General features: G+C 42.0%; 1 protein-coding gene and 1 long non-coding RNA gene across 2 annotated transcripts; one reads left to right on the forward strand and one right to left on the reverse strand.

The window, feature by feature from the left end:
* Positions 1-54,329: 54,329 nt before the first annotated feature.
* Positions 54,330-118,246, forward strand: LOC130142156 (nuclear cap-binding protein subunit 1-like). Its single transcript, XM_056323639.1, has 23 exons — positions 54,330-54,508; positions 56,276-56,361; positions 57,160-57,260; positions 58,818-58,974; positions 61,756-61,863; positions 62,776-62,897; positions 63,388-63,457; positions 64,860-65,075; positions 79,383-79,480; positions 82,538-82,601; positions 87,272-87,382; positions 88,664-88,728; positions 89,480-89,542; positions 94,336-94,410; positions 95,451-95,554; positions 96,310-96,432; positions 97,688-97,790; positions 100,374-100,467; positions 102,581-102,684; positions 103,820-103,934; positions 116,593-116,736; positions 117,115-117,228; positions 118,089-118,246. Exons 1-23 carry the CDS (start codon positions 54,472-54,474, stop codon positions 118,200-118,202), a joined length of 2,388 nt encoding a protein of 795 aa, XP_056179614.1. The 5' UTR covers positions 54,330-54,471; the 3' UTR covers positions 118,203-118,246.
* Positions 73,165-76,868, reverse strand: LOC130142161 (uncharacterized). The gene is made up of 3 exons (XR_008819314.1): positions 76,761-76,868; positions 74,544-74,647; positions 73,165-73,408 (listed from the first exon to the last, which is right to left on the reverse strand). It is a non-coding gene; the product is annotated as an uncharacterized LOC130142161 (long non-coding RNA).
* Positions 118,247-144,179: the final 25,933 nt, after the last annotated feature.

Genomic DNA, 144,179 nt, shown 5'->3' on the forward strand with positions numbered 1-144,179 from the left:
CACGTTGTAAGATAAGAACTTGTACTAATGTATGTAAAACCTGAGGCGGGGGGGGGAAGGGGGGTGGAGAATCAAAGACCTTGTGAAAGTGTTAAAGTATTGGGGTGAGTTTGTACAAACCCCCGTACCCCCTCGAAGGTGCGGCTGAGTCCTGCTGGACGCATGGCAGGGTGTTTGCTGTTTGCCTGCAAAGGCTGATAGGTAAGAACACAGACTTAAAGCAACAAGGAGCAGATTTGCATTCAGGGTAAGAAAGAGTTAAAACAGAAGTGCTGCTGCAGAGGCAGGCTTGTGTAACCTGCAGAGCAGGAAGAGCATCTCCTGCCCCGAACCCTTCTGCTGGTGAGGAGGAGGGGGTTGCTGTTGCTGACAATTGAGCAGAAGGACCCGACAATGTCACCCCAATTGCTGCAGCATTTGCAGTACAACAGGACCGGTAACGGCCCCTCTAGGGCAGGGAATGGGTATGAGAAGAATAAAGGTGAATCTTTGATGGGAAATTTAGATGTTTGAAAGTTGGTTATGAAAGACTTGTCAGGATGATCTAATAGGACTAGATAAAGGTTCGAGTTACTAGGTAAGCATGATTAAACTTCAGTTAAAAAAAAATAATAAAAAATGTTACAGTTGTGGGAGCTGCTGGCCACCAGGAAAACATCCTGAAACCTTTAAAGTACAAACTAAGAAAACAAATAAGAATGCCAAATTCACCAAAATCTTTGTTGGGACGAGATTTATTAGAACATCTAGACGTTTAAAGAAGGGGAAATGAAACTAAAAGATAAAAATGATCAAGTAATTGAAATATTGAGCTTATCTTTAATTCAACGGAAAAGAGGACCTCCCTGAAGTAAAAGAAATTTTTAACCAGGTGTATCTGAAAATAAATTCCAGGAAAGGTGAAAAATGCTTTACCTGTTACAGTAAAAATGATAAGGGGGAGGCTTGCCCAGTTCAGATAAAAACAATATCCCTTGGTCAGCAAGGCTGTGGGGATATTGGCAGAAAAACTGAAATAAAATACACTCTGTAGTAGTTCTACTAATGTAAATCTGTGTGTTTTACCATGACAGTGACTTGTTACGGGATGTGCAGATGAAACTCTGCATTGACAACGAAGTACAAGGAATAAGGTTGGTCAAGTACCTCCTACCATAGTCAAGGGCAAGACTGGGTTGGCCTCTGTGTTTGCCACCAAGAAGAATCTTGAGCTCCGCTGTTGGCTGCAACCCAGTAGCCGTTGAGCAGTGGGAACATATGCCGTACCAGACCTTGATATGAGGAATGGCCCCCGCTGTTATAAGAGGGTCATCCAGGAAGGAAGAACATAAGATGGCCCATTGAGGCACTGATTTGGAAATTGGAAACCGCCTGGCCGACCATGAGGCCAGATGAGTAGCAGAGGAGTAAGGAAAGGAGGAATTATCCTTAATACCAGACGATAAAATCCAAACTGTAAGTACAGATCAGGAGCCAAACTATTCTAAAGAAAACTTAAAGGTAATTCAGGACATGAATGATAAAATAAAAATAAATAAGTGGACTTATTTAAGCGATGGTCGTATAGTGGCACCATCCAATTTAATATGGACCACAGCCCTATTATTAGTAAGATGCATTGGGGAGCTGATAATTTATATAAAAGTCTAAATCAGAAATTGATAGGGCAAAACTTGTATACTGTAATAAAACAGGTGACTCAGCAATGTGAAATGTGTTTATGCAATAATTCCAATACAGCAAATAAAATAAAACTAGGGAACATTAGTAGAGGAAATTATCCAGGACAACAGTGGCAAGCTGATTTTCCAAAGTTCCAAGAAAAGGGGGGTACCAATATTTATTAGTTATGTCTGATATGTTTTCAGGTTGGCCAAAAACCTTTCCTTGTCGAACAAATAAAGCAAGAGAGGTAACGAAGGGATTGTTAAATGAAATTATCCCCCGCTTTGGGGTTCCGGCAACAATCTCTTCCAATAGACTCACACTTTTGTGCCAAAATAGTACAACAAGGGAGTACAGTATTGGGAATAGATTGGCAATTACATACTCCTTATTACTTCAATGTTCTGTTTGGTGCTGTCAAAGAATGATCAGAGAGCATAATGATCAGAGAGCATAATGATAGTTTTTAGAACAGGGGGGACTGAATAATGAGCTACGTACAATGAGCGATGGTATACTACTTTTTTAGAAAATGATGTGCTTATATATAATTATCCAAAGTTGGGAGGTGTTCAAGGACCCTTATTGTCAACATGATGAATACACCAAGACCCTTAGTGTCAGCACCATGGATGTACTAGACACAAGGTCCTTGGATTCCTTATTTTTATAAGGGCCATCTGGTCCTAAGTTTGTGTTGTGTATATAACGCTACCTAAACAAGGAATTTGAATCATGCTCATTAGTCTATCGAGGAACAGAGTCTGCGCAGAAACAAGAAGGTAAAAAAGGTTCACTGGAGGAAGACTCCTGATCTTCATCCTGAAGACCCCCAGACGACCACTCCTCAAGGACATTGCGCAGGATTGAAATATGTAAATGAATTCCCAGAATTAATGAATATGTAAATGATTTCCTGATGGAAACCATAATTGGTGGGATACTCTCTTTGGCTGGTCACCTTCTGCAACAGGAATTCTTAACGCTATGGTACACCCCATTGTGATCTTATTGATCAGTTTAGGAATTTCCTTAATACTAACCACTATGTTATATTTGTGGGTTTGGAGAATGTTTAAAAGGGTAACGCTTATGTATGATGCTTTATATCATTCGGGAAGACTGCTCAAGTAAAAGAATTTACTTAGTTTGATAGAAAAGGGGGGATTGATATGGAGAAATAGTGTGAAATGGGGACAATGGACACAGACTGTGATTGTATAGGTCTGCTCAAGGAATGTGGGTATGGTGACTGGTCATGGGTGTGGTGTCTGGTCACATAGGCACACAGCCTTGAGGAGACGCCTACCCTTCCTCTAACAAAGGGGCTATTTATAAAAAGGATGAGAGACATTCCAATGTTATCTAGAGGGAGTGCCAAGTCTCCTTGCTGAAGAAGATCAGATGGTCAGTCACAAGGACATGAATCACCTACAAACCTGCAAGACCACCATATTCCAGGCAAAGAACTGATAAGCTAATTAACAAAGGAAGCAAGAGTAAGCGGGTTTAGGTGACGAATATGTATAAGCGTTAATTGAATATTCATTTGTTTTATTGTATAAACGTGAGATGGTTAGTCACTTCAGGCATGCACGCTTGTGGAGGAGTGATCCCCCGTGCATCTGCGCGCAATAAACGTACCTACTTTATAACTCTAAAGTTAGAGTCTAATTCCGCACGTAAATACCACAGCATCTGTAAGAAAACAGTACAGCACTTGGGCAGAGGAATGAATGCAGAAGGAAAAGGTTTGCAAGCAATAAAGGAATATGGAGGAAGACGAGAGATCCTCTCTCAAACAGTAATACCCTTAGGCCTCTATTTTTCATATAAATGTTTTCCTTTGTTAACTATACAGTGCAGTATCTAGTAAGTTATGCCTTTACTGTGGGGAAAGGAACTACATTTCCACATCCATAGGATGATGCTCTCTCTCAGCATTTTAATTTCTGGATGCAAGTCATCTGCATTATCCATCACAAAAGACTAAATTAAATCATTAACTACTTCACTGCTTCTTGGAGGCCATTTGATGTATTAGAGTATAACAATTTATTGCAGATACTTGAGAATCCTACTGTAAGGAAAATAGGGTCCTAGCTGTGAAAAGACAAGAAGAGCACACACAACCTGTAAAAGTGTTATTTTCCCCTGACAGTTTATTTTATCACATTCAGTCAGAAAGCACTTCACGTTTAATTCATACTACACAAGGACGTATGGGAAAACTTGTGTTTCTTGGATTTTGAGAAGAGCATCAATCATGTCCTGATGCAAATGAACCCCTTTCCAAGCAAGCAGCTGTTATGTCCTAACATCCATACAGTTCCCAGAAAGCTGAGTGGTAACAAAATTGCACATTTGTGTCACTATATGAGATTTCACTTTATTAATTGATTATCTGTCTGGTTTTATTCTTTGAGAAAACCCCCGACAAAACCAAAAAACCCAAACTCAAGCCAAACCCCAGCCCTCATACCTGTATGGTATAGGTAAGTTCCTTAGCCAATAAATACGACAATCAGCTGGCCACATGCAGCTACAGATGCTGAAGGCTTACTGGAACACCAACTCTAAGAACAGATAGGCTTTTGTTTTTCAAATACTGATGAACACTTTTTTCCAGAGATGGCAAACGCATCTACTTGGAATACATTAGCATGCTCTGCACCACACCAAGATGCCTCTGGAAATGATCTCCTTGAGGCATCAAGCACCTTCTGCAGAGGAGTCCCATTTCCAGTTACTCCAGTTTACCAGTGAACTTGGACAGTGATTCACAGGTGATAAAACGTTCCCTCAGCTTTTCTGCTCATTGTTGTTTTCCTCTCAGGGCAGCCTGACTCAGAGATATTTTCACTATTCTTGCACAAACCCAACTCCTACCTGTTTTGCTCTGCTAGAGGAGGCAAGGGACTCTGTTGCTCTGACCCAGAAGGGCAACTTTGGCTGGGGTGTCACAGTACTCTCTCTGGGAAAGAAAGCAGCAAGCCCAGCAGCTTTAGTGCCTGCAAAATGGGATGGAGAAAGCAGGGCAGAGCAATGCAAACCTAAAACCATCCTGAAAGGTTTGTTCTTCAGCTGCAAAGGACTGCAGCCCTGAAGCGCCTTGCCAGGGGTTCCCAGATTTCTTTTTATCACACATACTGAGGAGTGCCTAGTGAAGTGCCAGCAAAACCCAAACCTCCGACTCTAATTTAGAGGTAATCTGGCATTTCAAGGGTTTACAAGGCAGTTTGTCACCTCTGCATTCCTGTGGGGAATTACCTAAGGAGATGAAAATCAATACAAGTGAATAGAAACTGTCTTCAAACCTGTATTGCAAGACTGAACATCATATCCTAAACTTGGATTATTTTAATAATAAAATTTAATCTCAAACATGCAGTGCCTCTTCACATCGCCTTGTTACAGCTTTCCCATTCTTCAGCATTCAACTTCATACTGTGCTGATTTTATCATCTTTAAGGTAGCTAACTGAATTTCAATGAACATTGTCTTGCTCCTGTGGTACAAGATTAGAATTTTCTGTTGTCTCTACTTTTCCCACTGATTAATTGCTGTGTATACTCCTAGCATTTCTTATGTTCTTCCTCTTTAAGATAATCAATCTTTCCAATCTCTTGGGAAAGCTGTTCTTGTGCCCTGTTCTCCTTACCTGACTTTCAATCCCTCTAGTGAGGCAATATCCTGGTTGAACTGGCGTCTTTTGTACTAAACGCAGCAATCCAGACACAGACAAGCCTGCTGAATTATAAGAGCATTATCACTCTTCTTCTCCCTGTATGTATCCTAGCAGCATTTGCTTATTTGGCAGCAGTTGTACACAATTTTTATTCACACTGGCATGATTTAGAAACTTACAAACGATGGATGGCAGAAAAATGTATATTTATCAATATTAGAGTCTCTCTGCAATACACTGCTATCCATTTATTATGTTCTGCAATTGTTCACATCTCTCTAGACCCAATCAGCTTATCTGCTAATTTGAGGTAGACAACTGGCTCAGACTGCACTGGTAGGGGAGGGAACAGAGGATTCAGCCTCAGCTCTTAGGGGCAATCCCAGAACCACGTCTACCCAGCAAGAGAGGTGGAAAGAAAATGATATAGAGAGCAATGGGTAGAAGCAGTCACATGCCAGGGAAAAACCTTGACAGTATACATCACACTTTCTCCTTGTGAAGATAGGACAGGAAAGCTACATCTATTATATAAGCGTAGGAGGACACAAGACAACTCTCTCCTCAGGTATGGAAAAAACCAATATTTAAATATGTGAAACCATGCAGTATATTACAATGCACCTTTGTAAAGACAACTGCTACCCATCCATCAAATAAATAAAGCCTGCAGCAGCTTCAGTTCATTTACCTAGTCATTGCCTTATAGGTAATTTCTACTTTGCAATAAGGGACAGCTTCCAGTTCACGGCAAAAGCATCAAACATTATTAAAACCTCTCTGCTGGCACCTTGTTACTAGCTTACTTTGGTGCCTTATTTTTCTCTAGAAGCTTACAAGAAGAGTACTTTGCAATTCCTGTCCAGATGCTGTCTCAGCTTGCATTCTCCAGATCTTTACTGCTGCCATTCATAGGGGAATTATCAGTATTATCTTGAAAGAAACAGAATTCAGGTTGTGAAATAAAATCAGCTCTAAAGATCTGCTCCTCTGCTTTGCAGCCCCTCACATTTAAATCTTATTCCAAGCTAATACAAAAGGCAACATCCTGAAGTTCAAAAATATTAAGTTCTTACTAGGTCATGCTACTGGACATGGTGATCACAGTAAAGGTGTCAGTATTTATATTCACAAAAGTCAGGGATTCGAGACAGAGTTCTTTCAAAGCAAGGACTTTCAATGTCATTGCTGATTTAACTACTGATCAGTTGTACACGATCACTGGAAAAAGCTGATCACCTTGCCCCATCCTGAATAAAGACAAGGCTCCTTACTAGGGACCTTCCTTTCATTAAGCTCCCACACCAGCCTGCCCAAAATCAGACAGGTGAGGATTCTTGAATTCATATAAAAGAACACTGACAGCTGACAGGTACGGAGATTACAACAGATGTGAAGTATTTATAACACATACCACAGAGCCAGCCTACAACAACAGCCCAGAACATGTGCAGGTATGAAGAGCACATTACCCACTATGCTACACCATCAGCGTATGCTGCAGGTGCTGTACCACCCATCCCTATCACGGTCAGGATTGTGCTCTGCCTGTTGGCACTATAAATTAATCAGGCAATCCTCTTTAAAGAACAGTAAAGATTTGGAGAGTAAAGACGTAGAGAGACTAAGCTAATAACAAGAGGATGATTTCTTTTTAGGAAAGGGTAACTTGGTGTGAACCAAGACAACTATATATCACCAAGCTTTGAGTCAAGTAATATTTTCACAGTGGCCTGAAGTTACCTGCAGAGGAGTTGCATGCACATGAACACAGCTTATACACCACTTCATGTGGTGTACTTCCACGTACTTCATGTACTTTCATGATGTTGCCTTCCAACAGGATACTATTAATTAGCATAAGCATGGACAGTGCAAACAAAGGTGTCTGAAATAATGACTTTGGGCTGTTTGAGGGCCAATGGAAGCAGAGGATGGCAGCAGATTGAAGCAGGCTAGATCTATCACTGACCTTGGCAGAGGACACCAGATTTTAAATGGTAATACAAGGTAGAATACAGCTAGAGACCACCCATTGGGCAAGTAAATCCTTGTGCTATTAGTTAAAGCGTAAAATCAGCTCACAGCATCTGCCAGGGAAAAAGATGAGTTATGATGGGGTAAAAGTAGTAAATAAGAGAAGGGTCCTCTTTAATCCTGCTGCCTTGCAGGCTCAGCACTGTGAAAAGTTAAATCAGGTTTGTAATTCTGGCTCAGCTATTCACAGGTCAGACAGGATTGCTTCTTACACAGAGGGCAGGGAGCGGAGGAACAGCTTTCCTTGCAGACAGTTAAGCTACTATGCAAAAAGTATATGCTGAGACAATACATCCAGTTACCTCGAGCCATGAGATATGCTTCCCACAAACTAAACCCCACTTTTTTGGTTTCAAAATCCATGCATGTGCTGCTGTGTCAAGCAGTTCCTCCTCCCACTCTCCTGTTCTGGTATCTTGAGACATGCAGAAAACATCCAGGTAGAAAGACCCGGCAGTCCAAGTGAATTGTGTCTTCTTATCAAACACACACAGTAAGCTTTGGAGGGATATGTGCAATTTGTGAGCAGTTACCAAGAAATGTAAATCATTAACAATCTGCAGCAAGTTAAGCAGTTTAAGCAAACATGTCCCAAGTACTGAGCATCCTGAGGGAGGCAGTGCACATGGAGGGCAGTATTTTAATAATTTACTCAGAGGCCAGTGGCAGGTAACAATTTTTATAATAGATTTTTATTTCAGTTGGAGGGGAGGATGGAGAAGAGATTAGACAGAGCTGTCCTATCCTGTGAACAGGATCTGGCCCCTAAAACAGATCAGCTGGACAGATTGCCCTAAATAATAAACAGGAACAGCAAATTCACAAGAAAGACCTGACACAGTTACAACCTTGAATACTGCAGTGAACAAATGGGTTGCTTTGAAAACACACACAAATTTTTTATCATCTGCACTGCACAGTAGAAATAAATGCAAACTAACAAATGTTCTTAGAAATGCATCAATCAGATAATTTCACAAATGCATCTTTTTCCTGCTGACACTGCACCTTTAAAATTCTTGCTTCACTCACAAGTCTGAAAGATCAAGGTTTATCTTTGCTTTTCCCACTCCCTTTTTTTTTTTTTTTTTTTGGCCAGAGGACCAAATGGTTTTGTTTAATCAGTTTTTGAAAGGAAAGTATTTCTGCAGAAGGAAACAAAAGTTCATGGTGTAGCAGCTACATGCTAATTAGAAGCCACGGAATGTCCAGCTCCACATTTTGCATTTATGAAGCAGCCTGCTGGTGACAGACACAGTAATGCAAACTCTTCCAGCTGCACTCGACAGCTAAGCATTTCCCTGCATGCAGCCTCCAAATATGTAACACGGAAATTATTTCCCACATTAAAGCTTCTCCAGACAGTGCATTTGCCTCAGTACCTCACAGATACAAAGTTCTTGCTCTGCCACTTAGGACACTAAATCCATTAGGCTGTATCAGTTTTCTCTTAAGAGACACCAGATTTTGTTTTGTTTGTTTGTTGGCATTTAAGACAAACGTTTGTTATCTATCATTGCAAACTAAGCATAGAGGAAAACAATAGTTTGAAAAAGTCAGTCATGACCAACACAGACTATCTGAATTCAATTTCAAGTGGTCTTTTCCCAACTACATAATCCAAAATTCCTACTCTCATTTCTTCCCCTACTTGAGTCAAGTTACTACTGGGTCTCAAGAATAAAACATTTTTTCTGTTCAAAGCAGCTTAGCTTTTGACTAAACACACAGAATCAAACTTGGTCCTGTTCAGGAAATATACACAAAATACGAATATTAGTAAAAAATAAAAGCTATGTGTTTGAGATGCTTCTAAATCAATCCTGGACAGGTAGACAAAGCAGCACCATGACCCAGTTCCACAAGAGAACTTAAGGACAGTGATACCACACACCAGTAGATCTAAGGTATAAAGCACACAGGTCTGGAAGTACTGCTCCCACTAACAAGGCAGGTGCTGAAAAATGGGACTCATTAAACATGGCAATTCAAGCCAATCAACACAAAATGCCAAAAAGATGTGTGAAATCCTGTATCTGCCTCAGTCCCCGACAGTCTCCCACAATCCTATCGTGGACTATGGAAGCGCCTGCATCCCAAACTCTTGTTACATGACACCCATTTTTACCCCATAACAGCTTAGCTGCATAAGGACTCAACTAGGAGGACAAGGCAAGCTACATGAACTCCTCAGCACGTGGGGACAGACCCCACCCTCCCCAGAAACTCATCTGAAACATGAGTCTGGTGGGAAAAAGATAATTAAATAAACAGTTGATGCTAAGTCCCCTGGTAGGATGGACATTAGCCTGGCCATTTTCTCCCCAGGAGATTCAGAAGTCACCTGTACCTGCTAAGTTCTTACAACAGCAACTAACCACTATACAAACTTACCAAAGATATAACAGTTAAGTTTTTACAGAGCATCAAGCCTGGATACACACCAATTAAACAAGAATTAAACTTCTCTGCAAGGCAGGACGATAATCACACATTCTTCCCAGTCTCTCCCTCTACAAATGAGCTCTCCATTTCAACTTTCAGCTTCAGCAGTTGACATATTTCCCCCCAATTGCCTAATTTTTTCAGATAATACATAACCATAACACATTGCCAAATGTGACGCTGGCAACACCAGTGTCACTCCAATCTGTGATTTCCAGAAACAATATCAATTCAGTTATGTAGGAGGAAGGAGAGCCAATTTAGACATCTTGTTCTGTTTATTTTTATGTTACTTCTGCATAATTGATAGCTATTCATAATTTAAGTTTATTTGATTCCAAATCTGCTTCTTTCTTAGTATCTGGTTAAAATTGGGTTTTTTCCACAAGTTTTTATGCAATGGAGGCCAAGAAAAATTTCTGTTGGTGTCCAGAGTAAGAAAATGCAATCTCGTGGTACAGCAAAAGCAGCAGATTTTATAGAAAAATACTAAAGACTGCTGTAAAACCCTTATGTTCTGGGTATTCAAGGGTCATACAATTCTAAGGAAATTTTGTTGCTTTCTTGATCCTTTGATCTTGGACTTTAAAAAGGCAATCATAATCTTATAACATCTGGGCTAAAAGCTGAGCTAAAATAATCTGACACACTTTCCTCAGTATTGTAACTGTACCAGAGAACAATGTCAGACCAACCAACCTGAGAACAGTTAAAGTGGTATTAAAAACTAAACAAGAAGCTTCCATAGTAAAGGGAATAAAAAAAAAAAACAACAACAAACTCCTACAACAAGATGCTCCACACAAGAAACTCAAACTCAAATATATAAATTCCCTCACAATCCAGGAGGGAACAATAGTGTGCCATGAAAGATGAGGAAAGCCCAACACTACTTGCCACTGGAAAGCCTGGCTCCAAGACATGAAATGCAGCTTCGCAGCTTGGGCCAAGCTCAGGAGCAGCAGAAGAATGCAACTGCCACAGGGCAGCACCACGTCAAAGAGTGTCCAAAGAAAGATGCTACATCTAGCATGTTATTTTCTGACTCTACTGCTGCCCCATCGCAATTCCTGTGGCAGTGACAACTAAGGGACACCTGTCATCCTTCTGCCTACCACTGCAGCTGTAGATGCACTCCTCCAGTAATGCAAGTATCAGCTGCAGTTCTAAAGCACTCCTCTGATGCTGCTCACAATGAGGTCATCAGCAAAACTTTGAAAAGACACTGGAGCAGGATGAAACCAACCATGATAATTTTAGTGTTTGTTCATATATTAAAGCGAAAGTGAATTCCTACTTCTTCCCAACAGGAGGCACATCAGCTGGTAAAGAGAAAGGGAGAAAGGGGGGTGGGGGGAGAAGACTGAAATAAATATTGTGTGAATTCTCATCCATATACCCAAATGGGAACAGCTTGTACAAAAATAAGCTATGTAAGACTACAGAAGAGAGACTTTCTCTCCACAAGCCTTTGCCCCAATGACATGTGTAACTTCTATTACATTATCAGTGGCAGGCAAACTGGACAAGGCAGAAAGATCTACGCAATAGTTACAGAACAAGCATCTCTAACTGTACAGTGCTTTCTATTGCAAATGTGCTTTGAAGATTAATTTTTGTACCTGAAGTTTCCTATGCTTTTCTCAGGTAGAGAAGTTCACAAGCTACTGAAGTAGCACGCTTCCTCTTCTTGGTTCCTTTGTGGCATCACCAACTTTACTAGGAAATGAAAGTTTCTTATCTTCTGTCCACCTTGAAGTTTTAATACAACCTACATATTATGTTACGAGTTTTCTATAGTCATTTGGCAGCAACACCAAAGATCTTATGGAAGCCTTGGTTACAAGAAAAGATGTATGGGTGGAAAACAATGCTTGCAGTAAGGTCTGTGGCAACTGTGTGCCTAACTTATTTCAAGTATTTTAGGGCCTGAAAGGAACAGAAATGTCATTTTTATGACCAAAGGTCTTTTCAAAAATTAAAAGCTTAGGTAAAGCCTCTCTGTATAGGGTCTCTGGACTTCCTGATCTTCTCCAAGCTTTGCTCTACATTTGGATCACCCCAATGAAGAATTCTCTCTTCAGAACATAACACCCAATTGTATACATGCTTCAAAGGGGTAGTGTTTAGTGGCTTATATTTCAAAACTGATCATTACTACAGCTTAGCACTGTTCTATGACTTCAAAAATACAGGACCAAAGCTTTGACTTGACCTGAGAAGTGGAGGTACTGTCATGCTTCTCAGAACCGAAGCCTGGGTTCTTCTTGGTAAACTTGGCAGCAGAACAGCAGTGCTTTTCTACCCAGAACTGTGCTTTGGCATCGCCTTTGATTCAGTGCTCAAAACCTTAAGAGTTCCCTGAAAAATCTTAAATTAAGTGGTGAATGCACATAGTACGATAAGCAAAGCCCATATGCTCGAAGTCTGGCCAAGGTTAGTTACACAATGCTTTTTCCTGCAGCCTGGATAAGAGAAAAATTAAAACGCCACTTTTTTTAACCCAGCCTTCACAACTGCTCTCCCACTCATGAGGATGAAGGCTGTATTTTGCCCATCTAAAATTTCAGCACAGTCTAATTCAAAAAATTTATGACCTGCTTTCTGATAGCCAAATATCCATTTTGACCATTATTTATGTGCAGTTTCAAGCCATCAGGCACACAGACTGTGACATATAAAGAACCCAGAGAGATGCATATGAGTTTGTGATTATGTAAAGCTCCTTCCCTGGAGGGCTGCCTGGTAAACTTGTCCTCTCCTGCTTCTCCTTTCATGAAATTGTCCTTTTCCTTCTCTGGGCTTGCTCCAGCCACTCACCCAACCTGCTTGCTGGGGTACTTGCTGTTCCTGTGCGGATGTTTGTTTTAAAGTTTTCCCATTTACTTCATTTCATACTTCACCTCACGAAAGTATAAAGAAGGAAGCTTTTATTTTCTCTTTCCTAAAATGACCCATGCAGGACAAGGCTCTGCTGAACAGGATGCATCCTGCTGTGTGTGGCTATTCTCAGCACACCATGGCCATGGCTCCCATCCCCTCCCATGGTGCCCTATCGCAGCCTGCCACATCCTGCAGGGCCACGGCTGCACCCATCACTTCCTCACACCATATGCAGAAGGAAAACCGCTATGGTTTTTCTTGCTCTTGTCTTTGCAACAGACTACGCTAAGGACTACTGTAATTCCCATCAAATCCCTGGGCAAATACAGGCAGATACTGGCAGAGTTTTATATAAAACCACTTGTATTTGACAGGTGAATGACAGAAGCACCATGGTCAAGGCAATTAAACATGGCTTCTGAGTTGCTTTTATTCAAATGGTCTTCCAACATCCGAGAGGTTATGGGGCACAGAACACAAATGATGCACAGAAGATACTTGTGCAAAAGCCAGTTGTTCTCCTTGGGGCATTGTGCATCATTTACAAAGCTTTTAGAGCCGAGCACGGGAGCACACACGTGTCTGCATTACAGCCTGCTATTGTCTCCTTCTCCCTTGTTCTTTGAACTGCCAACTATATTCTGACCTCTTAAGACTGTTACAAACAACATTCTACAAAACTTGTGCTACTTTTGAGCAGTGCTCTTTCCTGTGTTATCACACAGCTGAAAGATCTTACTGGGAAACCTGTGCACAGATCACTGTCAGCAGATGCCATGCAGGAACCAGTGCAGCTGAAGAGAGGGAAAGAAAAAAAAGTCTGCCTCAGCAATCAAAATCCTATAAGGTAGGTGGAATCACCATTTCTGGAGGTGTTAAAAAACCATATAGATGCAGTGCTTAGAGACATGGTTTCATGATGGATCTGGCAGTCCTGGGTTAATGTTTGGACCTGATGATCTCAAAGGTCTTTTCCAATCTAAATGATTCTATGCTGTTAGAGACCTTGAGTCTGCTAAGGGACCTTCAGTGAAAGGCCAGCCTTACTGAACCTGCCTGGTAGCTTCAAAATTGTTGCAAACCCTTTTCTTTTAAATGAAATGAAACTGAGTTGGTTTTGACATATAAATTAAATAAAATAATTTAGTTACATTAAATTGTATTGCAGCTTTTTAATGCTGCAGCATTACTGCCGCTTCTAGCCATCTTCAACTTGAGGAGAAAAACCAGCAAGTTTCCCACAACAGCACGTTTTCAGTTATATGCCTGCTCTGCACTGCACATACTCCATAATAGGCATTTGCTTTTCTTCCAGGGGCTGCAGGGCACACACAGGGGTGTCATTGTGCAGTCCCCTCTCATCGAGGAGCTTGTTCAGCTGCAGAACTGGAGAGACTGCAGAGGAAGGTCACCAAGCCTGACAGACATGAGACACACTGATGAGAGATCCAGTCTCTGTGTAAACAGATGCCAGTGAAATTAAGACAGGGTCAGGGAAGACAAGAAGAAAAACAAGAACTGGTTAGTATGGGAGACAGATGCACCATCCCAAAACTTGCTGCAACTCAAGAGCATTGTTCAGCAACTGGCAGAGAGGCTACCATAAGGCAAATGGAAGGTGTATTACATAGCTCTTCTTATTCCAAATAAAGCTTGTAAGATAAGATACATGCATCTACACCTTTTATATAAAGAAGGATCTCTAAAACAGAGAGGTGAGTAAAAACCACTGCATTTCTGACTAAATGCTTAAGTGCCTCATGTTCCACTCTATTTTGATGCCTGCAGTGGTAACTGCACTGCTGAAACTGGGTCTGCACAAGTCACGGTCCAAGTCATGTCATACCACATTATTGCAGCTGCCACATTGCAGTTAAGACATGAACTTAATACAACTGCAGGAGTTGCATCAATCTGTGCACTGACCTACATGAGCTAGCAGTTGTCTTTCTGATTCAAGCTATCCTGCAAGACTAAATGCTTGTGCTTTAAATCTTTACCTGACATTAAGTACTCGGGGGAGAGCATCTTAAGGGAAGGGATATACAAGCTCTGGCAAACTTCAACAAGTCACCTCCTGGTGGCAAAGCACCACAGAGGGCTAAAAAAAATACATTGCAAGGTCTCCCACAAGTTAATCAACCCCAACAAACACTCAGCAAAATATTTTTAAGTGCTAGTCCCAGAATTTTGGCATCTCAACAGGATACATGTTAGTCAAAACAGTTACTTTTCAACATTTGCAACAGTTTCTTATTCCAAGAGGTTTGGACCCCCTGTCTGTCCTTAAACCTCTTGCCAGCATCCACTTCTTTCACTTGAACAGCCAGCACTAACCTCCACCCTGAGCTTTATTCCAAACATAGTCATCACGTTGCAACACATCCAATTAGTTTAAAAAAATTCAGAGCAAACAAGTTGCATCTACAGCAATAGGTCTCTTACGAACCTTTGCGCTGTTAAGAATTTCTTCATTTCCTCTCAACAATTTTATTGGTGACTGATGTTTTTATCAGAATTTAAAGAACCTCCAGGCAGGAATAAGTCTTTGTACACCTGTGAAGCGCATCCACACCTGACTGCTTAAACTACTGCTCACGCTGCAATAACCTGGGTGTGAAACCTACAGGTTTAGAATGATATATATATAAATGGATAGCATCAAAATCGGTTCTCAAACCACCTGCATTTCTGCTGCAAACCAACAGCCACACACAAGGCAGAATGGCTGTCAGCAACATATCCCTGTGCTTAGATGATAATTGCAGACCTGTATTGCAACCATACTGCTGGGCAAATCAATCACTTTCTACCACCCCACCACAGGAGAAAGGAAACACAGAGAGTTTACCAAGGATCTGCGGTTCCTCGCACACTGCCTGGTTGCAACACTGAGTGAAGAATCCTACCTTTCCACTAGAGGTATTTCACAGGGATGAACTATAATGATATATGCTTTATGTTCTGGATCTGGACAAGAAAACCATAAGGAGCAAAAAGATTGCTTTTGATATTTAGGGGTGGAAAGATCATACTTCTCCATGCTAGAAGACATGTCAGCAGGACGCCAAAGACAACTCTGACATTTCTTGTCACATATGGTGAGCTAGGAGTGGGAATCCACATTAGTTTACCAAAGTCAAGATCTCATCTACACAAGACAGTCATACATTTTTTCATACGCCCTAAAGAACCTACTACTTAGCATACCCAGAAGACAAGCCTTGGACCACAGCTTAAGTGCACATCTACATTTAAAAACCTCAAACTGTAAACCAAACCTAGAGAAAAATGCAGAGCTTGTATTGCTATGTGAGATGAAGACACTAATATGAATGTACATGACAGTCTGGGCTCACTGTTTATATAGTGATCCATAAAAAGAAACTGAGACATTTCAGTTCAAGATGAAGTAAGGTGATACAAGGTAGTGGAGAAGCCAAAGGTCTCTGGTCCCCTATTTAAAAAAACACAATACAAAACCCCACCCTATGGCATAAATATTTTTCTTCTAGGTTTTGTCACTGCCTAGAGGACTAGAATGCCCGTTTTAAAAAAGAACGGATTTTGACAATTTTTAGTTGATTATGAAAGCTTTTACCTCTTTCCTGTGAGCACTTTAAGGAAAACAGAGTTCTTGACTGCAACACCAACACCTACATTTCCAAGGTCTGTAGCATGGAAGTGAGCACAGAACTCCCACCCAAAACAGGGCGCAGACTGGAATTCATAATTACCAGGACAGCTGCCTACACCAGCACATGTCCAAGATTTCCTCACCTACAACATAGCTAGTGAAAAAAAAGATGGCTAGTGGTGAAGTGCAGGTTTACCATGATGACACCTAGCCCCCTCCTGCCAGTCTTGAACAGTGATACATGATCAGCACATCAGACACCCAGCTGCATTAGCACTCACATCACTGGCAGACTCCTGGGAAACACAGAAGTGTGCCAACACCAAGCAGAACTGCTTGCACTAAAAGCTGAGTGAGTCAGTGCACTTCTCCCACCATATCCCCATGCTCAGGTAAGATTAACGACACTAAATCTTCTCTGGAGCATGAAGTCAGATAAGTCTGAACTTGACATGCCACTGACCTACTTTTCAGACATGCGCAACACCCACATCTCCCTCTAAAGGCAACAAAAGACAAGGTTGCTCAGCAATTTTGAAATGGTAGCACATGCTTTTAGCACACAGGAAGCTGATGACAGCTTAGAGCCAGCTGTGCACGTTAGGAAAAATCCCACTTTAGTTTCATGTGTAGCAAGCACCTAGGGCATTCAACGCTATAGATCACTCAAGACTCCACATGTTTGAATATATGTGTCTGTTAATTCCACTCGTTTGCCGGCAGGTGAAAGAGCATGGATGAAAGCTAATAATTTCTTTCTTGTAGCCCTCCTGTATCAGATTCATACCTTCTTGGATAAAATGTGCTGCCACTCCTTTAACTCTCACCTGCCTAGACAGGTGCATCCCTTTTCCTTAGAAGAAAAACACAAAATAAAATTACATTTTATCCCTCCCAATGCACGCCAGCTGTACTTGTAAAGAGGTAACAGGCTCAGTCTATTTTGCCCTAATAAGGAATCAGACAAAACAACTAAGATTTGGACAAAATGCACATTGTTCAACTAACATGACTGACTAGGATTCAGAAGAGAGAAATATGTAGATCATACAGGTGATGCACAGTGAAAAGAAAATCTAACCTTGCAGATTATGTAAAGTTTAGATAATCTAGTTTATATATAAAACCCCCCTGAGACTACTCCTTTCCTCCTCTATGCCATTCTTTATGAGGAATTACCACACTCTCTATCATTACTTAGTTTTCATTTTATTTCTTAAAACATATGCATGTATATGCTACAAATACAGCAATTCAGGGCTATATAATGCACGACTATGTCTGCAAGCTATAGCTGAAACCACTTCCGTGGCTTTTCAAGCCAGATAAAACCACTGGTACTATACAAAATAAAGGCTAGAAACCGAGCTCCTGCTTTGAAGGGTTTACGGATTTAGAGCCACACCATGCACTAAAGAAAACCTTTAAAGCTGTACCTAGTTCTTGTGTGTGTTAAAACTACTAACAACTTCAACAATGGTATATTCAGCCATGAGCCAGCAGTCCAGCTGAGAACTCCCTCCCTTTCATCTCCAGAAGACTCATCCTCCCCAGCATGAGGAGAGTGCTGGAGATGGCAAGTTGGTTCAGCTGAAGTCCTCTGCAAAAGTTTCAGAACATCTCTCTTGTATGAGCAGTACATATCACAGGCTGAGAAACTTGGCCAAAACTCATTTATTTGTCAAACAAGTAGAGAGACAGATAACATCTCCATAAACATCCTTTAGAGTTTCCAGGAATCACTACAAGCCCTCCACATTCCATTAAGGCCATTAAACAACCACCTCAACACTAACACTAGAAGGCAGGACCAAACAGGCAAAGGTACCATAAGGAGCTGCACAAGCCTAATCATAAGCCGCACGTATTGAATGTCTGTTAAACTATGTTTCCACCCCAGGTATCCCAAGACCTCCAAGTTCGACTCCCACCCTGCTGTTCCTGCCAAATGAGTTTTAGACTCTGAACTTTTTAATTACAATTAAAATGCTAATGCAGGTGGAAAATGAAAGAAAGAGCCATCAATCAACATTTTCATGTGTAAAAAAAAATAAGAGGCACAATCATAGCTTGCAGCTTTTCAAAGACACTGCAAACCAGCCCCACAAGCAGGCAAACTACCTGGTTAGTGCCTTTAAACGGAAAATAGCCTGGGAACCTCCAGACTTACTGTCCGTAGAGCTATTCTGCATCACCAGCAAAATTCTGGACATCAGCAGATTTCTTTACCCAGTTTAATCAGCAAGCAGGACCTAACTGACCTACATCAGGTGTTTGCTCTGGGATGGGAAGGGAGAGGGTGGTGCTCGCTAACTAGTGAGTTTCCTGATGTGAAACCCCTGGTTTCTGTACACCACTTGTTTCTTGAACCTGACATATCAGTTATTAGCGAAACAAAGTTATCTGATAATTCCCTTATTCTACATAGAAATATCAACTTGGAGCATCAATATTCTCAACAACTCATATGTGCTAAAACAGCAGAAGCTACTTATTTTTTTCTGAGGTGGGGGGAGAGGCAGAGATTGAGAGAGACAGCACCTATACCACAGCAAATTAATTTTAGGAATACTCTCTTACAGATAAAAAGAATTGGCTGAGTGAGCCTAACAACCTACAATGAGCAAAAACACACTCAAGCTTTATTCAGCTCCACAACAAACACATAAAAATGTAAAGACAAAATTGTGAGCACATGGCAATATAATACTCTGCTTGAAGTCCCTTTGACAGTGTAATTTTAAGTAGCTCAGTTCCTCTTGTTGTGAGGCACGAGAGATCACTTGGAGACCACAGCTTAGATGAAAAATGATCTTAAATTTACTCATGTTTGACAACTGACTGAAAACTAACTCACAGGCAGGACAAAGACAAGATGAAAGAAATACCGACACTTTTCTGGAAAGCTAGCAGAGACATAAAAGCAGACGCTCAACAGGGTAACTGGCATCCCAGAGAAGCAGTCTACCAAAAACCCTTGAGAACCAAAACATCTTCACACACTGGTCAACGTTTGTCTTTCAAGCTGGGGACACGGGTTACACCACGCATCTGAGTTGCAAAGAAACTCTGCTTAAAACAGTTATTTATGGGCTCTGCAAGGAAAAGAAGCTCTTACTTTAAAGGAGGGCACCTTCAGCACAGAGTTTTGAAGCTCCGGCCACAGGGCTGAATGAAGTTTGAGCTCTTTCAGCAGACACCGAGCTGCTTCTGGGCAGCCTCCGAGCCCGCGCAGCCCAGCTGACCGGCCGGAACGGATCCTGCTCTTTGGCAGCTTTACAGCACGGGATGTCACTCCACGATCTTACCGCCGGTACACGGTATTTTTAAACAATTACCGAGAAACGCCTGGAGAGGGGAAACGGGAACCAAAACTGCTGTTGTAGCCAATGACACCACCGTCCTCAGGCACGGTCAAAGATCTCCACAGCCTCCCCGGCACCGCCTGCGATGAAGGCCATCTCAGACCCCGTTGTACCCACGCTGAGGGGAGTCACTCCCGTCCCGCCAGCTCCAGCCGCGCTTCTGCCCGCTCCCGGCCCTGACCCACACGGCAGCGGAGGAGAAGATGGACACCAGGCTGGAGACCCCTGCCCAAAGCTCCTTCCCACCCAGGGCCAGACGCGGCTGCCTATAGCAATGTCCCCGTGCGGGGCCGCTGCGACCCTGGCGCTGCCCGAGACTCCAGCCGGGGCGTCCACAGTCACATCGGTGGCGGTCTGTCAGCACTGCCACTCGCCGGTGACCGTGGTGGACCACCACCGCGGGACCTGTCACCTCCCACCATCACCTGTCGATGACAGTGGTGGTCGACCACTACGGAGGAGCGATGGTGGGAGGTGACGGACAACGGCCACGGCGGGTCCCGTGGACGCCCGCTCCCCGGTACCTGTCCTCTGAGACACTGATGACTCCATCCTCCTTGGGCACTATCGCTGCCATGTTCACCACCTCCTGCGAGCCCTCCACTTTGTTGAGCAGGAGGGGCTTGCGGGTCAGCGCCTTGGGCTGCGGCTCCGCCGCCATGGGCGCCGCGGGGCCGCCGGGCTCCACCGCTGCGGCCGGGGGAGGCTGCAGCCGAGGGAGGCAGCCCGCACCGCCAAGGCGGAGGAGGGACTTGCCGGAGCCTGGCGCCGCCGCGGGCTCCCTGGGAAGCAAGAAACAACGCGGCGGCAGCACCGCCCCCAAGCCGCGGTGGTCTGAGGCGGGGAAAATGGCGGCCGCCCGCTGCCATCGCGCGGTATGGGGCTGCTGCGCCGCGCCTTCATGAGGGAAACCTGCCGGGCAGGCGGCGTTTTAAACGCACGTCTGCTTCAATGGCCGCCGTCCCGGGGGCGCGGGCTGCCCGGGCCGAGCGCTGGTGCTTCTCAGGGGCAGCCAGATAATCCTGTCCCTCTCCTGACAAACGCCTGGGGCTGGCTCGGTCGGCACGTTAGGCTGCTTTGCTGCCGCCCCGTCGTCACGCTGCGGTGAACCCTTTTGCGAAAGAAAAGGGAGTAAAGATGAAACGGGGCGACTGCTTCCCTGTGTTTACATTACTTTTTCCTCTCTGCGTTTACCTTGGGGCTAGAGGTCAGCAGGTGAGGTAAAGACGAGATTTTTGCTGCTACATCGGACAGCAGGACCTTGTCGTATTCACATCTCTCTAGTATTTTCTGCACAACGTTTACATAACGATTTCTACGTGAATTTCAGTATTCAGTGTTGAAAATGGGTGAAATAAAGCGCGGAGGCAGCTGGGCTGGTGGGGGCTGGCCGCAGGGATTCACCCCTGGAGAGCTTGTTCCTGAGGGGAAGGCAGCAGGCTTCCAGCAGCTCATTTTCTGCAAGATGCTACTGCTCGCCTGCCTTTCCCGATGGATTCATCGAGATCCAAGCAGATCAAATCACTTGCGCAAAGCTCTGTGCTAAAGCCTGTGAAAAGCACCTCCAGGAGGTGTACACCAGACTTTCATAATCTGTCTCAAAAAGATTCTGGAAAATCATGTTCGGTGTCTGAAACTGTAACCCTGCATCACAGAACTAGTCAGCCGATTGGGAAGCGTTACTTCAGTTGTAACTTTAAATTTACCCACACTAAGCCAATGAGTAGCAGTTCTTCATGAAAAAAATCAGATACGAAAAACTTGGAGATCAGGAGTTTATTTTTTTCTCTGGGAGTAACATACAACAGTGTCAGCAACAGAACAGGCCCTCCTTGCCCGGTTGGTTGGCAATGTTGCCTATGTACTAATAGGCAACAGAGGAAAAATATAGTAAATTTTTGGGGGCAGAAACTAAATTTTCACAATGTTTAGTAATCTCTGATATACTAAACAAACAGGCAGTATCTGCAGGAGAACAGCACAACATTTAAGCTATACTCTGCTCAGCCGTCAGAGCATCCTGTGGAGGGAAAGGTCCAGACAGAAACAGCCAGTGGCTTGTAAAATGGCTTATAGGACATGAATCTGCAGTCTCAAAGTATTTCCCAGAGGATGTGTGATTGCACTAGATAATATCTCTTTCTTGCAGTTCTTAGACAGGAACTAATACTAAAGAGGCAAAGACCAATCCTTGTACCACTATGGATGAACCTGTGGTCATAGGCTAGACCTACAGATAGAAATGCACATCTTGCAACTTGATGAGACGTGATATTCTTTGAAGATGTGTATATACTTGATAGTTTTCAGAATGGACATGTATCTAAATGTTTTTTAGAACTGGCAAGGTCCGCTGTCTTTGCAGTTGGTTGCATTCAAGACTGGGCACTGTGACTGGGCTGACAGATAAATGGGGGCTGAGAGTATGCTGGAGACAACAGACTGCAGGCTCTTCAGAGACCCAGAATACTTTTTGCCAAACAGGCCTTTAAGGAAGCAGGTAATGGAGAAAATTAGTATCTTAATAAACAGCCATGGTTCACGGGACTGGAAGTAGGTCCTTTGTATCCCCCAGATTAGCTGGATTTTTTTCAATTGCATATGAAGACATATTACATTTCCCTATTTGTCTCTCCTATATCCTTAAACAGTTTCAGGTCCAACACTACTCCTTCAAGGTTTGAGACACTGGAGGAAAATGCTGAAAGGTGGGCGTGCATTTTGAACCAAAGCCAAATAATATGCTGAAATAAAATACGGATTTTTTTATAAAGGTTTGATCTTTGGAAGTAAGTTACCCATTGGGGAAATGAAAAAAAAAAACCACCAACAAAAAAAAAACACAATGCAAGAGAGGCTCCAGCTGCCATGATAAAAATCTTAAGGGCATGTTCTAAAGCTTGTCTGTAATGGTGACTTCCTCTGCAAGACCAGGAAGGTGTGTGAATAATAGAAAGGTATCCTGAAGTCTAGTACATCACTTTACCAGGTATGCAAACCTGAGGTCAATGCTCTACTCTCCCTTATATGGGAAATATGGGTGGGAAATTATTGCACACCAAAGCAGTTTTGCTATGACTGAGGGAAGAAAAAGTAATGCATGGAAACCTGAGGAGAGGAGGAAGGGAAACAGAGAAGAAAGAAAGATTTCAAAGTGAGATGGGAACCTGGAGCTTCCTCCTGCATTCCACCCGACAAGCTAAAAGAATATTATCGTAATGGTAGGAAAAGGCAGTGAAATTAACAACAAAACCTGAGTGTTCTCACAGATCTACTGTTGTCACACACAGTTCAACAAAAACTTTTAAAAAAACAATTTCCCCATAGTGACAAAAACTAATGGACAAAAAGACTTCAAGTTAGAATCACTGTAGACATCAAGTTTAATGAGTACCTATAGAAGCAAAATTAGAGTACTTTAGAAAAGTGTTTCCCCACATAATTGAAAAAAAAAATATCAAGAAAATAAATCTTATAAATACTTCCTAGCAGATTGTTTTCCATTTCTTGTCATATCTTTTAGGTTAAATTGTGTGGATTAAAAACATTGCTAGGACCAAAAGCAAGACAATTTAGTAATTTAATTTGATGCCAAAAAAAGCAAGATTATTCAGTTCTTTTTCTACATTTAAAAAAATTGTAGGGTTAAGAATTATATGGTGCTCCTCTGGTATGTGCTTTTTGCAGGAAATCACAAAAATTACATGTAAGGAAATTTATATGATGACATAATTTAAAGGTTCTTTTTCTTCTTAACATAAATTCTGAATTTGTAGAAAGCGTGGTTACTCGTATGGATTATCTGAACTTTCTTGGAAGAGTATATCCATCAGAGTGAAAAACAAGCTGAAAAATACAGCTTACTTTATATCAAGTTATTATTACCTCATCCTTGTTTCTTAGCATCATTTCTCTTGCTCTGCGTTTTGCTACGCCACCATGGTAAATCAAACATCCTTCCCTCTCTTAGTTTTGGTCTTTATTTTCTTGATGCGGGTTGACTTTCACTCTTTTGATATGGATAGAGCAGAATTAGGCTGTCTGCTTATGAGCAATTAACAGTGGCTCATGCATTCATGTACAGGGTGACAACAGAAGACCTCTGGTTTGAACCGATGTGTTTACACACAGTGCAGCCACCTTCCATGCCCTCGTACCACACCGGAGCCTTGGAGCAAGGACTTTCTCCAGTTCCTCATCTGCAGTCTTGTTTGAAGCTTAGCAGTTGGAATTCCCAATCTTCTCTGGCAATTTGCTTTAAACGCTGCTCTCTGGCTCCATCTTCTGTTTTGTTGGTTGATTGGTTTGGGGCATTGATTCTAAAAAAAATATTTATTTTGGTATATCAGGGTGAGATTCTTCTGAGTCTTACAAATAAAATTTGTTTTAAAACGTAGGTAATCACGCCTTTTGTGACAGTTCAGACAAGCAGGAGAGAATCCCGACCTGCAGGTGAACAGCGTGATCCAGAGAGGACGGAGCTGGAGGGTCTCCAGCTCTGCTGTCAGCCCTTTGTTTAGATACTGCTGTCTGCAAAGTTGTTACTTCTGTTAAAAGAGGAGGGGAAATCCCTTAGTCAAACAGCACGATACATTCTGTTCTAGCGTCATTGAAACTGTTCTGCAATATTATCATCATTACATGATCTGACAACATAGTGACATACTTGGATACCTTTCAGCTAAAACTGGTAACCGTTGCGGCCACTGAGTGGGTGTAGGACAATTTAATAAACAGGGTAGCCTCTTTGTGAATACTAAGAAAAACAGGCCTTTTATAAAGTGCCCAACAAGAAGAAGAGTACTATTAACAATCCCAAGAACAGGCCTTTTATAAAGAAAAAATATTTTATTGCAATTAAAATTTAGGCCCAAACTATACAACACGTGCCTTTCTGAGCCATTAAGTAATCTGATTCCAGTTGCTGTCAGTCTGCAAGAGGGGAACTAGTGTGGGAGTGAAACTGCACTTTGACTGATTCAGTGCTTAAATTTAAAACTGCTCCACTGACAGCAAACCAGATTACGCCTTCTGGGGCCTCTTCCTCCATTGCCTCTGCAAAACCAAAGAACTTATATACACAAAAGATAACCACATAAAAAAGCTAAAATCACTTTGCAACAAGTAGAGCCTCTCAATAGCTGTTGAATGTGCAAGTGTTTTATTCTCTCCCATGCTTTTCTTCTCTGCCTATTTGCAAACTAAATGTTTTCCAGCTTTACAGTATACAGGATTTACAATTTCTTCAAAACTTGCACTTCTATGCCATGCAAAAACGCATACTTAAAATTCTCTCCTTCTTCTGTTTTGTCAGCAGTGATAGCCTGTGGATAACTGGCTAGCTGAAAAAGGTCACATAGACATAGTCCAGCTGGCTGGACAAAAATGCACATCGCTCTCAGCTTATCTGAAGTAAAGCAAAAATACACTGTCCTTGGCTGTTCTTGTTATACAATAACAGGAAAATTGCGGTCGGTAAAGAATGTTGCAGGAGGAAACAGATAACTACAGAAGAGAAACTAGGGGCGGGCTTGGTATTTAGGCAACTAACCAATAATGAGCTTAACTTTTGTAATATGTATGAGCTAATTATAACAAGGCATAAAAGGTGACTGTAAGGGACAATAAACGAAGTCTGCTGATCACTCATATTGAGTGACTGTGTCTTCCCTCCATCGCGACAATAGCCTTCATAAGATAGTTACTGAAAAATATTTTTAATTTGAGATGCTACATCATTCCTCGAACCATGTGGGAAAAAAATATAGATGAGCTCTTTATATAGAAAGGCAAACTTCACAGAGCAAAAATGTTCTGTGGAAAATTCGCTTGTCCATCTTGCTTAAAAATACAAAAGCTGTTATAAAAATGCACCCTCAAATTTAGATATTGCTCCTTATTTTCCTCTAGGTATTTATCAGTCACACAATGAACAGTACTGCCTATCACATTTCTGTTAATAAGCCCCACATGCTCATTATGACAGTTTTCTTCTATGTTTCATTAGTTTTGTTTTATGCAGGCATTCAGAAAATTATGACCTACCAGAAACATGCTTGAATCTGCTCTAGGTCAAAGTTACGGAGAAAAAAGTTAGCTTTAAAAAATATGCATGGCACTATCACTGTGCAGCACCTTATTGAGAAGAAATACACTCATTTTTAGCTGCCATGCAAGTGCTGTCAGCTTTGTAACTGACTGTGAACATGTGAAAACAAAAAGAGTGATGCTGTGTCAGTGTGTGGGCTGCAAATGAGAACTCCTGGCTCATAGATTTTGCCCCATAAGCAGTTCTGGCATTGTATGCAGTCTTATTGCTGTTTCCTTTGTCCTCATTGATCCTGCTATAGTATTACTCACATTTTGGGCTCCCAACTTGCTGTAAAAAAACCTCTGTAATTTAATTCACTGTCTTTTTGGTGGAACTTTCTGACCACTAATTCTTCTAAGCTCATTATTCTTTTATTTTTCTAGGTCTCAGAACTTCAAAACTTTCTTTTTTCCTAAATCTTCTTTCCCTCCATGATATTGAAGAATCACGGAGTATCATCAATAAATACATTTTCTATTTGGAAAATGCATTAAAATCACCTATATAACCTGCTTGAAGGATAAATAAATTTATCTTAAATAGTGCACGAACTATATGAAAGCTTTGAAGTATTTCCTCTTCTTTCATCTAAAGTGTGCAGTTAAGAACATGTCCAGGGAATATCAAGGAACATTTTCTTGCAACAACTTTTGTCTTTCAGCTTTTTTTATTATTATTATTTTCTCACCTTTACTACACATGGGCCTACAATAGATGTTGTTAGGCTGACAAAATGCTTTCAACCATCTGAAACCTCGTGAAGTTCAACAAGGGTAGGTGCAAGGTCCTGCACCTGGGTCAGGGCAATCCCCCATATCAGTACAGGCTAGGGAATGAGTGGATTGAGAGCAGCCCTGCAGAGAAGGACTTGGGGGTACTGGTAGACAAAAAATTGGACATGAGCTGACAATGTGCGCTTGCAGCCCAGAAAGCCAACTGAATCCTGGGCTGCATCAAAAGAAGTGTGTCCAGCAGGTCAAGGGAGGTGATTCTGCCCCTCTGTTTTGGTGAGACCTCACCTGAAGTACTGAGTCCAGCTCCTGGGTGCCTAGCACAGTAAAGACATAGACCTATTGCAGTGGGTCCAGAGGAGGGCCACAAAAACAGTCAGAGGGCTGGAACATCTTTCCTGTGAAGAAAGCCTGAGAGAGCTGGGGTTGTTCAGCTTGGAGAAGATAAAGCTATAAGGGAGACCTTATAGCAGCCTTTCAGTATATAAAGGGGGCTTATAAGAAAGAGACAGACTTCTTACCAAGGCCTGTAGTGACAGGACAAGTGGAAATGGTTTGAAACTGAAAGAGTGTAGGTTGAGACTGGACATAAGAAGGAAAATTTTTTATGAGGAGGGTGGTGAGGCACTGGCACAGGTTGCCCAGAGAAGTGGTGGATGCCCCATCCCTGAAAGTGTTCATGGCCAGGCTGGATGGGGCTTTGAGCAACCTGGTCTGGTGGAAGGTGTCCCTGCCCATGGCAGGGGGTTGGAACTAGTTGATCTTTAAGGACCCTTCCAACCCAAACCGTTCTGTGATTCCATGATTAAACACTGGTTTTTGCTTACTAATACTGAAAGTACCTTAGAAACAGGAACAAAAGACTATTTAAATAATAATAAAAAAAGTCTGATACAACTTATGGCCAAAAAGATCCTACCAGTGCTACTGCTAACAAAGTTCTAGCATCATCATAATACGCATTTTTCAATAGAAAGTTTCTGGAGCTGGGCAGTTTTCTTAGTCAAGACATTTTGTAGATTAGCCCTTACTTGCAATTGCATGGAAATCTCCACATTGTACAAAACAAGTGTCTGGATCTTTAAAAAAATAGGTAGGCCCTCACTAAAGCTGCCAATTTTTCTCAATGCAGACCTATAACAAAAGATTGCTTTAAAAGCTTGTGGTTCCTGAAGCAGGGTGACTGAGCTCATCCTTTCTGTGGAAAGTGATTCCTGCAAAGAAGTCCTGAGAAGCAGCTTGAGAGCAAAATAGCAGAAATTTCAGTGTATACATGGACTTATGACTCAGTACAATAGGTGTGTTCAAGGAGTTTAAAAACGAATCCTAGACTGTCTTGATCAAACTTTTTTATGTCTTATTCTGTGCAAGTGTTACGAGTCACCTTCACTTTAGCAGGTAAGTCAGCATTTCTGGTCATCACTGCAGGAAGGCATTCCTCAGCCTTTGAGCACATATATACATCCCAGTGATGCCATGCTTAGATGGGCACTTTCGTGGATAGTGTGGAGCATTTGGTTCCCTGATTACCTCATGGCTATTACTGATAAGCATCATTTTTATTCTAGATTATAGCCAGAATGTCCAATTGCTTGGAACATCTTGCACAGTAGTAGGCCCATATGTCTATAGTCAGAATCTACAGCGTGCCCTTTGAGTTTGAAGAGAGAACCATATCTGAGTCAGGTTTAGCTGCTTTGGGGAGACATCCTTTAGGACAAGAGTTGGAGAGGAAGCACTGGCCTGCGGCGAATGAAGAGACGGGATGCAGCTTGATGCAAGCAAATGTCAATTTATTGTTCAGAAGCACGCGGTTTTATACACTTTCAGAAGCTGCGCGTTTTAAACAGATTGGTTCTCGAAGCTAAGCATTGCATACTAGGCAATCCCCGATTGGTGGTTAACTACCAGCAATTAACAGCAAGGTGTTACCTTTCCTTGGCGATGGCGCCATCCGTCTCCCACTCCCCTGTGCTCTGCAAACATGCCCCATCATGTTAATTGTTGTCTAGACAAGCTCGAGCACATTCCCCTCAGCTAACTGATTGCCACGCATGGTCCTAGTTTCCAGACGGCTCCTGCATCTCCCCCTTCCTGTTGCACAAAAGAACCCCTGAAACCGAGCAAAAACAAGGCACAAGTAATAGAACAAATAAAAAACCAACTAAGACATATTATCAATGTCAAAATAACCCACTGTCTTTGTTCCGTACAGTTTTACAATTTCCCCTTTTTGTTTTTGAACAGCTAGTACCAGGTTTGCCATGTTCTGCAGGGCCCTTGCAAACAGGACAGCAACCAAGGTAACAGCAAACAAACAATACTGCCAATTGAGTGAATGGATGCCAAAAAGGCTGACATTTTCTCAGATTTTGGTAACATGTTGCTGCAATGGGGCGCCTAAAATCCACGCAGCACATACCATCCAAATCCTCACAGCCATGTCCCTGAACCAACAACAAAAAGCAGTGGCAATTTTGACTCACATTCTTAACTGCCTACCAAACAAGGTGATTTAACTCTTTAATGCTTTCCCTGCTGTTACTCTGGATAAGAGAAGAACCGCTGCGACACGTTCCCATCATAGCCTCCTACTACATTAGCATCCACAGAAAGACAATTATCGACATTCAAAGTGTAAACAATATCAGCTTCTTTTGGATTAACATTATACATAGGTGGAAGGGCACACCAAACAAGAACTGGTTCAGTCAAAAAGTTTGAAACATAGCATGCCTTCTCTGAACATACCTCTGGGGTCATTCCCCTCATTCCCTCTCTTTTTTATGCAAAGAGAAACACTTTTACCATAACAGAGAAGCCCCTATTTACATCTGAGCCCGGACACAAACCGCAGCTGTATGCTCCACCAGGCTCAGGGCAGAAATCGTTCATGTAGTTACATAGCTATATATCTCTACAAGCGTGCAGACACCTATTAAACACTAGATAACCATGTTTATCTTTCCTAGTCTCCTTCACAATACCCAGCTGTTCTCTCATCTCTTCTTAGGTCAGACATTCTCCAGTTTCCTCTCCTACATCTCTCTTCAGACATTCTCTATCCTCCTCTTTTTTGCTTGTTAATTGCGACAAGGCAAAGGTTGTGTGTAGCTGGGTGACCATGACCTGATTTATGTGACAATCAACTAAACACTGAATACAGGAAAAAAAGGTATGGGAGACATAAGGCAAACATCAATAAGGTGGTTAAAGATAATTATAATAAAACCTGTAATACTTTTGAGTCATGGCCCAAAATTTCCCAGCCGTGAGAAGAGACCAAAGGCATCCCGCCCCTGGCTCTGTTGCAGATCTTTGTTTTAAGGCTTTTGAGTTTTGTATACTTTTGTAAATTAATTCACAGTGGTCACTCAGATTCACGTAACACATCCTATCAAAGCCTTCACACTTGTGTCCCTGTGCTAATAATAAAAATCAATAGCAACTCGGTTCTGTAGCAACATATGATGGACAGAATCAACATCTGTTAATAAGCCAGAAAAAAAAATAGTATTTGTAGTATTACTTTGTTTAGCAAGCTAGCAGCCTAATTTACTAAGCAAGTTAAGAGCGTGTACTATTCTTACAGAAGAGATTAGAGAAGCAAAAATGTGTTATGCTGCATTCCAAAACTCAGCCTGAGAATTACAGTCTGCTGTGAGTTCTGCGTTACAATCATTTGACACATGTTGGGGTTGCGATTGTGAAAGTTGCCCGTTTACAATTTTCATTGGCATTATCACAGCCAGTTGTTTTAAAAGCAACCCTTGAGCTTCCTGATGTTCGACTTGTTGCAAAATATTCTGAAGCCAATCAATCAAGTTAGTATTAAAGTTAGTGACTCTCTAGGACCCTGCAAGACTGTGGCAAGACTCCCGCATCCTGACTGCTTTAATAGCTATTCCTTCATTTGCAAACAGTTGTCCCTGGGATACCTTGCCTGAGTCACAGAATCGGCACAGTTAATTGCTCCAGCCAACTGCTCATAGTTAACAGCAATTCCCCGATTAAGGTTTTCAGTCAAGGCCACTACACATAGCTCACAAAAATCAAATAACCACATCATAGACTGTATCAGTTAGTACCATACAAAGCAGTAACTTCCAATCATGCAGTGTGAGTGTGTAAGGCTCTGCCATCACTTCAAGAAGGGACATAGCAAATGTATTATGAATCCTCCCTTCCCGCACTGCTTTGCTTAACCCTTTAACAGCCTCGTATTGCACAGGCTGCCACTCTGCAGGTTGATTTGTCTGACAAAATACTAAACATGCCATAGCGACTCCCAAAACCCATCACTGAAGTGTTTCCCACTTGCATTCCTGTCACCAATCCCTCAGACTCCCTTTCACCCTCCCCAAAAATACAATCAATGCATCAGGAGAGACGAGGGGGTGGGGAAAGGTCTAGCTCCTTTTCCAGATCTATAGGACCTGGATCAAAAGGTTTATCAGTGTCAATGGAATCATTGTCCGAGTTGTCCTGTTCCCGTGCTTGCTCCTGTGTTGTGAGGGTCGCTGCAATCAGTGACAGAAGCTTTGGGGGCAGAGGAGGTGTGGACAGAATCGCCATCGCTGACGGTGTCTTGAGAAGAGTCGCGCTGTCGGTGGAATTTACAGCTTCCTCTGGTTTAGCACCGATAGTAGAATTAGTCCACACTTGGCAGAGTAGTCAGAATTTGCCACCAAGGCGCTAAATGCATTCCCGACACGGAGCTCCCCTCTGCGGCAGCATCATACAATTGGCTGCTGTCTGTACACACTTTCATTCTTTCAAAGTCTCTAAAGTTTCTTGGCTGCTCACCTGTCTCGATGCATACAGGTGTTATCCTCGGGGTTTAGGTTGTCCGCCTGGTCCAGACAGCAAGACGATCGTTCAGCCAAGCCGTCTCCTCCGGAACGCAGCCCTCTTCCACGAGCTGTCTTTTTTCCGTCCTTATTCTTCCAAGGCTTCGGGACACCACCATAGGGGTCACCATTTGAGGAGACTGAGGCACGGACTCCCTGATCTGACTAGAAGACCCTTCATGAGTCCATATACGTCTCTTTCTGGGGACGAAGCCTGATTCCCCATTACGGATTTCCCACAGCTCACCTCTCAACTCCGGAGGGATTTCAGGCCGGCTCCTGCTTCCTTTCAGCGCTCCATTCAAAGTTCTGTGGGATTCGCTGCATGTCGCTCAGATAGGCGATTCGAGAGCCCTTCACGTCGGATCCTTAAACGCATCACGTCGGGGTCACCAATTTGCGGCGAATGAAGAGACGGGACGCAGCTTGATGCAAGCAAATGTCAATTTATTGTACAGAAGCACGAGTTTATATACGCTTTCAGAAGCTGCGCGTTTTAAACAGATTGGTTCTTGAAGCTAAGCCTTGCATACTAGGCAATCCCTGATTGGTGGTTAACTACCAGCAATTAACCGCAAGGTGTTACCTTTCCTTGGCGCCATCCCTCTCCCACTCCCCTGTGCTCTGTAAACATGCCTCATGTTAATTGTTGTCCAGACAAGCTCGAGCACATTCCCCTCAGCTAACTGATTGCCACGCATGGTCCTAGTTTCCAGCCCGCTCCTGCATGTGGGTGAGAGACCTTCCAAGAAAACAAAATAGTTGTGATTTCAAAATCTAATCACAATGACAAAGGGGAATCTATTTTTAGAAGCCCTGCCTGAGAGCACAAGTATCAGTTGCGAACTAACTAATGAAACAGCTTAATCTTTCCCTATGACCAGTTTACTTCATGAGATGTTCAATGATGATCCTCAGCCACCTCTCTGTACATTCATATTCTTCCTTGAGCATCTGTCCTGAAGGCCTTGAAGTCAACAGAAGAGCATGATGTAAGCCCTTCCTTACAACAGCTTAGGTACATCAGGGCAGGCTACCAGCAGTTGGCATGCTTTAACCTTAGCCAGCAGCTAAGCACCACACAGTCACTCGCTCACTTCCCCCCCAGCAGTATAGGGGAGAGAATCAGAAGGGTAAAAGTGAGAAAACTCATGGGTTGAGATAAGGACAGTTTAATAGGCAAAGCAAAAGCTGCATGCACAAGCAAAGCAAAACAAGGAATTCATTCACTACTTCCCATCAGCAGGCAGGTGTTCAGTCATTTCCAGGAAAGCAGGGCTCCATCACATGTAACAGTTACTTGGGAAGACAACCACCATCACTCTGAATGTCCCTCCTTCCTTTTCTTCTTCCCCCAGCTTTTATTGCTGAGCATCATGTCACATGGTCTGGAATAACTCTTTGGTCAGTTGGGGTCAGCTGTCCTGGCTGTGTTTCCTCCCAAGTTCTTGGGCACCCCCAGCCCACTCGCTGGTGGGGCAGTGTGAGGAGCAGAAAAGGCCTTGACTCTGTGTAAGCACTGCTCAGCGATAATGAAAACATCCCTGTGTTATCAACATTGTTTTCAGCACAAATCCAAAACATAGCCCCATACAAGCTACTATGAAGAAAATCAACTCTTTCCCAGTCAAAACCAGCACAACTGTGTTGACTGGAGCAGTTTACACTGGCCCCAGTGTCCTGCAGCATCCACATGCTGAAGGGAGAAGCAGCAGTTAAGAGTTATATTGCTCCATCTGTCGCTTCTGCAGGTCTTCTGTGTATGCAGCTAAGACCAATCAAAAATGTCCACCTCTGTGGCACAAGGGGCTTCAATCTCTCTTTCAAGTGGTTACTCATTGTCTTCCAGGTATTCTATTGTTGTTTCAGCCTGGCCTTCCTGAGACAAAGTCTAGTCCTTTCCAGGAAAGGCATTTTGATATCAAAAGCTTATGGCAAGCTGCCTCTCAGGATAGGGTCTGACCAGGAAAACAGTGCTTGCTACTGCTTCCTTCAGTTCAGAACAGACACTTAGATTTACAGACTCTTGCTGCTAGAAGAACAAGAAACGTACTGTTAGGTAACCATCACCCCAGGAAATGCTGTCTGTTGGAAAAAGAGTACCACAAGACTTGCCTCTGTCTGTAAGCAATGGCCTGTCTCTGTGTGCATGGGGTGTCATTTGGAGTTCTGGTAGAATCCATCCACAATACAGATCAGGACTTTCTAACAGAAAGCTTTTTTTCCTAATTCAGTTTCACCATCAAGGTGGTGCCTGCCCCTTTAAGCCACCCTCAACACTCCCCCTTTGATCTTTCTATAGGGATGACCATGATATCTCAAAATATGTTGGATCTCTGCATCAAGTCAGGCACCTTCAAGGTGGATAGTACAGGAAATGCAGAAGAATGACAGTTGATGATCAAAAAGTTACCTCCTCAGAAAAAAACAGCACTAATCCCTAAAGAAAGGCTACAGCCAGGTTCCTTCTATATCTGTATCTGACTCTTCTCAGCAACTAGCTATTTCAGTTGAAATAGCTGAAGAACAACCCCAGTCAGAAGACAGCAATGTTTTTATCAATTTTAACTAGAGGTCAGTGGAATTTTGAAGGCCACAAACTTTTCAAACAAGAAACAACCGAGTGCTCCATACTCTGGTGCCACAACTTTCTAGATTGGCCAGTCTATTTTTATGTTCACTGAGATTAGTGGAGCAGGCACTAGTGGCAAGCATGAGAAGCATTTTGTGACTTGGTCACTAGGGCCAAACATGGTTTGATCAGTGCTGTGAGCAACAACTGGACAGTTGAGCAGTAGCATCTGACACCTCTACAGCTGCTAGTGGCTCATAACAGCAGCCATTCTGTGGGGGACACTGTTTTACTGACCAGCTTTAAGGGGACCTTGCCTTGTGCTCCCTTTGCTCTCATTCTCATTTTAGCTGCCTTTCAAGCTGTGCAATAGCTGATCACCAGAGAAAGGAGCAGCACTGAGAGAGTAAGATGAAGAAGTCCATAGGGTAGTTGGACTCCCTCTGCCCTAGACAACTCAATAGAGACTGTTGCAATATAACCCCAGCCTTTTCTGCTCAGTTACTTTGATTGAAATATCTTCATTAGAACAAATGGTATAATGATCATCAAATACCAAAAGCTTCCCCCTATAGAATCTATCAAAACCCTCTACCAGGTATTTGTGAATCCCTCCTTTTAGCTGGAAAATCTCTCTGCACAGTGCCTGTTTAAAGCAAATTGGCAGAAAATCTGGAGACAGTGACAGCAGGCTTGTACCAGATTGCCCAAATCACATACTGGAAATGACAGGCTGAGAAGTCGCACCTTCTCAGTGGCCATCAGAAGACACCACATATGCTCCACAACTCTAGCCAGTTCCAGATGGGATTGGTGGGTTGCCCATACTTAATGCTGGCTTGATAATGAACTCAAATAGATATTTAATGGTACAGTTTAAACATACACACACATACCCAACACATTCAGCAGAAAAGCCTTTGAAAGTGCTTTGTGCTGACTTCATGGAATAGAACAGAACAGAAGACTATTTCAGTTGGAGGGGACCTACAACGATCATCTAGTCCAACTGCCTGACCAATTCAGGAATGACCAAAAGTTAAAGCATGTTATTAAGGGCATTGTCCAAATGCCTCTTAAACACTGACAGGCTCAGGGCATTGATCATCTCTCAGGGTGGTGCCTCATGGTGGCTGGTCATTAACCAATTCTCATGGAGTTCACCTACAGAAAATTTCTCAGCTCCAGTGTGCCATTTCTGATCCATGGAGAAAAGAAGCAAGATCTGACCATCCTTGGAATATCCAATTGGTTGGGAGTTGGAATATAGGAGGGACATTTCATTTTCTGCTCTGATTCAAGTCAGAGGCTCTTGCCTGAATGTCCTAGCCAAATGCTCCAGCGGCCACAAACCTGCTTATTTTGGAGCGGAATTTCTCTCTTTTGTCATCTGCACTAATCTGCAGAACTAATTAAATAATCATTGGAACACAAAGGGATATTCCATGCCATATAACATCATGCTCAACAAAATACCTGGGGGGTAGTCTTTCCAAGGTAGCCATTCCTTGGAGAATGGCTGGGTATCATTCTGCTGGTGGGAGGTGGTGAGTGCCTTTGCATCACTTGTTCCCCACTCCTTTTTCTTCATTTATTAAACTGTATTTATCTCAACCCATGAGTTTTCTTGCTTTTGCTCTTCCTTTTTTCTTCCCCAACCTGACAGGTGGAGGAGTGAGCGAGCAGCTCATGTCCTTAGTTGCTGGCAAGGGTCAGCCCACCACATGTAGTCATTGCTTTCTCTTCAGGAAAAATCCCAGCCTGAATGACATTAAGTTGCTACTCAAACAGATCTCCCACCTTGAGGGCAAATGCTGCAATTGCTTAGCTACAATTTATGCTAGGCTTTGCAACTAATGCCAAAAGCTCGTATTCAGAGTTCTATATCCATAGCAGAGAAAGGTGCATTCCTTAGTGAAGACAGGCACCTACCCATCTCAGCTACTAAAGGCCAGAAGCCTTGTCTAGTCCTCCGTCTTTCATTCCTGACTAATCTAGGTAAAGCTTCTCTTAGGCACTTACTTTTCCACAGGCACTGTGAGCAGAGTGCTTATCTCAGGATTAAGAATTCCATTAGGCAGTGGAGCACCAAGACACTGCAATACCCAAGAAGGTTGGATAATACTGCCATCAGATCTTGTCACAGATCTGTTAATATGTATGATTTATCAGGTGAAGGGGATGGAGTTCTGAGCAACAGAGAAGAGCCAGGGGCTGCTGCTGTGTTAGGAACCAACAAGGCAACACCTGATAAATGCCTCAAAGGAATTAGGGCTTGTTCCTCTAAAAAGGTGACATGGTCAACAGCCTAACTGAAGTGCTCTCTACACCAATGCATTCAGCATGGGTAACAAACAGGAGGAGCTGGAAGACACTGTGCAGCTAGAAAGCTACAATATAATTGCTATTGCAGAAATGTGGTGGGATGAATCAAATGACTGGAGCTCTGCAATCTATGGCTATAAACTTCAGAAGGAAGGAGAGCCGGGGATTGCCCCCTATGTATAAAAAAATTAAATGGATTGACTGCACAGAGCTGTCTTTGAAAGACAGCAATGAACAGGTTGAGAGCTTATGGGTGAAAATTAGAGGTCAACCCAACAAAGGAAACCTCATAGTTGGTGTTTACTACAGGCCATCTGATCAAGGGGAGGATGTTGATGAAACATTCTTACTTCAACTAGAAGCATCATCACACTCACAGGCTCTGATCCTGCTGGGGGACTTCCACCACGCTGACAGCTGCTGGAAAAGCAGCGCAGCAAGCTGTACGCAGTCCAGGAGACTCTTGGAGAACATCAAGGATAATTTCTTAATCATAGAATCATAGAATGGTTTGGCTTGTAAAGGGGCCTTAAAGATCATCTAGTCGTGTCGTCCCCCCCCCCCCCGCCCTTTTATATAATATATAAAGGACCCTTTATCTATTGAAAGGTCACAATAATGTCTACCTAGAGCCTTCTCCAGGCTGAAAAATACCAACTCTCTCTGTCTTTCATCATAGGATAGGTGTTCCAGCCCTCTGACCATTTTCGTGGACTCCTCTGGACACGCTCTAACAAGTCCATGTATTTCTTGTACAGGGGGCTCCAGAGCTGGATGTGGTACTACGGGTGGGGTCTCATGAAAGCAGAGTAAAGGAGGAGAATTGCCTTCCTCAACCTGCTGGCAACACTACTTTTTATGCAGCCGGCTCACGTGCAATTTTTCATCTACCAGTACCTCAAGTCCTTCTCCACAGGGCTGGTGATAGACAGTGAATTTCCAGTTGTTTAATAAATTAGTGCATGGCACCCCCTGGGAAACTACCCTCAGGGATAAAGGAGCAGAAAGGAGATGGCACCTCTTTAAAGACATTTCTCTTAGAGCAGAAGAGCTCTCAATTCCCACAGATAAGAAATCAGGCAATGAAGGCAGGAGACCAGCATGGCTGAGTAAGGATCTTCTGGTTGAGCTGAAGCGCAAGAAGGAAATCCACAGGCAGTGGAAGCAGGGACATGTGTTCTGGGAAGCATATAGTGATGCTGCCTGGGTGTGCAGGGATAGGAACAGGAAAGCTAAGGCACAGTTGGAGCTGAATTTGGCAAGGGATGTGAAGAATCATAAGAAGGGCTTCTACAGCTGCGTTGGCCAGAAAATGAAGATTAAAGAAAATGCACCCACTCTGACAAATAAGGAGAAGTATCGACAACTGACATGGAGAAGGGCTGAGGTACTTAATGATTTTTTTCCCCTCTGTTTTCACTGGCAATCACTGTTCCTACATCTCTCAAGTACCTGAACCTCAAGGCAGGGGCTGGGGGGAACAAAGACTCTCTCATTGTAGGAGAAGATCAGGTTTGAGACCACCTGAGGAACCTGAACATACACAAGTCCATTGGATTCAATGAGATGCATCCCAGGGTCCGAAGGGAACTGGCAGACATAGTTGATAACTGGGCTGAATAAAAAGAATTGTTGACGGTAGGTTGAGGGAGGTGATTCTTCCCCTCCACTTCACTCTTGTGATACCTCACCTGGAGTACTGCATCTAGCTCTGGGGTCCCCAAACAAGAAAGATGTGGAACTGTTAGAGCTGGTCCAGACCTTATTGCAGCCTTTCGATAGATAAAGGGAGCTTATAGGAAAGATGGAGGGAAACTTTACTAAGACCTGTAGGACAAGGGGCAACAGTTTAAAACTGAAAGAGGGTAGATTTAGATTAGATATAAGAAAGATTTTTTTGCCATGAGGGTGGTGAGACACTGGAAAACAGGTTGTCCAGAGAAGTTCTGGATGCCCCATCATTGGTAGTGTCCAAGGTCAGGTTTCTAATGAAAGATGTCTCTGCCCATGGTGAGGGGGTTGGACTACATGATCTTTGAAGGTCCCTTCCTACCCAAACCATTCTATGATTCTACGATTCTATATCTGAGTTACACGGGAAGTCCCACGGCAATAAATGGAACTGCATGCAAACACAATAGGAGGAGAGGAATGCTGCACAGCAAGTTGCAGTATCAGCACCTGAACATTCTGCCAATTTCCATCTATATCACTGGCCTTAGTACAGGAGCATCTGTGGCAGAAAATACCAGTGGAAGCCATAATTTGTACTAAGCAGCTACAAACAGAACAAAACAGACACAATCTGTGTCAGGTGCACATCCAAATTTAGGGACTGATTCTGCTTCAGTGAAGTAAGCAGGAACATTATTGTTAAATTTCAACAGAAGCAATTCTAGGTGTGGGAAAATTACTTGGGGGGGGGGGGGGGATTAGAGAAAACTGGGACCTAATAGAAGTGTAGTATTAAAGAAAGTTTTTAAGGGTAAAATACAGGTATCACCTTCAGGATGGTTGGCATGCACGGAATCTACATCACTACAGTTCCCTAAGCAACACACCCTGCCAGCTCAGCACATGCTGATAGGAGTGATGGAGGATGGAGAGGAGTGGAGACCCCGTGACCAGGCTCTGTTGTGCTCCCTGCAGGAATGGGAACTTGATGGTACCATACAGCTGATAAGCTACATACCAGTTATCACATGAAGAATCCATGAGATGTCTGTGGCTGAGCCAGCCATTGAGGCAAAATGACTTTCCTCAGATTAAATAATCTCATTGTAATACTAACACACACCTCCATCTCAAAGTTACCTGCCTCCGAGGTACTACTACACCTCACTGGGCACATGATACCAGTTAGCAACAACAATATGTATGACTAGAGTCACTCAAGTGCCACCTAAATGTGATGGAAATGGACTAGTCCTGGACAGAAACAAGTCCAGAGGGAGGAGAAACTGTTGTCTAAACTCCCGAATTACCCAACTCTGATTCAGTGTTCACAGAGCTAGGTCAAACTGACTCTCTCTAAAGCTGTTATGAATGAAGGGACTTCTAATCAAGGTAGTCAGCCTTGGGGAGCATGAGAAACACAGAACAGACAGTGAAAAGAACACAGTTATCTAAGTTACACAGAAAGAAACCTTCAAGTGAGGGTAGGTTTGGCTATGAGAGGAAACAGGATGATAAGGTGTTGCAATCCACTGACATCAACAGAAAATTAGTTGAAAATAGGACAAAGATAACAGTGGTAGTGGGAGACCATGACCTCCAATTCAAATAGCTCCCCCACCACCACCACCACAAGAGGGCAAAACCCTGCTTGAGGAGCACGTGTAGTTAGTAGAGAACTTCAGTAGTGCTATCTCAGGATGTGTACTAATTCGCATTGGAAGCGAGAAACTTGTAACCAATCCCATGTATGAATGAATATGCAATATACTATGAAGTATAAAACGTGGACAGATGAGGGGAGAAGTTAGGGAAGACTCCATCGTAACTCCTGGGATCAGTTGACGGGCTGAACCTGTCTTCTCCCCCATAGGGATGCCTATTGGGCAAGAACATTGACTTATGCATGCTAAGTAACTAACCCACACTAGCTGTTATTAGTGATTATAGTTTGGTTGTATGTTGACGCAGAAGGCTCGGACACAACTTATATAACCAATGTGATCAAGTTAGTGCCACTTTATTAAAAGACTTACAGCAATTTATATTCTCAGCAAAAGATACACACGCTACGAAAGGTTTTGTTATGTAAAAGGTGACAGGTTAAAACCACTCGTCCACACGCTTCCACCTCCCTTATGATTGGTCCCGGTGTGGTGCCCACACGCTGCTCCCCCCTTGTGCAGGCATCCTGTTTTTTCTCATCTTTCTGTCCAACTCTCTTATCTCTCTGTGAATACACAGTTTATCTCCCTTGGCCTTGCATATGTCCTTCATAACACCTGCAGCTTGTTAGGGCTGCAGCCTGTTATTACAACCGAGTTATTCGGTCTGGATTGCTCATAATATGCCCGTTTTCTTCCAGCCATTCCACAAATCCCCCTTTTTGTTTTTGAGTGATCCAGACCCCTTTTATCATTCGGTTCATCATTCTCATAAAGCAATTCCACACACAGCCTAATATCATTAAAAAGATTACAATGGCAATTAATACCGTTATTCTGTGCAGAAAGAAATCTTTTAACCATCCAGTAATTCCTAAACTCTGTAGCCAGTCTATTAACCCGTTCTCAATCTTTACGGCCTGTACATTTTTTCTCAACTCAGTAAGCTGCTTATGAATAGAGTTTGAATGAACAGTCAAATTCATACAACACTTTCCTTAGCACTGTTCACTATAGGCTACTCTCTACTGTTCATGCTGTTTCCTTATCTTCTAGAGGTGAGATCACATTCCTCCTTTGTTTCTGTCTCACCCTAGTTTCTTCTCATACTCCCTAAAAGTTATTTAACTCTCTGCTGCAGGATCACAGCTGCACATCGTCAAAGCAAGGCCAAAACTGCACATTATCAATGTCAAAACAACCCACTGTCTCTGTTCCATACAATTCTACATTTCCCCCTTTTTGTTTTTGAACAGCTAGTACCAGGTTTGCCATGTTCTGCAGGGCCCTTGCAAACATGACAGCAACCAAGGTAACAGCAAACAAACAATACTGCCAATTGAGTGAATGGATGCCAAAAAGGCTGACATTTTCTCAGATTTTGGTAACATGTTGCTGCAATGGGGCGCCTAAAATCCATGCAGCACATACCATCAAAATCCTCACAGCCGTGTCCTTGAACCAACAACAAAAAGCCAATAGTTGCTCTGTTTTGTATGCCATAGTGGCAAATTTGACTCACATTCTTAACTGCCTACCAAACAAGGTGATTTAACTCTTTAATGCTTTCCCTACTGTTGCTCCGGATAAGAGAAGAACTGCTGCAATACGTTCCCATCAGTTCCATAAATCAACTACATCATTATGTGGATAACTGGCTAGCTGAAAAAGGTCTCATAGACATAGTCCAGCTGGCTGGACAAAAATGCACATCGCTCTCAGCTTATCTGAAGTAAAGCAAAAGTTACACAATAACAGGAAGATCGCGGTGGGAAAAGAATGTTGCAGGTGGGAACAGATAACTACAGAAGAGAAACTAGGGGCGGGCTTGGTATTTAGGCAACTAACCAATAATGAGCTTAACTTTTGTAATATGTATGAGCTAATTATAACAAGGCATAAAAGGTGACTGTAAGGGACAATAAACGAAGTCTGCTGATCACTCATATTGAGCGACTGTGTCTTCCCTCCGTCGCGACAAATGGCGCCCGAACAGGGACCCTAGAGAGGGCTGAACCTGCGAGCCACGGTTCGACAGAGATTCGGGTACCGGTCCTGAAAGCAGCGCAGGAGGCGGAAGGGCACAGTCCCCGCGCCCGGGAGCACCTACAGAGGGTCCCGCCGGCCACGCGTCGCCGAAGTCTCGCAAAGGCTGCAACAGCGCTGACGAAGGTATGGAGAGACAAGCGACGTACGATTCGCTCATATGCTTTTTAGAAAAGCGGAGCGTTCAGGACATAGATTGTAAAAAGGAATTACTCGGGTTATTAGCGAATGGGATAGCGTCCGGGACCCCCGCGGCAGCGGCGAGCGGCGGCGCAGCCCGGCAGGCCCCGTCCCGGCCGCGGTTTCTCTCCAAGGCGGCACCCCCCCCCCCCTCCGATCGGCGCCATGGCGATGCAAGCGGCCAAGCGAGCTGACATCCGGCTGCCCCCAGAGGTCAATCGGGTCCTTTATATTCGGAACCTGCCGTATGAAATCACAGCGGAGGAAATGTATGATATGTTTGGGAAATACGGACCTATTCGACAAATCAGAGTTGGAAACACTCCTGAAACAAGAGGAACAGCCTAAGCTTCTCAAGGAAAAATACGGAATTGATTACAAACCCACCAAAAAAAGTGCTTCAGATGTCCCCTACAAGAAATGGGTTTCTGCCTTGAACTAGGAAACATCTCTGTGCTTAAAGAGAAGCCTTTTTGCCTTGATGGAGATAATTCTGTATTCTGTATTTATGCTGTATTCTGAATGTGGAAATTGGTTGGGACTAGGAGGCTGGCTTAAAGGCATTTTGCAAACGGGATTATTATTTTTGATCATTATTGTAATAATAGTTTTTTGATCAAAACCAGCCAAAATTATTTGTAAGCATTAGGCATATCTGAAGAGAATGCCTTTATTTGAATCAGCAGTTAAGGTGTAGTTTAGTCTGATGCTGTGGTTTTATCTGCTTCTGGTGAATTTTTGAAGTGATGAAATCAGAGATACAAGGTATACTAAGAGTTATGAGGTAATAAGGTAATAATCTAAGTAAGGGTGCTGTCTTTTATATCTACAAGTGCAATATGCTTTTATGTAGCAGAGAGAAACTTTGACAATAATGTTGCTTGAACGAGATGTGAATGTGACAACTTGGGAAAAGGGATATCACAACTGGAGTGCAACAGTGTTTCTATGTCTGGCAGAGTGAAATCTTTCAAGACCCGAGTTTAGACAGTCTAAAATAAATTGTTAGCATTCAGAAAACCCATCTTAAGCCTCTTTTGCTTACATAGTGTTATGGAAGTCAACTGCTATTGTAGAGAATTAATGATTTTTTAATACATATTAACAAATACTACTATTTTACCTTGAGGCAGTTGAGTGAGAAATACTCACGTGTAGCATTTGAGGGAATGTCAGCATAAATCGCACTTACAGTAAGACTGCATTTTTAATTACTGTACTCGTTAAGATTCAATGATGCCATAAGGCTAAAGGCCTTTTATCGCAGATTGGTTCTGAACTAAAAGGTGTGTGCACATGTAGATATGCACATTTGTGTTATTTTCCTTAATTGGCTACAAAATAATATAATTAGGTTGGGGACTAGATCTTGGGAATTTGTCTATTATACTTCTGTTTGTTAAGGAACGTGCATAACACACAGCACCCATGTAGGCTTGGCTTGTGGCACAGTTGTCAAATTTAGCATAGACATTCAGACAGATAAGCAACGTACTCTTCTTGTGTGTATCACCTACAAGCCATTATGGCTTAGTGTGTAAATCTGTATGTAACTATTGAAAAATCCCCTTATGAATGTATATAGCTTAGAACTAATTTTTTCCCTTTGTTAATTCTTTGATATCAATGAGGTATTCTTCAGAAAATGTATGGACTGGTTGGTTGCATAAGGGCAGTTATTTGGACAGAAAATTGTTAATGGTCAGGGATTTTCCACTAAAATATTTGCAAATATTCCTGGTCAAACATCAGTTTGGTTTCTTTTGGGGTTTTGAGCTTGCATTAGTCCATGTTCAGAACTTTAAAATTACCTTTGAATTTTTTAAACTTTTTATATCACTGGAACAGAAAGAGCATCTAAATTAAAACTTCAAGCTAACTTTATTTTTCAAGTATTTCAGGAATTATACTTCTGAACTGAGATTTTATAAGTTGGCTGTGTATTTTCCTGTGTTAAAACGCTGTTATTGAAAATGGTCAACCAGGCCTATGTCGCCCAAAATAAAAACGGGGGAATTGTGGATAACTGGCTAGCTGAAAAGGGTCACATAGACATAGTCCAGCTGGCTGGACAAAAATGCACATCGCTCTCAGCTTATCTGAAGTAAAGCAAAAATACACTGTCCTTGGCTGTTCTTGTTATACAATAACAGGAAGATTGCGGTCGGTAAAGAATGTTGCAGGTGGGAACAGATAACTACAGAAGAGAAACTAGGGGCGGGCTTGGTATTTAGGCAACTAACCAATAATGAGCTTAACTTTTGTAATATGTATGAGCTAATTATAACAAGGCATAAAAGGTGACTGTAAGGGACAATAAAGAAAGTCTGCTGATCACTCATATTGAGTGACTGTGTCTTCCCTCTGTCACAACATCATTACATGCTTCATCCAAAGCTATATTGCATTTAAGCCTATTATGCTTATCAGCATGTTCATGTGTTGATTTATGTGGGTGTCACGGTCCCATCATAGCCTCCTACCACATTAGCATCTACATAAAGACAACTATCAACATTCAAAGTGCAAACAATATCAACTTCTTTTGGATTAACATTATACAGAGGTAATCAATTATCCCTAATATCAAGGCTTTCAGTAAGATTCTTCATTCCCTACATACATTCACTTTTTTGCAACAATGTCTGCAAGTCAGGAAGGGCACACCAAACAAGACTGGTTCAGTAAGGAGGCCACACATTAGTTGTTGGGTTGACTGGCAGCAGCAGCTCTCCCACGATCCGGCACGCTAAGCTCAGGCCATACACAGGGAGCAAGTATCCATCGTAGACCTAGACTTTCATCTGTAGAAACACAAGCATAACCTCTTCCCCAAGGTAAGAATTCATGGGGTCCCGACCAATGCCTGGTACGAGGGTCTTTCATGCGTACTAAGACGCCTTCGTGCTTTTGCTGCTTGTCACCAAGTAACAACGTGCCACACAATGGGAGGCACCGCATGGTTGACAGATTTTCAGAAAATTCAAAACATAGCATGCTTTCTCTCAACATGCCTCTGGGGTTGTTCCCTTGATTTTCCCCCCCATATTTTTTTTTTATATGCAACCCGAGACACTTTACCGTAACAGAGAAGCCCCTATTTACATCTGAGCCCGGACACAAACCACAGCTGCACACACCACCAGGCTCAGGGCAGAAATCATTCATGTAGTTACATAGCTATATATCACTACAAGCATGCAGACACCTATTTATCACTAAGCAAGTTAAGAGTGTGTACTACTCTACAGAAGAGATTAGAGAAGCAAAAAAGAAAAACTGTTATGCTGCATTCCAAAACTCAACCTGAGAGTTACAGTCTGCTGTGAGTTCTGCATTACAATCATTTGACACATGTTGGGGTTGCGATTGTGAAAGTTGCCTGTTTACAATTTTCATTGGCATTATCATAGCTAGTTGTCTTAAAAGCAACCCTTGAGCTTCCTCATGCTCGACTTGTGGTTGCAAAATATTCTGAAGCCAATCAATCAAGTTAGTATAAGACTCTCTAGGACCCTGCAAGACTGTGGCAAGACTCCCGCATCCTGACTGCCTTAATAGCCATCTCTTCATTTGCAAACAGTTGTCCCTGGCATACCTTGCCTGAGTCACAGAATCAGCACAATTATTTTCTCCAGCCAACTGCTCATAGTTAACAGCAATTCCCCGATTAAGGTTTTCAGTCAAGGCCACTACACATAGCTCACAAAAATCAAATAACCACATCATATACTGTATCAGTTAGTACCATACAAAGCCATAACTTCCAATCATGCAGTGTGAGTGTGTAAGGCTCTGCCATCACTTCAAGAAGGGACATAGCAAATGTATTATGAATCCTCCCTTCCCGCACTGCTTTGCTTAACCCTTTAACAGCCTCGTATTGCACAGGCTGCCACTCTGCAGGTTGATTTGTCTGACAAAATACTGAACATGCCCTAGCGACTCCCAAATCTCCTTGCTTAAGCACTTCTGACTTGCATTCCTGCCACTGATCCCTCTGACCCCCTTTCACCCTCCATGAAAATACAGTCAGTGCATCAGGACAGACACCGGGGGGGGGGGGGGGGGGGGGAGTCTGGGTCCTTTTCTGGGTCTATAGGACCTGGATCGAAAGGTTTACCAGTGTCAATGGAATCATTGACTGAGTTGTCCTGTTCCTGTGCTTGCTCCTGTGTTGTGACCTGTATATCACTTCAAGCTTGTTTATGCAGACAGTCCCTATCACCCACAATCACAAACCTTAATTTGTAATGATTTTATATTAATAAAGAGTTTTATTCCATAAACTGTTAGTATTAGTCCTTCGTGGGCACTAGCAGTCGCTGGCAGCAGGTAACATTTATATAAAGTGGGAAGGCCTGCTGACTGGTCCCCTGATGCTATTGGTGCACTTCCCTGAACAAGTCAATCAAATTGCCTTCCGATCCAGTGAGACTGTTCAGTGAAGAGTCCCTGTAACAGGACACTGACAGACTGGTCTGGCACAAGGATCTCAGCTTTCCTGGAGCACTGGTAGACAGATCAAACACTAGGGCAGAGGTCCTTAAACTACAGCCCACGGGCCAGATTGAGGACCCCGGGGTCCTCAAACTGGCCCCCGGTATTTACAGAACCCCCCTGCCGGGGGTTGGGGGGAACCAAGCAGCGCAGATGACCTCCTGCCACTTCATCCGTGCACCAGCCCCCTGGTTAAAAAGTTTGAGGACACCTGCACTATGGGTTGAGAGAAGTCTCTCTCCCCCCCTTCACATAACAGCCATCACTAGCCTTTAATTGAGTAAAGCACACAATGATGCTAAACTTAAAACTTGAGTGGGACTTGAGTATTTTCTCAAGGCCAAGCAGAGCTCCTGGCTGAAGTAGAGCTTTAGTTTTCATTCCAAAACCTGTGAAGTCCACAGAAACACTCTATAGAATTCTCTTCAGATGCAGCTTGATTCTTATTACTGGCTAACCACAAAGACAATTCATTGAAGCTCTTTATACAGTACCATTTCTGAGCTGTCTTAAACATTTAGACCAGTTATAAATATATTAACATACCAAAAAAATTTTCCTAATCATTATATATAGTAATTTGAGTCCAAAACAGTTTGCCTCACACAGAGCACCCATTGTTGCAGTACAAGCAAGCTGCAACAAGGCTTTACCATAGGTCAAACTCTACTATCCATACCGTTTCTCCATCCTCCAGAAGCCCAACTACACACCTACTTGTCTCTGCTACATCCAGATTCTTCCCTCATCCAGGACCTTTTCCATCCAGTGCTTTTCCCTCCTCGGTGCTATTTAACCACTTAGCGGGAACGAGCTACAGCTGCACATCATCCATGTCAATCAACCCACTGCCTCTGAGGCAAGGCCACAGATGCATATTACCAATGTTAATCAACCCACTGCCTTCAGTCCTCTACAATTATATGTAATTTCTCCTTATGTCCTCCTTAAGCAAATGCCTTGTGACTGATTTTCACACCAAAGCACAACATTATTACCCCAATGCTAGATAACTGATGTCACTTGTGCTATTATAGTTATGAATAAAACAGTTCAGTCTTAACTTTTCAAAGTAGTTAAAGACTGAGCAAACCAAAGTCTGATCCAGCAAAGCCTCTGTGTGGCGTATGAAGGCATGGACTCCAGTTGTGGTGCAGCCAGAGACACTTTATTGTACAGAGAAGCTCATATTTATATCTCTAAGCCCAAATACAAATTTCAACCATATGTACCACCAGGCTCAGGGCAGAAACCATTCATGCAGTTACATAGCTATATATCACTACAAGCATGCACACACCTTTTGACTACTAGATAACCATGTTTGTTTCTTACTCTCCTTCACAATACCCAGCTGTTCTCTCATCTCCTGCCAGGTCAGACATTCTCCATCCTCCTCTCATACATCTCTCTTCAGACATTCTCTATCCTCCTCTCTCTTATCTCCCATCAGTAATGGTCAGACAGTCTCCATACTCCTCTCATACATTCTCTATCCTCTTCTCCCACACTCTGCACCAGGAACTCTGACTACCAACAACAGATCAATTTTCCACATCTTCCTTCCCCATATCCTAGTAATTGAGCAAAAGGAAACTTTTTTGCTGAAGGTGATTTTTTTTCTTCACTTAACTCTTGCTTAAGTTATAATTTCTTTTAAAAACAGGTTTTAATTTTCCTTAAATCAGCTTACCAGTTTCTCTATAGGAGGTAGTTTTTGTATCAGTACCCACAGGTACAATTTCTTCAAACACAACAACTTTAAAGGTGTGGAAAAAAGTGAGCTCCTCCTAGGCTGCTGTGCTGGTTTTGGCTGGAATAGAGTTAGTTTTCTTTACAGTAGCTGGTATGGGGCTATGTTTTGGATTTGGGATGGAAACGGTGTTGGTAATACAGGGATGTTTTAGATACTGCTGAGCAGTGCTTACACAGAGTCAAGGCCTTTTCTGCTCCTCACACTGCCCCACCAGCGAGTGGGCTGGGGGTGCCCAAGAACTTGGGAGGAAACACAGCCAGGACAGCTGACCCCAACTGACCAAAGAGATATTGGAATATCTGGAGACCATGTGACATGATGCTCAGCAATCAAACTAGGGGGGAGGTTGGAGGGTGGGGGGCACTGCTTGGGGACTGGCTGAGCATGTCGGTTTGTGGTGAGCAATTGTTTTCATTTGTATCGCTTGTCTTTCTTGGGTTTTATTTCTCTTTCTGTCATTTTCCTTTTCATTACAATTTCTTTATTATTATCATTATTATTATTATTTTGTTTCAATTATTAAACTGTTTTTATCTCAACCCACGAGTTTTCTCACTTTTACTCTTCTGATTCTCTCCCCCATCCTGCTGTGGGGGGAGTGAGCGAGTGGCTGTGTGGTGCTTGGTTGCTGGCTGGGGTTAAACCATGACAGCTGCTCTAAAAAAGCAAATACAAGAACACTACACTAAAAATATCTAGTTGTCAAGATAAAATTATCCACTTGAATGTGCTACAAGTACAGTGCATTTCTGGTCTTGACATCTTCACTAGAAGCTAATATTGCAGGGTCCTGGAGGCCTGAGGGGAACAACCATCTCTAATCTTTGATTTGGTTATGTACAGAAAATGAAGTGGTACTTTCTGCAAATAAAACTGTCTGGAAGACAACAATACTGATAACAGGAAGAGCAAATAGCTTCTCCTCAAAAATAGCATACACTACCCATAGCACTATGGGAGAGAAAGCTCATCAGAATGGCATACACTTCTCTCCAGAGGTACCTCCAGCTGCTGTCACTGTTTGAACAGAGTAGTCAACACGTGCTCAGACATAGGCAGGAGTTAGCACCTGACTCCCTCCAGTCAGGCACTGATGGCAGCTGGGAGAAGGGTCTTGACTCTGTGCATTTGTTCTAGAAAACAAAGGTGTCTGATTCATGGAATCAACAGTGCACCTTACAGGTAGCCTGGGACAACAACAAATTCTCCATGAACCCAAACCAGTACATTTGTACCAGTGCAAACTAAGCCAGGGTCTTAAGAGAGAGTGAGGAAGAGAGCACAAGAATACATTTCAAGGATAAAGATATGGAGTGTGTGGTCTTCATTGGGGCAGGGTGGTTGGAGTAAAGGTGTGTGATAGAAATGATGGGGTTGGAACACACCTCTTCCTTCACCTCTGTGCAGCCTGCACAGAGCTGAGTGACTCTGAAGCAATTTGTACCTGGGAGTCAAAAGGAGAAGCAGGCCCAGGAGTTTGGAAGGGGTCAGTGGAACTATGCCAACTGATGAGGCAACATGCAGGGGAAGGAGCAAGGAGGAACAAAGTGGGGGTAGACAAAAGGGGCTGACTACATGTAAAACATGGTCAGTCAGTACCCTTGTCTGGCTGAGCCCTGTGCCTGATCACTGCCATCTGTTCTATCTTATTATTAAATCCTTTCTTAACTATCTCTCTGTGTAATCTCATTCTCTATTCTGTGTGTATTCATGTTGCAAGGACTAAGTGCCAGCTACTGGGGGGACTGTGTGAGTGGACTGGGTGCCAGCAACTGGAGTCAGACTAGGTGTGTGCATGTAACTCACTAGCAAACTGCAAGTTGGACCAGCTGGTGAGTAGGGGGATCTGTGCAGGTGTACTAGGCAGACAGAGGGACCATGCTGGAATTCAAAGGATCCGCAAATGTGTGTGTGTTTGTGAATCCACAGATTGTTGTGTGTGTGTGCCTTCACTAGTGAACTTCTGTCTCTGCCAGATAAAGAGGAGGAAGGAGACTTGGCTGTCTGTGTTTGTGCTTTATGTGAGTCCTTTATGTATGTGCTGTTGAAGGTAGTGCCTTGTCTGTGGCAGTCTGTGTGATTGCCCATCTCAGTGTCCTGTGTATGTGTCTCTGTGATACGTGCTCAGCTTTGCTACTGGTTGAACCTCCAAATGGGAAAGTGGCAGCTATGTCACTCAGCCTGGGCAGAAACCCCAGGTCCCTGAGCACACCAGGCTGGGTTCTAGTGGGCGGGCAGGAGGGAGTCCTGGGCCAGAGCTGCTGGAGGTGGTGGCCATTCCTAATGTCCCTTAACAATGGTCTTGAGAAAGAAGGATACAATAAAAGAAGAACTGGAAAAAATGTTCAGTAGCCACTTTTGTATCTTTTCTTAAGAATGATAGAAAAGAGTTACAAAAAACTTGTGCAAGAAAAAAAGTGATGACTGGTTAACAGGCAAATCCTACAGCCGTTATAAAGTTGAAACTCCCACTGGAAGTTTGCCTGAGGACAGACAGTAGAATTGTGCCCAGTAATTCAGGTAGCTAGAATGAAAAATGTCAGTGCATAATATTGACATTAAATCTAGCTTATTCATTCCATCTACAGCACTGACATAAATGAACAAAATCTCTGAATCGGTGAAACAAAATTTATTGAATCAAAGGGAGTGAGGGGGAAAAAATTCCTCAATTGACTGAAAAGACAAATGCAGTATCTATCTTGGTATGGTGATGTGACTTGACCTTGGCTGGCCACCAGGTGCCCACCAAGCCACTCTCTCACTCCTCCTCCTCAGCAGGACAAGGGGAGAAAATAAGATGAAAACACTCATGGGTCAAGATAAGGACAGGGAAATCACTCACCAATTATGGTCACAGGCAAAACAGACTTGACTTGGGGAAAATTAATTTAATTTAATGCCAGAGTAGGATAGTGAGAAATTAGAACAAATCTAAAACACCTTTCCCCCACCTTTCTTCCCAGGCTCAACTTCATTCCCAACTCTTCTACCTCCTCCCACTCCAAGCAGCACAGGGGGGATGGGTAATGGGGGTTGTGGTCACTTCATAACACTTCCTGTCTGCCACTCCTTCCTTCTCACATTTTTCCCCTGCTCCAGCATGAGGTCCCTCCCAGAGGATACAGTCCTTCCCAAACTGCTCCCAACATGAGTCCTTCCCAGTCTGCAATTCAAGAACTGCTCCAACATGGGTCTTTTCCAGGGGATACAGTCCTTCAGGAACAAACTGCTCCAGTATGGGTCACCCACAGGCTGCAGTTCTTGCCAGGAGCCTTCTCCAGCATCAGCTCTCCACAGGTTGCAAAGTGAATATCTGCACCACTGTGGACCTCCATGGGCTGCAGGGGGACAGCCTGCCTCACCATGATCTTCACCATGGGCTGCAGGGGTATCTGCTCCTGGAGCACCTCCTCCCCCTCCTTTTTCACTGACCTTGATGTCTGCAGGCTGTTTCTCTCACATTTTCTCAATCCTCTCTCTCACAGATGCTGCAGTGATTTTTATCCTTTCTTAAATATGTTATCAAAGAAGTGCCACCAGCTTTGCTGATTGGCTCAGCTTTGGCCAGCAGAATGTCTGTTTTGAAGCTGGCTAGAACCAGCACTGTGTGACACAGGAGCAGCCCCTGCATCACCCCTCTCCCCCCAACATAAACCAAATACACTTGGAGAAAAAAGAGCTGGGATACTATGAGATAAGAAGCATCAAGAGATTTTACCCTGGGAGCTGCAGAGAAGTGTACATCTATGGGGGAGGGGGGGTACCTTCCTTTCATTTAATCTGAACAAGGAAGACTGTCTTTGTATTTGCGGAATACTGTATTTCTTTTGCTTTAAATAGTATTGGCTCTGGGAAGGAGGTCACAGACCAGATATGCAAGTCTGTTAGCTGAGTTAGAATGCTGTGTGAAGTTTTGTTCCAACCTTTGATGATACAGAAAAGAAAAAAAAAAGCACAAAAAGAAGGAAAAAATATTATGACGTTTGGGACACAGGACACAAAGGACACAGAGCATCAATGGCACAATTCATCCTGCACCAGAGGATACAGACAAAACTCAGACAATAATTTCTATGCAGTTAAGCTATAAGTGACTGACAACAACATTCAGCATTCAAGAAAATGGCAGAACAAGAATCCAAAGCCTGTAAATAAATAAAAATAAAATAAAAATCACACTCTACGTTAGAAAAAAGGTCCTGGGAAATGGAACACCAAGAGAAGGAGAAATGAGGCAGATATTTCTGGAGATACTCCAGTCAAGCTAGGAAATATATCTTCCAGTGTCAGTAGTGCAACTGAGTTAACTTCAAGGGTAACCACAATGGTTAAGTTCAGCCTAGGGAGACCATTCTCCCACTGTCAGCACAGAGAAAGACAGACTCCTTTGGGAAGACAATTCAAATAGTTTAATTTTCTGCTCAGACTTGCCCTCTAGAGGAGTCTTTCCCCACTGGCTATAAAGGGAGCCTAAGAAACCTGACCGACTGACCTCCTTGGATCTAGTCTGAGGAATTAAGGGAACAAGGATATTATGGAGTAATGAGCAGTGCTATTCCTATGATTTTATCCAAGTTGACAGCTGTTTTGCTTTTTTCATGCTTGACAATACAGATTACAATTTCACTCTCCATAAAACGCATTATCCTGCACTAAGCAAAGACAAATCTCTGTAAAGAAAGTAACTGCTGCTGCTTAAAACATTACCTTACCAGTGAGATGCAGGTGCTGGCGCTGAGCCTTTTGCCAGAGAGCTTTCCTGGGTCCTTCACCTCACAATAACATAGCAGTACTTCTCCTACCTTGTTGCTTATAACATGACAAATTAAAGCAGATAGAGGATTTTAGACTTGGCAGCACAACCCCACCCCCCCACCCCCCACGTTTTTAGCATTAACCCCGCAAAAAGCAGCCAATTTTCTCCAAGGAGATGTGAAAAAACTTGGTGGAGCTAGCACATCTATTTATCATTTAGTTCTAAGAGAGAAATATACACTAAAGTTAGGACATTTGCCACATTCACAGTTCTTTGGAAACCTGACAAAATAAATTAACCTATGCTTATACAGTTCATCTCTGTCAGCATATTGTGATAAGTTTTCTTTTAACACACTAGACACAAGTACTCCTGTTTTCTGGACTTATTAGTGTCTCATTAAAAGATGAATTTTAGAAATTTTATCCTAAGAATCCAGTTAATTGTATTATCTAAAGAAACACAAATTGTTCAAATGGATAGTTTTTGGATGCATTCTGAGAAGCACAAGCACAAGACTCCCTAACATACAGTTAGATTCTTCTGCATCTACTCTCATATCTGAACCCTTAACGTACCTGCAAGGGAGGAGAAAAGGGATCTATGAAGAGCATGACCTACTTATTCCTACTCCCTCCTGTTGCTGGCTTTCCTTGCTGTGTGTCTTTTTATAGACATGAGGTGTTGGGTAACATTAGCACAGGTCTGCTTTGACACTGCAGGAAAAATACAGTTTGAGGGGGTGGGAGTGGGTTGATCCTATAGAGTCCCCATCTTTTCCATTATAAATGTAGGCAAATGCTTCTGTATCAGCACAGCAGTAATGCTTTGTGCAGGTGTAAGCAGCTGTGAAAGGTGCACAAAATTGGGAATGAGTTCAAGGAAACTGGATGAATTGTAGAGGGGATCTAAACCAGTTGAGTAAAGGAAGATCAAAAGCTACGGTCTTTTCTGTACCTCAGAGTATCACTTGTCTAAATATAATTTTTAAAAAAGAGAAATTTGGACTTGTGCTAATTGATGTGAGGTGTGAGCCAGATGCAAACCTGCTTATAGCAAGTAACTTTTTCAAACTGTCAAGGGATTTTCTTACCTTGTCAGATCATCAGAGCTAATGTGGCTTGTGTCTGGGAGCCTACCAGAAACCTTGGGATGTCACCAGACATCAGTAAGGTATCCTAGGGGTGGGGCACACAGAGTGCAATTCACACATGCAATGGGCAAAATACAAGCCTTCAAAAGAGATCAGGCACAAGTGAAAGTAAATACGACTTTTTCATTTAATGGAAAATTCACTAACTTTGTGTCTATTCTCCCATCTTAGAAATCATCCAAGTTCTTTGTACAATAAACAGGTAAAATAGCACTAACTCCCAGAGAGTCGCGAGAAGTCATGAAAGAGAAGGCACTAGCTTTTCCTATTGCTCTTTTACTCCGGAAGAAGATTGAGACGAACAGGAAGTAGGGAGAGGGGAAGCAGAGGAAAATATTCTGATCCCTATTGTATAGTTTTTACATAGTGCTCTTCCTTCTCCGACTGTGGGTATAGCGTTCCTGCTTTTTCCTCTTTTACACGCAGATTTCTCGCAGGGGTGGTGCTACTATGTCGCGACGGCGACGGCACAGTGACGAGAGCGATGGTAAGTATGGATGGAGTGAGTTCCAGGGTCTGGACTCCGCGTGCCCTGCGCTTGGGGCCGTGTTATCCTTAGGGCTGGGGGAGTGGTAAGTCTCGGCTGAGATAACTCCCCGCGTTGCCTCGCCTTTGGTTCGGGGTGGTGGCGGCTCACACTGTTCCTCTGTCAGGACTTGTAGGGCGTTCTGGTGCAAGGAATCGGCTTACGTAACTGGGGCTAAAGACTGCCCTGAGCCGTTGCTTCGGTCTGCCTCAAATACGGGGAGCGCCTTGGGTGAAAGTAAACTTATATCAGAGCACTCAGCTCTGCATATGTGTAGTCAGAAGGATGTGCTCTCACATCATGTAGAGGCTTTAATGGAAAACGCTCAGAAAACATTGAGAATGGAGAATAACTGACTTCAGAAACTGAAACAAGTGCTGTTTCTCTTTATAACATAAATCTGCATGAGTGGAGAGTTGGACAGTTTTGTGACTAGCTTTTTCAGATTTTCATTGCAAAGATAAACTGGTTTTTAATCACACTTTTATTTTTTAATTGCTTTGATGTGCAGTTTTTTCTAAGCTTATAACCCCCCTAAAAATATAAACAAGGATTCTTAATATCTTTTTTTAATGTATGCTGAAGAAGGTGTTATTAAGCAAAATACACAGTAACTGATAACTCTGTAAAGTATGCTTAGTTTATCTCACATATACTGTCTCATACAATAGTAGAAATGCAGAATTATTTCTAAACAAAATTTGAGATAGCTACAATGTTAACTGTTTCTACTTCATGGATTAAGTCATCAGTAACATGGCTATACTTTTGTTTTTCTTGTTTATTGAGTCAATTTTGAATGCTTTGTCAGGACTTAAAGTATGTTGCTGGAATGGTAAAAGTATCTAGAGAGTTCTTTTAGAATAAGCAGGTGTATTGGGTCTGGCTGGGATGGAATTAACTTTCTTCATAGCAGCCTATATGGTGCTGTACTTTCAATTTATGACCAAAGCAGTGTTGATAACACACCAACATTATTAGCTATTGCTGATCACTTCTTGCAGTGTCAGGGCCTTTTCTTTTTCCCACTTTGCCCCTCCAGTGAGTAGGCTGGGGGGCAGACAAGATGTTGGGAGGGGACACAGCTGGGACAGCTAACCCAAACTGACCAAAGGGATGTTCTGTACCATATAATGTTATACTCAGCAATAAAGGTTGGGGGGTAGTCTTTCCAAAGTGGTTGTCAGACTGGATAGGTATTGGTCTGCTGGTGGGAGGTGGTGAGTGACTGCCTTTGTATCACTTATTTTCCTCCTGCCCTGTAGAGAATTGAAGTCAGTGGGTTGATTAGCATTGATAATATGCAGTTGTGGCCTTGCCTCGCAGGCAGTGGGTTGATTGACATGGATGATGTGCAGCTCGTTCCCACTAAGTAGTTAAATGCCACTGAAGATGGGGGGGGGGGGGGGGAGTTGGATGGAAGAGGAACATTGTGGTCTGACCTCTGGAGGATGGAGAAACAGCATGGACAGTAGAATCTGACTGACAGTAAAAGCCTTGTTGCAGCCTACTAGTTTGTTTAGTTTGTTTGTGCTGCAATGCTGCCCTTCTTCACTCATTAAACTGCTCTTTATCTCAATTAATGAGTTTTCTCACTGTTGCTCTTCCTATTATTTCTTCAATTGTGTTGGGGGTGGGGGGAGTGAGTAAGTGGCTGTGTGCATGCTTGGCTGCTGGCTGGGGTCAACCCACCACAGCAGGCAAATAACGTTTAATGTATTGAAACAGGGCAAACTCGCAAAAGGAGGAGAACGTCTGAGCCATCTGAAATTGAAGAGAGACTTGAATCTTTAATATGCAGAGTGGGAGAGAAGGTATAAATACTATTTCCATATTGTTTTGTGACTTGGGGTCCTTGAATGTAATATGTTGTTTTCTTTGGTTTATATGTTTTAATGTGTTAATAGAACATTAGCGATCCAAAAGAAGAAAATCCATTGGAAACTTCCTAGCTGGAAAATTGTTGGCCTCAGTAAAACTTCTTTTTTTTTTCTTTTTAAAAAAAAGAAAATTCTTAAGTGCTATCCCTCTGATACCCCTCTGCTAGTTATACTTCAGCATTGTATCATTCCAACTCTGAACTTTATCACTGCTTCCAGTTTTTTTGGGGAGTAGAGGGAAGCTAATGAGATACATACCCAAACAAGCAAACAACAAAAGGTTCCACCACTGTCACAACTGATCTTGGGACTTGGCTGGGTTTGGTGCTTTTAACAAGCATAGAAAAAAGGGTGACAGCAAATATTATGGGTCTTATACATTAATTTAAGCCACGTACAAGCTATGTAGTTGTTTCACTTCCCCTAACGTCATTAATGTAATGTTTAATTTGGTTACTGAGAGACCTCTGAAGCTATGTTAACTCTTCCTAGGAAAACACTAGAGCTCCTTGCTATGGAAAACTCACAATTGAAGCTCCTCTTAGTCATTTTTGCTTCTTATTTCTAGCAAATGAGAAAAATTGTGAATTCCTAATGGGATTTGAACCATTGCTAACAGGAAAAAAAATGCAAAGTAATATTTTGTTTTATCCTATTTGCTTGTCTTCTGTTTGTTACTATGGGAATAGTTGATATACCTGATTGATGAGAAGACACCATTTTCTTTCTTAGAGTACTTCCTCTCTGGAGAGCAACTTGGAAGGTCTAGCTGGTGTCTTGGAAGCTGATCTACCAAACTATAAAAGCAAGATATTAAGAATTCTTTGTGCTGTGTACGTATGCAGAAGATTTGGGAGGTGCTCTGTTATCTATGCTAAATAGAAAAGTTTAAGTATTTGAAGCACTTTAAATGGTGTGAACAGCTTTTAGTTCTTGAACACTGTTATTGCTTAGGGTTTGTCTTACTTCGGGCAAAAGAAATTTGAGAAGCTTAGTCTGTTGGCTTAGGCATAAATCAATGAAAATATCCATGTGCAGTACTCCTACTTGAAATGTGTGCACGAGGTCATAAGCAAAGTAGATGTCAGAGCTGCTTTCTTGTTGCTATGGGGAATATGCTGGGTAGTATCTTGTTTCTGAATTGAATGGTCACTAAGGAAAACAAAAATCTGTTAAGTGCTAATTGTTATCTGTGTATTTCTACTTTTCCTGTTCCCTTTCTTATGGGCTGAGGTGCTCCTTTCTCCATGAACCTACCCTGTATGTAATAGTGGAGAGATGAAGGGACTAGAGGTAGGCTCTGCCCTTGGCTAGCAGCACTTCTTCCTCTCCCTAGCAAAGTCCTGGAACAGAGTTGCTTTGTCTGTTGGGCCGTTAGGGAAGTTTCCCAGGAGAGTATTGTGTGGGGTCTGCAATAGTATACCACATTGGGGGTGGGGGTGTTTCAGTGCCAGCTTGTGCTATAGCTGTAAGGAAACTTTAAATCAATTTTGTAGCACTGTTCATAAACATAAATCAAACAGTACATGTTTCCAACAACAGCTGAATGCCTTTGAAGGCATGGAATTAGCTCACACATTTACAAAACATTTGAAGAAAATAAGTGGTTACAATAGGATCTAACCTGTCTATTTCTTTAAGACCTTATACTGAAAATTGCTTACTTAAGTTCAAGATACTTACAATCAAATTTAATTTTTAAGTGATGTAAAAAGTTTACATGTCTTGCGTATTCTTGCTGTTCTAGCATAATAGAATGGCTGACATGCTACACTGAACAAGTTGTCTTAAATGGTATTGTTCAGTCATATTCCCATAGAGTATATAAAACATTGGAAAACGAGGCAGAATAGTCAGAATGGTTACTAATATATATATATTTAATTAACAGATTTTTGCTTTAAAGTGACTGATATTTTAAAAATCTGTTAAATTATATATTTGGGCAGTACTTAAAATTATATTACTAGAAGCTTTTGTCAAATGTCATTCCAGTCTTATACCTTATGTCCTTTGCTTCAATAACAGCTTTTGTCCAGATTAAAAGTTTTTGCTGAGTTGGAGACTGCAGCTGAAAATGTCTTAAAGTGTAGTTGCTGTAGGTTTTAGAATCTACTATAATCCTAAATGCTTATGAGTTAAAAATAAAGAGAAAATTTATTGAAATGTAGTTAAAAGTAGTGTATATATTCCTAAAGAATTATAGTCCTAAAAAGGATGTTCTGTAATTTTTTGTCGACAGGACACATGAGGTTAGCAGTTTACCTTGCTTAAACACAAGAGAAGCATAACATATACAAAGCAGATTCAAAGATGCTATGTAAATGCAATGATTGGCATGTGATAAATGAACATCTAACAAAATGCTTGGATTTCTTCATTTAAACCAGTGCACGTCTATTACCAGAAAAGCTTACCATTTACACAACGTTAGTTGGGTTGCTGAATGCCAGGAACTACAACTTTGGTGGGGAATTTGTAGAAGCCATGATTCGTCAGCTCAAAGAATGTTTGAAAGTCAACATGTATAATGAAGCTGAGTACTTAGTAAGTGGAATCTTTCACATCTCTCTTTCCTCTAGTCTTCCTCTCCTCGTCCTCACCCAATATTACTTGCTCTTTGACATCCAGAGGGGCTGGAGGTTTTCTGTATGCAACATGGTTATCCCAATTCTGGGTTCTTCACACAGTGTGCAAGAGCAGATCCACACACCCAGTTGAGATACTTGTTTATTGCATGTCTGTGCAGAGATGGGTGCTAGGTGGTGAATCCACAAAGCTAGCATGTCTCTTAACACATAGTAAAACTTTTTATACAATTAACGTTTAGTCACACTTAATTCTCATTGGTTCTTACAAGCCTTGTCTCCATTTAAAGTTACAGTGGTGTGTTTTTTACCATGCATGTTCTGTGGGGAGGGGGCTTTATTAGTAGGGGGCTCTCTTTGCTCGAGGGTGGATCTTTTAGTATGCTACTTAGGATAATTCACACACAGTTCCAGTAATTTTCTGTTTGGTCTCATTAACCTTTTGGTTCTCCTTGAGCTTATCTTGTTATGCCCCAGCTTGACATATTTATGGTGTCCATTCCTTCTCCCAAGGTCTTGTTTTGTTAACTGTAAGGATTTAACTAACATCCTCTTTTTTTCAAAATTTTCTTGTTTTTCACTATATTTACATTTTTCCCCCTCTCTTTTTTTCTTTTTTGAAGTAAATCATTCTTAAATCAGCATGGTCTTTTCTGACATCCCCATGTAGTGCTCCATAGGCATGCCAGGAGAAAGTGTGTGGGTATTCCTAAGGAGAGGAAAATTTAGGTTATGATTGCAAAACTGATCTCCAAACTGTGTGTGAAATTTCCCACAGTCAAATTAACTCTTGGGAAATCAGAGGTTTTCTTTTTCTTCCTTCCTCCTAGTTTGTTCTACAGGAGAATGTAGAAGGTGAATGAAAGCTATTGATTTCTACTGTGCTCAGAGACAAATACTGATCCTGTTGGGACCCTTTATTTATTTGTTTGGTGGTTGTTTTAAAGACAGCTTATTCCCAAGTGGATAGGTTTTATTGGATGGCTGTAATCAGTTCTGTATGCTCATCCTGCTTGTGAGTAATGAAGACCAAGTGGATAATTTTCAGTGCTGGCTCCTTTTGAAACCACTTCAATTTGATTAGCAGTATACCATTAATTTGGTGCCTTGTTAAAACACGACAGTAGCAGTGGTTTTAAGGGTCTGTCTGTATGAAACTAGTTCAAGTTATGAATAAGTGACTGTAGAAATGCATTTTGTATGAAAGTCCTGTATGAGCAGCATACTGATTTAACACTGATGTGTACTATTATTCTCTGGATAAATGCAAAAAATAAATTTCCATCTTCAGTCTTGCATACTCTGTGCATGTTACTCTGTGTGTGACACCCCCAGCAGCTCCTCTGTCCCACCCCTTGCCCACTCCCCATGTCTCTCTCTGACTCTCACCCCTGCCCCATGTCATGCTCTCTCGCTCACAGGACCCTGCCCCGTGTCTCATGCATGCTCTTTCCAGCCCCTGCCCTTTGTCTTCTGGCTATTTCTTTCTCTGGCTTGTACCCTGTGTCTCACTCTTGCTTGTTCTTTCTCCAGCTACCACCCTGTAGTGCGCTCTGGCTCATGCCTTGTGCCCCCCTCATTCTTAGGCTTGCTCGTTCTCTTGCTCCTGCTTTCTCCAGTTTCTTCCCTGTGATGTTATTTTGCTGATTGACTGTATACGAAGTAAAAATGAATTCCAAATCAAATATAAGAATAAATGCAGTTTAGTACATTATAATAAAGGAAAAATAGCATGGAATATGATAAAAGGAAACGGTACTAGTCATGCACAATATGATAAAAGAGCAATAGGAGTGAAGCACCAAATCATTACTGCAAAGCATTACAGACACTAAGAAAAGGATACATCACCAATTACCACCTTAACATCATCCAGGCCCACACTTTGGCTGAGAAGTCCCATTGCAGCTGGCACCAGGAGTCTCTCTGTAACAGGGAAAATTCCTATGCAGTGCGTCTACCCATAGGTGCTTGCCCACCTTTATACTCGGTGAAAAACAAAAATAGTTTACATACCTAGTATATGTAAACTTTTACATTTAGGCTAAGTGCAGGTGTGCACTGTCTCATGATTCGTAAAATTTGCACACGCCAGGGGCATTGGCCAGATGCCTGAGCATGGTGGAGTTACTGTCATGACATAGCTGCACACAGTATTGATTGTCTGGATCTTCCTGCTCATATCTTGCTTGTTCGGGGGGCTGAGGACAAACACCACCTGCTCATTAAAGTTGTCCCTGAGCTCCCTGTCCAGGTTAAATGATTCATAATTAAAGACAAAGGCTTTTTCATAAGCAGTAATCAATTTAAAAAATTTTAACCACAGATGTGTTCTAACTATTGTGTACTGGATTGCATTCACTATGTCTCACTCAACTTTCTTCAGCAGTCAACTGTTGGTGCCCTCTATTTTGTTCTTTCTTGAGCTCCCACCCTGTCATGCGCTCTAGCTCATGTGTTTTGGCTTGTGCATTCTTGCTGCTGCTTCTCATGTTCCCACCCTGTGACACATTCTATATTGTGCCCTGTGTCTCGCTCTCACTTCTTCAGCTGTCACTGTCCCCCATCCATTTCCACCCCTGCTCTGTTGTGCTCTCTTCCCCCTTTCCCCCTCCCTCTGTGTGTACATCCACCTCACCTCCTTTGAAGTTGAATTAATGCTTGTTTCTTTTTGTGTGGTTGGATGCAAGAGTATTGATTTAAAAATTAATAAAATAACATTTTTGTTGTTGTTCAATAGGTTCGTTTTCTATCTGATCTTGTGAATTGTCATGTAATAGCTGCACCTTCAATGGTAGCCATGTTTGAGAACTTTGTGAGTGTGACACAGGAGGAAGATATACCACAAGTAAGCATAGTAACTGCCATCTCAAGTGTTGTGCTGTTTTTACACAATTTCACTTTATCATGAAGAAAACATTCAGTTAGCATGAATAAAAGGATTTTGTGAGTTAGACAATACATGCATACAGTGAACTACTTAAGTGTTCTGTAGTGAGGTAACTCAAGTAAATTTCTTTTCCTTTGCTTCTGGCAAGTCTATAATACTCAGTGAGTTTTGCCAAGTTTATTGAACAGTTGTAATATATAGCTGGTTTGCAGAAAGATTCTAAACGTATATTTGTTTTCTTATGTGTGCATGTCATGTTTCAAATAAAATGTAACATCTTTCAGGTAAGAATATATTTTTTCTTTGGCTGCCAATCCAGCTAATACACTGTGACTGTGGACTATGGGAATTGGGTTTAGTTATTTCTTTGCTGATGAGTGCATTGCAGTAGCCTAAATATTTCATAGATCACATTAAGGTCACTGTAACAGTGATGCACCTTATGGGTTGCATAACTACTTTATGGAAGGGTCAGTTATTAAATTGTTCTGTTGATAGCTTAGTTCAACTTCAGTTTCACTTTTTTTTTCTTTGTTAACAGTTTTAAGAGAAATTTGTCAGGAAATTTGGCATTGGTAACTTTGAATGATTTAAGTAAAGAGACTCTAGAAGGGTTTTGTGTAGGTCTCCAAATATATTGTATGTCTAAATGTCTGCCTCTTGAATTATACATTCCTGTTTTCAAACAGCCTCTTGACATGTTTTCAGGAACTTGAACTGTCACATGGTTGTAATCCCAAGTATTGATTGCCGATTTAACTGGAGTTGATCTCTGTATCCCTTTAAATAATAATGCATTTGCTACTCTTTGCATTGAGACAAATTCAATAAGTTTGTCAAAGAAATTCCTTTTTAATTTATTTCCTGTAGGTACGATGTGATTGGTATGTGTTTGCATTTCTGTCATCTTTGCCTTGGGTTGGAAAGGAGTTGTATGAGAAGAAAGATGCTGAAATAGATCGCCTCTTGTCCCACACAGAAAGTTATCTGAAGTAAGCTATAACCAGTAAAAATATATTCTTTCTGGTACCTATTCAAGTATGGATCAAAAGCTTTGATTATTGTTAATTTATAAATACTCTAAATTCTGAGACAAAAACAACTGTGAGGAAAAGACTCTGAAAAATAAAATAGATGGAGAGGTTTATGAATCTAAATGACTTAAGTATCACTCTCAACTTCTCTGTGTGTTGAAGGTAATATTTTCTTGATGCATATATGTCTACATTGTTATGACTGGGCTGCTGGTCACCTGTGTCTGTGCCTGTCTGTTTGTGTCTGTGTCTTTTTCTCTAAGTGATTTGAGTTAACATTGCCATTGAGACTAGGCGTCAGTGATAATTTAAATGTTCACAAACCTGCTTTTATATTACTGCAGATCTCATCAGCTTAATAGACCAAATAGTAGTACATTCACAATAAGAAAACATTGCTTTCTTAGATCGGCTTTTTAAGTGTTAGATTTTTTTCCTATATAAACAGGCGTCGCCAGAAAATTCATGTACCCATGTTACAAGTTTGGATTGCTGATAAACCACATCCACAAGAAGAGGCAAGTAGGCTTTATTTATTTTGTACTGTATAAAAGATGCTTTAAAATAATTATTTAGCTGAAGTGTTCTTTGGAAATTTTAAAATAAAGGTGATTTAAGAAGAAATTTAATTCTTTCTGAATCACCCTCCCATGTGTCTTTATTCCAAATGGATTCTAGGTAAGAAGTTCTCTTAAGTCTTGGGCTAAAACTTAGAGCTGCATTGGGTGAGTGGGAGAGCATTTTGTTGCTTGGTGACAGTCCCCTTTAGGAAATGCTGCTAAACAAGGAATTGTCACTGAATATAATGTTCTTGGGAAATGGGGTTACAAGGCTCTGTACTGAAAGTACCTTTTGGAGAAGGAAGATGTAATTTACCCATTAAAATGTTTCCCTTCCACAAAAAGAAAACTATTAGAGTGTTCTTCCTGTGGTACCTTTGCTTTTTACAGCTCTAGAAAGTGCTAGACAAATACAGGCAAATGTTATGCAGCACTAATTGCACCCTCTTTCATAATTAAACCAAAAGTATTAGAGGGGAGAGGTGGCTGATATGCTTTTTTTTTCTTTTTATTGAGCTTTTTACTTTTTCCTCCACTGGACTCACTCCCGTATAATATCAATGTCTGCCTTGTACTGAGGAGCCCAATACTGGACACAGCACTTCAGATGTGGCCTTAAAAGTACTGAATGGAGGGGAAGGATCACTTCCTTTGACTTGCTGGCTATGCTCTTGCTGATAAAGCCCAGAATGCGGATGGCTTGCTTTGCTGCAAGGGCACACTGCTGGCTCATGTTTAACTCGTTTACCAGGACCCCCAGGTCCTTTTCTGCAAAGCTGCTTTCTGGTTAGTCAGCCCCCAGCATATACTGATGTATGGGGTTGTTCCTCCCCAGGTGTAGGGTTTGGTGTTTGCCTTTGTTGAAATGCATGAGGTTCCTGTGAGCACATTTCTCCAGCCTGGCTATGTCCCTCTGAACATCAGCCCTGCTCTCTTTGTACTTACTGCTCCCCCCAATTTGGTATCTCTTAGACTGTATTTAAATCTTTAATTGTAGTATTGAAATAATGTGGGTCTTTTTGTAGGTGGAATGAATGTTGACTGAATTAATATTGATGGAATGAATTTGTGTATCACACTTGGACTCCTGGACTGCACTCTGGTGTTTATTTTATTAGTAAAATGGCAGATGCCTTTAATGTGTGAAATTAGGAGCAAGATTGCTGTTCAGAGTTGTTGTCTCTTGGTTTACTGAATCATTAGATGGCTTCTAATAAGCAATTTAAATAGGTGCTTGTTTGGTTTTTTTCTGAATGCAATAAGGAATTTACCTAAATGTTTGCTAGTCCATACATCGCAGGGAGCTACAAGTTCAGTTATAAAATTCAGCATATCTGAGATTTTGTGTCTTTTCCTTCAGTACTTGGACTGCCTTTGGGCCCAGATTCAGAAGCTGAAAAAAGACCATTGGCAAGAAAGACATATTCTGAGGCCTTATCTTGCCTTTGACAGTATTCTTTGTGAAGCATTGCAGCATAACCTGCCTCCATTCACTCCTCCGCCTCACACGGAAGATTCAGTGTACCCAGTGCCAAGGGTTATTTTTCGGATGTTTGACTACACAGATGACCCAGAGGTATGTATTTTCTAGGGTGGAACTGAATGTGCAATGGGGTGGTGGTTGCGAGGCAGTGCTGGTCAGGATGCAGTATCACCTTTCCCAGAATGGTTATCAGTGTGAAAGTCAGAAGTAATTACACTTTGATACTGCTGGGGAGATTAACTAGATGACAGAGCTAATACTGACAGGCAGATTATTGAAGTTTAAAATTTAATAAGTGATTTTCAGATGTTTTCATTAAGGATATGTCTTGAATGGATTCTTTGATGTCTAATAATATAAATGTGTTCAGGTAGTAGCCTCTCCTTCTGTGAGGATGGTGGTTTGGGTTTCATCAGCCTAGCTGCACATAGGAACTTTATACATTGAAGATTATCCTCTACCCATCTGTTCAAATTGATTAATATAGAACATGGAACATAGTGGTTGACCTGGGTTAGATCAAAAGTCCATCTAGCCAAGTTTCTGTGTCCAGCAGTGGCTAAGAGCAGATGTTTTGACAAGAGAACTTATGCATAGAGGAAGAAAAGAAAATGCTTTCCCCAAGTGCTTTTTCACCTGTTTGCTTCATTTGATGGCCCTCAAATCTTGCGTTGAAAGAGACAACAAACATTTGTTCTCTCCAACCTCTCTAGGCAATTCATCATTTATAAAATCTCTAGCATATCCTGATTCAACTGTGTCTTTTCTAGGTTGAATGATAGTAGCCTGTCTAATTGTACCTTATACAGAAGCTGTTCTATACCCTAGGTCATCACCATCACCTTTTTCTGAAACTTTTCCAGTTCTGCTACATCCTGTTGGGGGAGGGGAGAGTGGCAAGTATGAGTAGAACTGCATATGGAATGGAAGATGTGGATGCACCATGAACCTATACAATGGCATAATGTTCAGTGGTGTTCCCTATTCCTTTTCTGCTAAGTCCAGTCTGTTATTGCATACTGAGATAAGGTTTGTATAGAACTATGTTACAACCAAGTTTGCATTCCTGAACAGTAGAGGGCAGTTCAGCGTTCACCACTTTATATGTGAAGCTGGTCTATTTTTTCCCATCTGTAGGGAGAAGTCAACCAGTCATTTTATGGTTATCTTCTACTTTAACACCCAGACACCAAGTTTCTCAAGATGTTTTTTTTATCTGCAATTTTCCGTTAATGGTCCTTATTGTTACCAAGTTATTTAAAAGTAGCATCTGCAAGCTTTTTCGTATCCAACGCCTGCTCCCTTTCCAAATAATTTGTGGATCTGCTGAACAGCACAGGTCCCTGGATAGATTTCTGTGGGATTCTGCTGGTGACCCTCCTCTGCTGTGAGGACTGATTACTTATCTTTTAACCAGTTATTTTTCTGTGTAAGGACTTCCCCTCTTGTACTGTGGTTGCTTAGTTTACATGAAAGCCTTTTGAAGATCTAGCTAGGCTGTCAGCCATGTTTCTCATACACACGATTGTTGACTTTGTTAGAGAACTCCAATAAGTTTGAGAGGCCTGACTTTACAAAAGCTGTGCTACTGCTTCTCCAAACAGCTTCTTAATGCTATTATTTTCTATTAGTTTTCAATAATTTTCCCAATATGGAAGTCAGCCTTGTTGGTTTACAATTTCCTGGAAGACCTTTGCAATTGATATAATCTTAGTTGATTTTGAATGAGAGGATATGCATCTCAATTAATAGCTCAGCTATTTCATTCTCAAGTTCCTTGAACTCTTCAGTGGGTAATCACTTGTTGGCACGTGTTGCAAAATGAGTGGTTTATGTCAGGTTGCTTAAAGAATCACCACTAAGGGTTTGAGTGAAATAGGTTTAATATGAATTTGTGGAAATGCAACTACACAAGATTTGATGGCAAGGTTCACTCTATTATTTATTATGTGGACTAAATGCACAGAGATAAATCAAATTGAAATTGAGTCAGAACAGAGTTGGAAATAGCTTATAGAGATCAAATGCGTAAGAGAGTAAAGGAGATCCTTCTGTTGAGTCACGAGGTTTAGAGTGGACCCCCTTGCTTTCTAAATTCTCATAAAGTTTAGGTGCAGCTAGATCCAGTCTTAGTTTCAGACTTGGTCAATGGTTTATGTCTAATGGGAGAGATATAGAGAGTGGGATAAAGAGTAAGGGAGACCCTTCTACTGAGTCATGAGGTTCAGGGTACACCCCCTTGCTTTCTAAACTCTCAGAGTTTATGTGCGGCTAGGTCTACTCCTAGTCTCAGACTTGGACAATGGATTAGATCTAGAGAAATATAAAGAGTAAGGGGAATTCTACTGTTGAGTCATGAGGTCCAGAATAGACCTCCTTGCTTTCTTAGACTCTTACGGAGTTTAGGTACAGCTAAGTCCAGTCAGTCTCAGACTTGGACAATGTCTAAAGGGTAAGGGGGGAGAGAGAGAGAGGATTTTTTCACAATTCAGGATTATCCATAGGATTTTGGCAACAAAACAAATCAATGGAATTTGTTCAAATTACTAGAATAACTTAACCAGTTCAAGATTGTAATACTTATTTTGACAAAGGTATACCTGTTAAAAGTTCCCCTTGTGTTCAGTGAAATACACCTTTTGCATTCCTCAGTGGGTGAAGGGTTGAGCCTTGAGGAGCAGGGGTATCAGCCCAGGCCCTGTTGTCAGCTTTCAGCGACAGTCCCCCTAGTATGGCAAACTTGGTAGTTCACGAGCTCTGAGCAGCGTCCTGCTCAGAGAGATGCTGGCCGCAGCCTGCTGTGGTCCAGGAGAGCTCAAAAGGGTCTCACTTTAGGACTGCTGTGAGATGATTGGTTTTAGTCATCAGTAAATTTCCATTCTCGCTGCAACCTGAGTTGGTAATATTTCAAAAATTCCAAGATCAATGCTGTCATTCCACTTGGGTTACCACTTGGACTACGATCCAGGCAAGAGTGTTCTGTGGTTGTCAGGGAATAACTGATTGTCTCCATTCTCATTCCCTGCTCCAGCCAGTCAACGGGAGTTTCAGTAGACAGTGTCTGGGGTGCTTAACCGCCCAACTCATTACTCAAGCTGCCAAGTCCTAATTGGTATCTCCTGGGGTTGTAGAACAGCCCAGACCAAGGGGGAGAAGTGTGCCACCACAATCCACCCCGTTACTAAAGTCAATCTATCTCTCATAGAGTGGTAGTGTGGTCGCCTCTTGCCTCTATGCTTATAAACAGAGTGATGTTATATTCCAATTATGATTAGAGGGAAGCTGCCTTTTGTTAAATGTGATTCTTAAGCAGTGTTATATATGCAAGGTTTTTGTAAATGGTGTTATCTGCTTAGCTGTCCTCCATACCTTAACATATAAAATAATGTTTAACACTAACCATAACACAACAGAGATTAATAAAATTATGATGGGATGTAGTATTTGATTCAGGATTCCTATTGCTGTCGATGACTATCCGAATAAGGTATCCCACCAGTGATGTTCTCTGTCTTTCTTCACTCTTTCTAGGACATGGTGAATCTTCTCTGTATCATGATGGATGGTAATTAGTATTTTGCCCATTGTCTTGGATTTGCTTTAGCAATTGAGTTAGGTCATTGTGTTGGAGCATTTTCTTACCAATGTAATGTTCATTCCAATGGAGGTAGGTAGTAACTTTTGATAAGGTGTGTAGTCTGATTGTAACAATTGATAGGTTGTGCCAGGAGCTGAATAGTTAAAGTCACATCTTATAATTTTGGTAAAATTACAAATACAGATATTTGAGTGATTATGTGTCTCCACAGTGGTGTTGTCTGTAAGTATAAAATCACAAAGGGTTCTCATACAAGCACATCCATTTCCAACACGTACAAATACAGTTTCAGGGGTTTCATCAGGATGTATTTCAAAATGACAAACATTTTGTTCAGTGTCAAGACAAATGTCTTGGGCCTTAATAGTGTGTGTTTCACAAATAAATCCTTGTTCTTGTACAACACGCATCAACATCATCATCTAAACACAACTTCAGCTTTCAGGATTCCTTTTGCTAGCTTCTTGTACTAATAGTGTTTAGCATATCTGATTTCCTTTTTGCAAGTCTCTCTCAGTAAATAGTATGCATTTGCTGCATGGTAACTTTAAATAGTCTCTGTGCCACCCTCAAAAATGGAACTTGTTAGCTGCCACTTTTAGCTTCTATTCATAACGCCCTTTTTGAAGCTAAGTATGTAAAATGAAAAAAATGCAGTAGTGTGTTTTTATAGCCTATGTTGCTGTCACAGTCAGTTATGTAGTCAAATACTATATCTTTTCCCTGTTTAGGCCTGGAATTTCAATCCATTAGTGTTCAGTTACTTATTTACATGTTTAGCTAGTTGATCTGATTTGTATCTGTGCTGCCTTTAACATGCAACATCACTCATCTAACAGTATGGCCTTTACTCGCTCCTGCAGGCTTTATACCTTGATGGTTTTTCAGTTATATAGTGAGATTGCCCTTGCCTAGTCAAAATTTCCACCTTTCTGTGAACAGAGCTGTTACCATAGCCACAATGGAAAGAGCAAATAGATACAGTAATCTCAGTGCCATTTAGTTGTATTTTCTGGAACATTGATGCATAACTGTGAGCACATTACAAAGAATTAACAATATGCTTATGAAATCATTCTATCCTACTTTTAAGGATGTTTCTGGAACTTCCTTTTGGGTTTTTGGAAGATAACTATTTCATTGGCTCTGAGAATTATCTTTTGCAAGTATTGCACTTGCTATAAATGTAGATTTGTGATGCTTTGGGGTCTAGTTTTACAAGGCTATAAAGGATAATAAGGTACTGGTATGCAATCGAGTTCTTGCATCAGCTGATGCATAGTAACAGACAATGAATATACAACGAAGAGACACTGTAGAATAATTATGAAGTAAAGCATGTTTGTTAAGCTAGCTATTAAACTATGCTTTTATAACGTGCATAAAGATAGAACATCAAGATTATTAAAGGTGCAATGTTTTCAGTTTGCAACTAGAGCAGGCTGTATTGTCAGTTCCCAGATCGCTCTGATCTTCTGTGGTGTAGCTGGAAAAGATGAAGTGTGTATTAATATACTCCTGATGTATAATGATTTTATGTAACCTGAAAAAACAAAAGATGCAAAATGTCAACCCTTTAGCATGGTCCCAGCTGCCTAAATATAGAAGTACTTACACAGCAGAGAGGAAACAGTCTAGGAGGTTCCTGGAGTGTGGGGAAGAGAACTTCCTGACACAGCTGGTCAGTGAGCCAACCAGGGGAGATGCCCCACTGGACCTGCTGTTTACAAACAGAGAAGGACTGGTGGGTGATGTGGTCAGAGGCTGTTTTGGGGATAGCGATCACGTGATGATAAAGTTTTAGATTCTCTGAGAAGTAAGGAGTGGGGTCAGCAAAACTGCTACCTTGGACTTCCACAGGGCAGACTTTGGCCTGTTTAGGAGCCTGGTTGGCAGAGTCCCTTGGGAGGCAGGGCAAGGAAGGCTGGGCATTCTTCAAGAAGGAAGTCTTAAAGGCACAGGAGCGGGCATCCCCATGTGCTGAAAGATGAGCCAGCAGGGAAGAAGACTGGCCTGGCTGAACAGAGAGCTTTGGCTGGAACTCAGGGAAAAAAAGGAGAGTTTACTACTTTTGGAAGAAGGGGCAGGCGACTCAGGAGGACTATAAGGATGTCGCAAGGTTATGCAGGGCGAAGATTATAGAGGCAAAAGCCCAGCTAGAACTCAGGCCAGCCACTGCTGTAAAAGATAACAGAAAATGTTTTTACAAATACTTTAGAAACAAAAGGAGGGCCAAGGAGAATCTGCATCCTTTATTTGATGGGGGGGGGGGGGAACAACATTGCCACAAAGGATGAGGAAAAGGCTGAGGTACTTAACACTTTCTTTGCCTCAGTTTTTAATAGCAAGACCAGTTACCCTCAGGGTACTCAGCCACCTGAGTTGGAAGACAGGGACGAGGAGCAGAATGAAGTCCTCACAGTCCAGGAGGAAACAGTTAGTGACCTGCTGCTCCACTTGGACATGCACAAGTCTATGGGGACGGATGAGATCCAACTGAGGGTACTGAGGAAGCTGGCAGAAGAGCTCCCCAAGCCACTCTCCCTCATTTATCAACAGTCCTGTGTGGCGTATGAAGTCACATACTCCAGTTGTGGTGCAACCAGCGACACTTTATTGTACAGAGAAGCTCATATTTATATCTCTGAGCCCAGATACAAATTCCAGCTGTATGTACCACCAGGCTCAGGGCAGAAACCATTCATGCAGTTACATAGCTATATATCACTACAAGCATGCAGACACCTAATTGCTACTAGATAACCATGTTTGTTTCTTACTTTCCTTCACAATACCCAGCTGTTCTCTCATCTCCTGCCAGATCAGACATTCTCCATCCTCCTCTCATATATCTATCTTAAGACATTCTCTGTCCTCCTCTCCCACAGTCTTGGCTAACAGGGGAGGTCCCATTTGACTGGAGGTTAGCCAATGTGATGCCCATCTACAAGAAGGGCAAGAAGGAGGATGGGGAACTACAGGCCTGTCAGCCTGACCTCAGTGCCAGGGAAGGTTATGGAGCAGATCATCCTGAGTGCCATCACATGGCACATGCAGGACAACAGGGGGATCAGGCCCAGCCATCATAGGTTTATGAAAGTCACGTCCTGCTTGACTAACCTGATCTCCTTTTATGACAAGATGACCTGATAAGTGGATGAGGGAAAGGCTTTGGATGTTGTCTACCTGAACTTCAGTAAAGCTTTTGACACTGTCTCCCACAGCATTCTCCTGGACAAACTGGCTACTCATGGCTTGGATGATTTTGCTCTACACTGGGTAAAAAGCTGGCTGGATGGCCAAGCCCAAAGAGTGGTTGTGAATGGAGTCAAATCCAGCTGGTGGCTGATCACAAGTGGTGTTCCCCAGGGCTCAGTGTTGGGGCCAGTCCTGTTTAATATCTTTATCAATAATCTGGATTATTGATAAAACAACTACCATGGCTGCTGCTGGGAATGAGCAAGGAGAAGACCTGAAAGAGTTGGGATGAACTGACATCAGCAAACCATGAGGTCCTAGTGATTTCTCAGCTGATGCTCATAGGAAATGACTTGTGCTGGTGACAATTTTTGCACGATCCTGCATGTGTTCCATGTTGTACCAAATTCTGATGTTAACCTAGGCCAAAAATTTAGAAGTAGCCTAGTGTTTTGTGCAGGTACTGGAAGAGCATAGATCAAAAAGGAAATACTCTCCTTTCTATGAAACTAAGATAATTTCTATAAATTGGCTTCATTTGATATCAGGATTAAATATTGTAGTCAGCCAAACTGTCTTGGGTACTGCCCTCTGGGGTTGGTACAGGAGATGCCACTCTCACTGTACTTTACAGCATTATTACTTAGACCTGAAGCCCCAAAATAGCCAAATGTGAACTAAAATAAGGACTAATTAGACTGGAGTGGCTGGCTAGGGACACTGAAAGTATTTGGTGCCACAAAACACTCAAATGAGGAAGGCACAGAAAGCACCTTCTTTTTCCCAGTGCAGTACAAAATCCCAGTAACCCAGCTGCTTGTCCAGGAATAACAAGTTTCTACTATCGCTTAGGACTTGAGTCACACAATGTGTCTAAAAATATTTGATAGTCACTGTAAATCTGTAAATCTCACTGTAAATAGTAGTCTAGGTCATACAAGGACATTTGAAAATAAAATTCAAGAGAAGCAAAAGGCAGATGCAACTGTCCGAATCCAGCAGCATCTGTTAAAAGAACAGCGACAGGTATCTCTTCTTCTCAATGACAGCTGGCTGTTTCCATGCACTTCTCCACACAAGATACGAGGTCCTAAATGACTACTTACTAGTAAAATCTGAAAGTAACTAACAACCTACAATAAACTTGAGTATGAATTTGACTGTTCCTATTGCTACCCAATAATGTAACAGGAACCAAGATTCAAAAGACAGAGTGAAAGAAGCTCACATTGGAACAAAAACTTACAAGAAAAACCTTGAATGGTGCAAATGCACATGAACTTCTTTAAAGACTTCACTGAATTCTCAAGCTCTAAAAGCCTTTAGAAAAACATACAAAAAATTGTGTTGACTTTAGTGTCCTAGTACTAGAGATGGCAACACATGTAGATATGCCTCCTGACTCTTTATTCAGCCCCTCCAAGAACCAATTGTGTGTCAGTCTGATATGTGACAGCCTGTGGGTTACTTAAGTGTCAAATATATGTATAAAAAAAACCCCAAAATCCAAATTACCCTTTTGTGCTGTCTTGCCAATCTTGCCTTAGTTTCATCCAGTTCTTTGTGAATCTTCAGTACATGCTTGTTCATTTTACGAATAGTGGAATGTAAGATTTCCCAGACGTAGAACCTAGGAAAGATGCAGAACCCAAAACAGTAAATTGCACACTGCTCCAAGACAGAAAATGTGCAGATCTGCTATAACTCTCAATTCTTCTTATTCAAATCATCAGAAACAGGGCAACTTTGTATTGCTACAGAGCAAGTTAGATAGAAAAGTGCACAACATTGATCTGGGGGAGATTTACAACATTTCATTGCCATTACCTAGGACATCTACTGGAGCGAGCAAACATTCAATATTAAGAAAGCATATCACTCACTTCTTACCTGTACTTTGCACTGAATTACCAAACCAGCACTTTATTTCAGAATCATTCTGCAACACTACTAGCATCAAAATGCCAGGTCTGAGCATTTTTCCCACTCTCAGTAAACAATATATCGGAGGGTGATGCAGGATACATAGAATCATAGAATCGTTTAGGTTGGAAAAGACCTTTAAGATCATCAAGTCCAACCGCTAACCCAGGACCGCCAAGTCCACCACTAAACCATGTCCCTAAGCACCACATCTACACATCTACACATCTTTTAAATACCTCCAGGGATGGTGACTCCACCACTTCCCTGGGCAGCCTGTTCCAATGCTTGGTAAACAATTTCAGTAAAGCAATTTTTCCTAATGTCTAATCTAAACCTCCCCTGGCACAACTTGAGTCCATTTCCTCCTGTCCTATCACTTGTTACCTGGGAGAAGAGACTCTGTCTACAACATCCTTTCAGGTAGTTGTAGAGAGCAATAAGTTCCCCCCTCAGCCTCCTTTTCTCCAGACTAAACAACACACCTATATGCCCTAGGTGCAAGCCAAGACTCCACCAGGCTAGCAGCTATACAACAGGGTTGATGGTTCTTGTCCAGAAATGGTCCTAGAGCTTCTCCTTCCACTTTGGCAAACTTACAGGCTACTTGCATGAATCTTGCTAGCATAGCTTTTTGCAGGACATAGAAATGTACGCTGCAGCTCAGAGGAAAATCCTAAAGCTTGTGTTTTAGGGAAGCAACACAATTTTATGTAGAGTTTAAAGCAAAATAATAAAGGAAACACTACAATTATTCTAAATTTTTAAAAAATGGATTCTAATAATTTAAAATAAAAAGTCAGATAAAAAGCAACTCAAGACAGAAATTCCATACTTGTTACCTAGTAAAATCATGTGCAAGTTCTGAAGAGAAGATCCAGTTTGCTACTGCAGCGCAATCAACAATCTGTGTTCGAATCATCTTATCCACAAGAACAGCAATCATCTACATTTTGGGAAAGACAAGATGGTCATTCCTACTACAAGAAATGTTCAAGTTTACCTGCTGCAACATGGAATCTGTGAAATTACTGTGGGCTAAGGTACATCTAGTGCTGGGTTGTATGAAAAGTTATTAGAGTCAAGTTTGGTTTTATGCAACTTTGCAAATACATTAGTCAAATTAACGAGTGATTTCAAACACTTTAGGAAGCTAGTATTGCTTAAATTAGACATCTCATTTGCTGAACCTAAAAATGCTCAAACTAGGGGAGCTGTATCAATCATGCCAAGTATGCATTCGCATTTTAACAAGTCATCTTTATTCTTCATATATGATGACTTCACTTTTCATTCAAGTGAGTACTTCTGCTATTCCCAAGAGCAAAAATACAAGAACTGAATTTTGAAACAAGGCATCAGAGAAGCAAGTCCCAATAGTCAACATTGGAGTATCCAACCAGAAGACATGTTCCTGTTACATAACCATAAGGTAACAGCAACTGCTAGCCTACTCTCCTTGGACTTTGACAGTCCCCAACCACAACCATGTGCTCTTTCCTGCAGGAACTCTTCATTTTAGAATGAAACCAGCACCGTATATAAGTATTTACTACAGGACCCTACCTTGGATGAGGTTTGTGGGAAAATCAAGCAGGTAGCTACAAAATCTTTTGATTAGAACAGCTTTGTGACATTCAGAAGAAAGGGCCCATCTTAATTATTCATGTACTCCATACCACAATACCCAAGAAACTCAACCTGCAACGTGTTTATTCTCATAATCATCCATTCTCAAATATAATAAGAAATTGTAACAAAGCTCAATTTAAGGTAGAAAACTAAATTAATGGAATGAAACAGAGAACTCATGACTCGTTTCTCAATTTCCAAGACTACTTCCTATATGCATTTGTCTTAAGAAATTCTTCCTGACATCATCTAGATAATTCAGTTTGAGCCTTCATGTAACACAGACATAGGAATTCGTGAAAGTATTCGATCTTCATGTTAAAGTTTCCCTTTATGACATCAAAGCCTTTGTGCCCCCAGAAAATAGTTGAGGCTGTGACCATCCATAATTTAAAGGTTGATATTTCAGATAGGAACTTATATATATATTTAATCTCTGCTTTTTTTGAGCATTTTATTTAAGAAGCTATTTTACAATATCTTACCTCTCTTTCAGGACCTGACTTTTAAGAATATTAAAAGCAATCTTTTAGTAACCCTAGAAAATGGGCCTTAGGCCCAGTAGTAGATGCAAGGATTCTCCAGCACTCAATGAGATTATTTTTGCAAGTCTGGCTCATGCAAGTGAGGCAGCAATCACTTCCAGACATAATATCATATATTACAAACACACCAGGGAAAAGTATCCAAATAACTAATAGAGAAAAAATGAATACAAGTTTCTTACTGTTCTCCATTTATAAAACAACATCAACACGGGGAAACAACAACTGCTGTGAAGAAACTGCATGTTCTAAACTGAGGTATTTTTCATAGTTCTTTCAGCACATTATTTCATCAGACTCAGGAATTAATTTTAAGCATGGTAGTGTCACAGACAAATCTGTTCTGAACATTGGTTCAGAGCAGATTTCCTTGCTCTGCCTGTACATAACACTGATTCCAACCTGGTCTTTGTGGCTCGTGATTGCTAGTGAAAAACCACACAAGTGCTAAATAACCAGGTTCTATCTTTTTACCCTACTAATCAGGTTCTCTCTTCAGCCTACTTCTGTGTTACTAGATCTACATCTTAAAAATCAAAAAGCACAAGAACACTGTTCTAGTATTGAAATCTTGAAGAAAAACAGGGTTGGGTTGGCTTGGGTTTGTTTTGGTTTGTTTTTTAAGTTACTCTCTCGTAAACCAGACCATAGCACAAGGCTGAAAGTCTTCTACGCTGAACTTTTAACATGAAAATCTCACTGATAGAGAATAAATTTGATGTCCAGTTTAAGGCACTTAACAGTAGTAAACACAACTTCAATTCATTTAAATACAAATAGACAGTATTTTTAAGTAAACAAAGGAAATTGTAATGCTTTATATTTTAACATGACTTTCTGTGAGAGGCAACTTCAACAAATATCTGCCATTGATGCTCTTACTTGCGGATGATTCTTCCAAACCTCATATACAACTCTCAGGACATGGAGTTTCCCCTCATCACTTTCAGCAAGTACTTTGAAGACTTCGTGAAACCTTTAAAGAAATATAGGTAGTGAATAGAGGGGTTAGGATCAGGGCAATGAAGCAGAATCATGTAGTAAGGGGTTTAGATGGTCCCAACATTTTCTTTTGGCCAATCTGCAACAATTCTGGAAAGGCTACGCCCTGACAAATGGAACTGTCCTGAGTTTAAAATGTTGCAGAGACAAAACATCTCCTAAAAGCAATATAACCCTGCCTCAGGGCAAACTTACTCCTCAAAGCTAGGCTACAGTTTTCTTGCTTTTAAATGCAGGAGAGAACTCTGCTGCTTGATGTGCTTATCTATAAAACTATCATTAAGAGGATGTAATAAATTTGCAAGTAGCTAATCCAGACACTAGCTAGGATATTTTTTCATTACACTGTGGGTGTTTCTCAAGACTTTGCAATAGTATGCACGAAGAATCATAACACACCAGACTTGTTAGAAAGATTACTTAAGACTTCCTATTAACTCTCTTTTTATTTTAGGTAGATTAAGTTTTCATAATTAGAAGTCACATACAGAAATATCTACACACTTAACGAGTTGATGAACTGCCACACAAATGACCTCCCCACGTTTTGTTTTTTAAAAAACAAATTACTAACCTGCATGTTATTGACTGATTTAAACACAACAGCACAAGCCAACAGCAGTATGCTTGTGCAGGCAACTAACTCATAGCGTAATACCTTTTGTTAGCAACAAAAGCAAGGTGAGAGCTGGGTTGAAAGACATTTTTGTAGGCTACAATGAAGGGTACAAGGGGATTTATTTCAGCATGATTTCAGGAGTAACGTTTACATTTAAGAAAGATACAATGATTTGGGGGTTTTTATTTCAATTACAGACATTTATAACATTCTCTACTGCATAGATGTACATTTCCTCTTGCACTTTATGCCAACATAAAGCTCCAGGAACGACCTAAATGCTTCTGTGCAGTGACTGAGCTTAATGATGGTGACAATAGGGTTGAGTGTTTATGAGTGAGAATCAGGGGGAAGGCCAACAAGGCAGATGTCATGGTGGGAATCTGTTATACAACACCCAACCGGGATGAAGAGGCAGAGGAAATATTCTATAAGCAGCTGGGACAAGCCTCAAAATCACTAGTCCTTGTTCTGACTGGATGGCCAAGCCCAAAGAGTGGTTGTGAATGGAGTCAAATCCAGCTGGTGGCTGATCACAAGTGGTGTTCCCCAGGGCTCAGTGTTGGGGCCAGTCCTGTTTAATATCTTTATCAGTGATCTGGATAAGGGGATTGAGTGCACCCTCAGGAAGTTTGCAGATGACACCATTACGAGGGGAGACTGTTGATCTGCTTGAGCGCAGGAAGGCTCTGCAGAGGGATCTGGACAGGCTGGATTGATGGGCCAAGGCCAATTGTATGAGGTTCAACAAGGAGAAGTGCCGGGTCCTGCACTTGGGTCACAACAACTGCACACAACGCTACAGGCTTGGGGAAGAGTGGCTGGAAAGCTGCCTGGTGGAAAAGGACCTGGGGGGGTGCTGGTCAACAGCTGGCTGAACATGAGCCAGCAGTGTGCCCAGGTGGCCAAGAAGGCCAGCAGCATCCTGGCTTGCATCAGAAATAGAGTGGCCAGCAGGACTAGGGAAGTGATCAGCCCCCTGTACTCAGCACTGGTGAGGCTGCACCTCAAATACTGTGTTCGGTTTTGGGCCCTTCGCTACAAGACATTGAGGTGCTGGAGTGTGTCCAAAGAAGGGCAACAAAGCTGGTGAAGGGTCTGGAGCACAAGTCTTATGAGGAGCGGCTGAGGGAAGTGGTGTGGTTTAGCCTGGAGAAAAGGAGGCTCAGGGAAGACCTTATCGCTCTCTACAACTACCTGAAAGGAGGTTGTAGCGAGGTGAGTGTTGGTCTCTTCCCCCAGGTAACAAGCGATAGGATGAGAGGAAACAGCCTCAAGTTGTGCCGGGGAGGTTTAGAATGGATATTAGGAAAAATTTCTTCACCAAAAGGGTTGTCAAGCATTGGAACAGGCTGCCCAGGGAAGTGGTGGAGTCACCGTCCCTGGAGGTATTTAAAAGATGTGTAGATGTGGTGCTTAGGGACATGGTTTAGTGGTAGACGTGGCAGTGCTAGATTTATGGTTGGACTCAATGACCTTAAAGGTCTTTTCCAACCTAAATGATTCTATGATTCTCTTTAACTATTGTGCGTCAAATTAACATAATATAAACAGCACCAAAGCTGTTTCATTGTAAATATGGGTGCAGTTGAAATCATAGCTGGGTATTTTTGTTTATAAGTTTTTTTAAATGGTTCATGTACAAATCTTGTATAAAAATCCAAAATCTTTTCTTATGATAATGCTTTTTTTTGTTAACTTTGTACTGGAGTTTAAAAGCCTATCTTTTAGCTGTTGATTCTACAACTTGCTCATGTTAAATCTCCATGAGTGTCTAATTCAATCTGTCAAGATTTATTTTTTTATGTGTGCGTGCATGCACTTTTTAATAAATTCTTTTTCTCTGTAGTGATCTTTCATCCATCTTGATTCCATTTTAATAGGGCCCTGTCATGCCTGGCAGTCATTCTGTTGAAAGATTTGTAATAGAAGAAAACCTCCACTGCATCATCAAATCACACTGGAAAGAGAGAAAGACTTGGTAAGGTGCTGCTTATTGTTCTGGATTCCCAGCACTGTTTATATACAGTCATGGCTTCCCCTAACATCAGGGACCTTCGGAGCCCAACAACATTTAAGTAAAAGTTTGGAATTCAGAATTTCCCAAAGTGTGCAGTGAACTGTGGTTGATGCTGTTGTTTGGAATAATGTGAGGCTGCAGTATCCTGATCATGGTTTGTTCATGTAATTCAGTAGGGGTGGGGCACCCTGATGATTCCATCCTGGATTATCCAGGATTTCTCTACAGAGCATGCAGTGCTGTAGGGACTCTCAATGTGTTTGTGCCATGCTTTCCAGCACAAGCATGAGTGTTGAACTGGCTCTGTCTGGAAGGTTCCTGTTGCTCCTGCTTCTTCTTCATCCCATTCTTTTTTCCTCTTTTTGTAATTATATGGAAGAGATAATTGAGCTAGATCTGCATGGGAGCCAGTACATTGTCAACAAAGTTTATTATTTAAAGTTCTAATGGTTTGTAGGAAATGATGTTGCAACAATGTAGCAAATCTCAATGAGAGACCTTATGAAGAGGGAAGATGGTTTAATTTTAAAATAAAACTGAAGTAAAGCTCATTCACACTTGCCCTCTCAGGCATCAAAACATGAGTGAGTCCCAAGCAGTCTGTCCAGCAGTCAGGCACAGAGATGCCTGTATCTGGGTTATCTGTTCAAGATTACTTGAATTGACAAGGACAAGGGATTCTCATCAGCTACTGAGTCTTCCTTGTGTCTCCTGGGTTCTTCATTTGGCAGCTGTGTGCTGGTTTGGGGCCTTTTTGTATGCTTAAGGTGTTGACAAGTGGTTGCAATCTTTTGTCTTTCCATCCTGTGTCAGACACCTCTGAGAGTCAGTAGCATTTACTCACTGTTTCTGTTCTGTATCTCCTTATCTGGGCATCTTATGGCTCCTACCCCCTTCTGTCTTCCCACCATTATCTCTTAATGGCTTGAATCTTAGTCTGGATGTGGACTATCATTTTTTTTGGCTGCCCTTCCTTCCCTAAATTGGGTATCCTGATAAACTGCTGGTAGAGGTGTGCTAGGATCTTGATGATTTGTAAATCTAGGTGGCATTAACATATGCTCTAATAGCCTGTCAGAGAGCCACAAAGGTAGGGTGCCCTGCAAGGAAAGGGATGCTGAGGGTGACCCCAGCACAGGCAGGGCAGTGACCTTGCTGACAGGGTGCAGTCCCTCAGGACCCAATCAAGAGCAGAGTGGGTCCATGATGATAACCAGGGTCAAGCACAGTCCAGTGATCACCAGGCAATTCTGTAGTGATGAGGCAGGGCTGAGGTCAAGTCAGTGGGTCAGAATCAGGGAGGTAAAATCTCAGGTGTAGGCATAGCTGCAACACAACTGCAGTGTAGCTCATGCAGGACCAGGTGCAAGAACCTCAGCTTAAAAGCAGCTCCCAAGGAAAAAGGGTTGGGGGGAAACCTCTGCTGAGCATTCTTCAAAGTCATTATTTTAAAGTCATTTAATGGGTCTGGCTGGGATGGAGTTAATTTTCTTAATAGCAGTCCATATGGTGCTGTGCTTTGGATTTGTGACCAAAACAGTGTTGATAACACACTGATATTTTAACTATTGCTGAGCAGTGCTTGCACAGTGTCAAGGTGGCCTTTGTTACTCAATACCCCCTCAGCAAGTAGGCTGGAGGTAGGCAAGAGGCTGTGAGAGGACACATCCAGGACAGCTGACCCCAACTGACCAAAGGGATAGCCTGTACCATATGATGTTGTGCTCAGCAATAAAAGTTTGGGAAAAGGAGGAGGAAGGGGGAGACGTTCATGGTTATGGTGGTTTTTTTCCCAAGCAGCCATTACATATGCTAAGACCCTGCTTTCCAGGAAGTGGCTGGACATCCTTCTGCCAATAGGAAGTTGTGAATTAAATCCTGATTTTGCTTTGTTTGTGTGTGCTGTCATTATCTTGATCCATGAGTCTTCCCATCTTCCTTTGGTTTTCTCCCCATCTTGTGGGAGAGGGGAGTGAACAAGCAGCTGGGGCTAGTGTGTGGTTTGTGTGGTGTTGACTGTTAGCGAAGGCTAACCCATCACAGTCTAGCAGCAAAAGCTTGTGTGTGTGTGTACACTCAGGGCCTTCCTTTTCTCTCTTCTTTCTGGTGCTTTCACATCCAGACATTCCTATTAATTTTCCATTGAGGCCATTCTTAACACTTGTCTTGCAATTCTTTTTGCTGCCAGGCAACAGTCCAGATTTCTTAATTTCTGCTGAAATAATATCTGATATGGGTAATTTGGAACCCATATAATTTACCACAGATATTTAGCTCTCTTGTGCTCCCAAGTAAGAGCCAACAAACTTGATATACTGTGCAAAAATTAGGTAGGAATAGTGGTTTTGGCATGGATATGTGTTGTAGGTTTTTTGTTACAGCTTTTTGACTCAGCAGAGACTAGAAATCCAGCACTGTTGAAGTTAATGGAGGGGACTTCTTTATTCCCCAAAGAAAGTAAGTCTAGAGGGAGGTTATAAGAAGTGCTAGAGAGCTAAAATTTGAAAAAGCACAATTTTTTTTGCTTTTTATAAATAATGGGTGATTCTGTATCTTTTAATCAATTCATTTGTGACACTAATATGTCTTCTGTAGCCCATTAGTTTGGTGGGTTGAGAATGACTGGAAAGCAAATCTATTGTTTGGATATTTATATTTTTTACTTTTCCTGATATACCAATGTCTTTTGTCCTTTAGTGGACAGATGACAGCGTCACAGGTCACTGTGAGGGTTTATGTAAAACTGTGTTTTGTTTAGCAGTCTGTGTTCAAACATCGCTTGGGTATGGAGATGAAATGTGTCTCTCCGAACCATGGTTCAGATACTGCTGTTAATATCTTGTGCCAGGTGTTTTGTATGTGTTCTATGGATAAATAGACTATTTCAGTCTTTGAGGTCTGCTTAGTTTGCCTGTTTCATAAGGGTAAAATCTTGCAAAGAATTAAATATTTCATGTCTATTTAGTATATACATAATTTTTGCTGTGTTTCAGTTTAAATGCATCTGTTAATTTGCAGTGCTGCACAGCTGTTGAGCTATCCAGGAAATAATAAGATACCCTTGAACTACCACATAGTAGAGGTATGTGTTTTACAGATAACCTCTTTATTTCCAAAGTAACAAACCCCAATTAACTCCATGATGAATCTATTAAATTACGGTATGATTTAGGAGTCTGCAGTCTTATCCTGTTGACTTAAAGTGCAATGGCTTTGAACAGGTTAGATAATAACAATAAATTCAACTATTATTTCTATTGTTATTAATTTATTTATGTGATGTTTAGGAGCCTTGTTTGGGAATCAGGATCTTATGGTGCAACAGCATTCCAATTTGTGGTATTTCTCAAGCTGTTCTTGAACGTTTCTCTGTGTTTATCACTCTGATGTGCTAGACTGTCTTGGAGATGACTGCACTTAAAAGATCTTGCAAGTCCGTTTTTTTAGCGATATTCTAAGTTACTTGGATGAATTGCATACCGATTCACCTGAAAGGCTGTGAAATAGTAGTATGTTTTCTTCTTCAAATTGGAGGATTTTAAATAACCATAAATATATATTGGAATAGGAATGTAGTTTTCCTCTTGCTGCCTCCTTTCAGTGGACTGCTAACAAGATGCAGAGCTGCATAAAACCTGCTTCAAAAACTCCTGTCTAAAGTTAAAAGATAAAACATGATTGCAGTAATAATAGCAAATTGTCATGTAAAAAACTTAAAAAGAGGTAGTAAGAAATGAAATTCAGAGCTAATTGCAAGAACTCATAAGATTGTGGAATGCTTACTTTAATCAAGATGGAATTAACGATTCAACTTTGCACTGAAATCCCAAATATTCTGAATGCCCTGAAATTTTGTTTTGGTCAGCTTGAGACACTTTCCGTACTCCAAGTTCAGTCAAAAGAAATCTTAGTTAGTGAAGTTTTTCTGCTGTTAACATCTAAGTGCTTTCAGGGACCTTAAAACCTCAGGTGTTTGTATAACTGTTTTACAGAATATTAATTTATGCTCAATTACACATTACTTCTAAAAACAGTTATTGCAGATCATGATTAAACAAACTACTTAAAGGCCTTGAAAAATTGATTCAGAAACTCATCAAATCTGAAAATAACCAAAGTTTGTATAGATGAAATTTTTAGAATCATAGAATGGTTTGGGTTGGAAGGGACCTTAAAGATCATCTAGTCCAACCCCCCTGCAATGGACAGGCACATCTTTTACTTGATCAGGTTGCTCAAAGCCCCATCCAGCCTGGCCTTGAACACTTCCGGGGATGGGGCATCCACAACTTCTCTGGGCAACCTGTGCCAGTGCCTCACCACCCTTGTTGTAAAGAATTTCTTCCTTATGTCCAGTATAAACCTACCCTCTTTCATTTAAGCCCCCTTTATCTATTGAAAGGCCAAAAAAAGTCTCCCTGGAGCCTTCTCTTCTCCAGGCTGAACAACGCCAACTCTCTCAGCCTGTTTTTATAGGAGAGGTGCTCCAGCCCTCTGATCATTTTTGTGACCCTCCTCTGGACCCACCCTAACAGGTCCATGTCTTTCCTGTGCTGAGGGCTCCAGAGCTGAATGCAGTACTCCAGGTGGGGTCTCACCAGAGCACAGTAGTGGGGCAGAATCACCTCCCTCGACCTGATGGCCAAGCTTGTTTTTATGTAGCCCAGGATACAATTGGCTTTCTGGGCTGCAAGCACACATTGCTGGTTCATGTCCAGCTTTTCATCCACCAGTATACCCAAGTCCTTCTCTGCAGGGCTGCTCTCAATCTCTTCATCCCCCAGTCTGTACTGATATTGGGGACTGCCCCGACCCAGGTGCAGGACCTTCCACTTGGCCTTGTGGAACCTCATGAGGTTTGCACAGGCCCACTTCTCAAGGCTGGACTGGAAAGTTGTTACTCAGCCATGCTGGTCTCCTTGCCTAATTTCTTATGCATGGAAATAGAGAGCTCCTCTGCTCTAAGAAAAATGTCCTTAAAGACCTACAATCTCTCTTCAGCTCCTTTATCCTTGAGGGCAGTTTCCCAGAGGGTCCCATCCACTAATTCCTTAAACACCTGAAAGCTTGCTCTCCTAAAGTTCAAGGTCCTGACTCAACTCTTTGCCTAGTCCATATCCCTCAAGATCGTGAATTCCACCAGGGCATGTGCACTGCAGCCCAGGCTGCCACCAGTCTTGATCTCTTCAATTAGCTCATATGTTTTGGTGAGTAACAGGTCTAGTAATGCTTCTCCTCTGGTTGGGCTGTCTATCATCTGGATTAAGAAATTATCTTCAATGCACTCCAATAGTCTCCTGGACTGCGTACAGCTTGCTGCGCTGCTTTTCCAGCAGCTGTCAGCGTGGTGGAAGTCCCCCAGCAGGATCAGAGCCTGTGAGTGTGATGATGCTTCTAGTTGAAGTAAGAACGCTTCATCAACATCTTCCCCTTGATCAGATGGCCTGTAGTAAACACCAACTATGAGGTTTCCTTTGTTGGCTTGACCTCTAACTTTCACCCATAGGCTTTCAACCTGTTCATTGCTGTCTTTCAAAGACAGCTCTGTGCAATCAATCTTTTTTTTTTTTTGCACAGACTGCAAGCCTGTGTAAGGACTCCACTCCTCCTTCCTTGCCTGTCCCTTTACTGAGAAGAAATTGAAAGCTGATATACAAACTGTTTGAGCATAACTGCTAATTTCCTTGGTTTCCCTCCCAAGCATTTGAATTTATTTTGGAATATTAATCTTATTTCTTGTCTACAAATGTTTTCAACAGAGCTGCAGTCTTTTAAACTTTAGTGTGAATTCTGTAGCCTTGTATTCTGTTTGCTTAATGCAGTTTCCTTGTAAGGCCTGTCAAGTTGATAATACATTGCCTTCAACTACAGTCTAATAAACATCTCTAAGAAATTTCCCTTGGTTGGCAGATGGACACAGAGCAATAGATATAATTTAGCCTAACTAATATTTTCTATATATTAAGCCAATGCTTTTCTTTATTTGCAAGACAGAAGTAAATATAAACTGAAAGCACTCTATCCCTTTTCAAATAAACCCACTTCTAGTGGTGGTTGAAAGGATTAATCACCTGTGGGATCTCATGTCTTTAAATTTCATAAGCCCAAGCCCAGAATTCTCCATACTACTCTGTAGACTGTGTGAAATGCTCTGAAGCGTGGCCCCTTTTTCTTAATAGCTCCACATAGATGTATGTGTTGATTGTATTTGTGTCTGTTAAAACAATACAAGAACTTAGAACTTAACTTAGAACTTAAGCTATACAGAGTCTGGGTATGTCATCAGTACCTTGATCTTCCAGATAGCCAGGTGATTTCTTCCTCCTCCCATCAATATCCCATGATATGCCAGTTTGAAAGTTGTATCTGAGCATTTGATAATAAACATTTGAGAATTTAAAAAACATGGTCCTATGTAAAGTCTCAAGTTGATCAGTCCTTATCAAGTCTCAAGTTGATCAGTCCTTATCTATTTTTTTTCTGTTTTGTATCCTGAGGATAGGAACAGTTTTTTGCCTAACAGACATGCAAATACCCTTATATAACTTTTTAGGTGGGAGTAAAGTAAATGCAGTGCTATAAGAAAGGTACAGATGTCACTTTCATGCAACTGTGTTTTCATGTTAAATGCTTATCTTTCATTTAATGCTTTCCTAGGTCAAGAACAGATTAATTCAGCTAGCGTGCTCGCTTCCTTCCTTCCTCAGATTCTGCTATAATAATCCTTTAGCTCGCTCTATAACTTAGTGCATATTTCTACACGGTTTGTTGTATTTAACTAGACATAACAATTGTTTCATAATGCTAGTCTTATGCATGGTATTAATCTAAAATGATAGGGATAATTAAGGAGGGTTATGTTAGTATTGTTACCGAAATCTCGGAATGAAGAACTTATCGACACCAATGTGATGTAGATAAGCAGACACTTCTTTATTGACGGCCGGGTGCGTGAGCGAGTCCTCTCACAATCAACGCACACCAAGTCTCAAAATCATACACCATATATAGAACTTATTCATACATATTCATTAAGTATTCATGCATAATCATAATATTTCCCGTAAATCATTAATATACTCTCCTCCCATATCCGATTCTGCGCAGTAGAGCTTAGAAAGGTCTAGAAATGGGTCTGGGGTACGATTTAGGTAGGTGGTATATGAGTCGGTGGTCGCGATCTCCCCCTGCCGGAATTACCTTTTACTAAAGTTCACGGTTTCTTGGCAGGTAACTACAAGCTGTTCCAGTCGACTCTCCCCAGTTCCCATTAATCCTATATACTGACATTTCAATACACCTTCTACATACAGAAGACTGGTCAAATACAAAGAAACCTTTCAAACCCTAAGTTATTACCTAAGTTTTAACAATGATTCTAGCCCATTCTTCTGGCCTTGGTACGGGATGTACAGAGGATCTCATAGCAGCTTTTACTGTGCAACTATAAGTTTCATTAAAATATATTTCTTATCCTTCTATATTTCTATTCTATAAAATAATTTTATAAAATCAAATAATCAATCAAATAAAGTCAATCAATCTTAACTTATTAGCAAATCTGTAACAGTATGGTGAAGAATTTGCACTATCTTTTGAAGGTACTCTCTTATTCCCAGAACATGAGTTTGACAGAATAAAATGGGCCTCGGTTTGGTAGGTAATTGCTGAATGTTTGCATTGCTTTTCTCAAGTTCAAGACTGCAGGCTGAGTCTGACTGTGCTCTGATTCTGTGTTTTCCTCCCATGTAGGTAATATTTGCAGAATTGTTTCAGCTTCCTTCTCCACCACATATTGAGGTTATGTACACAGCACTCCTCATTGAACTGTGCAAACTCCAGCCTGGCTCTTTACCACAAGTTGTATCCTTTTCATGCTGCTAAAGAGCCTTTTTAAAACAGAGTATTTTTTTCTTTTGTTCTGTACAGGATAGAATAGCAATAAAAGTCAGCAGTAATAAATTTTCCTTCTTTCCGTGTTTAGCTGTATGAAACTACCAATAACACTGTTCACATGAAAGAATAACACAGCTTAACAGTCATAAGTAAAACTTGCATTCACATCTAAACCTGTTCTTTAGCTTGCAGACCAGGCAAACTGAGAGGCCGTGTTCTGATTCTTCCTCAGATCTTTTTGAAGAGCCATCTTGTAGCCAAAGGATGGAATAAATAACTTGCATGTTTCTGAGCCCTGTTCTTACATCAGGGAAGTTTATGGCATCATTGTAGTCACATTAAAACCGGGAAAAGTAAATGAAATTATTAATTTCTTAAATCTTTTGTTTTAACAGCAGTATGAGTGCTTCTAGTCCATTTCACTGCAAAGTGCAGTAGTTAAATTAACTTGTTTGAATTTGCACTCAAATGGACTAGGAATATTAATAAAGTCAATAATAATCTCTCAGGTCAGAGAGTAGCTAATGGTGAGGAAAGAAGTATCAGCTCTTATCTAATTCTGAGTGTTGCATTGGCCCTTTTTCATTGTAATTTTAGATTGTGGCTAATTGAGCTACAGTCACTGAGAATGGAGGACTAACAGACATGCCTACTGGTAATTCCATTCCCAAAGTTTTATTCTACTGCTTGAAATCACCCATTGTTTGTAACCACATAGCCTAAACTCTCACTGAGACTATCCCTAAAATTGTGGGGACCTGCTTGCAGTAAGTATCAATAGGGGTACAGCAACAAAGGATCAGGGTTGGCCGGCCATGGTCTTTGGGTCAGGCCACTGTGGACATACTTTCTTGAACTGTTAATGATGAGCAAAGATGGTCCATTGATTAGGCAGCAACAGGAGCATGTGAAATGTGGTCCATAATGAGATTGATGTCCATTCGTATCATTAGTGTGCAGTTTTTGTTGTCTCATGGTGGGGATTCTGGCTTCCAGTAAAAGCAGCTAATGGTCTTGCTGTAATAAATGGAAGAAACCCAGACTTGGTTTAGAGAATAGATGTTACTTATTGGAGAAAACTGCATGCTTTATTATTTTATTTATTCCTGTGGCCTTTTCAAAATGGGGTAAGTCGTGATATAGAGACAGGAAGCTGTCAGTAGAGAGTTGATGAAATCATCTCTGAAAAATGGAGAGTAACTTATGATTTCAGATGCTTCTCTGTTAACTTTAATAAGAAACTTTCAGCTTGCACAAGCCACAGAAATGCTTTACATGCGCTTGGATACAATGAATACTACGTGTATAGACAGGTAAGTATATATTTTGGGGGCAACAGAATATGTTTCTCATTTTTCTTGTGCATTGGATATCGATGCATTTTTTAAAAGGATCATCTGAAATCCTTGATAAACAGTTTGATTCTGTACAAAATGTTTTTGGGGCTCTAGACTTGAGCCATCTGAAGAGAAGGTAAGGGATGAACTGACCACTTGCCTTTCTTCCCCCAGAAACTCTTTCCTTCAAGTCACTAGTCTGATTAGCTATACAGTGCAGCTAAGACAACTCTTCCACATCCATACCCCCTTCTGTTCTGTACTACTTTCTCCTCCCTGTTGGCCTGAGGAAGGAAAGGGTTGGAAGTGGGTTTATGGGAAGGTTGGCTAGCTGGAAAAGAGCAGTGGTGTTTCTGTGATTTGAGTGGTCTGCATTATGTAGAACTAAAATTACTGTGCAAAAATGTGAAAGCCTGTAGACTTGCACTAAGTTTTTTCACTGCTTATTAAAATGTCATTGGTCTCGTATATGTACAAGAACAAGAGAGACTGCACATTCATCCATAAAGTCTGGCTTTTGACTCTCAGTTCAATCTTTTTGTATGAGTCAACATCGATGTATATTTAATGCATTGATGACTACAGATTGGAGACTTTGGGCTTATCTTTGAGATTTTCTTATAGATGTATTCTACTTGTGAACTAGGAGGTTTGTGGGGAGGTTTTTTTGTTTGCTGTTTTTCTTTGCAGTTCTGGTATTTAATAGAGCTTTCTTCTTTTAAAAAAGGTTTATTAACTGGTTTTCCCACCACTTGAGTAACTTTCAGTTCCGTTGGAGCTGGGAAGATTGGTAAGTCAGTCTGTCTCCCATCATAAGTTAAACCTTCAAACTTAGCCAGCAAATGTCACAACATAGTGGTTCTGTTAACTGCTTTCCACTAATGCTTTTGACCCCTCCCCCCCCACCTGTTTACTACCATTCCTTGGTAGACAAGGTTGGTAACCTGTAGTCATTATAAAAACAATCACAGTTTTCTGTAATGAATCCAAGAAGTACTGTGTTCTGTAAATAGTGGAAACCTGATTTGCCTGTATATTTTTGTCCTTATCACTTCAGTCAGTTGTTTGCAAGCTTTTCAGAAGGGTTCTCCTACTTATTAGTAATTTGCCTTGACTCTCCTTCCATTTGGTTCTCTTTATTCATATGTGTAACTTCACTGTCTGAGTGCCATCCTAACATGACAACCCCCACCCTCCCCCTGAATCTTGATCTTTTGGCTTCTAGCAGGAGTTCCCTGCACCCCCTCAGTGCCTAACCATAGCTTTCCCAAAGCCTTGTATTCCAGGTACCATGCCTTCTGCTTACTCCCATTCTGTTCTGCTCCCACATAAAAAAAAGATTACTTGGGGGCTTAGTCCCTCCTACAGTATAACTTCTGCAGCCTGTTACCATACCTGCATCCCATAGCCAATGTACCTAGGTGTCCCTGGGAAGAGGAGTACAGCCCTGTATGTGATGCATTACTTCAGATTTACTTACATCCCCTGTGTTGTGCCAATTGGGAGTTGTACGTTTGCTTCTTATCAAGTTTGTTCATGTTGATTGACCAAGTGGGAGCCTCCAAATAGCTGTTTTTTCATTGCCTGCATTCCCCTTGTTGGGAACACTGATGTGGATAACTCTCTACCAAGCTACCAGTTTTCACAAAACTTTTAAGAATGTAGCTGTCTTTGAGACTTCTCTTTCTCTGAAATGTATTTAATATTAGCTAAGAACCCAAAAATTGTTTGGAGGGAGGAACATAGTGAAATCATACAAGCTTTGTTTCCTCGGGAAAACAGTCTAACCGACAGAGCAAATGCTGCTTTAATTTTTCAGAGAAGCCATTCAAAAAATTACCTTATGAAGAAGGGATTCTTAAGATTGCTAATGGCCAATAAGGAAGTAGGGATAGACTGGCTCCTTATCTTCAAATTGTGTGCACTGTAAAACGTGAAAGTCTAAAACAGTCTGCTGACTAGGGAGTAATCTGCTGGTTAGCTGCTGTGGGTGACACCTGTTTAGCTGGTAAGCCGAAATGCAGCTCCCAGAGTACAGAAAATAGAAGCAGTCAGCACACCATGGAGCTCCAGACAGTGTGGGGCTGTACAGCAATGGTGGTGATGTGCCACAGGGCTCTGTCCCCAGCGCTGGTTGGAAACAACACCCCTGATAAATTAAAAGCCTTGTTCCAGATAGAGCTTTAGAGGAAGAATGTTGCTGTCGAGGTCTGGGGCTGCAGGAATTGCCTGAAGCAGGAGGCAGTGGTGGTTTTGCTTGTGGGAGGTGTGCTCTGGTCAAAGAGCAGAATTGCCAGGTAAAGGAGCTGTGTAAGGAGGTGAGCAGGCTGTTGTAGCATTAGGGAAGGCGAATGGATCAACAGAGTCTGCGTAGAGACCTTGCAAAGACCAGAGACTGAGCCACATAATGCAAGGAGGAAGGGACAGCAAGACGCTACACTTAAACCAGTGGTGGATGAGAGATAGCCAAGATGGGGGAGGCCAGAGACTTGTAACTTCTGGAGCAGAAGACTCCTCTGTCCTTAGATCTGAACAGTCCTGTAATATCTAATGCAGGGGAACAGGCTCTCTCTGTAAGGGAGGCTTCAGAGCCAGCTGGGTATGAATTGTGCATTAGCAACAGGAGGCAGCAGTGGTTAGAGATCCCTTTCTGCAGGGGATGGAGGCACCCATCTGCTGACCAGACATGCTGTCATGGAAGGTTTGTTTCTTGCTAAAGGCCCATATCCAGGATGGTTATGGAGAGACTGTTAAGACTTGTCTGGCCTTTGGACTATTACCTCTTGCCACTCATCCATGTGGGCACCAATAATACTGCCAGGGGAGACCTGGAATATATCAAGTATAACTACAGAGCTCTAGGGACAAAGGTGAAGGACATGGGTGGTGTCTCAAACCTACATGAGGAGTGGATGCATTTTGTGAGTTAGCAGCTGGCTGCATGGCTGGTGTTCGAGGCAGCACTTTGGGTTTTATGACTGTGGGTCCCTCTAAGGAATAAGGATTGCTAGGGAGAGCCAGGATCCATCTGACAAGGTGAGGCAAGAGCATCTTTGCCAACAGGCTTGCCAACCTGGTGAAAATGGCTTTCAACTAGGTATGTTGGGTGATGGAGTTCATACCATGAAGTGATATGAGGGAATGGAAAATGGGGTGGAAAGAACATGGGGTGGGGTGATGAAAGCGAGAAAGCACTTGGAAGGATAAAGCGGGACAAAAGGGCCCCCCCCTTCAAGTGTCTGTGGACAAATGCACACAGCCTGGGAAACAAAGAAAGTGCTAGAGCTCTGTGTGCAGATGAACCACTGATAAGTAGCTGAGCTGTGATGAGAGAGCTCATTTAACTACAATTCTGTAATGGATGGATTCAGACTCTTCAGAAAAGGCAGGCAGGGAAGAAGATGAGGGGAGTTGCCCTCTATGTGAAGGACCAGATTGAATACCTCTTCTATAGAATAGGCAACAGGCTGATTGAGAGCTTGTTGGTCAAAATAGGAAGAGAGGCCAGTGAGGGTGACATCATGGTAGAATTTACAAATTACCTGATTAGGATTAGAAAGCAGTCAGTCATCTTTAAACAACTGGAGGAATCCTCTGGATCACAGACCCTGTTTTTTATGGAGGACTTAAACCTCCCTGAGGTTCCCTGCTGAAAGGGCAATACGGAAGGATGCAAGTCTGCAAAGGAGGAATTTAGAAACATTGCCTGGGTTGGCAGGGATGGTATTAGGAAAGCCAAAACTCAACTTGAATTGAGATTTGCAAAGAACATAAAGGGCAATGAGAGCTCCTGCTGCTACATTATCATTAAAAGAATAAACAAGGAAAACGAAGGCCTGCAGCTGAATGGGGCAGGTGATTTAGTGACAGCAGAGGTAGCTAAGGTACTCAATGCCTTTTTTTGCCTCAGTCTTTACAAACATGGTCTCTCAAGTCTCTGTGCTTAGAGATAGTGTTCAAGGAGAAGAATTACCAGTAGTGGAAGAGGATCAAATTGGCAATCTCTTGAGAAATCTTAATCTATAAAAATTAATGGGACCAGATGGGGTGCACCTGAGGGTGCTGGGAGAGCTGGCCAATTTCATTGTGAAGCTGCTCTCTATTGTCTTTGCTTTGAAAGGCTGTGTAGATCAGGAGAAATCCTTGATAACTGGAAAAAGGTAAATGTTGCACCCATTTTCAAAAAAAGGTCAACAGAACAATTTGTGGAACTATAAGCCTGTCAGTCTCACTTTGGTCCCTGGGAAAATCATGGAGTGAGTCCTCTTGGAATGCATTTCGGAGCACAAGGGATAAGGTGGTGACTGGGAACAGTCAGTATGGGTTTACCAAAGGTAAATCATGCCTGACCAACCTCATTGCCTTGTATAATGAAAGGACTAAATTTGTGGGTGAGGGGAGAGCAGTAAATATCATACACCTTGACTTTAGAAAAGCTTTTTACGTGGTCTCCTACAGAATCCTTGTATCCAAATTGGTTTGTTATGATCTAGATGGATGAAAGCCTGTCTGGTTTGTCATGCTCAGAGGGTAGTGGTTAATGGTTTGTATTCTACCTGGACCTTGGTTACAAGTGGAGTACTACAGAGGTCAGTCCTGAGACCTGTCCTGTTTAAGATCTTTATTGATGACCCAGAGGAGACAGAATGCACCCTCATCAAGCTTGTAGACAATGTTACATTTGGGGGTGCAGTTGATATGCTTGAGGACAGGGCTGTCATTCAGAGGGATCTATTCAAGTTGGAGAAATGAGCTGAGAGGAACCTCCCAAAATTCTACAAAGACAAATGCAGAGTCCTGTACTTGGAATGAACTAACTCCTGCAATGGGGCAGGTGGGGGACTGACTGGCTGGGGAGCAGCTCTGCTGAAAAGGACTTGGGGATTTGCTGGACAATAGGCTAAACAAAACCCAGTATCTTGCCAGTGACAAAGGCTAAACAGTATCCTGGGCAGTGTCAACAGGAGTGTATCCAGTAGATTGAGGGAAGTGATTATTCCCCTTTACTTGGCACTTGTTAGACCTCATCTAGAGCACTGTGTCCAGTTTCTCCCCCCAATGCAAGACAGACATTGAGAAACTGGTGGTAGTTAATCAGAAGGCCACCAAGTTGGTCAGGGGGCTGCAGCACATGCTCTGTGAGCAGAGGCTGAGGGAACTGAGAGGATGGGGCTAGTCTCCATGCTGAGGTGTATGACAGGAGGACAAGAGATAGTAGCCATAAATTCAAACATGGGAGGTTCCATCTGGATATAAAGCAAAATATTTAATTGTGAGGATAAACACTAAACCAGGGGCCCAGAGAGGTTGTGGCATCTCCATCCTTGGAAGCTTTCAGAACTGATTGGACAAAACCCTGAGTGATCCGATTTCATTGTTGACTATGCTTTGAGCAGGAAGTTGGAGTATGTAGCCTCCTGAGATTCTTTCCAACCTAAATGATTTTATGAATTGTGATTATCCAGTGAATGTTCCCTACCTGTAGTATCAGACCAAAACAGATTAGAACACAAATACATTTGTTAGAAATTGTTTGGGGGTTTGGGTTGGGGTTTTTTGTTGTTTTTGGTTTTTATTTGATAGGTCAGACTGTCTTACTCAGGACCTTGAGAAGCCCAAATCCAAATTTGTGAGAGAGGTTTTGGAAAAATGCATGAGGTAAGTAAGACTTCTGAACATCTTGCTTTTGTAGTCAAATTGTAGTTTGGCCATTGCTTCCAGGTAATGATGCATTCTTTTTAAAGTGGCTCTCGTCTTAAGCATACATATTTTCTCAGTTAACTTTTTTAGCTAAAGTTTGTTCTGTTGTCTTGCTCAGTTTTGTTCTAGTGTATCTGTTGTAGAGCACTGCTTTTCCTAGTGGACTAGGGGACAAATAGGTGGAGCAAGTGGAGGTGACATTATTAAGAAGGCTTTACTTTTTCTGCTTGGGGATAGGTAAAAAGAGCTGATAATAGGGCAGGCAGGCAGGGAAGGGAAAAAGAGTTCAGGTAACTTACTGAAAAACTGTGGCTATTCACAGAAATAAGAGGGGTTATATGTCTAATTTAAGATAAATAAGTATCTTCATTGTTCTGAGTATCTCCAATTCTCATGGACCTTAAAAAGAAGCTGCAAAAGCACAACAGCTGTCAGGATTGGGCTCGTGATTGTGGAAATGGGGGTATAGGAGAGTGCAAGAGCAAAATGTTCAAAGAACCTATGTAATTCAGTATTTTACATGGAAAAAGCTTACCTGTTGTTTTGCAAGAGTTTAATGTACAAAGTGTGAAATTGTGCTGCAAAACTATTTCATTTTGTTTGTGTCTCCTTTTGATTTTACTGCAAGTTTAGTAGAGGAATTCAGTGTTTGTAAAGTAAGAAAGATGGAAGATAAAACAAAGCCATTTGGTTTAATCTTCACACACACACACACACACACACTTTTAATACCAGTATTTTACCAATTGTCCCTGTAGCATCTTAGACTTGTGTGAGGATGAAATTCTAGTATTTAAGCATCTACTAGAAAGTTTTGATTAAGTTATCTCTTGCTATCTTTCAGGAACTACCATTGTATTGAGTAAACGTTTTGATTTTTTTTTTTTTTGCACAGTCCAAATTAAAAAATAGGAAAAATACTTTAAATCAGTGAGTTGAGTCAACCCTGATGATGATATGCTATTATAATTCTACTGCTGTGAAACTTACTTTTGTAGGCTTTCCTATCATCAGCGAATAATAGACATTGTTCCTCCAAGCTTTTCTGTTCTCAGTCCTGCAAACCCAGTGTGTGTTTACAAATATGGAGATGAAAGCAATAGTAAGTATTTAAGTTACCAAAACTTCAATTCCAAGCAAATTGTTTCAAAGCAAGGGAATATCCTAGTGTCAAATTACTCTAACTTCATGAAGGAGAACTCAGCTGAAATAAATATGCTTGGTTTTGATCTAGTGCTGTCTGGATCTTTCTAATCTAAACCTTTTTTTAAAAAAATAATCTAGATGTATGAAGTTAAATCATGCTGAGGTGACTGCAGTCTAGGTGTGACAGTTTGCTTTGGTTTTCCAGGAGTCTAAAAAAAGAAAATTTCATTTATTTCCATCATTCGGGTAGAATTCTGTGTAGAAATTAATGTAACAAGATAATATGGACTAGTTTTTGAATGAATAGGGCACTTAACAAAAGATTTTACTAAACAAATCTGGTTTAATGACGCAAACAGAGAGGTAGCAAATCATGTGAAGGTTCTGTCATTATCACAGGCAGAGATAACTGAGAAAATGCAGGTAAATATTGTATTTTTATGAAGCTGATGGAAAATAGAATGGAGTTTTAATAAGGGGAGTTATTCCCCCCATAACTCTGAAGGTCCTAGAAAAGGACCTTAATTTGTGAAAAATAGGAAACCCATTGATTAATTTTATGGAATGGTCATGTGGACAGTGGTATTGGGAGCAGCAAGTTTTGGGAATAGCTGGGAAGTATACATGCTTCTCTGAGAAGCATGCTGATTAAAAATATTCATTCCATCCTAGACTTGAAAAAGTTTATATGAACTTTCTCTTTTCATTTAGGGTCTCTTCCTGGGTATACTGTAGCGCTCTGTTTAACGATTGCAATTAAAAATAAGGCCAGTAATGATGAAATCTTCAACATTTTAAAAGATGTGCCTAATCCAAATAAGGATGATGACGATGGTAAGGACATCTGATATTAGGCATTGCAAGGTTGTCATTAGTTTTGCATCTAAACCATTTTGCTGTCCTGTAGTTATGGTTTCTGCTGCTAATTTAACTGTATGCTTTTCTTTCTCATAGTTGGTTTCAGTTTAACAATAAATGGAGGTAACAGAATTTGTCAGTATTTCTTCTGCTCTTGTCATGTACAGAGATCTGTTCTAGTTAATAGAAGTAGCTTGGCCCTTGATGTGGGTTCTGCTAATTATCCACAGAGGTGGCATGAAGGATATTTAACATTTTTCTTTGCCTTCAGCATTAGAGCTCATTTCATGGTGTCAGCTTTGTCCTGAAGATCAAGTGTCTTTGCCCTACTTGCCTCCTGTTGATACAGCCTCATAGCAGTTAAAGCTAGCACCCTGGCTATCTTAGCTTTCCCTAGATCTAAATGAAACTGTATTCTCACAGTAGGACTTTGCTCAACTTCTTTCCAGATTTGCTGTTGGTCCAGCCTCACGTAATGCTCAATTTCCAAAGCCAATGTGCTCTTGGGGTCTGAAAGGAGTGTGAGCTACCCGTTTAAGGAGTGATCTTGAAAACATAGGGACAGTTTGGGTAATACTGCAATACTTGTAAGTGTTGTTATGTTATGCAACCACAAAGCAGCAGCAAGCCTTTTTTTGCTTGAGAGCCAGTATTGTTTTCCTTGATTTACTATAAAGACCACATAGTAATTGATGTTCTGTTTTTTACCCATTGTTGCCAGCAGGTCTACAGCAGCGTCCAGGGGATTCAGAACCATTCACCTCAGGTGTCCCGTATACCCCTTCCCCCCAACCATTACAAATATCCAACCTCTGTATTATAATCATCTGCAGCTTCCTCTCTTCTCATCCATTCCCCCTTTCCCATGCTCTTGTCTCCTTGCATGCCTGCCTTGTCTCCAACCCAGTGCAGACTTCTGCAGCATCTTCAGCTGTTGTTCCCTGCTTCTCTCTATCAGTGCTCTTAGATGCCACTAGCATAGCTGTGTCTTTGCTGCTATTTCTTGTTAACCTGGAACCATTTCTACATGTTTTCTCCATGACAGATGAAAGTCTCAAGATCTGCACCTTCTAGAAGATATTTACAAACTCCCTGTTCAGCTGTGCAATATCCAGTTGCTGAATTTTTTTTGCTTTAATTTATTTTAAAAAATTTACAAAAATTATCATTAAAGTATTTGGAGCAACTTAAAACCTCTACTTGAAGTACTTGTTTTAACTTTAACTTACAGATGAAGGATTCACCTTCAATCCTTTGAAAATAGAAGTTTTTGTGCAGACTCTGCTCCATCTAGCTGCGAAGTCTTTCAGCCACTCCTTCAGTGCTCTGGCTAAGTAAGTGTGGTATGTGCATTATTTTGGGGCTTACAGAACCATTTCATTCTGACTGTGAGGTGCCTGGTAACTCATCTGCAGGCTTCAGTAACATTTTAGATGCTGCATAATGTGATGTGATGGTGTGTTTTGGGCAGAAGCAGTAACACTACTAAAAGAAAGGTAATGTGAAAACTAGGTTACATAGCTGAATGGAGTTATTAACAAGAGCATATACATCTTAAGCATGTTGATTGCCTTAGGGTGAGGGTTTTTTTCTGCTTTAAGTATCTTGCAAGTATAAAGGTACATATCAATTTGAGATTTTCATGTTGTCACATCTGGCCATATCAGCATTCTTTACCTGAGCATGACTCTGAGTACAGCCTTGAATGTCTGATTCTACCAGTAGCCCTGTAGGGGTTCTAAAATAGAGACTGTTTGGTACTCATAGAATCATTTAGGTTGGAAAAGACCTTTAAGGTCATTGAGTCCAACCATAAATCTAGCACTGCCACGTCTACCACTAAACCATGTCCCTAAGCACCACATCTACACATCTTTTAAATACCTCCAGGGACGGTGACTCCACCACTTCCCTGGGCAGCCTGTTCCAATGCTTGACAACCCTTTTGGTGAAGAAATTTTTCCTAATATCCATTCTAAACCTCCCCGGCACAACTTGAGGCTGTTTCCTCTCATCCTATCGCTTGTTACCTGGGGGAAGAGACCAACACTCACCTCGCTACAACCTCCTTTCAGGTAGTTGTAGAGAGCGATAAGGTCTTCCCTGAGCCTCCTTTTCTCCAGGCTAAACCACACCACTTCCCTCAGCCGCTCCTCATAAGACTTGTGCTCCAGACCCTTCACCAGCTTTGTTGCCCTTCTTTGGACACACTCCAGCACCTCAATGTCTTGTAGCGAAGGGCCCAAAACCGAACACAGTATTTGAGGTGCAGCCTCACCAGTGCTGAGTACAGGGGGCTGATCACTTCCCTAGTCCTGCTGGCCACTCTATTTCTGATGCAAGCCAGGATGCTGCTGGCCTTCTTGGCCACCTGGGCACACTGCTGGCTCATGTTCAGCCAGCTGTTGACCAGCACCCCCCCAGGTCCTTTTCCACCAGGCAGCTTTCCAGCCACTCTTCCCCAAGCCTGTAGCGTTGTGTGCAGTTGTTGTGACCCAAGTGCAGGACCCGGCACTTCTCCTTGTTGAACCTCATACAATTGGCCTTGGCCCATCAATCCAGCCTGTCCAGATCCCTCTGCAGAGCCTTCCTGCGCTCAAGCAGATCAACAGTCTCCCCTCGTAATGGTGTCATCTGCAAACTTCCTGAGGGTGCACTCAATCCCCTTATCCAGATCACTGATAAAGATATTAAACAGGACTGGCCCCAACACTGAGCCCTGGGGAACACCACTTGTGATCAGCCACCAGCTGGATTTGACTCCATTCACAACCACTCTTTGGGCTTGGCCATCCAGTCAGAACAAGGACTAGTGATTTTGAGGCTTGTCCCAGCTGCTTATAGAATATTTCCTCTGCCTCTTCATCCCGGTTGGGTGTTGTATAACAGATTCCCACCATGACATCTGCCTTGTTGGCCTTCCCCCTGATTCTCACTCATAAACACTCAACCCTATTGTCACCATCATTAAGCTCAGTCACTGCACAGAAGCATTTAGGTCGTTCCTGGAGCTTTATGTTGGCATAAAGTGCAAGAGGAAATGTACATCTATGCAGTAGAGAATGTTATAAATGTCTGTAATTGAAATAAAAACCCCCAAATCATTGTATCTTTCTTAAATGTAAACGTTACTCCTGAAATCATGCTGAAATAAATCCCCTTGTACCCTTCATTGTAGCCTACAAAAATGTCTTTCAACCCAGCTCTCACCTTGCTTTTGTTGCTAACAAAAGGTATTACGCTATGAGTTAGTTGCCTGCACAAGCATACTGCTGTTGGCTTGTGCTGTTGTGTTTAAATCAGTCAATAACATGCAGGTTAGTAATTTGTTTTTTAAAAAACAAAACGTGGGGAGGTCATTTGTGTGGCAGTTCATCAACTCGTTAAGTGTGTAGATATTTCTGTATGTGACTTCTAATTATGAAAACTTAATCTACCTAAAATAAAAAGAGAGTTAATAGGAAGTCTTAAGTAATCTTTCTAACAAGTCTGGTGTGTTATGATTCTTCGTGCATACTATTGCAAAGTCTTGAGAAACACCCACAGTGTAATGAAAAAATATCCTAGCTAGTGTCTGGATTAGCTACTTGCAAATTTATTACATCCTCTTAATGATAGTTTTATAGATAAGCACATCAAGCAGCAGAGTTCTCTCCTGCATTTAAAAGCAAGAAAACTGTAGCCTAGCTTTGAGGAGTAAGTTTGCCCTGAGGCAGGGTTATATTGCTTTTAGGAGATGTTTTGTCTCTGCAACATTTTAAACTCAGGACAGTTCCATTTGTCAGGGCGTAGCCTTTCCAGAATTGTTGCAGATTGGCCAAAAGAAAATGTTGGGACCATCTAAACCCCTTACTACATGATTCTGCTTCATTGCCCTGATCCTAACCCCTCTATTCACTACCTATATTTCTTTAAAGGTTTCACGAAGTCTTCAAAGTACTTGCTGAAAGTGATGAGGGGAAACTCCATGTCCTGAGAGTTGTATATGAGGTTTGGAAGAATCATCCGCAAGTAAGAGCATCAATGGCAGATATTTGTTGAAGTTGCCTCTCACAGAAAGTCATGTTAAAATATAAAGCATTACAATTTCCTTTGTTTACTTAAAAATACTGTCTATTTGTATTTAAATGAATTGAAGTTGTGTTTACTACTGTTAAGTGCCTTAAACTGGACATCAAATTTATTCTCTATCAGTGAGATTTTCATGTTAAAAGTTCAGCGTAGAAGACTTTCAGCCTTGTGCTATGGTCTGGTTTACGAGAGAGTAACTTAAAAAACAAACCAAAACAAACCCAAGCCAACCCAACCCTGTTTTTCTTCAAGATTTCAATACTAGAACAGTGTTCTTGTGCTTTTTGATTTTTAAGATGTAGATCTAGTAACACAGAAGTAGGCTGAAGAGAGAACCTGATTAGTAGGGTAAAAAGATAGAACCTGGTTATTTAGCACTTGTGTGGTTTTTCACTAGCAATCACGAGCCACAAAGACCAGGTTGGAATCAGTGTTATGTACAGGCAGAGCAAGGAAATCTGCTCTGAACCAATGTTCAGAACAGATTTGTCTGTGACACTACCATGCTTAAAATTAATTCCTGAGTCTGATGAAATAATGTGCTGAAAGAACTATGAAAAATACCTCAGTTTAGAACATGCAGTTTCTTCACAGCAGTTGTTGTTTCCCCGTGTTGATGTTGTTTTATAAATGGAGAACAGTAAGAAACTTGTATTCATTTTTTCTCTATTAGTTATTTGGATACTTTTCCCTGGTGTGTTTGTAATATATGATATTATGTCTGGAAGTGATTGCTGCCTCACTTGCATGAGCCAGACTTGCAAAAATAATCTCATTGAGTGCTGGAGAATCCTTGCATCTACTACTGGGCCTAAGGCCCATTTTCTAGGGTTACTAAAAGATTGCTTTTAATATTCTTAAAAGTCAGGTCCTGAAAGAGAGGTAAGATATTGTAAAATAGCTTCTTAAATAAAATGCTCAAAAAAAGCAGAGATTAAATATATATATAAGTTCCTATCTGAAATATCAACCTTTAAATTATGGATGGTCACAGCCTCAACTATTTTCTGGGGGCACAAAGGCTTTGATGTCATAAAGGGAAACTTTAACATGAAGATCGAATACTTTCACGAATTCCTATGTCTGTGTTACATGAAGGCTCAAACTGAATTATCTAGATGATGTCAGGAAGAATTTCTTAAGACAAATGCATATAGGAAGTAGTCTTGGAAATTGAGAAACGAGTCATGAGTTCTCTGTTTCATTCCATTAATTTAGTTTTCTACCTTAAATTGAGCTTTGTTACAATTTCTTATTATATTTGAGAATGGATGATTATGAGAATAAACACGTTGCAGGTTGAGTTTCTTGGGTATTGTGGTATGGAGTACATGAATAATTAAGATGGGCCCTTTCTTCTGAATGTCACAAAGCTGTTCTAATCAAAAGATTTTGTAGCTACCTGCTTGATTTTCCCACAAACCTCATCCAAGGTAGGGTCCTGTAGTAAATACTTATATACGGTGCTGGTTTCATTCTAAAATGAAGAGTTCCTGCAGGAAAGAGCACATGGTTGTGGTTGGGGACTGTCAAAGTCCAAGGAGAGTAGGCTAGCAGTTGCTGTTACCTTATGGTTATGTAACAGGAACATGTCTTCTGGTTGGATACTCCAATGTTGACTATTGGGACTTGCTTCTCTGATGCCTTGTTTCAAAATTCAGTTCTTGTATTTTTGCTCTTGGGAATAGCAGAAGTACTCACTTGAATGAAAAGTGAAGTCATCATATATGAAGAATAAAGATGACTTGTTAAAATGCGAATGCATACTTGGCATGATTGATACAGCTCCCCTAGTTTGAGCATTTTTAGGTTCAGCAAATGAGATGTCTAATTTAAGCAATACTAGCTTCCTAAAGTGTTTGAAATCACTCGTTAATTTGACTAATGTATTTGCAAAGTTGCATAAAACCAAACTTGACTCTAATAACTTTTCATACAACCCAGCACTAGATGTACCTTAGCCCACAGTAATTTCACAGATTCCATGTTGCAGCAGGTAAACTTGAACATTTCTTGTAGTAGGAATGACCATCTTGTCTTTCCCAAAATGTAGATGATTGCTGTTCTTGTGGATAAGATGATTCGAACACAGATTGTTGATTGCGCTGCAGTAGCAAACTGGATCTTCTCTTCAGAACTTGCACATGATTTTACTAGGTAACAAGTATGGAATTTCTGTCTTGAGTTGCTTTTTATCTGACTTTTTATTTTAAATTATTAGAATCCATTTTTTAAAAATTTAGAATAATTGTAGTGTTTCCTTTATTATTTTGCTTTAAACTCTACATAAAATTGTGTTGCTTCCCTAAAACACAAGCTTTAGGATTTTCCTCTGAGCTGCAGCGTACATTTCTATGTCCTGCAAAAAGCTATGCTAGCAAGATTCATGCAAGTAGCCTGTAAGTTTGCCAAAGTGGAAGGAGAAGCTCTAGGACCATTTCTGGACAAGAACCATCAACCCTGTTGTATAGCTGCTAGCCTGGTGGAGTCTTGGCTTGCACCTAGGGCATATAGGTGTGTTGTTTAGTCTGGAGAAAAGGAGGCTGAGGGGGGAACTTATTGCTCTCTACAACTACCTGAAAGGATGTTGTAGACAGAGTCTCTTCTCCCAGGTAACAAGTGATAGGACAGGAGGAAATGGACTCAAGTTGTGCCAGGGGAGGTTTAGATTAGACATTAGGAAAAATTGCTTTACTGAAATTGTTTACCAAGCATTGGAACAGGCTGCCCAGGGAAGTGGTGGAGTCACCATCCCTGGAGGTATTTAAAAGATGTGTAGATGTGTAGATGTGGTGCTTAGGGACATGGTTTAGTGGTGGACTTGGCGGTCCTGGGTTAGCGGTTGGACTTGATGATCTTAAAGGTCTTTTCCAACCTAAACGATTCTATGATTCTATGTATCCTGCATCACCCTCCGATATATTGTTTACTGAGAGTGGGAAAAATGCTCAGACCTGGCATTTTGATGCTAGTAGTGTTGCAGAATGATTCTGAAATAAAGTGCTGGTTTGGTAATTCAGTGCAAAGTACAGGTAAGAAGTGAGTGATATGCTTTCTTAATATTGAATGTTTGCTCGCTCCAGTAGATGTCCTAGGTAATGGCAATGAAATGTTGTAAATCTCCCCCAGATCAATGTTGTGCACTTTTCTATCTAACTTGCTCTGTAGCAATACAAAGTTGCCCTGTTTCTGATGATTTGAATAAGAAGAATTGAGAGTTATAGCAGATCTGCACATTTTCTGTCTTGGAGCAGTGTGCAATTTACTGTTTTGGGTTCTGCATCTTTCCTAGGTTCTACGTCTGGGAAATCTTACATTCCACTATTCGTAAAATGAACAAGCATGTACTGAAGATTCACAAAGAACTGGATGAAACTAAGGCAAGATTGGCAAGACAGCACAAAAGGGTAATTTGGATTTTGGGGTTTTTTTTATACATATATTTGACACTTAAGTAACCCACAGGCTGTCACATATCAGACTGACACACAATTGGTTCTTGGAGGGGCTGAATAAAGAGTCAGGAGGCATATCTACATGTGTTGCCATCTCTAGTACTAGGACACTAAAGTCAACACAATTTTTTGTATGTTTTTCTAAAGGCTTTTAGAGCTTGAGAATTCAGTGAAGTCTTTAAAGAAGTTCATGTGCATTTGCACCATTCAAGGTTTTTCTTGTAAGTTTTTGTTCCAATGTGAGCTTCTTTCACTCTGTCTTTTGAATCTTGGTTCCTGTTACATTATTGGGTAGCAATAGGAACAGTCAAATTCATACTCAAGTTTATTGTAGGTTGTTAGTTACTTTCAGATTTTACTAGTAAGTAGTCATTTAGGACCTCGTATCTTGTGTGGAGAAGTGCATGGAAACAGCCAGCTGTCATTGAGAAGAAGAGATACCTGTCGCTGTTCTTTTAACAGATGCTGCTGGATTCGGACAGTTGCATCTGCCTTTTGCTTCTCTTGAATTTTATTTTCAAATGTCCTTGTATGACCTAGACTACTATTTACAGTGAGATTTACAGATTTACAGTGACTATCAAATATTTTTAGACACATTGTGTGACTCAAGTCCTAAGCGATAGTAGAAACTTGTTATTCCTGGACAAGCAGCTGGGTTACTGGGATTTTGTACTGCACTGGGAAAAAGAAGGTGCTTTCTGTGCCTTCCTCATTTGAGTGTTTTGTGGCACCAAATACTTTCAGTGTCCCTAGCCAGCCACTCCAGTCTAATTAGTCCTTATTTTAGTTCACATTTGGCTATTTTGGGGCTTCAGGTCTAAGTAATAATGCTGTAAAGTACAGTGAGAGTGGCATCTCCTGTACCAACCCCAGAGGGCAGTACCCAAGACAGTTTGGCTGACTACAATATTTAATCCTGATATCAAATGAAGCCAATTTATAGAAATTATCTTAGTTTCATAGAAAGGAGAGTATTTCCTTTTTGATCTATGCTCTTCCAGTACCTGCACAAAACACTAGGCTACTTCTAAATTTTTGGCCTAGGTTAACATCAGAATTTGGTACAACATGGAACACATGCAGGATCGTGCAAAAATTGTCACCAGCACAAGTCATTTCCTATGAGCATTGTCACGAGGGAGGGAAGACACAGTCACTCAATATGAGTGATCAGCAGACTTTCTTTATTGTACCTTACAGTCACCTTTTATGCCTTGTTATAATTAGCTCATACATATTACAAAAGTTAAGCTCATTATTGGTTAGTTGCCTAAATACCAAGCCCGCCCCTAGTTTCTCTTCTGTAGTTATCTGTTCCCACCTGCAACATTCTTTTCCCACCGCGATCTTCCTGTTATTGTGTAACTTTTGCTTTACTTCAGATAAGCTGAGAGCGATGTGCATTTTTGTCCAGCCAGCTGGACTATGTCTATGTGACCCTTTTCAGCTAGCCAGTTATCCACAGAGCATCAGCTGAGAAATCGCTAGGACCTCATGGTTTGCTGATGTCAGTTCATCCCAACTCTTTCAGGTCTTCTCCTTGCTCATTCCCAGCAGCAGCCATGGTAGTTGCTTACCTCCTTAATCTATGTTCATCAGCAATTAACAAATGTTTGTGACTGTTGAAGAGCTTTTCATTGATTTCACTGTGAGTCAAAGAGATTGTCTGGTATCATTCAATGGATATGCCTATGGTTTTGTTTCTGTACTGTCTCCTAGCTGCAGCTCTTGAATATTGAGTGCTTTAATGGGCAGTGTTATGCCATAAGATAACTTTTATAAGTAAATGTATTGGGTCTGGCTGGAATAGAGGTAACTTTCCCCATAGCAGCCCTCATAGCACTGTGCTTTGTAGTTGTAGCTAGAAGGGTGTTGAGAGCACACTAATGTTTTGGCTACTGCTGAGCATCTACCAGGCCAGACATTTCATCAGAGAAAGTTATCAGGTCGGTCAAGTATGACTCCCCCTTGATGAATCCATGTTGACTACTCCTCATGACTGTCTTGTCTTTCATGCACCTGGAAGTTGTTCCCAGGATTAGCTGTTCCGTCACCTTCCCAGGGTGAGGCTGACCAGCCTGTAGTTCCCTGGGTCCTCCTTCTTACCCTTTTTGAAGAGAAAAGTAGCATTTGCTTTCCTCTACTCTTTATGCACTTCTCCCAATCACCATGATTTTTCAAAGGTTATTGAGAGTGGCCTCACAATGACATTTGCCTACTCCCTCAGAGCTCATGGGTGCATCCCATCAGGGCCCATGCACTTATGTACATCCTTTTTGCTTACGTATTCCCTAACCTGATCCTCTTCCACCAAGGGTATGTCTTCCTTGCTCCAGACTTTCCCCCTGGTCTCTGGGGTCTGGGATTCCTGAAGGCTGGTCTTGCTAGTACAGACTGAGGCTGTCTTGGTTTTGGCAAAGGCAACATTAAGTACCTCAGCCTTTTCCATGTCCTATGTCATCAGGTCCCCTGTCTCATTCAGCAGTGGGCCTGTATTTTCCCCAGTCTTCCTTTTGCCAGCTATGTACTTACAGAAGCCCTTTTTGTTGTCTTTGACATCCCTTGCCAGATTCAATTCCAGTTGGGAATTCCAGCTTTCCTAACCTCAGCCCTGCATGCTTGGACAATGTCTCCATATTCCTCCCAGGTTACCCATCCTTGCTTCCACCCTCTGCAGGCTTCCTTTTTGTGCTTGAGTTTGGCCAGGAGCTCCTTGCTCATCCAGGCAGGCCTCTTGGCATTTTTGCCCAACTTCCTGCTCGTTGGGATGAACTGCTCTTGAGCTTGGGGGAGGTAACCCTCCAATATTAACCATTTCTTGGGCCCCTCTTCCCTCCAGGGCCTTATCCCTTGGGACGCTTCCAAGCAGATCCCTGAAGAGGCCAGAGTCAGCTCTCCTCAAGTTCAGGGTTGTGAGCTTGCTTTTTACCCTCCTCCCAGGATCCTGAACTCCACCATCTTTTGGTCACCACAGTCAGGGCTGCCTTTGTCCTTCATATCCCCAACGAGCCCCTCCTTGTTGGTCAGTAGGAGGTCCAGCAGAGCACCTCTCCTCATTGGCTTCTCTATCACTGGGGTGAGGAAGTTTTATCAATGCACTCCAGGAACCTCCTAGATTGCTCATACCCTGCTGTGTTGTCCCTCCAGCAGATATCGTGGTGGTTGAAGTCCCCAGTGAGGACCAGGGCCTGCTAACATGAGGCTGCTCCTATCTGTCTGTAGAGGGCCTCATCCATTTGTTCTTCCTGGTCAGGTGCCCACTACAATGCCACCCTTACCCGTCTCCTCTTCAGGCCTTACCCATAAGCTTTCAGTCTGCTCATCAGCCCTCCCCAGGCAGGGCTCCATGCATTCCAGCTGTTCTCACATAAAGGGCAGCTTGCCCTCATGGAGAGTACCCAGACACAATCTTATTGAAAGTATTACTGCATGGACTTTTAAATCATAGAATGGTTTGGGCTGGAAGGGACCTTAAAGATCATCTAATTCCAACCCCATGCCATGGGCAGGGATGTGTTCCACTAGCCCAGGTTGCTCAAAGCCACATCCAACCTGGCCTTGAACACTTCCAGGGATGGGTCATCCACAACTTCTCTGGGCAGTCTGTGCCATTGCCTCACCGCCCTCACAGTAAAGAATTTCTTTCTAATATCTAATCTAAATCTATCCTCTTTCAGTTTAAAGCCATTCCCCCTTGTCCTATCACTACATGCCCTTGTAAAAAGTCTGTCCCCATCCTTCTTATAAGCCCCCTTTAGGTATTGAAAGGTTTCTGTAAGGTCTGCCCGGAGCCTTCTCTTCTCCAGGCTGAACAACCCCAACTGTCTCAGCCTTTCTTCATAGGAGAGGTGCTCCAGCACTCTGACCATCTTTGTGGCCCTCCTCTGGACCTGTTCCAACAGGTCCATGTCCTTCTTCTGTTGGAGGTCCCAGATCTGAATGCAGTACTCCAGGTGGGGTCTCACAAGAGCAGAGCAGAGGGGAAGAATCTCCTCCTTCAACCTACTGGCCACACTTCTTTTGATGCACCCCAGGATTCAGTTGGCTTTCTGGGCTGCAAGCACACATTGTCAGACCATGTTGAGCTTTTGGTCCACCAGCACCCTCAATTCCTTCTCCTTGGGGCTGCTCTCAATCCATTCTCTGCCCAGCCTGTATTGGTACTGGGGGATTACCCTAATCCACGTGCAGGACCTTGCACTTGGCCTTGTTGAACTTCATGAGATTCACTCAGGCCTACCTCTCGGCTGTCAGTGTCCCTCTGGACAGCATCCCTTCCCTCCAGTGCATCAACCACACCACTCAGCTTGGTGTCATTGGCAAACTTGCTGAGGGTGCGCTGAATCCCAGAATCCATGGTGCCAACAAAGATGTTGAACAGCACTGGTCCCAGTACCGACCTCTGAGGAATGCCACTCATCGCTGATCTCCTCTTGGACATTGAGCTGTTGACCACAGCTCTTTGCATGCAACCATCAAGCTAATTCCTTATCCACTGAGTGATCCATCCATCAAATCCATGTGTCTCCAGTTTAGAGACAAGGATGTTGTGTGGGACAGTGTCAAATGCTTTGCACAAGTCCAGGTAGATGACATCAATCTCTCTTCCCTCATCTGTCAGTGCTGTAACCCCATCATAGAAGGCCACCAAATTTGTCAGGCATGACTTGCCCTTAGTGAAGCCATGTTAGCTGTCACCAATCACCTCCTAATTTTCCATTGTGCCTTAGCATAGTTTCCAGGAGGATCTGCTCCATTAAGATAATGGCACCGAGGTGAGACTGACTGGCCTGTATTTTCCCATGTCTTCCTTTTTTCCCTTTTTAAAAATGGAGGTTATGTTTCCCCTTTTCCAGTCAATGGGAACTTCACTGGACTGCCATGACTTCTCAAACATGATGAATAGTGGCTTAGCCACTTCGTGTGCCACTTCCCTCAGGACCTGCAGATGCATCTCATCAGGTCCCACGGACTTGTGCACCTTCAGGACGAAGAGGGTCCCCCGTGGAGAGTCGGCCAAGTCACGACAATCACACCAATATGGCTACATGCCGTGCTCCCTTTATTAAACAGGTCATATTTATAACTTAAACCGACCGCTCACATGACTTTACACACAGGTGATTGGATAAAAGTCTCTGGCCACGCGGGCGTCCGTGTGGCTGATCGGTGAGCATGCTGCAGGCGCCTGATCAGAGTGTACCGATGAGAGTGTGTGGATTTCGCGGTTCCCAGGACTTGCTCTGCACCTGGCTTCTTGTTTGTGCACAGCTTGTTTTCTTTCTCCCACTGCTTGTTCCCAGGACAATTTAAAGTTGCTCTGCAGTTTCAACTAACAGGCCTGGGTTGTCCAACCTGGACAATGGTAACATATGTCCTCGGTCCTTTAAAAATTCCTCTACATATCCCCCTTTTTCTTTTTGGACAACCCATGTCTGTTTCACAGTAGATGTTAAACCTTTCTTCAAACAAGAAAATAAACAGCCAAAAATTCAAAACGTTACAACAGTGATTATAACAATGCGTATTCCTTCCATCAATAACGACTTGTTATCCCTGTTATCCCCAATCCTCTCAACCATTCATCGAAGGGATTATCATCAGCAAGAATATGCTTCATGTTTCCCTGCAGTTGTGACAACTCCTTGTGCATAGATATGGAATGATCGGAAAGGTTCATACAACACATCCCTTCAAAATCCTCACAACCGTGTCCATGTGCTAATAACAAAAAATCTATTGCAGCTCTATTTTGTAATGTAGCATAGCTAACACTATCTACATCAAGCAATAACAAACTTAAAATCTGTGATGTAAGATTAAATTGTTTCTCTCCTCAACATGCTAACCTTCGTATATTCTTAGCATGTAATGCTGCCATTTGGACTCAGACATGTACCATTCTGATTGGAAGTCAGATTCACTGCTTTAACATTCCAAAAACCATCAAAATTTGTTTCATTCACTTGCAGGGGAATACAAATTAAACAAGTTCTAAAGGGGTTGTCTGCCTGTTGCAGATTTAAACAAGTCTGTTATTCCCGTGATATTTGCCCATGTCACCCATATGTTTGTCCTAGGCAAGATGTCAATAATACTTTGGCCTATAGATAAAAAATTCATCAAGACCATAAACCAAGTCCACCACTCAAACATGTTTACTCCCATAATTTCCACATTTTTTTCTCTCTCTCTTTTTTTTTTTTTTTTTTTTTACATATTCCACCCAACAAATCTGTGCTTTCACAGATTCACAGATTCTGATGATGTATACTGTCTCCAATCAGTATGGTATTGCACTAGTCGTATGTTTTCTCTTGCTTCATGCCCGGTTACTAATCAAACGTACAGTACTTTGGCTTACAGTACCATTTTACCCCACATAGCATACACTGGCATAATACCCGTGGTTTACATCCCTTACAACATAGACAGTTTATTCCGTCTGCTCGCTCTGAGTCTTCTCTTCCGTCTTCTGATCTTGACATACAGGTCGCACAAACTTGCTAGGGACCCATATAGGTCCTTTATCTGTGGAGATACAAAAATAACCTCTACCGATAAATAACACCAGATTAGGTCCTTCCCATACGCCTGAAGCCATATTTTTATACAAAACATTCAAACCAGGAACTGTAGTTGTTTGGTTCCCTCACGCTGTTTGGTGATGTATAACAACAGGTGGTCCCTCTCTACCCTCCCTAAGGGAGAGATAGTTTAAGGTAAACAACACCTTAGTCAACCGTTTAGTTATGTCTATATCCTGCGATACTTTCTGTCTCTGAAGATAATCCTTCAGGGTACGGTTTGCCCTTTCAACAACTGCTTGCCCCGTTGGGGAGTGAGGAATCCCTTTAATGTGTTTAATTCCCCAAGTTGTCATAAACCTAGCGACTCGTTGACTACTATACGCTGGACCATTGTCTGTCTTAATTTCTACAGGTACTCCCACGACAGCAAAACAAGACATTAAGTGTCTCTCCACATGTAATGCCTTTTCACCGGTTTGTGCAGTGGCCCATATAAAGTGAGAATAGGTGTCAATTGTGACATGCACATACTTAAGCTTCCCAAAGTCAGGTACATGTGTTACGTCCATTTGCCAAACCTGAAGTGCCCTCAGACCTTTTGGGTTAGTGCCCACCCCTAAACCAGGTCCATGATGACTACATTGAGGACAGGAGCAAACAATGCCCTTTGCATCTGCTATGGGTATTTGATACTGTCGATGTAAAGACTTTGCATTTTGATGAAACATCTCATGGCTGTTACGAGCTTCTTCAAACTTATTTGTTGCCAGACAGCTGACTGCTTCATCAGCTCTAGCATTACCTTCGCCCAAACCAACGGTCCACTGATGACTTCTAATATGCATAATACAAAATTCATGTTTTCTCTCTCAAAGAATACTACGCAGTTGTATAAACATTTCACCAAGATGTTGGTTCCTTAGATGGTCTTGAACCTGATCTTCTCCTATAATGGGTGGTTCTTTATTCTCCCAGTCTCTGCCTTCTGCGACTTGGGTGGTGTGGTTGGAGCACTTGTCTGTGAAGTCAGAGGCAAAAAAGTCATTGAGTACTTCAGCCTTCTCCATGTCCTGGGTAACCAGGTGTCCCATTTCCTTCTGGAGAGGGCCCACATTTTCCCTAGTCTTCCTTTTATCACTGACGTACCTGCAGAAGTTTTTCTTGTTCTCCTTGACATCCCTGGCCAGATTTAATTCCATCAGGTCTTTCTTTCCTTATAGAAATGTAGATGATAGATGTCTTTGTATGTTCTTGCATATGGCTCCTTTGACCAGTTACCCTTAAAGGAGCAGACACACTCCTTCTACATACCCTTACAATGAAGTTGTCAAATCTGGGTCATACTTTATTCTGCACAGACCATCAGTGAAATGAGTATATTTCTACTGGAAATGTATCAAGGCTCTATTGTTACACAAGTTAATGGTAACATAAATGTATAAAAACATGGGAAATATTGTGGATCGGGGTTTATGCTTTAGACAGTAAGTAGTTTAGCTAGGGTGCATGTACATGAGATGGAATCACATAGTTTACTTCAATGTAGACAGTAATTATTAGCAAGTGGAAGAAGCTGTTCATGAGGGTAAGGGACAGTTATTCTTGGAGATACTGAAAATTTCACTGGACAAGGCTCTGAACAGCCTGATCTGATTTGACCTGTTTTGAGCAAGAGTCTCCATCAGTGGAAATATTCAAAACTGGATTGGACAATGCCCTGAGCAACCTGTTCTGGTTGACCCTGCTTGAATGGGGGTGGTAGTGATGGACTAGATGATCTCAAGAGATTTATTCCAACCTCTGTGATTCTGTGATACCATGTGATTCTGAGCAGCATGTTGGGCCAGAGACCACTAGACATCCCTTCCAACCTACATTATTCCATGATCATTTAGCTCCACCCATGACTCCTTCAACAACCTCCATCCAATGCTGTTTTGTTCTTAAGAAGACGGACTAAAAGGTCCTCTGTGAGTCATCTCTCTTAATCCTCAATTGCTCCAGGCTGTGCTGACAGAACAGAGGTCTCGGGCACAAGCAGCCGCTACAGAATCTCACCTGGTTGTTCAGGTGGACTGAGAGTCTTTTTCTGATGCTTTGCACCTGACAAAGCCAAAGATAAAGCACTGTATGATCATGCTTCTCTGCTGGCCAGAGGTTTCATCACCATCTTGAAGCTTGTCACTGTGTTATTCTCCAGCTTCAAGGATAGAGACACTGAGCTTGTCATTGAGTAGTATCATCAGTAAGAGCCACTATGAAATGCGTTACTGCCCAAGGTGTTATGCTCCTTTTTAGTACCTGACTTTCCTGGCATCATCACCTTGGCACTAGGAAATGAGACCCCGGAGCTCTCCATATTCCTTGTCAGATTCTCTGTTGGGATAAGGCTGCAGCAAAACCCTTTCTGTCCCTGGCATGCACGCATCCATGTTGGGCTACTGGAGTCTAAGCCTTCTACTCTGTGATTAGAGGGCTGGTGCCCTCTGCCATTTCACAGCATTAGCTTGAGCAACCTTTCTCACTTGCATGAATCTTATTGGTCTTTCTGGGACTGATTGTCCCTGGAGTTTTTGAGGAGGGCCACCAGCTTGTGCTTACATCTTCATGTGGTTGCAGAGGCTTGCCACAGTCTAGTGGATGTTTTCCATTATCTAAGCACATCACAGGGCTCCTTGCCTATCAGTAGGCCTTGCTGGAGCCAACCTTGGTGGCATGACAACTGTCTTTTGTTGCCCTTAGGTGAAGCATCTGGTCTCAAGCATAGCAGGACAGGCCCTACAAAGGGAAGTAGGCAGCTGTTTAGCACTCACAGAGGACATTCAAAAAACAGCATTAAACAATGCATTAAAAAATCTGGAGGAGAAAATATTAAAGCACTTGACTGGAAAGATTTCTGGAGTTTATTCACTGTGGGAAATATTTTAGGCATTAAATCCTTTTGGTTTATATCTATAATTTTTATGCATCTTGCTTTCCTCCTTGTTTGTTTCTCTGGAAGTTAATAGACCCAAGAACTAACAGCACCTTACACAAACACTGGACAACTGAAAAATATTTGGGCTGCTCTCCATATGCCAGCTTTCGCTAATTCTATTCAACTGCTCCTGTGCTGTTGGTGCTGGCTGGGCTCCAGTAACCAGAGGGTAAATGTCTCCCTGGTATGATTCTGACTGAAAACAAATAGGAAATCCAGAGTAACATCAGACACTAGTTATGGTTAGGTTTAGCACCATGCTTAGGAGCATAGCAGAGGAAGTAATTTATTTATTTTTTTTGAGATGTGCACCACAGAGGTTTACCAGCACTGACACAAAATTTTCTCACCTGCCCTGAGCTTCCCTCTTCCCGATCTAAATCATTGCTTGGAAGAAGAGAATTTTGAAGGTCTGTTTTAATTCATTTCAGTAAGGCTTTTACACATCCAGACAACATAGTGGGGGATGGTTAACATGGCCCTTGTTAACATAATGGATACAAAGGATTGGCACAAGCCACAAATCATCAGCCAGTCTGAGATTAATTGGTTTAAGGAATAATGTTTGAGGATCACAGTCTGCTTACTTCTTGCCATAACTCTTCCAGTGGGCAACACAGCCCCTCCAAGACTGTACACCTCCTGCAGAACAGAGGACCTTCTCTCCTGTTATCAGAGAGAGGACCCAGGCACTCCCTGCAGCTTGGGACTTGGAGAGGTGCTTTTACCATCCAAAGCTTTGTCTGTGTTGAAGCCTCTGCCTTGGTAAGGGCAGCTGCTCCAATAACTGCTGGGGAATCTGCCCTGTGGCATGTTACCACCATACCTGAGACTGTTATGCTGGTACAAATTCAGCTGAAGCACCCTTCTGCACAAACTGCTGCACCTGTTGGCTGTCTGTGAGCTTGCTTCTAGGCCTGGCTCATATTGGCCTCTCCCAAGCACCAGCTAAAAGGGTGCTTTACCCTCTCTAATCAAGGGACAGCTGCAACAGAGGCTCCATGCACCTTGGAGCCTTTTATAGGACTTTCCTTGTGTAGGACTTTTCCTTATCCAATTACTAGATAGCAGATCTGATATAATGTACTCTTTTTTTAAAAAAGGGGAACTAGCATGGTATTTTTATTGTTATGAAGTTGGGTGCCTTTCTGGCCCTTTTTAATTGGAGAGCATTCACTTCGGTTTCATATGTAATCTTCCCACTTGAACACCTTGAGCTCCAGTCCCTTTCCTCCATCTGTGCTAACCCACCAGATCCATTTGAGTTCTGGCACAAAAGATATTTGGTTTTGGCAGTCCTGTGACATCAGTAAAGTTCTTGAATGAAATCTGAGTCCTGGAAAAGTGTTTAGACAAGTTTTTTAAAAGGTCTGTCACAGATATGTTACTGAGCTGCTAATTGTTGATAATAGTCAGCCTACTGTCTTTCTGTGGCTCCACTAGAAAATGATCTTGCAAGTCTTTAAACCTGTGTGGTGGGTTGACCCCAGCTAGCAGCCAAGCACCACAGAGCTGCTCACTCACTTTCCCCTGTAGTGAGATGAGGGAGAGAATAGGAAGAGCAAAAGCAAGAAAAACTGTGTTGAGATAAAGACAATTTAATAAGTGAAGGAAAGAGGGAAAAAACAAGTGATACAAAGGCAGTCACCCACCACCTCCCACCAGCAGACCAATGCCTAGGCACTCTCCAAGCAATGGCTACCTTGGAGGACCAAACCTCCGTTTTTTTATTGCTGAGCATGACGTTCTATGGCATGGAATATCCCTTTGGTCAGTTTGGGTTAGCTGTCTCAGCTGTGTCCCCTCCCAGCCTCTTGCCCACCCCCAGCCTAGTCACTGGAGGGGTAAAGTGGGAAATAGAAAAGGCCTTGATGCTGTGCAAGCACTGTTCGGCAATAGCTAAAACAGTGTATTGTAGTGGGTTGACCTTGGGTGGCAGCCAGATGCCCACCCACCCACTCTTACTCCCCCTCCTCAACAGGACAGGAGGATAAAAGAGATGGAAAATTTCATGGGTCAAAGTAAAGACAGGGAGATCACTTACCAATTACCATTATGGGCAGAACAGACTTGACTTGGGGAAAATTAAGTTTATTGCCAATTAAAATAGATTTGGGATAGTGAGAAACAAAGACAAAATTACCGCAACACCTTCTCCCCAACATTTATCAGTGAAGGCTCAACTTCACTCTGTCCCAACTCTTCTACGCCTTCTCCCCTGCAGCATCACAGGAGGGATGGGGAATGAGAGGTTGTGGTTAGTTCATAAGTTCCTCTCTGCTGCACCTTCCTCCTCACACTTTTCCTCTACTCCAGCATGGGTCCTCTCCATAGGCTGCAGTCCTTCAGGGAGTATCCACCTCCTCCACCATGATCTCTCCACAAGCTGCAGGGGAATCTCTGCTCCAGTGCCTGGAATGCACCCTCTCCTTCTCTGACCTTGGTGTCTGCAGAGTTGTTTCTCATAGTTTTTTTTCCCCTCAGTTCTCTCTGCTATGTAGTATTTTGCCCTTTCTTAAATATGTTTCACAGAGGTGCCACCAGCTTCTCTGATGGGCTCAGCACTGTCCAGTGGTGGGTCTGTTTTGGAGCTGGCTGGAACCAGCTGTGTCCGTCACAGGGCAGCTCCAGTCTCTTCTTACAGAGACCACCCCTGCAACTCCCCCACTGCCAAAACCTTGCCATATAAACCAAATACAGTTTTTAACATTGTTTTAGTCACAAATCTAAAACACAGTACCATATAGGCTGCTATGAAGAAAATTAACTCCACCTGAGCCAGACCCAGTACAACCTGCCATGGTTCTTCTGTTTGGTTTTGTTTGTTTGTTTGTTTTCAGGCCTTTTCCATCCTGGCATTGTCTCAAGTTGATTCAGCTTAAGCTTCTCATTCTCCTTCCTTCCCAATTTCCTTCTTGAATTGTATTTATAAAGTAAGCAACCCTCAACATATAGCACTTGAAAGGCTACAGAGCAGCTTCAGTTGTGCTGCAGACTGTGTTTAGTTATTCAAGAGGCCTGTTTATCACTCCAGTGGATACTAGCAGAATCCACAAGTAGTCACATCTTCAGTTAGTTGTGTTTTGTTTTTACTTAACAGCGAGAAAGTGATGAACATGATGACAACAATGACCAAAGTAGTGATAGGGAAGATGGACCTCTAGAAGAGCAAATAGAACGCTTGCAGGAGAGAGTAGAATCAGCACAGAGTGAACAGAAGAATCTTTTCCTTGTTATATTCCAGGTAATGATGGGTGATGTCTTTGCAGCATCATTTGTATTTTAATAATTTTCTTGGGGTGAGTACATGGGAAGGAGTAGATGGGCTTATTCTTATCCAGAATCAAAGAACTGCCTAACTCCCCTAAACAAGAATTGTTTCAGCATCAAGAACTTGAGAAAACAAGTTCTTTTGATAGCATGCAATTTCCTAAACAAAAAAAAGGTATTTTGAATGTAAGTAGTTACTCTACTTAGTGTCTCCTAAATGAAGTATTAATTCTGATATTGCCATTCAAAGCTTCTGTCTGTCAAATGTCCCATGGATTATCTTATCTGAGTCTAGTAACCTATTTTCATCTGAAAAGATTTGCTGAACCAACATTCTATTTGTGTTCTACAGCGTTTCATTATGTTGTTAACTGAACACTTAGTGCGCTGTGAAACTGGTGGGATTGATGTATTTACGCCTTGGTACAAAAGCTGTATAGAGAGGTTGCAGCAAATCTTCCTACAGGTAAGTTTCACTTGGTTTGGAAGGCTTTGGGCAGCTGCTGGAAAGAAAAGCTTACATGATTTGAGAGCTGAGCTTGGTTACTTATTTTTACCAGCTCCGTTAGAACAGACATAGCTGGCATCACCAGTCTTTTTTGGGAACTAGTGTGAGTTTTGACTGTGTCTGTCTCTGGTTTTGACCCCATCTTTGCTACAGACTTGCTAAATGACTGAATGGTGAGCTCCTTGATTTGTTTCTTGCACTGTGAATATAGTGCAAAACAATATTGAGATGTGGTTGTAAATGTAGATTAGTTTTTCTTACCGCATATTATAGTAAGGGTAGAGTCTTGAGAGAACAAGTATACCAAAATAAGTGCCTAACAAGTGGATGAAAATGTTTTAAATTTATGTATCTGATTATAATGAATGCCTATTTAAAAATATAATTTGGAACTCTTGGCAACAGCCAGAGTAGTAGAAAATTATTTGTGTTTACGTGAACATAAATTGTGTTAGAGGATGGGAAGTTGCATGGGATTAATGGCATAATTCCCCCTATGAGTTAGTCTCTACCCTTATCATAAAAATGACTTAATGCTAAAGCAAACATCCTAGCATATCTGTACAGTTGCCTTTACACACTGTTCAGAATCAGGATTAGAACTGAGTAGCTACAGGGAACCCAGTACTTCTCAAAACAGGATTTCAACATACGCTCCATTCTTGCAGTCAACGGTGATTAATGTGTTGTGGAAATTAGATGTGCTTGTTAGTTCTGTGAAAACATTTGATCTGTGATACAATATGTCTTGACTCTTCTGCCTGTTCTTGTGTTTGAAGAGGAATGAAAACAACAAAGGTTTATCTTTTTATCTGCAGCATCACCAGATAATTCAGCAGTACATGGTGACCCTGGAGAACCTCCTGTTTACAGCTGAACTGGACCATCACATACTGGCTGTATTTCAGCAATTTTGTGCTCTGCAAGCCTGAGTATTTTCATGTGTTATCTGCAATATTTAAAACCATTTTTCTTTAATGAGAGAAGCTCACCATGAGGAAAGAGGAAACTCTTTAATTCAGAACAGCTTTTGTGTTCCTATATAAAGCAATACAGTACTCTATTAGTAACTGGTTTAGCATCATAAGTCTTATTAGCTATGACTGATAGAGGATTGATGTGGAATAATGTATGTACTCTTTTAAATTGTCCTTTAATTTGGTTTGAAACTTAACTTTATGATAGTATTTTTGCTTCTTCCCTCTGTCATTTATATGACAATAACAAACAGGTAAAAAAATTACAGAATTGGTTACCTATAACTGTTAAAGTAAATAAATTGCAGAAATGTGAAACAGAATTTCTGGATGTGGCAGAAACACACCTCTTCAGTGAGCAGTTTGATAAGATCTTGGTGGTATGATACAAGAAAAATTACTTAAGTCTGGGTATGTGAAACACTGAGCTTTCAAAATAGTCTAGGGCATGTGGATTTGTCTATTAAACTGACTAGATTATGACAGTTTGAAAGAAATGGTTGACAAACAATTGAAATATGCTTTTTAAATGTATTGTCTGGTGTATTATTACAGTAGCTGCAAACAGCCAGTAGAGAAATTTCATGAAAAATTTTTGAAGGAGACTGATTCTTTTCTTAGTGTGTCTGAAAAAACAAGAATAACCCCAACACTGTTCCCAGCTGGTAAATAATTGAGACCAATCAGAAGCAATCTGTCCTGAATGGGTGTCACATCCCACCAAGAAGGAGGGAGGAGTGACTCAGATTTGATGATTCTCTTGGTTGGAATAGGGTATACACAATACCAGAGGTCCGTAGGTAAACAAAGATTTTTATTCCATAGTCAGTCTCACTGGTAAATAATTGGGTAGCAGAAATGTTTATCGCTTGCCATGTGTATAAAGTTTTATGCCTTGCATTACTTACTAGAAAAAGGTAAAATAAGGTGAGGGGATGGGAGGGAGAAAAAAAGAGAAAAAGAGGTATCACCAGTCCTGGATCCAGCATCAGGCCTGCTGATGGGGGGTGTTTCTTGTAGGAGTGCTCATCCAGAAGTCCCTTCTTTTATTCTTATTCCCCTCCTAAAATGGCACTTGCCTTCCTCTTTTATTCTTATCCTTCAGCGTGGACTGCCTCTTATTAAAATCAGCCTAGCTTGCCATGTCAATTAGCATGCATGCTCCTTACAGGCATGGGGGGAGGCAAGTCTTTTTGGTCTTGAATTGAGCCGGTGGTCATGATGTCCCCCTGCCGCATTTACCTTTCCCCCAGTTACTGCAGATTCCTGCTGACTCCACTGCTTCTGGGGCTATTTTTCACCCTTTGGCAGGCAGTTCCCTCTTATCAGTTTTTAGTTCATACAAAGTAACCTTTTGTTTGATCTTGCATTCCTCGAGTGTTTGAGCCCTTCCTCAGACAGACTCAGGGGATCTCCACCCCTTATTCCCTTAACAAGTTTCATCTCCTGCTGTTGTTCGCACCCTTCTGAGCTTTCCTTGGTATTAGATTGTTTGTTTTTCCAGTTGGTCTCCTACAATGGGGCAGAGTTTCCACTTCAGTATTGCCAAGTACATAAACTTTGGACACCTTGCACACACATTATGGAGGTTGTTTATTCTGTTGGGTTTTTTAGTTTGTAAAGCTGAGCTTGCACCAGATTGGACCTATGAATCAGTACTGATGCTAAAACCTTTTTTGATGTTGATTGTGGATAAACCAAGTGCCCATCTCCTGTGATTCAGTAGCAACTGCTCCATATCAGTTGAATCTGCTTGCTGTTTAATCTCTAAAATGTGAAAGTAGTGTCTGGCTTCCATACTTTCAAAGAGCATTTTAGAGCTGAATTAGGTGGGATTTTGCAAGAAACTTAAACTAGGGACATGTACAACCTGGAAATGTGGTAGCATTATCTTTTGTTTGATAAGTTTGAGTTATGCATGATACTCGAATGCAGAAGGCAAAAATTAATTGTTTGAGCATAGATGTAAACCTTTTGTGTGGTCTGCAGTGATTGGGCACATCTTCAGAATCTTGAATCTGCTACTTTTTTCTTTACCTGTTCTGTGTGATTTGACCAATTCCTCTACTCTTCTAGAGTCAACCTTAATGTGTTTATAAACTTGTTTTATACAAGGTGTTTGTCAGTCATGCACAGACACTTGCTTCAGTCAATGTCATGGATGCCCCCACTCTGAGTGAACAGTACTTTGATTCAGGCATCACCAACATGTAGGTCTGACTGAAATCAGCCCTGCTGTACAAACCTTGAGAATTGTGCTAGGCTATATCTTCTCAGGAACTAAGGAATCTAGGCCATGTCTTATCAGGAGCTAACAGTACCAGCTTGAGCTGGGACTAGACAAAACTACAACTGCTACAGCTGCACTCCTCTACATACACCAAAGGGGGGTTTGACTACAAGTCAATCACTTCACGCTGTAAATATCTGTAGACCCCTCGAGCCCATTGAGCTCTCCTGTACAGCAGCTGGCCGCATGGCAATGATCTCCCCCTTGAGCAGGGGCGCCTCTCATCTCAAGGTTACTCCTTTAGGTTGAGAAACCCCTTACCCAGCATCTGATATCTATAACAAGGTAAGGGACATTTTACATTAGGCCTAAAGGTATATTGTATGCTAGCAACATTTATATATCCAGCTATAGCTTAATTATTAGAAGCATAGTAATCCTAGAATATCAGGTTAGAAGGGACCTTAAGGATCATCTGGTCCAACCTTTCTTGGCAAAAGCACAGTCTAGACAAGATGGCCCAGCACTCTGTCCAGCTGAATATTAAAAGTGTCCAGTGTTGGGGAATCTACCACTTCCCTGGGGAGATTATTCCAATGGCTGATTGTTCTCACTGTGAAAAATTTTCCTTCTATGTCCAATCAGAATCTCCCCAAGAGTAACTTGTACCTATTACCCCTTGTCTTTTCCATGTGACTACTTGTAAAAAGGGAGACTCCATCTTCTTTGTAACCACCCTTTAAATACTGGAAGATAGTGTTAAGGTCTCCCCTAAGCCTTTTTTTCCCAAGGCTGAACAAGCCCAGTTCTCTCAGCCTTCCCTCATATGACAGGCTTCCCAGTCCTTTGAACATCTTTGTGACCCTTCTCTGGACCCTCTCCAGCCTGTCCACATCTTTTTTACATAGTGGGGGCCAAAACTGAACACAGTATTCCAGGTGTGGCCTGACAAGCACTGAGTAGAGTGGGATAATGACTTCTTTATCTCTGCTGGTGATGGCTCTTGTTGATGCAGCCCAGCATCCTGTTGGCTTTCTTTGCTGCAGCAGTACACTGTTCACCCATATGGAGTTTGTTGTCCACCACGACCCCCAGGTCCCTTTCCACAGAGCTGCTCCCCAGCTGGGTGGATCCCAGCCTGTGCTGCACTCCTGAATTATATTTTCCCAGGTGCAAGACCTTGTTGAACTTCATAAGGTTCTTGTTAGCCCACTCTTCCAGCCTATCCAGGTCTTTCTGCGGGGTAGCCCTCCCTTCCGAAATGTCCACTTCCCCACTCAGTTTGGTATCATTGGCAAACTTCATCAGGGTACACTTGATCCCATCATCCAGATCATTTATGAAGATATTAAACAGCGTTTGGCACAATATTGATCCCTGGGGGACCCCACTTGTGACAGGTTGCCAGTTTGAAAAGAAGCTATTTACCACTACTCTGTCTGGGTGTGGCCTGTCAGCTTGTTCCTCACCCACTGCAAGGACCACTTGTCTAGACCATAATGCATCAGTTTCTCTGGGAGAAGGCTGTGGGAAACCATATCAAAAGCCTTGGAGAAATCCAGGTAGACAATGTCCACCACTCACCCCACATCAGCTGAGCAGGTTACTTTGTCATGGAAGATGATCAGGTTTGTCAAGCATGATTTGCCCTTGGTGAATCCATGCTGGCTTTTCCCAATCACGTGCTTCATTTGACTTGTTTATAGCCCCCAGGAGGATTCGTTCCATAACTTTCCCAAGAACAGAAGTAAGACTGATGGGCCTATAGTTTCCTGGATCCTCCTTTAAGCCCTTCTTGTAGATGGGGGTGACATTAGCCTTCTTCCAGTTTTCTGGGATGTCCCCCAATCTCCACGACTTCTCAAAGATTACGGAGAGCAGCCTCGCAATGTCAGTCAGCTTTCTTAACACCCTTGGGTGGTTATTGTCAGGGTCCATCGATTTGTAGGGGTCAAGCTCCTGTAATAGTTCACATATCAACTCTTTCTTCACTGATGGTGGGTCTGTGTTTGCATCAACCTGGATTTTTGTTCCCAAGGCCTGTGGTCCAACAGTACTGGTAAAGACAGAGGTGAAGAAAGTGTTGAGAACTTCTGCCTTTTTGGCATTGTTGGTGACTAGTAAGTAGTAGAGTGTGACAGGTGTCTAATCACTGTCTAAATTATTGTTTAAATCATCATTTAAATAATTGTCAAATAATTTAAATCATTGCCAAATCATTGTCAAATCACTGTTTAATTACCATTCAATTATTGCTTAATCACCATTTGATTACCATTTGTTTTTCATCCAATCATTAATTAATTATCATTTGATCATTGTTTAATCATTAATAAAACCCTGTTAGTTAACCGCACAACAATGACTTCTCTTAATAATTTACCTGCGACAAATTACCCTAGTTTTCTGTAGAAGCATTTAATACAGTACAGAGGTATGAATTGGGATCATAGCCTTTGATTTCCAGTGGGACTGACCAATAAGGGGTTCTCTCATTTTCATTAATGGAGGGGATGTCATTGAATTTAAAGTTGATTTCTCTAAAACTGAGAATGCAATGAAACTTACAGATGTGTAACTTCCTCTCCAAGCTTTTCCATCAAGTAGAAAAACGCTCCTGCTGGGAATATAGCAGCAAATAACTGAGCATGGACAGTGTAATACTAATCACATAATATACAACCAAATTACAGTGCCTTTAAAAATAATCATAATAAAGACCTGTCATAAAAATGTCCATTGAAGCCCCTCTTCGAAGAGGGTCCCCCGTGGAGAGTCGGCCAAGTCACGACAATCACACCAATATGGCTACATGCCGTGCTCCCTTTATTAAACAGGTCATATTTATAACTTAAACCGACCGCTCACCTGACTTTACACACAGGTGATTGGATAAAAGTCTCTGGCCACGTGGGCGTCCCTGTCGCTGATTGGTGAGCATGCTGCAGGCGCCTGATCAGAGTGTGTCGATGAGAGTGTGCTGATTTCGCAGTTCCCAGGACTTGCTCTGCACCTGGCTTCTTGTTTGTGCATAGCTTGTTTTCTTTCTCCCACTGCTTGTTCCCAGGACAATTTAAAGCTACTCTGCAGCTTCAACTAACAGGCCTGGGTTGTCCAACCCAGACAATGGTAACATATGTCCTCGGTCCTTTAAAAATTCCTCTACACCTCTTGTAGAATGTTTTTATCAGTAAGTGTTTTCCTGGTGTTGGTCTTGGTTGTAAGCACTGAAAATAGATGAGGATGTGCTTGACCATGTTCATGTTAGTGGCTATATGACAAGTTATCTGTGTCTGTGGCTTGACAGAACTGCTCTCCTGCAAGGGAGGAGCATTTTTCTTTCCCAGCTGAAGTCCTCTTCAGAGTTGAAAAAGTAGAAAAAGTTCTCATGGTTTTATCAACTACTTGCCTTCTGCTAGTCCATGACAAACCACTCAAATTGGTAACTACACAACAGATTGAAAACTAGTCACAACACAAGTAGTTTCGTTTTACTTTCATACAAAATCTCCTTAAAAGGATACATAGTGAAAATAAAATTAGGGTAACTACATCTTGTTAATTTATGGTTACATACAGTATGTCTCTGCATGTATATCTACTCTTCTCTGAATGAGTTTTGATTTGTCTTGCAGAATCTAACTTTTCCTTGTTCATGTTATCTTAATGGACATTAGAGAAATATGAGCTCTCATGTGTGTTGCAGGCCAAAAAAAGTTTTGAGTTAGGGAATTTTGATGAAGTTATTGCTAATTAACAAACATTTAATTACTGATTCTGGTAATGGGAAATAAAACCAAATACATAAACACTTAGAGAAAACACAACTCAGCTCCTTTCCAGACACCTCTCCTTCCCTCATTCTGACCTCCGTTCCCCTTGTTGTTGACACATTACACTTGGTTCCTTCAGTGAAGTGTATTGGGTCTGGCTGAGATGGAGTTAATTTTCCCTGTAGTAGCCCTCAAAGTGCTGTGCTCTGTATTGTTAGCTAGAAAGGTGGTGATACACCAATGTTTTTGCTATTGCTGAGCAGTGCTCCCACAGCATCAAGGCTGTCTCTCCAACATCCCCCACCACCACCACTGCGCTAGGGGTGGGCAAGATCTTGTAAGGAGACAGAGCCAGGACAGCTGACCCAAAGTGACCAAAGGGCTATTCCATACCATATGATGTCTGCTCAGCAATAAAAGCTAAGAGAAGAGGGAGGCATTCATTATTACAACATTTGTCTTCCAGAGCAGCCACTATGCATACTGAAACCCTAATTCCCAGGAAGTGGCTGGACATCACTTGCTGATAGGAAGTAGAGAATAAACCTTTTGGTTTCCCTTTGCTTCCATGTGCAGCCTTTGCTTTATTAAACTGCCTTTATCTTAACCCACGAGTTGTTTTTTTTTAATCTTATTTTCTTCACCCCTCGTTCTGCTGAGGAGGGGGAGTGATAGAGCAGCTTGGTGGGAACCTGGCATCTAGCCAAGGTCAACCTACCACACAGGCAGCACAGAAGATTGGGGTCAGTGCATTGTGGTCCCTTTTCTTTTGTCATTCCCTCTTTCTAGAACAATTGCTCCAGCATATGAAGGGGAAATTCAAATTGTAGCTGCTTAGCAATGATAACTTGAGACTGAGGAATGATCTGGCCTGGCGGGCAAGAAGGCCTAACTACACAGCCAGGTTAAGCAATAGAAACAGAAATGCTGGAGGTGGACCAACTCCATATAAAGTTCCCTTGCTGATAAAATAAGAAATGCCACAGTATTGACATGTAACAATATAATTGGTGCTGGTGCAAGCCTATATAAGATATTGACTGTTGCCACTTCTTTACAAACTCCTTGAAGAACCACTTATGGTGGTAGGCCTCTGTCCAGTGCACTGTTCATTAAATGTCTTTATACTTAAGTGCAAATGTGTGTTTAATTTGCCTCAAGGGATTAAACAAACATTCCCCAGCACATGGGTTCCTCCACCAGCTACAGTCCCTTCAGAGTTGTACCTTGTCTTCTTTTTTTCCCTGCCTGGGCAGCTGTTGCAGCACAAGTAAGCTATCAGGCTCCAACAAGACTTTACCATCAGTCAGATTCTACTGTCTATACTGTATCTCCTGACACCAGACATTACTGCTACTCCCATAATCCTTAGGGCTATTTAACCACTTAGCAGGAACGAGCTACAGCTGCACATCATCCATGTCAATCAACCCACTGCAGTTGAGGCAAGGCCACAGCTGCATATTATCAATGCTAATCAACCCACCGCCTTCAGTCCTCTACCGGCAGCTTTTTTCCTTTGGTGTTTTTCCTGCTATACTGCTCTAGCATCTCACTTGTGTCTCCTGTCTAGCAGCTACCATCCTTTCTTAAATATGTTTTTGCAGGGGCACCATAAACTCATCTGATTGATTGGTTCTATTTTGGTGCACAGTGGATCTGTTTTGTCTATTGCCAAGCCATCTGGAGCTAGTTGTAACTGACACAAGACAGCCTATGATCTCCACCTACACAGATCACCTCTACAGCCACACAAACGCCCCAAAACCCCCTGGCAATTATGCCCAATACACATATGAAAGACCCTTTTGTCTGTTTGCCCCTGTTTAAAAAGTTATTCAAGTGTATTTAAGTGGGTTAGTTGGAGGTTTGGAGTTATGAGGAGAAAGTGTAGAAAGGAATTTTGCAAAACACTTTACTGCAAGCCAGGCACACCTGTAGTCTGAAGTAGACACTGCAAAAGAAACCCAATATACCATTCTAGTATAGTAAAGGCTCTCATTTCTTCCATTAAGTTCTCATCATCTTCATGGCTTCATAAAAAATATTTCTAACTTTTAAAGAATAATCCAAATACTTAAAATATGGAGAGCTCATATTTTTACTTTGATGCAATCACTTCTATTTACCTCAACCCTTCCATGTTACACAGTGGTCAGAGACAGGAATGGGAACCACCCATTTGAACAGTCGGCTATTAATTTGAGTTGTGTCTCCTCTGTCTCTGAATCCCTGCAGACTTTCTACCACAATTATTTTCAACTGTCCAAGAGAAACTACTTCTCATTCACTTCTGAGTATTTATTCCAAATGGTTCAAAGCTCTTTGCAAACTTTGGGCCAAATCTTGTCAGTTCCTACCCTAGCAGTACCAGTGAAATATCAGTAGGTTCTCAACCGAGCATAGACATTAGGTTGAGACAGACACATTAACAGTATCTTCTACACAGGCAGCAAGTCACTGTTTTGTTGAAAGTGGATGGTGAACCTCCAGTCACTTAAAGCAAATTACAACACTGCCCTAGTCTTCTGTTGCACCACCAATGTTAACTTACTCCTTTTGTCAGTTATTTGTGTCACATTTAGCATAGGCATGATAGCTAGCTCAATAGAACTGCTTTACCCTAGCAGTTTATCCACCACAAATATTGAAGTTGAATGTCTTTGCCAGCTTTGGCATCTATGAGATGGAGATAGATAGGTGGTTTCAGAACCATGCTCCTGTAATGGACACTACAGAGAATGAGGCACCTTTGGACCCTGGTGACCCACAAAAGCAGGACTCCGCTTCAGTCTCTACCCTCCAGCATCACAACCAAAACCAGCTATAGACACCCACAAGCAAGGTCTGCAAGGAGAAACTGCACTAGCAGCACACTGGATACCGTAAAAAGAAACGATGAGTGCTTGTAGTGGGCAACTCTCTGTTAAGGGGCACTGAGGCACTCATTGGTGGCCTGACAGGGACTCATGTGAGGTATGCTGCTTTCCAGGAGCTAAGGTTGAAGATGTTTCTAAGAGAGTGCCACAACCTGTCAAGAGCATAGATTACTATACATTGCTACTATTTCACATGGTCACAAATGACACTACAAGTCAGAACCTGGGCAGAATCAAGGAAGACTATAAAGCCCTGGGGGTGCAAGTGAAAAATATTGGTATCCAAGTTATTTTTCCTTCCATTTTACAAGTTAGAGGAAAGGGTGAAGTTAGAAATAGATGTATAATGCAAATCAACTTCTGGGTTTGTGGCTGATGCCATTGTGAGGGTTTTGGCTTCTATGACAATGGGATATTCTTTGACTATAGCCTGTTAGGGAGGTATGGGTTCCACCTGTCTAGAAGAAGGAAAGGAATCTTGGGCAGCAGGCTGACCAGCTTGGTGAGGTGGGTTTTAAACTGAAGGATTCAGGGGGCGAGGTCCAAAGTGGCAAAGTTCACACCATCACATCCAACTGGGGAATAAGCCAGGCCAACCAGAGCAGCAACATATGTTCCTCAGCTGCCTTGCAAGAAGGCCAACCACCTCAAGGGGGTGTGTGGCTATGGTGGATTGACTTGCAACCCTCCTGGGAAACCTGCATGCTCAATTACCTCTCTGAAATGCCTGTACACCAATGCACGCAGCATGGGGAATTGTGGTGACGCAAGTCGAGGCGGACAGAAAAAACACTATGTCTGCGTAGCTGGGTTCGGACAAAATGCCCTTTATTGTTTATACAAAATATTTATATCTCTTAGACAGTGCAGGTGTCAGACCCTGATAGGTTTTAGTGTTCTTCTTCTTGCTTGCTATTTGCTGTTGCTGTAGGTGCCCGTATGCTGCGGTTCTAAGTTCGGGTTCTTCACATCCTGTTTACATACCTGACAATTTGTGGCTGTCTTAAAGGTACACGGCTAAGTCTTTGAAGTCAACTAACTTGTCTGCAGACCCGCTGCAGACCCCAACAGGGAATAAACAAGAAGACTCTGTGTGTGGTTTCAGGGCCATGATCTCATTGCAATTTACAGAGTAGCAAGGTTTTGGTAGTGGGGGGGGCTACAGGGGTGGCTTCTGTGAGAAGCTGCTAGAAGCTTCCCCTATGTCTGATGGAGCCAATGTCAGCTGGCTCCAAGATGGACCCAGTGCTGGCCAAAGCTGAGCCAATCAGCAACAGTGGTAGTGCCTCTGTGGTAATATATGTAAGAAGGGGGAAAAAAATATGTTTAACAATTGTAGCAGAAGAGAGGAGTGAGAATATGTGAGAGCAAGAGCTCTACAGGCACCAAGGTCAGTGAAGAAGGAGGGGAAAGAGGTGCTCCAGGCACTGGAGCAGAGATTCCTCTGCAGCCTGTGGTGAAGACCATGGTGAGGTAGGCTGTCCCCATGCAGCCCATGGAGGTTAATGGTGGAGCAGATATCCACCTGCAGCTCATGGAGGACCCCAGGCCTGAGCAGGTAGATGCCCAAAGGAGGCTGTGACCCATGGGAACCTGCACTGAAGCAGGTTTTCTGGCAGGACTCGTAACCCGCAGGGGACCCATGCTGGAGCAGTCTGTTCCTGAAGGGCTTCACCTCATGAAAGGGACCCATGCTGAAGCAGTTTGTGAAGAACTGCAGCCTGTGGAAAGGACTCATGTTGGAGAAGTTCATGGAGAATTGTCTTCCATGGGAGGGACTCCATGCTGGAGTATGGGAAGACTGTGAGGAGAAAGGAGTGACAGAGATAATGTGTGATGAACTGACCATAACCCTGAAGTACTGAGGCCTGAGCAACAGGTCCTGAGCCAAAGTTGACCTCTCGATGAACCCGCCAACCAAACATTATATATATATATAGTATCCAACCATTAGCAAAATATGCATGATCATTAGTGAAAGATGTAGCTTAGATAGAATATAATCATTAGCAAAGATATTATGCATCCTTCCTTGCTTAGAGGCAGGTAGTCAAGGCTATGAAACCAGATATATGGCCTTGTTTGCAAACCAGTGGTTAAAATCAAGTAGATAAGGGAAACTCCTTTGGATCCTCCCTGAGCCCTATCCAGGCTTTGGGGGGATCTAAGAGGAGAGTGAAAACATTTGTTTCCACATTTGAAATTAGGCGCACTTGTTTATTCAACAATATAAAAGCTGGACCCTCTTAAGACCTCACCTATCAGTGGATGTGGTGCATAGGACCTCCCAATTGCCGAGAAAGTCTCTCCAAAACCTTGCTGTAACTGGGGCTCCCCAGTGACTGCGGATCTGGATGATGATCCAGTATATTAAGTATTAAGGCAATTGGTAATGGTTCTTAACCATTCTAAACCAGTGATTAGGTGCATTACCTTGTCTTGTTTTATTCTTGCTGTATTATTTTACTTGCTATTCTATTGCTTTAAATGTAAGTAAAGATAAGCTCACTTATTTAACTGAAGAGAGAGAAAGAGAGAATGCCCCAGATGTAGGAGAGGTCCCAGGAGAAGCAGGGGGCCTGGATGAGGAGAGAGTGGCTGGAAGAGGAGCCTGGAGAAGGAAGACTGCAGATGCAGCAGAGGCAAGAAGCTGTGTGGACTGGCCTGAAGAGGATGAAGAAACAGCATGGACAGTAGATGAACTTTTGAAACTTTTTGGGGGATTGGTGGCTGTGCTTGGCCAAGGTGTGGGAGCTACTTACTGATGTTAACCTGGTATGTGATGGTAAAAGCCTTATTGCAATCAGCTAGTTTTGATAGTGCTGTGACATTTAACTAGGTGTCTGTTTACTTTGTGCTGACCTGGTCAACTGGCAAAACAAACCTCTATTCCCCATCTCCCTGTGCTGTTTGGAGGGAGGAGGTATTTGGGAGTGAAGTTGAGTCTTGGAAGAAGGGAGGGGTGGGGGCAAGGTATTTTAAGTTTTGATTTTATTTCTCATTATCCTACTCTGATTTGAATGGTAATATATTGAACTAACTTCCCCATGATGGTAATTGATCTCCCTGTCCTTATCGCAACCCGCAAGCTTTTCATTATATTTTCTCTCCCCTGTCCTGTTGAGTTGAGGAAGTGATAGAGCGGCTTTGGTGGGCACCTGGTGTCCAGCCAAGGTTAAACCACCACAGAGACATGGTGGGATAGCTCACATGACTGGAATGTTGTTGTGGATGGCTATGTACTTTTTAGGAAAAACAGGCCAGCAAAAAGAGGTGGTGGAGTTGCTCTTTATGTGAGGGAGCAACTGGAATGTATCGAGCTCTGCCTAGGGATGGATGCAGAATGAGTTGAGAGCTTATGGGTAAAGATGAAGGGGCAGGCCAACATGGGGGACACTGCTGTGGGTGTTTGCTACAGGCCACCTGATCAGGAAGAGGAAGTTGATGAGGCCTTCTACAGACAGCTGGAAGTAGCCTCAAGAACAGAGGCCCTGGTTCTCATGGGGGATTTCAACCACCCTGATATCTGCTGGAAAGAGAACACAGCTAGGCACACACAGTCCAGGAGGTTCCTGAACAGCATTGATAATAATTCTTTGACACAGGTGGTAGAGGAGCCAATGAGGCAAGATGTGCTACTCGATCTTGTACTAATAAAGAAGGACTGGTTTGGGGATGTGAAGGCAGCCTTGGCTGCAGTGACCATGAGATGGTGGAGTTCAGGAAAAGTAGTATTGCAACCCTGGACTTCAGGAGAAATAACTTTGGCCTCTTCAAGGACCTACTTGGAGGAATTCCATGGGTTAGAGCTCTGGAAAGTGTGTGTGTGGGGTGGGTGGTCCAAGAGAGCTGGCTAATATTCAAGCATCACTTCCTACAAGCTCAAGATCAGTGCATGCCTATGAGTATGAAATCAATCAAAGAGGGCAGGAGGCCTGCATGGATGAGGAAGGAGCTTCTGGCAAACCTCAAACAGAAGAAGGAAGTTTACATAATGCAGAAAAAGGGACAGGCCACTTTGGAGGAATATAGGGATGTGAAGAGGGTCCCCCATGGAGAGTCGGCCAAGTCATGACAATCACACCAATATGGCTACATGCCATGCTCACTTTATTAAACAAAAAGGTCATATTTATAACTTAAACCAACTGCTCACGTGGCTCTACACACAGGTGATTGGATAAAAGTTTCTGGTCACGTGGGCATCCGTGTTGCTGATTGGTGAGCATGCTGCAGGTGCCTGATCAGAGTGTTGATTCCGTGGTTCCCAGGACTTGCTCTGCACCTGGCTTCTTGTTTGTGCACAGCTTGTTTTCTTTCTCCCACTGCTTGTTTCAAGGACAATTTAAAGCTACTCTGCAGCTTCAACTAACAGGCCTGGGTTGTCCAACCCAGACAATGGTAACATATGTCCTCGGTCTTTTAAAAATTTCTCTACAGGGATGTTGTCAGAACATGCAGAGAGGTGACAAGGAAGGCTAAGGTCCATTTGGAATTAAATCTGATGAGGGATGTCAAGGGAAACAAGAAGGGCTTCTTCAAGTACATCAGCAGGAAAAGGATGACTAGGGAAAATCTGGGCCTGCTGCTGAATGAGGTTAGTGCCCTGGTGATGAAGGATACAGAGAAGGCAGAGTTACTGAATGCCGCCTTTGCTTCAGTCTTTACTGCTAAGGCCAACTGTCAGGAATTCCAGAGCTTGGAGGCAAGAGAGAAAGTCTAGAGAAAGGAAGACTTGCCATTGATCAAGGAGGATCATGTTAGAGATCATTTAAGCAAACTTGACACCCACAAATCCATGGGCCCCAATGGGATGCACCCCTGAGTGCTGAGGGAGCTGGCAGGTGTTTTTGCCAAGCCACCCTCCATCTTTGAAAGGTCATGGAGGATAAGAGCAGTGCCTAAGGATTGGAGGAAAGGCAATGTCACTCGAGTCTTCAAAAAGGGCAAGAAGGAGGACCCAGGAAACTACAGGCTGGTCAGTCTCACCTCCATCCCTGGAAAGGTGATGGAACAGCTCATCCTTAGAGGTCATCTCTAAGCACGTGGAGGTAAAGAAGATTATCAGGAGCAGTCAACATGGATTCACATGGAAATCATGCTTGACCAACCTAATAGCTGCCTTTGATGTATTGACTTGCTGGGCAGATGAGGGGAGAGCAGTGGATGTTGTCTACCTTGACTTCAGCAAGGTTTTTGACCCTGTCTCCAATAACATCCTGATGGGCAAGCTGAGGAAGTATGGGTTAGAGGAGTGGACAGTGAGGTGCATTGAGAACTGGCTGAATGGCAGAGCTCAGAGGGTTGCGATCAGTGGGTAGAGCCTAGCTTGAGGCCTGTAGCTAGTGGTGTTCCCCAGGGGTCAGTGCTTGGTCCAGTCTTGTTCAGCTTAGTCATCAATGACCTGGATAAAGAGACGATACGCTGGAAGGCTGTGCTGCCATTCAGCAAGACCTGAGCAGGCTGGAGAGTTTGGTAGAGAGGAACCAAATTAAGTTCAACAAAGGCAAGTGGAGGGTCCTGCACCTTGGGAGGAACAACTCCATGCACCAGCACAGGCTGGGGGCTGACCTGCTGGAAGGCGGCTCTGTGGAAAAGGACATGGGAGTTCTAATGGACAGCAAGTTGCCCATGGGCCAGCAGTGTGCCCTTGTGGCCAAGAAGGCCAATGGGCTCCTGGGGCACATTAGAAGGACCATGACCAGCAGGTCAAGGGAGGTGATCCTCCCCCTCTGCTCTGCCCTGGTGAGGCTGCAATCTGGAGCACTGTGTCCAGTTCTGGGCTCCCCAGTTCAAGAGAGTCAGGGAACCACTAGAGAGGGTCCAGCGGAGGGCTACAAAGATGATGAGGGGGACTGGAGCATCTCCCTTATGAGGAAAGGCTGAGAAAGCTGGGCCTGTTTAGCCTGGAGAAGACTGAGAGGGGATCTTATCAATGCATATAAAGATCTTCAGGCACATGCCAAGAGGATGAGGCCAGGATCCTTTCAGTGGTGCCCAGAGATGGGACAAGGGGCAATGTGCACAAACTGCAACACAGGAATTTCCATCTGAATATGAGGAAGAAATTCTTTAGTTTGAGGGTGACAGAGAACAGGCTTCCCAGAGAGATTGTGGAGTCTTCTTCTCTGGAGACATTCAAAACCTGCCTGGATGTGATCCTGTGCAACCTGCTCTATGTGAACCTGCTTTAGCAGGGGGTGTTAGATGATGTCCAGAGGTCCCTTCCAACCCCAACCATTCTGTGAATCTGTGAGTGAGTGTGGGTTGATCCATGACAGTTCTTTTATTTGTTAAGAAAGCTCAAAACATTTCTAAAGAAATATTTTCCTTTATGAAAATTGGTGTTTCCTCAGCATCTTTGATAGGGAAAAAAATCACTTCTATACTTTTTTCCATGGGTAGATTCCTAAATAAATCGGGGGGGGGTTTAGTCAAATTGGAAATCTGCACCCACCTGAGCTTTTGGGGTGCCTCTTTGGAGCTATATTTCTGACTTCTTAAACCCTTTCTCCTAATTCTCTTCTGCAGGGCACTAGGAATTAGTCAATGGCTCTTATCTGATATATTGCCTAAATGGGAAAGAATTAACGAGTAGGACCACCAACTAATTGTAGACATACTTGGCATTGCCCAGAATAATGTTTCTCTAGCTCTTAGCTGTATCCAAGCTCAGTTATGGGCGCAATCTACTATAGCAGCAATTATAAGGGAAAGCAATGAGGGCACTTTGTCCACTGAGATTCCAAAAGTAATTTGGGATAATGTGACTCCATTTGAAAAAGATTTCCAATCTCAGTGGTATCCAGTCAATTTCACTTATGTCCCCACCAACAGTAAAGCCACAGCTTTTGTTTTAACAATAGGTAATGCTTTTGTATCCACCATATAACAAATCATTGTGCTGGGATTAAATACCAATGAAACTGTCCTCTGTCTGTTAGAACATAGAGTATGGGCCCAAAAAAATGAGAACAAATGGCAACCTGTTGTTGTTGACAAATGTGTTGTACTGGAACAACAAGGATTTGTGAAAGTAATACCATTAAGGACAAAGACATTTGTCTTGATAGTGAACAAAATGTTTGGCATTTTGAAATACATCCCCATGAAACCCCTGAAACTGTACTTGTATACATTGGAAATGGATGCACTTGTATGACAAACCTATGTGATTCTATATTTATAGGCAATACCATTGTAAATATACACGATCACTCAATTATCTGTGTTTGTAATTTTACAAAAATTATGGGATGCAACTAACTATTCAGCTCCTGTCACAACCCACCACTTGTTACAATCTAACTACACATTGTATGAAGATTTATTGCCTACCCCCATTGGAATGAATCTCACATTGATAAGAAAACTGTTGCAACATGATGACCAGAGTCAATTGCTAAAATTAATTCAAAACAATTACCATCCATCATGATGCAGAGGAGATATACTGCCTCCTAGAAAGAGTAAAGAAAGATGGAGAACATCGTTGATGGGAAACTCTCCTTAGATGGTCACCAACAACTGGAGCTTTGAATTTGATGTTACACCTAATTGCAGTCTTGTTATTCTTTGTAGTTTTGTGGGTTTTTGTTAACCCTTTGTTTATATATCAAATTATGATGCTTATCTCAACATATAATATCTATGAGTGAATATGTTAATATCAAAGAATCAGCAAATCTGATATATTAACTTATTTACCAGCCTATCAAGAAGGTAATGTCTTTACTGCCCTATATTTACGGCACAGAGGCAAAAGGAGACTGTACCACCATCCTGTGAAGTACAGTGAATTGACTGCAGTCATGGGGTGGAGAGTGTGACAGGAGCACTCCTCCTGTTTGAACTAACTGAACTTTGGTCCAGGCAGATGCTCAACAAGTAGGCCTAACCAAAGTTAATCCTGTTGTGTGAAGCTATCAGCAAGAACCCAGCACCAAAACCACAAAACCAGTTTGGCTGGAGACTGGGCTGACAAGCGGCTAAAACTGCATGAGAACAGCAGAAAACCTGACCACGAGTCAACCACTTTACAGTATAAATATGTGCAGCCATCAGGGTCTGTTGAGCTCTCCCTCCATAGCAGTTGGCTGTGTGGCATTGGTGATCTCCCCTTGAGTAGGGCCGCCTCTCAAGGTTACCGCTTAAAGCTGAGAGAGCCCTTACCTGACACTGGGCATCGATGGGTTAGTGACATTTTTTGCAAGCGTGTAACATTTAAGATATGTATAGTAAGCTTACACACTAATCTTTGTATCCCATACTAACTTTGTGTAGTAAATAGCAGGGTATTGACCACCAATCCATCTGTACTTATTAAATATTTTACATACCTACATTTACTGATTAGAACTCAATAAATGACTAATCAGATCTGTACGAGTGATCTCTGACTCTTCTCCTGTGTCACATCCTTCTTAAATTGTGGGGCCCAGAACTGCACACAGTACTCAAGGTAAGGCCACACCAATGCAAAATACAGCAGGGTCATCACCTCTTTTGACTGGCTGGATATTTGATGCACCCCAGGATGCAGGTTTCCCTCTTGGCTGCCAGGGTATGCTGCTGAGTCCTATTGAGCCTGCTGCCAACCAGCATCCCCAGATCCCTTTCTGCAGGGCTGCTCTCCAGCCACTCACAGTTTATACTTGTGTCTGGTGTTACTCCATCCCAGGTGCAGAATCTGGCATTTAGACTTGGTAAATTTCATCCCATTAATCATTGCCCTATGCGCCATACTATCTAGATCCCTCTGCAAGGCCTCTTGTCCCTCAAGAGAGTCGACAGCACCTCCCAGTTTGGTATCATCAGCAAACTTGCTAATGGTGTGTTCAACTCCTGCCTCCAGATAGTTGAGAAATATATCGAACAAAAACGGCCCTAGAATTGAGCCCTAAGGAACACTGCTGGTGATCAGTTGCCAGCCAGATGTAGGCCCATTCACTACAACCCTTTGAGCCCTGCTCTTCAGCCAGTTCTTCACCCAGCACCATGAACCCGCTCATACCACAGTTGGACAACTTGTCCAGAAGGATGCTGTGAGGGACAGTATCAAAAGCCTTACTAAAATCCAGAAAAACTACATCCACCATCTTCCCTTCACCCACTAGGTGGGTGTTGTGGTTTAACCCCGGCCAGCAAGCAAGCACCATGCAGCCACTTGTTCACTCCCCCCCCCCCCCCCCCCCAGGGATGGGAAGGAGGATTGGAAAGGAATGCAAAACTCATGGGTTGAGATAAGAACAATTTAATAGGTAAAGCAAAAGCAGCACACACAAGCAAAGCAAAGCAAGGAATTCATTCACTACTTCCCATGGGGAGGCAGGTGTTCAGCCATCCCCAAGAGAGCAGGGCTCCATCATATGTAATGGTTACTTGGAAAGACAAACACCATAACACCAGATGTCCCCCCACCTTCTTTCTTCTTCCCCTAGTTTATATACTCAGCATGATGTCATATGGTATGGAATATCCCTTTGGCTAGTTTGGGTCACCTGTCCTGGCTGTGTCCCCTCCCAAACTGAAAAGTCCTTGATTTAGTATAAACATTACCCAGCAACAACTAAAAACATCAGTGTCTTATCAACATTGTTCTCACATCATAGCCATAACACAGCACTGTACTAACTACTAAGAAGAAAATTAACTCTATCCCAGCTGAAACCAGGACACTGGGTGACATTATAGAAGGAGATCAGGTTGTTTAGACAGGACTTTCCCTTTGTGAACCTGTTGACTGCCTGATGATTGCATTGTTGTTGAATGCCTTTCAATAGTAACCCATTTGATCTTTTCCATAATTTGTCTATGAAAAGAGAAGATCCCAATCATGGATTTGGTAAATAATTTTTAACTGGAAAAGGAAACCTATTTCATTATGATAGTAAAATGTATAAACAGAACTGTATCTTGGGCTGCATCAAAGGAAGCATGGCTAGCGGATTGAGGGAAGTGATTCTGCCCTGCTTTTAGCTGTTTGCCTGAGGTTCTGTCCTCACTGGTGTAATAACAGGCAACTGTGATTTCATTAAATGCTTCCTTACTTGCTTTCCCTCTTTCTGCTTAATTTTGGATTATGTTACTATCTTATCCTTCTTTCAGTTCAGTTATTTTATAATACACCAATTGATCAATCTATTTGTCAAACTTGAAGTTTATCTTGCGTTTCTTGCACATGTGGAAGGCTTTGCTCTTGTAGATAAGAAATGAGCTGTTTCTCTCTGCTTTACCTCCCAACACATGCTGCTTTCAGGTTTATACCTCTATAAATAGATTCTAACTCTCTCTTACCCCCTGAAATTTGGTCAGCAGAAGCAGGCTTGTAATGGGCTCCTACTCTTTTATTTAATAGATAGAGGCATTATATTTTTATGACTTTCCAGAGCTGTGTGTACCAGGGTGAAAGTGAGGAATGGTCACTCACTAGGAAAGTAACTTTTGGCTCAAGGATCTTAATTTACATTACAAGTTTTGGATGCAGTTCTCCAGGTGGGGTCTCACCAGAGCAGAGGGGCAGAATCACTTCCCTCAACCTGCTGGCCATGCTCCTTTTGATGCAGCCCAAGATACAGTTGGCTTTCTGGGCTGCAAGTGCACATTGCTGGCTTATGTCCAGCTTTTCATCCACCAGTACCCCCAAGACCTTCTCTGCATGTTAGCTGAGAAACAAAAACCCCATCTACACAAAGTAAATAAGCAGGCACTTCTTTATTGCAATGTTGGGTGCTCAGTGGAATCTCCACAAATCCAGCACACCTATGCAGATTTCACTGTTACATTTATACACATAAATTACAAGATCATACACTCCCAGTTACAATGATCAATTATTAATTTGCATATAATTATAATGTAAGAAACTATGGACTAGGGTATTGTTTATTAAGATTTATGTTAAGCCCAATGTAAAGATTAGGCAACAAAAGATAAGATAACAGCCAGGTGTCCAGGATGCCGCTTGTGCATATGAATGAAGGGTCAACACCTCCACTACTTCATGAACACGAAAGTAAAAAAAAAGGTATAAAAAGGGACTGTTTGAACTGCTCAGGACGGCAGTTGGCAGAGCGCAGACTCCCCTGTCGTCCAGCGCTGGTTTTGCTCATATTCTACTTGCTATAATTAATAAAAATTTTAATTGGATTATGATCTATTGTGGTCTCAATTTATAACAATTCTGGTGCTGTGACACGGATAAGGAACGGTGGGCTTTGGTCCTCCGGGGAGGCGCCCCGCGACATTTCGCGGCCCCGCGACCAACAGCTTACTCCAACCTTACCGACGAACCTAAATTCTAGAATAATGAGCAAAGGAGAAACCGGTAAAATCCCATAAAAATTCTGTGCACGGGAGTCCGGACGAAGACGCAGGACGCGTAAGTATATTGCGAATTTGTTCGCGGGTTTGCCGTTCGGGCGGGATTGGGTTTCCTGGAATATAACGAGTGAGTGTATGTTTGTGGATATTCCAGAAGATGGGGGCGAAGGGCAGCAAGCCTTCGACTCCCATGGGAAGGGTACCCACTGTACCTAAGAATACCCCTCTGGCATATATCTTAGACAATTGGAGATATTTCCCTGGAACCCTAGGGAAAGATAAGCAGAAGATGATAGAATATTGTACTAAGATATGGGGAGGGAAGAAGATTTCTAAAAATGTCTTTTGGCCAGTCTATGGGTCAGAAGAAGATTGGGTAAGACAGCAATTAAACCTCTGGGTTAATAATAAAAAACCCCTTAACCCGGAGGAGAGTCGATATGCGGAAGTGTGGCTAGAAAGACCGGGAGCTAGACTTTACCCACTGAATGAAATGAAAACTAAACAAAAGAAAAAGCAGGAAGAGTTGGACGAAACCCTCCTAACCCCCCCTCCTTACATTCCTCCTCCTGCTCCCGCAGAGGTCCCCCGAGCGCCCACTCCCCCACCAGAGTCGGAACAAGGGTCTCCCCCTCTTCCTAGACGCATAACTAGAAGTCAGACAGGGGCAGCTCAGACGTACATCCTAAGGGAAATACCCATGGGGGGACCTCAACCTGTGATCGGATATATTTCCGTACCCCTAAACTCGGCTGACCTACGAGATTTTAAAAGAACCGAGATGGGAAACTTAATTGAAGACCCACTCGGAGTGGCAGAAAGATTAAATCAATTTTTGGGACCAAACCTTTATACTTGGGATGAAATGCAATCTATCCTTGGTCAATTATTTACTACCGAGGAAAGAGATATGATTAGACGAGCAGGAATGAGACTGTGGGATGCTCAGCATGCCCAGGGACCCCAAGCAGATATTAAATGGCCACTCCAAAGACCTAATTAGGATAATCAGGATCCAGTGCATAGAACTCATATGCAGGACCTGAGAACTATAGTAATTCAGGGGATTAGGGAAGCAGTACCCCGTGGCCAGAATATCAATAAAGCATTTAATGAAATGCAAAAGAAAGATGAAAGCCCTACTGAGTGGCTGGAACGACTGAGGAAAGCCCTTCAGCTGTACTCTGGGGTAAATCCAGACGACCCTTTAGGGTAAGCGCTCCTAAAAACTCAGTTTGTGGCAAATAGGAGAGTCAGGGGCTCTATATCTTAGGGGACCGGAGTCATCATGAGCCCTTGATAAAATTAAAAATAGGTCCCCATAAACAAGAGTTCACCTTTTTAGTAGACACTGGGGCTGAAAAATCAACTATTAAGCAAATACCTGAGGGATGTAAAGTTTCCCCTGAAAAAGTACAAGTAATTGGGGCAAAAGGAGAACCCTTTAAAGTAAGCAAAATCAAAAATGTGGTATTCGAAACTGAAAATAAATTTGGAATGGGTGAACTCTTGCTCGTCCCTGAAGCAGAATTTAATCTGTTAGGACGAGATTTAATTGTTGAATTGCAATTAGAAATTAAAATAAAAAATCAAGAGCTAACAGTGATATGGAGAAATAGTGTGAAATGGCGACAATGGACATCGATTGTGATTGTGTGTGTCTGCTCGAGGAATGTGGGTATGGTGACTGGTCATGGGTGCGATGTCTGGTCACATAGGCACACAGCTCTGAGGAGACAACTACAGTTTTGAGGAGACGCCTGCCCCTCCTCCTCTAACAAAGGGGCTATTTAAAAGAGAATGAGAAAAGGATGAGAGATATTCCAACACTATTGTGAGAAACTATGGACTAGGGTATTGTTTATAAAGATTTATGTTAGGCCCAATGTAAAGGTCAGACAGCAAAAGATATAAACAGCCACAAGATACCGCTTGTGCAAGATAAGATAACCACCAGATGTCCAGGAACCGACAGAAACAGGACAAACTACCCCATATAAGGACATATGAGTGAGGGGTCAACTATGGGACAAAGGAGGAAGACTTCTTACTTCGGCCTCAACGACCACCAGAAGGCAGAAAACGACCCCCTAACAACAACTGAAGCATGCGCAGAGTACCTCCACTACCTCATGAACACGGGAGTAAAGATGTATATAAAAAGGGACTGTTTGAACTGCTCAGGACGGCAGTTGGCGGAGCGCAGACTCCCCTGTCGTCCAGCGCTGTTTTTGCTCATATTCTACTTGCTATAATTAATAAAATTTTAATTGGATTATGATCCGTTGTGGTCTCAATTTATAACAAGGGTAAGAAAGAGTTAAAACAGAAGTGCTGCTGCAGAGGCAGGCTTGTGTAACCTGCAGAGCAGGAAGAGCATCTCCTGCCCCGAACCCTTCTGCTGGGGAGGAGGAGGGGGTTGCTGTTGCTGACGATTGAGCAGAAGGACCTGATAATGTCACCTCAATTGCTGCAGCATTTGCAGTACAACAGGACCAGTAACGGCCCCTCTAGGGCAGGGAATGGGTATGAGGTGGAATTTCAGTGAATACAAAACCAACTTACTTGTTAAACTTCAGTAATAAATAAATAAATAAATAAATTTGTTACAGTTGTGGGAGCTGCTGGCCACCAGGAAAACATCCTGAAACCTTTAAAGTACAAAGTAAAAAAACAAATAAGAATGCCAAATTCACTAAAATCTTTGTTGGCATGAGATTTATTAGAACATCTAGACGTTTAAAGAAGGGGAAATGAAATTAAAAGTTAAATATGATCAAGTAATTGAAATATTGAGCTTATCTTTAATTCAACAGAAAAGAGGAAAAGAGGACCTCCCTGAAGTAAAAGAAATTTTTAACCAGGTGTATCTGAAAATAAATTCCAGGAAAGGTGAAAAATGCTTTACCTGTTACAGTAAAAATGATAAGGGGGAGGCTTGCCCAGTTCAGATAAAAACAATATCCCTTGGTCAGCAAGGCTGTGGGGATATTGGCAGAAAAAGTGAAATAAAATACACTCTGTAGTAGTTCTACTAATGTAAATCTGTGTGTTTTGCCATGACAGTGACTTGTTATGGGATGTGCAGATGAAACTGCATTGACAACGAAGTACAAGGAATAAGGTTGGTCAGGTGCCTCCTACCATAGTCAAGGGCAAGACTGGGTTGGCCTCTGTGTTTGCCACCAAGAAGAATCTTGAGCTCCGCTGCTGGCTGCAACCCTGTAGGCGTTGAGCGGTGGGAACATATGCCGTACCAGACCTTGATATGAGGAATGGCCCCCTCTGTTATGAGGGTCATCCAGGAAGGAAGAACATAAGGTGGCCCATAGAGGCACTGATTTGGAAATTGGAAACTGCCTGGCCGACCATGAGGCCAGACGAGTAACAGAGGAGGTAGGAAAGGAGGAATTATCCTTAATACCAGACGATAAAATCCAAACTGTAAGTACAGATCAAGAGCCAAACTATTCTAAAGAAAACTTAAAGGTAATTCAGGACATGAATTATAAAATAAAATTAAGTAAGTGGACTTATTTAAGGGATGGTTGTATAGTGGTACCATCCAATTTAATATGGACCACAGCCCTATTATTAATAAGACGCATTGGGGAGCTGATACTTTATAAAAGTCTAAATCAGAAATTGAAAGGGCGAAACTTGTATACTGTAATAAAACAGGTGACTCAGCAATGTGAAATGTGTTTACGCAATAATCCCAATACAGCAAATAAAATAAAACTAGGGAACATTGACGTGCGGAATTAGACTCTATAACTCGAAAGTTATAAAGTAGGTATGTTTATTGCGCGCAGATGCACGGGGGATCGCTCCTCCACAAGCGTGCATACCCGAAGTGACGAACCATCTCACATTTATACAATAAACAAATGAATATTCAATTAACGCCTATACATATTCGTTACCTAAACCCCGCTTCGTATGTTAATTAGCTTATCAGTCCTGTGCCTGGAATGTGGTGGTCTTGCAGGTTTGTAGGTGATTCATGTTCTTGTGACCATCCGATCTTCGTCAGGTGATTGTGACCACCCAATCTTTTCCAGCAAGGAGACTTAGCACTCCCTCCCTCTAGATAGCATTTGAATGTCTCTTATCTTTTCTTATTCTCTTTTAAATAGCCCCTTTGTTAGAGGAAGAAGGGCAGGCGTCTCCTCAAAACTGTGTTTGTCACCCCACCCATGACTAGTCACCATACCCACATTCCTTAAGCAGACACATACAATCACAATCCATGTCCATTATCCCCATTTCACATTATTTCTCCATATCAATCCCCCCTTTTCTATTAAATTAAGTAAATTCTTTTACTTAAGCAGTCTTCCCGAATGATATAAAGCATCATACATAAGTGTTACCCTTTTAAACATTCTCCAAACCCACAAATATAACATAATGGTTAGTATTAAGGAAATTCCTAAACTGATCAATAAGATCACAATGGGGTGTACCAGAGTGTTAAGAATTCCTGTTGCAGAGGGTGACCAGCCAAAGAGAGTATCCCACCAATTATGGTTTCCATCCTGTTCTACCTTTTTTAAAACTTTCTTGATCCCCTCTACATCATGATGGATCATAAGAAGAGTTTCATGTCCCTTTTCTTTGGTTTCTTCCAGTATACGTTGTAAATCTGCATGTTTTAATAGTTCTTTTATACTGCTTATATTTAGTCCTATGGGGGTAGGAATTATTATCTGTGATAGGGTAAAATTGGATTTTAAGAATTGATGAGACACTACTGGGGCTGAGTAACTAAAATCGCATCCTGTGATAGTAGTAAAATTACAAATACAATAATTTGAATACTGTGCAGTCTCCTTTACCTCCCCATCTACGGTTATTGTGTTACGCTTAGTTCTCAAACACGCACATCCCTTCCCTGCATATATAATTACTGTTTTCAAGTTTGCATTTGGTCGGGCCTCAAAATGACATATTTTCTGCTCTGTATCTAAACAAGTATCCTGAGCCATTATAGTATTGCTTTCACAGAGGAAGCCCTGCTGTTCTCGCATAATACAAGATTCTAAATCTACTGTTTGCCACTTGTCGCCTATCTTTCTGGCCCATGTTCTATGTTCAAAAGGGTATAGGAGCACCCCATTATGGTTAATTCCAAGGGCTACAATGGGGTGTATGGTAATTATTACTGCATTATGTATGGTTAACACAAAAGCTGTGATGGTGTGTGTGTTGGGGTCGTAGGTAAAGTTCACCACATTCCACCATGACTGGAGTTTTCTTTCTACCTCCGTAGCATTGTCCCAAACCATCTTTCGAATTTCTGTAGGAAATATGCCTTCCTCTCCTTCTCTTATTATGGATGCAGCTATTGATTGCATCCACATTTGGGCTTGGATGCAACTTAGAGCCAGGGCGACGTCGTCCTGTAAACCACCTAACGCCTTAGTGATAAGATGATGATCTTCCATGTTTATTTGTTCCCACCCGGGGAGTACCTTCGATATCAACCATTGATGTGCCCCTAATGCCAATAATGAAGATTTTAGTGGTTGTTGTAGTTTTGATAGATCGGCCGTGGTGGCGGCTAGTTTATTCATTATCACCTCTGAGTCTATGGAATTTAATACTCCGAGTCCTGTTTCCAACATTCCAGATACATCTCTCACAGTTCTGTTTCGATAAATATTTCCCCTTTTTCTTAACCAAGTTGTCCATCCCTCATAAGAGGTTCGTAAGAAGGGGGAAC

This window comes from Falco biarmicus, chromosome W (assembly GCF_023638135.1).
Source record: "Falco biarmicus isolate bFalBia1 chromosome W, bFalBia1.pri, whole genome shotgun sequence".
Classification (NCBI taxonomy): domain Eukaryota; kingdom Metazoa; phylum Chordata; class Aves; order Falconiformes; family Falconidae; genus Falco; species Falco biarmicus.

What these genes read in the sequence shown, in the direction of transcription:
- LOC130142156 (XM_056323639.1), top strand. Translation starts at nt 54,472, where the DNA reads ATGTCGCGACGGCGACGGCACAGTGACGAGAGCGATG. An exon ending in AAATAAGGATGATGACGATG is followed by an intron (nt 96,433 to 97,687) that starts GTAAGGACATCT and finishes TTTAACTTACAG; the next exon opens with ATGAAGGATTCACCTTCAAT. An exon ending in TTTTCCTTGTTATATTCCAG is followed by an intron (nt 116,737 to 117,114) that starts GTAATGATGGGT and finishes TGTGTTCTACAG; the next exon opens with CGTTTCATTATGTTGTTAAC.